The sequence below is a fragment of the Diabrotica virgifera genome, chromosome 5 (assembly GCF_917563875.1).
Source record: "Diabrotica virgifera virgifera chromosome 5, PGI_DIABVI_V3a".
Taxonomy (NCBI): Eukaryota; Metazoa; Arthropoda; class Insecta; order Coleoptera; family Chrysomelidae; genus Diabrotica; species Diabrotica virgifera.
Genome location: NC_065447.1, coordinates 48,247,881 through 48,392,059, shown reverse-complemented (window position 1 = coordinate 48,392,059; position 144,179 = coordinate 48,247,881). Strand labels below are relative to the sequence as shown.

The following is a 144,179-nucleotide window of genomic DNA, read 5'->3' as shown; positions in this document are numbered from 1 at the left end:
TTCTAATTAGGTCTGGATCAGTAATATATTTCTAATTTTGTTATACCCTCCTTCTAAACAAAACTACAGGGAAAACTATGATAACATTACTTGTGGCATCAGATGCCACATGTACCTTGAGATGTCATAAATACCACACTTGACACACCATGACTTAATACTTGAATTATTATGCCCGACATTTTTGGGATAATAAAAAACTAATAAATTACAGAACAAATTCTTGTTTTTTTAACTTTGTCAGTTATTTGCAAACAATTTGCATAAAATCTATGTTATTAATTTATTGTCATTATTATTTATTAGTCGCTTATTGCGGCTCTAATAGTTTTTCAAATAAAACTTTATATCCGTAAATTTTCTCATTTCTAATACTGGATATTTTGATTTGCACTATTCACATTTTTGTTTTCCTGGTAGTACTTCCTTCTTCAAATCAAATTTAAAGAAAGCCATTACGGATTTTATTTGTTCGGGCATCCATGGGGTTTTTGAGGTGTTTTAAGAGTTTTTACTGACTGCGTTTCTTTTTTTCTTTTTTTTTAACTTGTGTTTCTTTTTTTGCAGATATTTATTTCTACAATTTTGTTTAATCTATTATTATTTTTTCTAATTCATATCACTCACACCTCTTCTATTGCCGATGATTTTCTCTTTTCTTGATTCTTGTACACCTGGTCTTTAATGTTTGACAATTGAACTAAAAGGTGATGCGAAAAAACTTACTTCTTTACTTACTTAATCAGTAGACTCATTGATACCTTTCGGTGTTGGGCCATTCATTCAATCTTAATCAGTGTCTTAATCTTCTGAGGTGTCGGGAGTTTCGTCTAACTCTCAATGAACTTCCTCCATTCTTTCCTATTGGTGGCCATTTGTGTTGCTTCTTGTCAAGTTTTTCTCTTACTTTCTAGTATTTGCGAGATGTGACTATTCCATTCTTTAATGCTTCGTCGTCTTCTGTTCTTCGCTATTGGTTTTGCTTGCCACACTCTTGATGCCACACTCAAAGAGTACCCATGAACGATCACATCAATCACTTTCCTTGTATTTGCTGTCCTTGTCTATAACAAACGTTTGTTATTTATAGAAAAAGACAGAAAATACAAAATAAGTGCTTGATGTGATCGTTCATGGGTATTCTTTCATTTTTCCGACTGTATGTATTATACATAAGAAACACATATGTTCGGATTATCCGTGCTTCTCAATTATCCGTGCTTTTCAATTATCCGTGCCACCTCCGGTCCCAAGGAGCACGGATAATCGGAATTCTACTGTAATTACTGCATTTGTCCATTGTCTGGGTATTACTTTTATTTTCCATATTAGGTTCTATATGCATAGTAATTTTTTTATGAAAACAAATTAAACAAATTATAAAAATTAATTTTTTTTTACTTCTATATATTTCATCATTTCTGGTGCTACTTCATCGCTTCCTGGTACTTCTCTAATCTTTATCTTTCTTATTGCTTCTTCCAGTTCTTCTTTTTCTAAAGTTTCTTGATTTTCCGTGTTTCTCATGGACCCTCTATTGATCTGGCTTTCTTTTTCCATTGTATTCCCTTGCTTTCCATTCAGTATCAGCTCGAAGTGTTCCCTCCATCTTTCCATTATTTTTTTATCGTTTATTATTGTTCCTTCCTTGTTCATTATTTGTTTCACCTTTGTTTCTTTGTTGCTTTTTAGGTTCTTCAGTGTTCTATAAAATAACTTTACAGTTTCTGTGCTGTTTTTTCCATTATTTTTTCGAATTTTTCCCAACTTTTCTTTTCCTCTTCCTTCACTATCTCTTTCATTTTTGTTCTTTGTCTCTTATAATTTTCATATTTTTTGTGTTTTGTCTTGTACGTATTGTTTTTATAATTTCTTCTTTTCTTTTATTTATCTTTTCACTTCATCATTCCACCAAGATGTTCGTTTCTCTCTGTTATTGTTTCTTGTAGTCCCACATATTGCATTAGCTGATTTTATCATCGCATTTTTAAATCTTTCCCATTCTTCTTCTATTATTTCTGTTGTTTCGTGTTCATTTTCCATCTCTTTCTCTAGCTCCTCTGTGTATATTATTTTCGTTGATTCGTTGATTCTTCCCTTAGTTTATAATTTTTTTATTATTTCTTTGTGTTTTCTGTTTATGCTCTCATTCCTTTTTATTTCTTTTCTTTTGCTTTTGAATGTGGTTTCCAGTATATAGTGGTCACTGCCAATTTCATAACACCTTTTCACCCTTACGTCTCTTATCCAGTTCTTCTGCTTTTCGCACTATAGTATAGTCCATAATTGATTGTTCTTCTCTTGATTTGACTTTTCTTGTGATCTTGTGTATACTTTTATGCCGGAAGTGTGTGTTCATAATCACCAGGTTATTGTCTAGACCTAGACAGAATTTGAGTGGTAATTTCCAGTTTTGTTTATTTTTTCCTCCCCATAAGGTCCAATGACATTGTTCCCTCTTTCTGCTTCTTTTCCCACTCTACTGTTCATGTCTCCTGTGATCATAATTTTCTCTGTAGGTACAAATATTTATCACTTCTGGGAACTTATCCCAGAACTCATTATTTTCGTTTTTTGTTTCGTCTTCATCTGGTCCATAGCATATATTAGTTTTGTATTGGTTTCCTCTATATCCATATCTACGTCTACTCTTAGTATATGTTCGTTGTAATATATCCAATTTTTTACTTTGTTGATAATATTCATCTTTATTATGCACGCTACTCTTGCCTGAGCTCTCTTCGTTTCTACCACTTTACTGTATATTAGTAACATTCCTTTTTCTAATATTATTGATCCTCTTCCTTCCTTCTTTGTCTCTGTTAAAGCTACTGTTTCAATGTTCTTATTTCTAGTTTCTTCCCGCAGTTCTATTGCCTTTCCATCTATACCTCTTACTTTCCATGATGCCATTTTCAGAATTGTTTTGTTTTTTTCTGTGCTTAACTTGTACTTTGTTTTCCTTCCTTTTGTGTTATTATCTTTAGATCTGTTCATGTCCCTGTACTGTGCCTGTTTTGTTTCTCGTTCCGTCTTTGTGTTTTCTTCGGTTCCATGACATCTCGTAACGCGACAGTTCGTAACCGGACAAATGGTAACGGACAATTCGTAATAGCGACAGTTCGTATCGGCGACACTTCATAACGGCGACAGTTCGTAACTATACAAATTTGTAACGTCCAAATTGAATTATTCTGCTTATTTTTGTTAACGTTGAAACTAACTGTTAAACAGTTATAAATGAAATTATGTTTATCAAAGGTAATACCACGAGTCCTCTAAATTTATCAAGCAAAATTTAGAGGACAAGTGGTATTTGAAAAGATTATTTTGTGAACCAATATGTATTATTAGTAAATACGGCATCTGTGAAATATTTTTAAGACAACTAGGATCAATGTCTTAAGTAGGTTATAGATAAATTATTTTATGATTTAAAAATGAACGAATTTATTTATTATATTGTTAATACATAAAAAACTGTTTAAATCGAAAATGAACAATTATTAAAAACAAAATTTTTATAACTAATATGAGATTTTCCAATGTCGTTCGTAATTAAGGTATGTACGTATTATGTGAAATTTAGGGTACCTTAAGTTTTATCAGGGACGAGACTGTTTTATCAAGGAAGAGGCTGTTTTATCAGTATTACACTCAATGATTGGCTAGAACGACGCGTGGTGATTGGCTGAAAAAGCAAAAACGTCAGAATTTGACGGGTGAAAAAAATAATCAATTTAATAAATCAGTATCAGAATAAACATTTTTAAAATTGAAGCGTTTATTTGAAAAACAATACATGTCCATTTTAAGAAAATTCGATTTTATGTATTCTTCTCATAGAATAGTAGTTTCTTTATCCATCCGACACATTTAGTTTTGTAAAAATCTATGATGTCCGGAGTAAACTACATAGAACATTTGGATGTTTCTATAGAAAACAACAGATGTCTGGGAAGTTTTTCTTGATTTGCCAAAATTTTAATTTTTGGACAAGTGTTGTTTTTCACAGTATCTTAATGGAGATGGTACAAAGAACGAGTGAAGAAAGAGGACTTAACCTCAACATAAATAAAACAAAATGGATGCTGGTCAGCCAAATTCAAAAACCTGCCAGACAATTAAAAATAAAAAACCAACTAATTAAACACGTTGACTCGTATATATACCTTGGAACAGTCGTCAACTCCAAATGGGATCAAACAACCGAAATACGATCTAGAATTGAAATGCCAGAGCAACATTTAACAACATTAATAATATATTCACCCGATCCGACATATCTCTCCTACTAAAAATATGGCTGCAAAAGTGCTATTTATTTCCAGTCTTGCTGTATGGCGCAGAGGTATGGACACTGACGGAAACATTAATGAGAAAGCTGGAGGCATTCGAAATGTGGGTGTATCGACGTATCCTCAAAATATCCGGGACGACTCATACCACAAACGTAGAGGTACTGCACCGAATGGGAAAACAAAAAGAAATCTCTTTCACAATTAAGAAACAGAAACTTGAATACCTCGGCCATATTGTGAGACATGATAAATATTATATACTCCAACTAATAATACAGGGTAAAATAGAAAGCAAACGCGGACCCGGAAGAAGAAGACACTCATGACTTCAAAACTTACACCAATGGTTTGGACTAACATCGATCGAGTTATTCAGAAACGCCGCAAACAAAATTAAAATTGCTATGATGATAGCCAACGTCCGCAACGGACAAGGCAAGTGAAGAAGAAGAAAAGTTGTTTTCCTTTACAAAATGTTTACTTAAAAAGTTGGGAATGTCTAAAGACGGTTGCCGGCTTAAAGCTTTCATTAATTACTTCATTAGTCCTTTGTCTAGGTATATGTAAATTTAAAGAACAATGAGAGGGATAAACTTTTAAAAATATTGTTAAAAGTTTGTATGTATTTAAATATTTGTTTGTTATTAAGGACTTTTAATATATTATTCTGAAACACGAAATATAAAATGTATTAAACATGTTCATCCCGGTACTGATTCATTAAATTGATAAACATTCAATTATAACTGTAATAACAGTTAGTTTTCACGTTAACAAACATAAACAGAATAATTCAATTTGGACGTTTACGAATTGTCCGTTACGAACTTGTATAGTTACGAACTGTCGCCGTTATGAAGTGTCGCTGTTACGAACTGTCGCCATTACGAGTTGTCCGTTACCACTTGTCCGGTTACGAATTGTCGCGTTACGAGATGTCTGGTCACGGTTTTCTTCAGCTAGTTTTATGAATTAGCTGGTTCTGCATTGTTTGTTACTTTTTCTATTCTGCTTGTTTTTTGGTTCCATTTCCATTTAATGCCTTCAATAACTATGAAACCATAGCCAATTTTTGTCCTTTTTCCATTAGTCTTTCATTTGTTGCTATCTTCCTAAGGTTTCTTTGTACTTAGGTATTTCTATATTTTTTACTGTTAGGTCACATTCTAAAATTAAATACTCTATGTTGCGTGTAGTTCATTAGTTTACCCTTGGCTTTCAGTATTTTCATTTTATATTTCATTTATTTCAAAGTTATCAAAAATGAGATATTAAAAATAATACAATAAAGGTTAGGATATCTCGAAAACGACGTGACACAACAATTTTGACCCATTTCACATTCAGTGCACCAACAACCAAAACATTCGAGAATATAATATATTAGAGCTTCAGTTGCCCCTGGTTGACCTGTGATATTTTTGAAGTTTACGTACATTGTCATGATAACATCACACACACTACATTATCTTTATAACGGCCACAACAACAACAACAAAAAACTAACAAAGTATAAATCGATATAATTCCGCAAATTAGGTACACACCTCTAGCTTCTGATAGCTCGTACCTAATGGCATCATGTTCCAAAGGAGTGTAAATTATTTCATGCACATATTATTTTAATCGTAGGGGGCAGCACTATATACGCAGCGAGAATGATGCCATAACAAATACATGTGTGTGAATGTACAACGATATCATCTTATGGCGTCATACACACCAAAATATTACAAAATATTAAAATGACGCCATCTGTGACAATATAATGCCGTAGATGCTAAAAATCGACTTAAAATTTTATGGCATCGCGTGTATGATGCCACAAAGCTCGCAGATGCCATAACGTAGCAAAATGCACACACATGATGCCATAATAAATGTAATACAAACACACACACACACACACACACACACACACACACACACACACACACACACACACACACACACACACACACACACACACACACACACACACACACACACACACACACACACACACACACACACACACACACACACACACACACACACACACACACACACACACACACACACACACACACACACACACACACACACACACACACACACACACACACACACACACACACACACACACACACACACACACACACACACACACACACACACACACACACACACACACACACACACACACACACACACACACACACACACACACACACACACACACACACACACACACACACACACACACACACACACACACACACACACACACACACACACACACACACACACACACACACACACACACACACACACACACACACACACACACACACACACACACACACACACACACACACACACACACACACACACACACACACACACACACACACACACACACACACACACACACACACACACACACACACACACACACACACACACACACACACACACACACACACACACACACACACACACACACACACACACACACACACACACACACACACACACACACACACACACACACACACACACACACACACACACACACACACACACACACACACACACACACACACACACACACACACACACACACACACACACACACACACACACACACACACACACACACACACACACACACACACACACACACACACACACACACACACACACACACACACACACACACACACACACACACACACACACACACACACACACACACACACACACACACACACACACACACACACACACACACACACACACACACACACACACACACACACACACACACACACACACACACACACACACACACACACACACACACACACACACACACACACACACACACACACACACACACACACACACACACACACACACACACACACACACACACACACACACACACACACACACACACACACACACACACACACACACACACACACACACACACACACACACACACACACACACACACACACACACACACACACACACACACACACACACACACACACACACACACACACACACACACACACACACACACACACACACACACACACACACACACACACACACACACACACACACACACACACACACACACACACACACACACACACACACACACACACACACACACACACACACACACACACACACACACACACACACACACACACACACACACACACACACACACACACACACACACACACACACACACACACACACACACACACACACACACACACACACACACACACACACACACACACACACACACACACACACACACACACACACACACACACACACACACACACACACACACACACACACACACACACACACACACACACACACACACACACACACACACACACACACACACACACACACACACACACACACACACACACACACACACACACACACACACACACACACACACACACACACACACACACACACACACACACGAAATTTTCGATTTTCTAAATCTAACTGAATTGAAAATTGCGTCAAATCCCACCTTAATATATCAACCATTTATTTTGGTCCAAGGGTGTGGATTTTACGGCCCTTCCCATTTATGGTCTGTTTTTCGTTCTCGTCCACAAACCCCCCAAAAATTTCGAAAATTTAAGTCCGACCTTTACGACTTCTCATAGTACTGACCATTACCTTTCCAACGCATGTTAAATTTTGAAAATCAATTATACCATTCAAAAGTTACCGAGCTCAGAAATTTTATTCAATTTCTATTTAAAAAGGGGGAAATATTTGTATGTATAGGATGGCCGGAAAGTCCCTTTACACTAATGAATTGTTTTTGTTATCCTACAGAGGGAAAATAATAACATAGTAGTTCAGAGAAATAAGGAAAAAAATATCCTGTTGGTGACACAACCCCCTCCAGGCCGAAACCAAATTTTTTGAGTAGTATGGACATCTATAATAATAACCTATATGTTTCCTGCAGCCGATTTTGATGATATACATAGTTATGAACAAATGAAGATCAAACAACGGTAAATTTTCGCTTTTTTCGTCTATAACCAAAAAGTTAGTATTCTAAACAAATTTGAGAAAAAAAAACTCATAAATCATATAAAAAACTTGAATATGGCGTTCGCTGAATATGTCTATCCTTATTGGTTGCTTGGAAAATTGCAAAATAAATTATAAATTTTGAGTTTATATTAATATTCATAACTTATGTAAAAATTAACTTAGAACGTTCTTGTTGCACAGAATGCTGAGACTTCTGGTGCTTAAATCATACCCTAAATTTCAAAGCAATTGGTCAAATAGTTTAAAAGGTATTTAATTTTTTTATCCCAAATTATTTTTTTTTGCAACGCTATAAGTCAGAAAATGATGAAGTAGATAAAAAGAAGAAGATTTATACTATTAATTTAACTAAAAAAAATGACAAAAAATAATTCTAAATACTGCAAAATTATTTTGCAAAACATGTGAATTAAAAAAAGGGGGGACTCACTTCGTCCCTAATTGTCCTAGGACAATTGTTTTTCTTTCTAAATGTGTATAAAAATTAAGTCTTTCCAAATATGGTAAAATAATTTTTCTACGGGTAACGGTTAAAAAGTTATTCTAATTGTTTTTTAAGTAAGCAAAAAGTCGACGTGTTCTTACAAAATAATTTTACACTTTTTAAAATTCACTTTTTGTAATTTTTTTAAATTAAGTCAATAGTATAAATGTTCTTCTTCCATAAACTGTCAGAAGTCTTACTGTAACCTCATAATTTTCTGACTTACAGTGTTGCAAAAAATGAATTTGGGATAAACCAATTAAATAACTTTTAAACTATTGGACCAACTGCTTTGAAATTTAAAATATAATTTAAGCACCAGAAGTCTCAGCAATTCGTGTAATAAGAAGGTTCTAAGTTAATTTTTACATAAGTTATGAATACTTATAAAAACTCAAAATTTATTATTTATTTTGCAATTTTTTGCAAAATGCTTAACTTTTTAGTTATAGACTAAAAAAGCGAAAATTTACCGTTTTTTGATCTTCATTTATTTATAACTACGTATATCATCAAAATCGGCTACACGAAGCATAAAGGTTATTATTATAGATGTCCATACTACTCAAAAAATTTGGTTTCGGCCTGGAGGGGGATGTGTCACGAGAAAAATCTTATTTCTCTGGACTATAGGGTTTTTTTAAGTCATTTATTATTAATTTATTTATCTAAAGCATCGGTGTGCATACCTCCATTGTTCACAATTTGGTACGACGCGCCACGCCATGTTCGTATGCTCATCCGTCTCAGCATGTTCGGACTTACTAACATAAATTCTTGGCGAACTCCGTTTCGCAAGTCCTTTTTCGAAATATATCTGCATTTCTAACCTCCTCTTTAATGAAATCCCACAGTGCATTGTCCGGCGTTATCAAATCTGGACTTCTTGGAGGCCAAGAAATTTGAGAATCTCGGCCAATCCATCGATTCGGGAATATTTCATTCAAGCGTTTGCAAGAAACGAGAGCAAAATAGGATGGGGCGCCATTTTGTATCATAGCGTACTGCGTATCACATGCCCTGACCGTCTGAGTGTATTGGCCTTTATATAATATCTGACTAGATTTTCTTTTCCGAAAAGACTCTAGCTCAGGGGTGGGCAAAGTGCGGCCCGCGGGCCGCATGCGGCCCTTTAGACATTTTTTTGCGGCCCGAGGGGAGAAAGTGAATTATTTTCATTTCAATTTTTTTTCTAATTATTGCTAATATTGATAATTAAATATAGATAGATAATGCAGCTATTAATATTATCACTTTCGCAGCGGGTGATTTTTCCGCAGAGGTTTATCGGCTCCCGCAATGAAATCCATGAAATTTCAACAAATGAAAATGATAGTTTCGAAGTAGTCAGGATCTGTGTGGAAAATAACCACCTAGTAAGAGTAACAACTGACGGAGCACCAAATTTAAGAGGAACAAATATTGTACCGTTAAGAAAACTTAAATGTTACGTTCAACAGTTTCCAGAACATGATTTATTATTCTTCACTGCATAATCCATCATCAGCTATTGTGCAAAAATGTTTTGCATGTGGACAACGTCATTTCAATTATAACTAATATTGTTAATTGTACTAGTTTAATAGGATTAAATCATCGTGAATTCAAAGCATTTTTGGAAGATTTAGAGACAGAACATACTGATGTCTTATACAACAATCAACAATCATATCCGATAATTAAGTTTAGAAAAGGTTCTTAGAAGATGCTGTAAATTAGCGTAGGAAGTTATTTAGAAATTAAACACTGCTACTTTGCTAAATTTATAGGTGTTGATCTCAAAATGAAACTTTTGTAATGAAATTTTAAACTATTCATTGATCATATTAAAAAGAAAGAATTAGTCCAATTATTTCCCAATAATTTTGTTTAGTCCGGATCTGGATTATTCTTGTGATTAGAAGTTGGGTGGTTTGGATTTTAAATGGGAGATATCTATGTCAAATATCAAAAATATACAAGGTGGTTCTAAAGTTATGCTTCCAGAAAGACATGGGCAAAATCGATAAAACACCCTGTCGCAGTTATAAAAATCATTGATGCGATAAATGTAGTATATCTAGAACCGCCTTAGTGACCTCTATTCACAATTTAAGTATTCCCGTTTCTAAATGAAACACCCTCTATATTTGCGGCAAATACCGTGCTAAAATAAGTGCGAATGTGGTATAGTGAGGTAGGGATATGGTTTGAAAATTTTGAAATTTTCGATTTTTTTATTATTTTGTATGAAAACACATAATTTCAAAAATATTCTCTGAACATTTCAGTTTGACCGTAGGAAAACTACCAGAAATACAGCATGTTTAATATCCCTACCTTCGACTCGCTTTGCAGCAGCTTGTTGAGCGTATTGAGAATCGTTCAACAGCTGTTCCATTTTCTTTTGTAAATTACTCTGCGATTTAAAAACATATTCCAATGTGCATCACTTTACTATTTGACAGACAGAAGAAATTGAAAATAAAAGTTGTCAAAACTAAACGTGTTTTTCTCAAAGCTGCTCAACTGCTTTTTATAGGTGGTGGACATTGTAACTCAAAGGCTACTTGACAGATCCACCTAAAATTTTTCATATATTTTCTTTAGATATTTCGTGAGGTAACAATAACAACTGTGTTGATTATCACTATTTCGGTATTTTCACTTCTGAGTGATATCAAAAACGCAAAATTCGTCAAAAGTTAAAAAAACTCGACAGTGTTATATCGAGAAACTCATAAGCTAATAAAATATTTTTGAATTTTTGTTACATATGATCCAATAACGAGTTCTGATACTCTGAACTCTGGTCTACTGAAAAATTCATTTTGTTTAGGTGTCGGTAAAAATTTGCCACCATTGGCTTATTTTTCAATAGTTGGTCTTGAAACAATTTTTTCGGATATTCTTTGAATTGTACTGAATATGTTTATTTAATTAAAAACAAAATCTACCATAGTTTCAAACAAATTAAAAAAATAGCTTACCCCCCCTTAAAAATAGCTTAAAGTTATAAATTTGAAAACACTGCGGCCCTTGGTAATTGACCAAAAACCTTATGTGGCTCTTATTAAAAAAAGTTTGCCCACCCCTGTTCTAGACTGAGTTTATTATATCCAGACCCCCTTTCTGATGTTCTCATAACAAGAGGTCCTTGAATGTGCAGAAAGTAACACCAGAGAAAAATATCTCACAAAAAGGATAATAATAACACAAAAACTACAATAATTAATTTTCCTTAAAAATTATATAGTCATTAATGTTTGTGTATTATAATAAAATTGAATTAAATCATGAAAGAATATATTTTTAGGAAGTTTTGCTACTACCTATTCACTACTATTTATGACCTATTTTAAATATAATGTTTGTCTTCAATTCTACTGGATTTCTAATTATCTTGAACAAAGACTTGTTATTAGTACAGATCACGATGCATATGTTTACAACAAAGCTTACCAAGACATGGTTTACAACGAATTAAAGGCAGCTGTTAAATATAATGAAAATATTAAAAGGAAGGTATATTTTGTACATAAGCAATTTTTATTGTAAAGCTGTGTACTAGTTTTAAACTTTTAGTACTTTATTTTAAGGATAGGTATTAGGCTCATTTCGCGCCAAGCGAGTACAGTCCAGTCACGTCCAATCCAGTCAGACGTTCCAAAATTTGTCCATCTGTATTAATACGAAGAACATGTCAATTCTGTGAAACATGTGGACTAAAAATGAACATAAAAAAGACCACATACATGATAATAACTAAGAAGATAAACATACAAACAAGCATACCGTTGGTAAATATACCGATGGAAAGGGTTGATAATTATAAATACCTAGGAATCTGCATTTCAGAGAAAAATGATCAAACAACAGAAATAAGGACCAGGATAGAAATAGCAAGAAATGCGTTTGTAAAACTAAAAACATATATCTGCAACACAGATCTTACATTAGACCTGAGAGTAAGAGCGTTGAGATTTTGAGATGCTACCTGTTCTCGATACTGCAATATGGACTTGAAAGCTGGCTGGACATTGAAGCAAGAACACATAAATAAACTACACACATTCAAAATGTGGTGTTACAGAAGGATGCTTAAAATAACATGGGTACAGAAGAATACGAGCACGGAAGTATTGCAAGAATGTGCAAAGAATGCGAAATAATACACACAATAAAAATAAGAATGTTACAATATCTGGGATGGGTAATGAGGGAACAGCGATATGAAATGCTAAGAGCGATAATACAGTATATTTTATCGCATTTTGCCGATTACACTAAAATTACAGCCGCTAGACATATTTTATATATGCGTACAAATAATATTTGAAGATTTCTATTAATGTTAACTGAAAGAAATACACAATATGTAATATGTTTCATGTAATTTGTATAAATGGCTGTTTGAACACACTGTAACTGTAATCGAACGAAGGTGACATTTTAGCATAAATTGGTAACATTTATTTGACAGTTGCGGTGATGACACTTCATATTTGTTTTTATTCTTGAAAATAAATATTTGTTTTATTATATTTACTGTTTTTATTATTTACTTTAATGTCCGACTGGTATATTATTTTACAAATAATGACATGATTTTGAACTCAATTAAGTAGGATATAATGCCCTAGGGCGTCATTTTGAAAAATAACGCCCTAGGGTATTAAATTTAAATAACTAGTTAAATACTGCCAAGTTGACAAATAACAGCCTAAGGAAAACTATGGTTACCACAATTACGTTACGGCTATTGCTGGTAAAATTTACATTTACATTTAATGTACTTGTTTAAAAATTAATAATTCAAAATTCATTCAAATTTCTTGCATATAAAGAATAATTTAGTCGGACATTAAACTTTGAAGGCACCAACAGTAATATAGATAAAAACGCTTTCGGTCAACGTATATCCCTCGGGCCAAAGGCCCTCGGTAACGGTATACAGGGTGAGTCACCACTAACGGGACGGAAGATTACAGCGAAATGGTAAAAGATTTGAAAATGTTTTTAAATTAGTAGTTTGTAAGTTGATAAAATCTACATTTTAAAATTACTTTTAAATATACAGGGTGTCCCAATAAATGACAGCGTATCAAAGTTATATTTTTTCTTATGGAACACCCTGTATTTTACTGCATTTTTTAATTGTCCGCAAAAAAGAAGGTATAGTTTCATAAGACTTCCCTATACCTATGTACAGAGTGTTCTGAGTTATGGTGACTTTTCTTAAAATGTAAAGTTTTAAAAGAAGGCTTATTTTCAAGTTATTTAAGAAATTATGAAAAAATACTTTTACATCTAAATAGTTGGATATTGGTTGAATGTATTCCATGATTAATTATTACACAATTATTTACAGGGTGTTCAACATTTACAGTTTCATTATTGGATTATTCAATGTGTCATATAATGCTTATATTAATAAATAATTATACTAAACAATTTTACCTCTTTCGAATGGTATATGGATATCCTATACCTAGGTCTCATAGTTTTTGCGTAATTTACAATTATTTAAATTCTTAATCTCTAAATCGATTTTAAAACAAAAGATGTAGTTAATTAATGGCATTGTATGACATTGTCACGTTATGACAGTAGGGTCTGGTAATTATTTTATAATTAATGTATTCCATGATTGATTATTACCCATTTATTTACAGGGTGTTCAAAATTTACAGTTTCATTATTGGATTATTTAATGTGTCATATGATACTTATTTTAAATAGAACACCATGTATATTAATTCATTATTATACTAAACACAGGTTCCTCTTTCGAATGGTATAGGGATGTTATATAACTAGGAGTCATAGTTTTTGCGTAATTTACAATTTTCTTAAACGGAAAATTGGTTTTAAAAATAATATTTATAGTCACTCTCGATTTTTAAACAGTACGAAATAAATGTTTGTTTACTGTATCATAATGAAATGAAAATTATGTCTATTTACTAGACCATTATTATGAAAAGTAGGTACATTGGTCTGTATACAATACATTAAAAAAAATCAGGATCTTCTATAAAGTCTAAAGTCAATAAACGATAAGTTAAATATTTATCATATTCCTGTTTGGTCTAATACTGCTGTAGTTGAGTTTTATACGGATAATAGTGGTTTCTCTTAAGGATTCTAACAGTCGTTTGACTGATTTACAATTTACCCGAAATTTTTCCTTTACTAGTATTTGGGTTTTCCGTAACAGAAAGCAGGACATCAAGCTCCTTGACGACATCACAAATAACTAGTTTATTTTTATTTAACTTTCCGTATGCAACATTACCAGTAGCACGAAATCTATTGAAATCTCTCAAAAACGTCCTTTTTGGATGTATTCTATCATAATAGTTCTCAGCGTAAACTTAAGAAGGTAAGATACAATTTTGGAAACACTCCCCAATGCAAAGTACCATGTCTACTCTTTCGTAGATAACGTGATTATTCAATTTTAGGAACAATTAAATTTGAATATCATACAAGGATGTTTATATTTTTGATAATTACCAGACCGTACTATCATAAAATGACGATGTCATACAATGATATACATCTTTTGTTTTAAACTCGATTTACAGAATAAGAATTTAAATAATTGTAAATTACGCAAAAACTATTAGACCTAGGTATAGGACATCCATATACCATTCGAAAGAGATGACTCCGTTTAGTATAATGTTGTATTAATATACATGGTGTTCTATTTAAAATAAGCATCATATGACACATGGAATAATCCAATAATGAAACTATAAATTTGAACACCCTGTAAATAATTTTGTAATAATTAATCATGGAATACATTCAACCAATATCCAACTATTTAGATGTAAAAGTATTTTTTCATAATTTCCAAATACCTTGAGAATAAGCCTTCTTTTAAAACTTTACATTTTAAGAAAAGTCACCATAACTCAGAACACTCTGTACCGGGTGTCCCAATAAGAACGGCTCTCGGCCATATCTCAGGAACCGTTTATAGTAGAGCTTTGAAATAAAAAATTTTATAACAAAAGTTGCCTCAGGAAAAGCCTGGAAATTATTTTCATAATTGTGGGACCACCGCTAGAGGGCGTAATTGTATATCAAAAATTAAAAAATCTAAATTTTACAAAATTTTCCTAATGAAGGGGCACTGGAAATCCGATCGTCGTATTCTTCATAAAATTCTACGCATATTTGATTTGACAAGTTTAGGTCTACCTTTGGAAATAAGAGGTGGGGGTGAGTGGGAACCTTGTTATGAAAAACTGGCTGTGAGTCCGGTTCTGCTTAATCAAATTTTGCAAACTTGGTCTTGTTGAAGACAGATCTTTTTCATCAATGTAAAAGTTATGATTTCGAACCAACTTACTGAGTAATATGCCAGCTAGAAGGCGTTATTTAATTTTTTTCAGAAATCTAGTGTTCCTTGGAAAATATTAAATACAAACATGCATTTTTAGTACCATATTACAAAATTAGACAAAATTAGCAACAGAATAGCGAAAACCGCATGTTAATACCTTTTTTCTATCTCGAGATATCTTACAAAACGTGTAAATTTAAAAACATAACTGTTACTGTCACCGGTAAACGAAATAATTCATTAAAAGTAGTGTGCTATGGAAACAACAAAGAAACATTTTCCAGCTGTCAACGTATATTAGGTCTTTTCAACGCTTCTCATTTGTTTCGAGCCTCGTTCATATCTCGTATATTAATATTATACACGGATTATACGGCATATGACAGAGGCTCGAAACAAATGAGAAGCGTTGAAAAGCCCTATTACAGAGAAATAAAAACAACTATTTAGTGATGACATAAACGTTCAAATTTTTGCCCATCATTTTCGTTGCAAAACATTTACTCTTTCAAGAGTAGATTGAACAGCAGTCTCAATTTCTGCTCTCGATATGCTTTGAATGGCGTTTAGTATTCTCTGGATAATGTATTCTAGAGTAGTATATGATGGGCAACAATTTGAGTATTTAGGTCGTCACTAAGTAGTTCTTTTTGTTCTGTGTTATATTTAATTTTAATAGTATTGTTTCTCTTTATATTGTTGTTTTAATTAATTATATTTTTATACGTTGACATCTGGAAAATGTTATTTTGTTTTTTTCCACAGCACACTACTTTTCATTAACTTAGTTTACGTATAAAAACGTATAGTTATGTATAAAATTTACACGTTTCTCGAGATATCTTGAGATAGACAAAAGGTATCGACATGCGGTTTTCGCTATTCTATTGCTAATTTAATCTAATTTTATAAAGTATGATTAAAAATGCATACTTGTATTTAATATTTTCCAAAGAAAACTAGATTTCTGAAAAAAATTAAATAACGCCTCCCAGCTGGCTTATTACTTATTAGGATGGTTCAAAATTATCACGCTTACATTGAAGAAAAAGATCTGTCTTCAACAAGACCCAGTTTTCAAAATTTGATTTGGCAGAACCGGACTTACAGCCATTTTTTCATAACAAGGTTCCCACTCACCCCCACCTCTTATTTGCAAAGGTAGAGTTAAACTTGTTAAATCAAATATGCGCAGAATTTGATGAAGAATACAATAATCGGATTTCCAGAGCCCCTTCATTAGGAAAATTTTGTAAAATTTAGATTTTTTTATATTTGATATTCAATTACGCCCTCTAGCGGTGGACCCATAATTATGAAAATAATTTCCAGGCTTTTCCTGAGGCAACTTTTGTAATAAAATTTTTTATTTCAAAGCTCTACTATAAACCGTTCCTGAGATATGGCCGAGAGCCATTCTTATTGGGACACCCGGTATATTGGTATAGGGAAGTCTTATGAAACTATACCTTATTTTTTGCGGACAATTAAAAAATACAATAAAATACAGGGTGTTCCATAAGAAAAAATGTTACTTTGATACGCCGCCATTTATTGGGACACCATGTATATTTCAAAATAGTTTTAAAATGTAGATTTTATCAACTTACAAACTACTAATTTAAAAATTTTTTCAAATCATTTACCATTTCGCTGTAATTTTCCGTCCCGTTAGAGGTGACTCACCCTGTATAGGTACACCATTGACCTCAAGCGTTATTATCCCTATAATACCCTTGGTACCTTAATAACTATAGCGTAAGATTATAACTTAATTATTGTTCTCTATTTCTAAAGTTTTTATTTATTTACATTGAATGATAATTTGTTTTGTTGTAAAATTCACCTTTGCAAGAATTATGTGATCTATTTTATTTAAAATGGATTCAGAATTTTTTTATACTTTGACAACTGTGTCAACTTAGATATCTGACGTACATAATGACGTGCAACGGTAAGTATATTAGACGGACTTGGAATGAGCCAAAAACAGATCTTCTAGTATTTATGGGATGAATTCGCGATAGTTTTCCTCGTTGCCTTACTCCCCTTCTTCTAAGGTAGCGTAGTATTACTGTTGTGTGAAAAACTACATCTATTTTTAACCATATGTGTCTCTACATTGATGACTCCAAATATCCATTTAATGTGGAAAATGGAAAGTTATTGATTGACTTGATTTTACCGGACTTGCCTCGACAGGACTGGACTCGATTGGACGCGCTTGGTGCGAAATAAGTATTAGTAGTTTGAGTGTACGTTATTATTTTATATAGGGTGTGATAGAAGAAGTGGGATTGTAGAATATTCCCTGAATTAAATTATGGATTTAATTAAAAATTAGTAAAATTAATTATGGAAATAGTTTAATAGCTCGGGAAATACATTTCTAAATGAAAAACCAAAAACGCGTATTACTTCTCCAAAAATCTATCGAATGGCACCAAACATGCCTCTGAGAGGCTGGGGTGCTTTTATTTCAGATTCTGATACACAAAACTTTCTTAAAAAACCAAATTCGGTACCTTAAAAATTATTTTTTGTGGCTACATAGCGACTTGATTGACAGACATTCCTAATCTAAAAAGAAAAATCAGATAAAATTTGTTTATGTTTTCACGTAGAGTAATAATTTACAATAGAAAAATGTGAGTTGCCATTTAAAATTTCAAAGTGGCCCCGGGCCCCACTACCAGGAGGTGTCGTTGCAATGTCGTGTTTAGTGTCATTCGATAGATTTTTGAAAAGTAATAAAAACATGTTTTTTGGTTTTTCATTTGCTGGCCTATTTATCGAAAAATTTTCATTTGGAATGTTTTGATGGTAAGTCTTGTATAAATGGTAATCTCTTATGATCTGGTATTTAACCCGGTCTATATAGACATTTGCAATAACAAAAATTGCCGGAGAGCCAAATTTTGGTGGAGAGCTAGGGTATACCACAACAAATAAAGTTTTAAACGTCCCCATCAATCCCATGTGTGCAACAAAAGTTATTCGGGGTCAAAGGTCAAAATTTGAGATTTTTGGATTTTTTTTTTCGAAAACGGTAAGTTTTATCAAAAAATAACCTTGCACCAAAGTTGTAGATCTTAAAATTCCCTACAAAAATAGCCCTTAATATTTTTTTCCTAAGAGTTGCCACCTGTGAGGTAGTCAACTCGGCGCGCTTTTTTACCGTGGTTTTCCCTGTAGGCCTACTCCTCCACTAACTGCTTTGACAATTTTAGGATAATTTAAGGAAACAATACCGGTCAAGTTCTAGATATTACCTTATTATTGATATTGATTATTGATATTGCTATTGACTATTAGGTTAACTATTGTTTTGATTTCTTTAGATATTTTAATCAGATTCATATTTTTGAAAGTCTACTTCAACAGTCAAGTCTTCTTTGATTTCATCTTCTTCCTCTTCCTCTTGCTGGATGTTCAAAAATTGTTCAAATGTGACTGAGTCATTGGTCTCTTCATTAAAATCACAGGAGTCTTCCTCTGTTGTACTAAACTGGTCATTTGAGCAAGACTGACCTTGGCAGTTGGTACACGCTAGAGAACACAGCAACCCGACTTTTTCACATCCACATGCGGCACTACAACCTTCTTTGCAATTGCAAAAAATAGTGTTATTGAGTTTTTCTGGAGCAGGTGGGAGTATGGTTTTAATCGGTTTCAGAGTAATATCTATTAATTTTCAACCCCAGTCTTCTGGGTTCAGTTCATTGCCTAGCCATGTTTGAACTTGATAATATATGTTGGAAAGCAGATGCTGATGTTAGAGGAAGACATGATAGTTGTACTTGTTTCTTGTTTCGCGTATTTTTTACAAAATTAAGTATCGGTATTTTTCAAGACAACTAATTTTTTTTTGGAGCTCCATAAACCGCAAGAAGAAAGCGAATTTCTTCCGTAATTATTATTTGCGGTGTGGAATCAAGTTCTGTAAAAACTTTACAGCAGTCAGTCAAATCTTTTTTCGAATAATTTAAGTACTGACGTTTTGCCCCTTCTGTACATTGCTCACGTAGTGTCGCAGCCGGTTATCGCATGTAAAAATAAAGTTTAATTTTGGCATTTGGGATAAGCCGATAAACTTTTCGAAGAATATATCTCTGTTCGCTGTTGAGCCCTTCCAGGTTTCAGAAAATCAATAAATTTATCTACTGGAGCCCTTGCAGTAAGCAGTACTAACAAATCAACATCTTCACCAACTACAATTGTTGTGTTTGTTGCCTTAAATTTTTCAATTGCTGTCTTAATCATAAGGACATCTGCGTCATTTTTAGCTTGCCTCACTTCAATATTCGCAGATGTTAATTTGTCAGTTAACATGGAAATGAAACGAGATTTATTATTAATATTAGTGAAAAATTATTATTGATTCGCTGAAACTGTTATATATGTATTTCCATCAAAGATAATCTCGGAACCCGATGATGCTTGTGTAGTTCGACGACGTTGTTCTGCAGCTTTAATTCGCGAACTAAATCGACTATAGATGGCAGTGCAGCTGCATGAAAATGGCCGATGTTATTGGGATAACGTCTTTGGATATAATGAATATTGTTATTGATGTAATGAATTAACCTTTCCGTGGCCGTGCGGGCCAACTTGGTTACCCCAGATGCGGTTTTATCTTTATAACTTTTCAAAATATTTTAATTTTTTTTATCCCTCCAGGTAATCTTAGAAAATATATTACTAAATCGTTTTTTTATAAAAATTATCAAATATAATTTAAATTTTATACAAAAATTGAAATTAACTCCTCGGGGCACACAATGCCAGAAACCCCTGCCAGAGACATTCAACAATATACAAGTCGAAGATGCAGCTTTTGTGCCAGGGCACGTGATAGAAAGACTCAAATATCATGTAGTACATGCAGAAAACCAATCTGTACCATACATCGAGAAGAAAGTAAAACATTTTTATGCCCCGACTGTAAAAATCAGGAATAAAATCAAATTGTAATTACAGGTAAAAATAAAAAAATGTAAATCTTTTTAATAATAAAAACAAATTATTTCAGTTACTAGTGCCTTATTATATAACTTTCCAAACAATAATGTAAAATTTAAATGAATTATTAAAGTATTTTAATGGGTAACATAGTTGCCCCGCACGGCCTGCAGCGTAAGTTTTTATAGCACGGTTCCGGAAAGGTTAATATAAATAAATCATTCACTAAATGAACACACCCGACAAGCATTCAAACAACGTTGATACATAGGTTAACGGATGATTTGTTTATATTTTCATTCCAATTCATCTAGTTCCAAATTAGGCGGCAGCACCCTCGCTTGAGTTCGCGAATATTCTTTATCGAGTCACTGTAGCCGTCAAATACCACTGCCACTGTAATCCCGTAATGTCTGCTAAATGGTAGACGCTTGTAATAAGTAGGTACTTATATTCACTTGAACTGAACCTTTAGCACTAAGGCCGATGCCACATTATGCGTTTTGACCGGTTGCGTTTCCGCCGCATCCGGTGAAAACGCATAGTGTGACAGATCGATCCGGTTGCGTTGGAAACGGATGCGTTTTGAGTCATCGGTACGCGCTTACAAACTGCACCAGACTAAACGCATAGTGTGACAGGTCGGTCCGGTTGCGTTGGAAACGGATGCGTTTTCACCGCATCCGGTCAAAACGCATAATGTGGCATCGGCCTAAAAGAAACAGATAATATGAACAAGACCTACGGACAATACTGTAGCCATTGTTTACAATAGACAATCTGTTCTTTTTTAAACAATGGTACCTATAGCCAAAGGTTTTTCAAGGCCACGTGGATAGAGGAAATTCAGTTTGGGACTGATTATCTTTTGAAGAAATATTTTCAGAATAGTATAATATATTATATAAAAGAGACACAAATGGGCATTTTTACTTGTCTTAAGTGCTACATTATGCCTAGGTATACGTGGCTTATAATATCGCACCTTGAAAACCATAGGGCAGTAACTGCAAAAATCATAATATCGAGTTATGAGCATTTTAAGTTTTTGTAAAATTAATTTTATTTCCTGTAGTTCCAAAAATTAAACTACAAACCTGATATTTGGTATAATTGTCTTTAATTTTGCATATTTTTATATGAATCAAGAAGTACATAAAATTTGCTAAAATTAATAGGTATTTTAGCACATACGGCCATATGGTTTTAAAAAATATATCATTTTTCGCAAATGACGCAGTAAAAATGCATATCAAATAACAGTTTTTTTTATTTAAGATTGTACTTATTTATTACAAATTTTTAGTGTTAACACTTAATCAAAGTCTTGCATATTATAATCTGTGTGTTCGTCTTCTATTGTTGCATTGGTCACGTGTAAATCTGTATAAAACCTATGATAGTGCTCTTGAATAACATTAGCCTTACATAGTGAGAGTCTACATCTTGTTTTTTGAGATTGCATATTCCTGGTGAATGCGAATCTGCTTTACTTAGTTCCATCTTAGCCACCATCCCTCGTTGTCTTTGCCTTATATTAATGGTTCTGAACTCTGTATCGTTGAAGCTTGCCTTAACCTGAAACTTATTTTTAAATGTCTTCTCCACCTAGCTCATCTTATGTCATTCCAGACGACCTGATTTCCTTCTTCGTCAATGTTATAATTATTGTTCCCCATTTCCTTACATCGTTTTTTAAAGTCCAATATATCCGATGTACACCTTTTATTAATTTTATATAAGGTTCACCTGTTTTTTTCGCTGTTTGAACTACTGTGAACCATTGCGCAGCCACGTAAATTGGTCATCTTTTAAAGCCTTTTTTTGTTTCTCAATCAAAGAATGCACGTTATCTACCGTATTTTGGGAGTGACCCGTTATCAAAAATTTGTGGGTAATTTTAGGTATGTTCAATTTCTGTACTGCATATTGATAAAGATAGACAATATACTTGTTCTTATTTCGCCCACAGTAGTTATCTGAGTATAATATTATTTCTTTTTCCCTGGCATGGTTCCTCAAAAATTGTAACAGGAACGACGCTATTTCATTTGAATCAAGATTAGCAATTCGCTTGAACCAAAGACAGAAGTGTCCTGCATTTGTGGTCCGGTAAAAAATTGTGAAATTAAATAATGTTGATAATCTGCTTTTATAATAAAATAAAGAGACTTCGCCTGAAGGCGTCGGTAGTAATGATTGTAAATCAAAACAAGCAGTGATGTAATTGTTGGATTTTACAGATTTTAAGTCATTTATTTCTCTTTCCTATTGAGTTCCACTTCCTGACGGTGAGTATTATAGGCTGTTTCTAATGTCGATTTATCTAATTAATTTCTGTAACTTTCTCACAGCAAGCAAAGATATTTTTGGGCTTAAAAAAGTGTATATTAAATTCTGTGTGAATATGGTCATCATCGTAGCGTAATTTCCGAACACCGAAACTTTTTCTTTGCAAAACTTTATACAATTAATCGCGATGAATATCAGCAAGAGTTTTGTCATCGCTGACGAATTATCTGGTAGTTTGTTTTCTTAGGTAGTGAAATTTCACTCTGAGAAGAGACTGATGTAAATCATTATGTTTTGTTTCACGACTTCGTTGATTCTTTTTCCATTCTTATGAGTTCCTCGCTTTTCTTTTGGGATAAACCCATCTGCAGTACGACGTTGTATATTAATTTGTTGTAGTCTTGTCGCTTATTTCCAGTGTTGCAATGAAATCTCTATGCAGTACTCGTATGTTTTGTTGCATTTAAAGGATTTTCCTTAGTACATCTCGCTTTTATTTTACGAGCGTGGGTCACATTTTGCACATATTGCCATATAGATCTAAGTCTTTGTTCCAATTTTAAAACCGTAGAGCATCAACTGCAGATAATGCCTGATTGTATAAAAAGAAGAATCGATTTTTGATAAAAGTCATAGGGATGTATCTTTCTGGTGCCGAACTTAAATTTTTTTGCAGATGGTGCTATATAGCATTAAAAAATAGATTTTTTTCCTATTAGACTGCATTCAAAGGTCATTTCGTGAAAAAATTGCAGTTATTGCCATATGGTTTTCAAGGTGCGATATGTGCATTGTGCATATAATGTATAAAGTAACTTTTCAAATCGCGATATCTCAGGATTGGTAACTCTTAGGGCAAAAATTGTAAGAACTATTTTTCTAGAGAATGTTAAGATCTACAACTTTGGTTTGATGTTTTTTTTTATAAAACTTACCGTTTTCGAGAAAAATCCAAAAAATCTCAAATTTTTACTTTTGACCCCGAATAACTTTTGTTGCACACATGGGATCGATAGGGACATTTAAAACTTTATTTGTTATGGTAAACTCTAGCTCTCCACCAAAATTTGGATCTCCGGCAATTTTTGTTTTTGCCAACTATATTGATGTCTAAGTGGACCGGATTATATTTACCAGGAGTTAATTTGGTATCAGTTTTTGTGTTTATTGTGGGGTTAATGTTATGTTAATATTATATTTTGATGATTAATTATGTCTCTTACAGCACTTTCAAAGTGATACATGGGGTTCAGAACTTTTCTATGTTGTTACTTTCAGTAACAGGAATATTTGCTTTTGCCACCATATTTTATTTTGTTGCAACCGTAAGTATATAAAGTTATTACTTATTCCTTCCTGTTCATAGAAATGCGAATAATAATTCGTAGATGCCTCTTTAATGTACTCCTCTACGAATAGAAAGCTGAAGTCTTCTTTTTTTTTGAAAAATGGCTTTGGCAGAGCCAATTAGCCAGACTTGTTTGTGACTGATTGCAGATTCATAGTCATAAATTTCTTATTTCATAACATAAGTACATATAGTACATTCTTTCACGGTTTTTGCTCTAAATTTTAAAGAACCGCTTGGATTGACATGAAATTTGGCAAACGCATGGCTACATATCAAAGAAAAAAAGTGATATTGTGCCGATGTGTGCTTTTGCTCTGGGGGTGACTTTCACCCCCTCTTGGGGGTGAAAAAATATAAGTCCAAAATAAGTCCGGAAATGGATGAACTGACTAATTTAAGTAACTTTTGCTCTATAGAGCTTTTTCGCCAAGTCAACACTTTTCGAGTTATTTGCGAGTGAATATGTTCATTTTTTAAGAGAATAAACTGCATTCTTTAAAGGTTTTTCGCAAATAACTCAAAAAGTAAGTATTTTGTAGAAAAAAATGTTCTTAGCAAAAATATGGACTGTAAAAAAGTAAAAAAAATGGTGTACGCGTTAGGCCTCTGGACCTCGTAAAACCAGAGTTATAGCCAATGAAACATAGATTCCTATTCACCAAATTTCAAATAGAATACTTCGAAGTGAAATATCCAAAAAATTAAGCAGTTTTTGGGAAAAATCCATTATAACTTTTTTAAAGTGTTTAAAAAGAGATTTATTTCTTTTTTTATAAAAAGTTTTTATCATTAAATTTAAGCAAGTTACGCTCAAAATAATATTGGTCAATTTTGTTTTGGCAAAAAAAAATCGGGAAGACCACCCCATAATTAGCAACTTAAATGAAGTAAATCGTTACCGCTCCACAAATTATTTTACTTATGTTGTGTTTATAATAATATGATCTGTAAGTTTCATCCATTCAAAGTGCTTATTTTTGAAAAAATTTGGTTTTAAAGTGAAATTTTTAAAAAATTTGATTTTGAAAAATATGATTTTGAATGAAGAATTGTTAAGAATGTTTTTTCGACAAAATACTTACTATTTGAGTTATTTGCAAAAAACCGTCTAAAAGCGTGGTTATTTTGTTGAAAAAAAATGAACATATTTACTGGCAAATAACTCGAGAAATATTGACTTAGTGAAAAAACTCTATAGAACAAAAGTTACTTAGAATTAGTCAGTTTATCCATTTCCGGACTTACTTTGGACAAATATTTTTTCACCCCCAAGAGAGGGTGAAAACCACCCCAGGGGCAAAAGCACATATCGGCACAATATCACTTTTTTTCTTTGACTTGTTAGCTATGTACATGCCAAATTTCATGTCAATTCAAGCGGTTATTTAAAATTTAGAGGTTTTGCAATATTTTACCGTTAAAGAACGGACTAATACTACAATATTATTTTTAGATGCATAGGTACATTGTGTTGCTTTTTTTATTTTGTTTTTTTTTTTAATTATTTTACTGTGTTTTTTTAATATATATTTTAATTTGTGCTAAACATGACATGTGTTAGATCTCCGATTTTTCCACGAGTACAATAATTAGGAGTACCTGACTTAAAATTCTCTACAAATATCCCTATTTACTTTTTTTTTAGACAAACCTTTTGGTCTAAAGTGCAAGTTGAAAATTGCCAATTTTTAACGGTCTCTGTAAAATCCACTTTTTACATTTCAAAATTTTATTTTTTATTAGAATGCTGTCATTTGATAAATTTCTCCTAGTTTTCTGCACAAATAATTAAAAAGAAAAAAAAAAGTTATTGTACAAATTCAGTATCACAAAAAGTAGGACTCGTAACAAAATAAAACTTAAAAATATCGTGATTATAATTAATATTACAAATTAAAATAAAAAACAATGAAATACAAAATGTATAATATTATAAAATTATATGAGCCGTTGTCTTTTAGAAGGTCCTGGCTGTGATTCTTCCGTGGCGATGGGTCCGATATATATTCTGCTTGTTCTGTAAAATAAAAGAGATGGTGTCAGTTCTAAAGGAGAGATGACGATTGCAAAATAGGTTGTGAGATTAAACGTACCTTCCGCATTGTGCTGAGGTTCTTTGATGGGATCATGTCCTGGATCAGGGTCTGATTGCTCCATCGTCAGCGTCAGGGGTTGTTCTCCTGGAAAATAACAGAGGTAGTGAGATACTGACTTTTGATCATATATCAAGGAGAGATGAATGATTACGAAATAACTTGTGAGATTCTACATACCTCTGTCTCTTTCTTCAGTTACTTCTACGTCTATATCAGAGCAATCATCCGCATTCCTTCGCATGATGTGGAAATTGGGGAACAATGAAGGCCCGCGTTTTTGCATCCACAATTGCGTTGGTAGCCCTTTTCACATTTACAAGAAGTTTGGTGCAGGGTCCAAAGTGGTTGGCACTGGCACGAGACCACTTCTAGTTTTTTTCCAACCCCACTCACTTGGAGCTTTTTGTTGTTCGTCAGGTGTGGCTGGATATAAAGATAACTTTTGCTGCACCTGATACTAAACTCTAAGTGAATGTTCTCGTGCAGCAGATTCGGTAGGGTGTATTGAGGCTATGTTGGTCTTATATTTGTATGATGAATATACGTATTGTCTATATCTTAAATCGTTCAGACTGGTCTCTTTTTTCTTCCATATAGAGCCATGAGAAACATGTTTTCTGCTTTGCCAACCCCATTCTGATGTGCATTAGGGTCTTTAAAAGCCTCAATGGTTGGTACCAAGTCTGTGTTCTTCTGAAGGACTTTAAGAAATGTCAGTTTCTCTTGATTAAACAATGCAGAAGTAGCATCATAACCACTCATCGCAAGTAGGAATAAGATCTGGTCCATAAGGATCATTTCAGCCGCCATATCAGGGTTGTAGGAGCTTTGCGAAACCTTTCAGTTTCCTGGTTTTAAAAAAAATACAATTTTTGTGTTAGGACTACTTACATAGGCCAATCAAAATGACCATAAGGTCAATATCTTCCCCCACCACTCTCACATGTTCATTTCACGGTGCCATCTCAAGAGCTGTTGTGATAATTAGGATATCAGCATCCTCCACAGGATGGACGATGTAAATTTATCAAACGAGAGCATTTTAATAAAAAATAAAATTTTGAAATGTAAAAAATGGGTTTTGCAGAGACCGTTAAAAATTGGCAACTTTCAACTTGCTCTTTAGACCGAAAGGTTCGTCTGAAAAAAAAGTAAATATTTATATTTGTATAGAATTTTAAGTCATTTAGTTTCTGTTGACAGACCATTTACTAAAAGTTTACTGTTTTCGAGATTTAAGCAAAAAAGCGGGAAAAACAGAAATTTTTCGCTTTTTTCGTGATTTGCTCAATGTTCCGTCACGAAATTTTGTCCTTCTTCTTCTTCTTCAGTGCCTTATCCGGTCCGGATGGTGGCGATCGTCAAGGCTATCATTGTTTTGTTGACTTCTCTGAGAAACAGCTCCGCGGAGGTTATCCCAAAGCATTGTCGGAGGTTTTTCAACTACGAGATACGACGGCGTCCCGGTCCTCTCCTGCCAAATACTTTGCCCTACATGACGAGTTGAAGAACTCGATATTTTTCTTCGTTCCGCATCACGTGGCCAAGGTACTCAAGCTTACATTGTTTTACTAAATTAAGCACTTCTTTTTCTTTTGTCATGCGCTGTAGGACCTCAATATTGGTGACATGGTCCACATAAGATATTTTTAGTATCCTCCTGTAGATCCACATCTCGAAGGCTTCAATCCGCTTTTCAGTGGCTTGCGACAGTGTTCAGCTTGCAAATTTTGTCCGAAAACCTAATATTCGGATTCAGCAGCCCAATATACATATATAATGAAAGAAATCAGAACTACCCCAAAACTTTCCTAGTCAAAACACAATTTGATTGAATTACTACTGACGTACTGTTGGCTGCCGTGAGCCACACATGTTGTGTCTCGTATTGTTTTCTATAACAGCCACGTGACACTCAGTTAAAACAATTAGAAGTCTTAGATCCGAAAATCGAAAACTTCTTTCGATGGAATGAAGGTTCTGGTGACAAACTGAAGTTGTTCAACTGTTCATAGGTTGTCACCAGAAACGAATGATGAACTAAAGGGAATCTCAAGATTGCATTACACCACTAGTAAATTCATCTAATGTTAACCCTCTAGTGCCCGAATTAGTTTAGTACCACTACCAAATTTCACACTAAACTGAAATTTACAGTGTAAAAATTTGTCTGATCGGCCAAATTTTTAATAGTCGATGTTTCTCCGATCTAGTCCATAGGCTGGATTGGGTATTGCAGCTATAAAATACTTAAATATTAAGCCTGGAAACTTTGGACAGCTTGTATCTTAGTGCACCCTATGTAGCCTAAAGCTGAATCTTATGTTTGTGCTTCACAGTGTTGCCATACTTTTTTCTTTATTTCTTTCATAATTTCAATCAATGTTAAATGTACCTACAAGATAATAGAATAATTTTATAAGAACGTTTAAATTGAACCCAATTTTGAAAAAAGTGTGAAAACTTTGAATTATCCACGTCCGTCTGTACGTCCGTCCGTCTGTCTGTCTGTTTGTAAACTCAACTTCTCCGTCATTATAGCAGGTAGAATGACAAATGAGGTATAAAATGAAAGCTTATAATCCAAGGATGGTACCAAAGGTGCGAAATTCCTAAGCTGTCTGTCCGTCTCTCCGTCCGACCGCAAAAATATCTCCTCCGTCACTATACCAGGTATAATGACAAATGAGGTGTCAAATGAAAGATTATTATCTAAAGATGGTACTAAATGTGAGAAATTTGACCTAGGCTTTCCGTCCGTCTGTCCGTCCGATCGCATTAATACTATGGGATTATTTACTGGGATTATAAGCTTTTATTTGACACCTCATTTGTCATTCTACCTGGTATAATGACGAAGGAGATAATTCACGGTCGGACGGACAGACGGACAGACAGCCTTAGTCAAATTTCTCACCTTTAGTACCATCCTTGGATTACAATCTTTCATTTGACACCTCATTTGTCATTTTTCCTGGTATAGTGACGGAGGAGTTGCGTTTAAAATCAGACAGACAAGACGGACGCACGGACAGACGGACGTGGATAATTCAATGTTTTCACATTTTTTCAAAATTGGTGAAAACAATAACATAAAAAACTTTACTTAATTGGTGTTTCAAAACTAACGATTTTTTAAATGAAACTTTATGTAATGTGATAGTATGAAAAAATAGAGGATATGGCAACGGTGTTACATGTAATGCTCGGATCCAATGCCAAAATCTACACATTATATAAATATTAGGGTGCACTAATATACAAGCTGTCCGAAACTTTTATTACTGCCCGCCTTGAGACGTACTAGGGCACTAGAGGGTTAATTTCCAATGAATATTAATTTTTTCTACTCAGATAGTAGTAAATGTAAAAAAATTAAAGACAGGTAGGTAATATTTCATTCCATTTCAGAGGCAACCACTATCCTTTTACGTACATTTCATCCTTTTGGGATCTTTATATTGTTTGAAATATTATCTTTTTTTTATTAAATATTTATTTTAGGATGTTCGTCCAGACACTAATTATAGACTTGCTTATGTTATTGTTGAAGTAGCTGCGATCGGTTTAATACTCAGCATGTTTGGCCAAACTTTATCTGATGAGGTGCGTAAATATACTTTGTAGATATTATAATACTACTGATTTTGCCCGTCTCCATGACGGGAAATACAACCAATTTCCTTCCACAGTCAGTGCACTCAATTTTTTGTGACATACCATTTTATCGTATCTCCTTCCAATTTTTCCTGACACCCTCCATTTTTTGCTTATTCCCTTCCATTTTCTCTGAGACCCTTTAGTTTTATCTTCTATCCTACCTTTTTTACTCTAATTTTATTATATTCATTTATTTTATAACACGAAAAGTGTTCCGTCCCTCCACATATTCTTTCTTTTATGTATATATAATTTAGTAATTATTAATATTCTAAGTGTTTATTATTATTCACTTTTTATTTTGTTTAACCATTTGTGTGTATGTTACGTACCAATACCGCCCTGTAGGCGCCACCCCAAAGCTCAAAGCCACTCATGATAGCTTAAACAAGCCAGGGAGATACAAGCATTATCAGATATGTATAGACATTCATTGTAAAACGACACAGTTTTATATAGTTTTAAAACCAAACAAAAGTGCCAGAAAACCGCCACCCACCCTAGTACTAGGAGAAGAAGAAGAAGAATATCATACAAGGTACCGTACATATACATAACACACAATTTAATTGATCAATTTTGCTTTTAACCTTTTTTCACCTTTTTATAAAAAAACAGCACCTGTCTTATCTAATGTCTTATTTCTAATTATTAGAATCTATTAAGAACTAGAAGGACTGGGTTGATTTTAGGTCTGGATCCCGCGTATGAAAAAAAAAGTTGACTAATAGCAAGCTCAAAATTTGTTAATAGCTTAAGGGTGTCTAGTCGGACAAACTTTGATATATGGGAACACTGGAACAAGGGAAGTTTTAATTGTGGAACAAGTTAAAAATTTGGAACGGTCAGACCACGAAAACGGCACATGTATTTTGCCCGACAGAACAGACTTAAACTCTCCGAACAGAGATTAAACTGTCATGCAAAAATCAGACTGGTATTTATCACTAAATGGGCGTTTTAGTGAGTGGAACATGCAGAATATGTCAAATGACAGGAATTATGACAGTTTTGCATGAGAGTTTAATCTCTGTTCGGAGAGTTTAAGTCTATTATGTCGGACAAAATAAATGTGCCATTTTCGTGGTCTAACCGTTCCAAATTTTTAACCTGTTCCACAATTAAAACTGCCCCTGTTCCAGTGTTCCCATATATCAAAGTTCATCCGAATAGACAACTTTAAGCTATTAACAAATTTTCAGCTTGCTATTAATCAACTTTTTTTTCATATGCGGGACCCAGACCTATTTGGTTACTTTTGATTTAGAAATATTTGTAGATGTCCAGGGAAGAAGATTTTACAATATTGCATCTGATATCAAGTTTTAATGGTTGTATAGGAAGTGTACTCTATTTTTGACAATATCATAAATTTTAATATACAAAAAAGATATTTTTCTACAACCGTGTTAAAAATGCAATTTTTAGCACTCCATACGAGCGTTAAAAATGCTACTTTAAGGCACTAGTGCTTTAATAGTATATTGTGCAACAAGTGCAGAAAGGTACTAATTTCTCACGAGTTTGAAAAGTTGCGGTACGAGCGCAAGCGTGTGCCGCAATTCAAACGAGTGAGAAATTACCTTTCTGCACGTGTTTCACACTATACTTTTTCTACAAGCACAGTTTTTCCTAAAAATAAAAATCACAATTTCCAAACGACGATTAATTATAATAGGTACCTATGTGATAAATTTTAAACTGTATTTAATTAATACCTACTAATCAATTTAAATTCCTTATACCTAAATAAATTGCACAGAAATCAGTTAAAAAATTAATGCACTGCCTTAATTTGTTTAAATTTAAACAATTATTACACATTATTGACATTATATTTATGCAGTCACGGATTTACACAAAACCTACTTCATTCGACGTCTCTTGCACAGGTTGCTAAATCCTTATTGGTTATTTGATAATTATAAAATGTTTAATAAGAATAAAATTGTAAAATAAAACAGTTGTAACATCCATAATTTAGTTTCTATGCTATAGTTAAATATAATAATTGTCTTATAGGTTATATATTTGTCTAAAGTTTAACCACGGATGTAAACAGAATATAACGTTACTCAGAATGCGGTAGTCCACGGATGTAAACAGAATATAACGTTACTCAGAATGAGGTAGTCAACTGTGCAGAAAAGAACTTTGCGGCACAGAAACGTCACTTTGCGGCACAGAAACGTCACTTTGCGGCACAGAAACGTCACTTTTCTGCACACTAATGTCAAATATCTTATACTGTGAGAAAATATCAAGTTTGCTAACATAAAACCGTGCAGAAAAGTGCACTTTGAATATTGGTTGTAGAAAAAATTTTTAAGGCACTGCAGTTCGTATTGACCGTATAGGCAATTTTGATGTTATGTCAAAAAAATATAAAAATGGAATGTCAGTCAAGTTCAAGTAAAAGTTTTTGTAGATATTGTCCTGTAATTACGTTTGTAGAAAAAATATTGTATGATATGCTTGTTAAAAAGTACATTTTTAAGGCACTCATGTGAATTGCAGAACTCGCTATCGCTCATTCTGCAAACTTTCACATGCGTGCCTTAAACGTGTACTTTTAACACTTATATCATATAAATAACTATTATAACTAAAAATAATAATTTTAAAACATTGTTTACTTACAATTAGGGGAGTGCAATTAGAATGAAAACATGCATTGTTTCGGAAAAATTCAAACAAGCTTATATTTTTCTAAAATTTTTTTGTTAGTTACATACATTTACTCTTTAACGAAATTCATATTTTTGACAGAACTCGTATAAAATTGATAAAATTTGATATCTGATGGTTGAGTTTTAGATTTTTGACTATCCAGAGCATTTTATGAAGAATAACTTTTTTTCGTAAAATTGATAATAAAAAAGTTTTCCATGTGGTTCCTAGCTACGCAGACATACTGTATAAGAGCTTCTGTATAAGAATTTTAAAATTGCAATGCCATATTCGGATTCAGCATAATCAAAAACAAAACATATTTGATCAAAGTAACATGATGAATTTAACGATATTTTTAAAATTATTAAAACAAAACAATTGTTATTGTTTAAACAATTAATAAACAATTAGCGGCCAAATCCGCGAGTAGAACTTTTTACTTTAACTTGTTTGAATTTTTCCGAAACAATGCATGTTTTCGTTCTAATTGCACTCCCCTAATTGTAAGTAAACAATGTTTTAAAATTATTATTTTTAGTTATAATAGTTATTTATATGAATAAGTGTTAAAAGTACACGTTTAAGGCACGCATGTGAAAGTTTGCCTTAAAAATGTACTTTTTAACAAGCATATCATACAATATTTTTTCTACAAACGTAATTACAGGACAATAACTACAAAAACTTTTACTTGAACTTACTGACATTCCATTTTTATATTTTTTTGACATTACATCAAAATTGCCTATACGGTCAATACGAACTGCAGTGCCTTAAAATTTTTAAAGAACTAGTGCCTTAAAGTAGCATTTTTAACGCTCGTATGGAGTGCTAAAAATTGCATTTTTAACACGGTTGTAGAAAAATATCTTTTTTGAAAATAAATATAAAGAATAAATGAATATAATGATGTAGGAAGTAGGTAATTGAAATTTCAATAAATTTCTTTTGTGATTTTAGCATAAAATAAATTAAATACCTTAAATACAAGGACTACTGCGTTTTTTATTTATATGCAATAAATTTATAAAAGCATATTTTATTTTAGTGCATATTTCAACTGTTTTTTGTGCATATTTGCATGCATATTTTAGCGTTGTGTAAGGGCATATTTCCCGAGCTCTAGTTATAAACATTATAAAGTGGCATAACTTTAGTTTTATTAAAATGTGCCGGTATTCCAAAGTCTACGACATACTAAATATCTGCCGGTATAGTGCTGCCGCTCGAGCCAAATAGAGTGAAATATGCACGTGGTACATCTCTATCTACGGGATTCTATGCAAACTACCTTCATGCCGGTTTCGTTCAACTATAAACTGAAATTTCGTGATTTTTAAGTAGTGATTATTACAAAACACTATTTTTTAAAAATGTGCTATTATAGAAGTTAGTGAGCGATATGCATACTGGTTGTAATTTAGGGGATGCTCCCTCAATGGGCCCTTATTAATTTGCCTATTACAAAATATTTCTACTTCTTCAGCAGAAATGAAGTAAGCCTGATCGGCCCGTATGATTTAGATAGTGCGTTATCTTGAGGTAGTATTTTGTGTATGTACACCACTCTTATAGCTGTTTAAGTCATTGGTATACAACCTAGTGCTATGATAGCACTAGTTGTTACACTCTTTGTTACGATGGGCAACAAAATGTCTAATCCTTGGTCTGGAATTATTTCAGCCTCTCTTGGAACTTTAAATGGGGCAAATGAATAGAGCTAATTAAGTGCAACAGGTTCAAGTTATCAGCTTTTTTCCATACTTTCAGTTATGAATAATTTTTTAAACGAAAAAAAAATTCTTTGGCTTATCTATAGAACCAACAACAGGCTTAACCCGGGAGTAGTCGCGCTCACTTTTGTAACGTGAATAGTCGCGTGTACGAATACGAATTTAAATACGAATTTACAACAAATTTTTATTTTAAAGTATTTTTATTTACTTGTTATGTTAGAAATACTACTACACTCTTCCTCGAGGCACTTACGAAATTTTTTCAAAATTGCAAAATGTTTATCAAGTTATCGCGAAAAAGGATAAAATGTGAGATTCTATCTAACTACGCGACTACTCGCGGGTTAAGAGATGAGATTTTTCCGATACTTTTACTTTTGAATAATTTTTTAACCGAAAAAAAAGGTATTATATTTTAAATTAATTAATAACTATTTATTTATTGCATTTTGGTAATTTCAGTCAACAAAATTCGGAGATACTTTATACCACTGTCCGTGGATATACTGGAATCAACAAAATAAGAAGGCATTGTTGATAATACTAGTAGCTATAAGGCCGCTACAAATATCCTTTTTTAATTTAATAACTGTTAATCATCAAATTTTAATTAGGGTGAGTACATTTAGACACTTTAAGATTGGTAAGAATAGTTAGAATTTGTGAATAGATTAAGACCTTCACGACAATACACTAATAATGTCTTCGTCATTTAGAATCTTCTAAAATATGACTGAAAATGAATTTAAACAAAACAAAAGTCATGCACTCTGAAGAAACCGTGACAATAATAAACGACAAAGTTATAGAAAAAGTTGAAGAACATGTATACTTAGGACAAAAAATAATACTAAATAAGGAAATTCAAACGGAAGAAATAAAAAGAAGAAGAAAGTTAGGATGGGCACTAATGGACAGCATTCGGCAAACTGAACTATATACTCAGAAATCAGCAAATTCAAGTACATCTTAGATCTAAAGTTTTTGATGCATGCATTATTCCGATATTAACACATGGGGCACAAACATGGACAATCACAAAAAAGAATATGAACATACTCAGAGTCACTCAACACGCGATGGAAAGAGCAATGCTTAGCATATCACTTAAGGACAGGAAAACAAACACATGGATAAGACAGAAAACCAAAGTCACCGATGTGGTACAAAAATCATTAAAATTGAAATGGGAATACGCTGGACATGTAGCTAGGAGCGATCTAAACAAATGGTAGAGAACAATTCTAACCTGGAGACCATACCAACACAACAGACCCAGAGGCAGACCTCCTATGAGATGGACAGATGGTCTGAAACGAACTGCCGGGAAAAATTGGCTACAAGTAGCGTACAACAAAAAACAATGGAAAGGAAGGCTTGAAGAGGCTTATGTTCAGATGTGGACGTGAAAGGCTAGACGAAGAAGAAGAAGAAGAAAAAGAAGAAGAAGAAGAAGAAGAAGAAGTCTTCGTCTTTACCACTCGTGATTAGTAAACATTTACAATATTTTTCAAAATGCTCTAAGGTCCCTTCGATTTTTCACCAAAGAATACTTTGGAAAAACCAGGAAGAAAAATATTTGCTAGAACTTCGATTTTTGTGTAAATAACTATTTACTAATTATTTTTTATTTATTTTTAGCAAGCAAAATTGGTATACACCACAGCAGCAGTAGCTCTTAAGATTAGATAAATTTGACTTATTGTTCAATAGTTACAATTGCCATTGACTACAGCCACAAAAAATATTTGAAATATTCAAAGGGATACCTACAGTACACAATGATGAGCGCGCTAATAACCGGCAAAATAACGCAAAAGATGGATAACTAAATATATTGTGAAGTAAAAAGAAATGAAACTAGTACAGGTGGAAATTATCGATATAAACATATAAGTTAACACTAAATTACATATACCTATAGACCAGGGCGGATCTGTGAAAAAACGTCTATTTTTAGATGTGCGAGGTGGCATTCGGATTTTTGCAGATAAAGTTAGGTGACAACTTCAACAATAAATAGTTGACTTATGCTCCTGTTCAAATATGCCCGGAACATTAATAAACAAATTAATATATTTAAAAATTTCGAAAAGCATCGATTTTTTTTTAATTTCTTTGCTTATAACATTAAAACGAATTATTTTGGAACAAAGTCGTAGCGAAATAAAATAAAGATGATTGAATTTTGTATGTTAAACGAATGGTTAAAAATGTCTTAAATTATTACCCTTTCCACAAAATAGCAATAAATACCAAATATGTGCGCAAAATAAGCCTGTTTTTATTCAATGTTTTTCAACCACTTTGTAGGCTATTGATTATATTCAAAATAAGATAGCTAAAAGGAACTACAACGTTAACGGGGTTTTATTATTTGATATGGTCAATGGACATCTATATATGAAAAAACCGCGGAGTGCTACCATTTAAAGGGGTGCGTTTTTGAGAAATGGGTGAATTAGTCCCTGGGCACAGGTTACATTAAGGTGAGTTCTATGCACTTTTGGTACAAATACGTCTACATAAAAATTGTTCCTGGTTAAATTTCCTATCTAAATATAACTTTTTAAAGTCAAATATACTTTTTTTTACAAAAATATATTCAAAAGAAAAAGCACAAACAAACCCAAAAATAAGAAATTTTGTTTTTTGTCCCATAACTTTTGTCCACGGAGATATAGGTATAGACATTGCTTTACAGAAAAAAAACTTACATATTTTCTCTTTAAAACGATGTTTGGTATAGGTCATTAGGATTTACAGTTTTTGAAATATGATTTTTCAAAGTTCGCCACTCACAGCAATTTTGGGCAATTTTCCTTGTTATTTCGCAAATATTGTTCTGTATCTTTTTTCTACGTAACTTTAGGTATATGCGATGGTACACGTAATAGGAATAGAAATCAATTACCTTTAAAATGGTCTACTGTATAGCGTTGTACGACTTTTTTTTAAAGAGATTATGGTTTTTCAAGAGTTTTATACTTTTAACGATTTTTTTATAATATAATATAAAAATAAAACAAAATTATTATATAATATATTATATATTATATAATACCTAATATAAAAAAAATGTTATTTTTTACATTTTTTACGATTATTTTTGAAATGTCTCATTATAACTTTTTTTTCTTGTACATGAATACACTATCTATATATTGCGCATCAAAGAGGGCTTACTTTCCGTTCTTTAAAATGGTGTATCATCTATATTTAAATACATAATGGAAACCGAGTGATTCTTTGATATTTTTTTACCTGTATTATTTAAAATTATTTCTTTTACAAAAATTACATAAACATTAGTCTTAAAAAACATCACTTTATTTAAAATTATTTAAACGTTGACATTTAAAAAATTTTCAAAATCAAAGTCCATCTCTTCGTTAGCATTAGCTTCAATATCTTCCTCTGACACTTCAGTTATCTTAGAGTTCCCACAATTAGTACCCATGCACATGCAGCCTTTGCAGAATATTGAACAACTAATTCCTATCTTCCTACAACCGCAGTTTTTTGTACATCCTTTGGTACATTTACATGCTATTTTTTCAAGCAAAACTTGTGGTGCAGGAGCTTTGACAGTAAATATTGGAATTAATCCATATTTTCAAGTTTTTCCGACCGAGTCAAGTGGATCCAAAGTCTTACCTATAAAAAATAAGATTCAATCATGACACACAATCACATAAAAAAGTTATAATGAGGAATTTAAAAAATAATCCTAAAATCAAAAATCGTTGCAAGTACTTATTACAATTTGAAAAAGCATATCTTATTCAAAAATAACCCTAGAATTTTTATAATACATACACCATTTTAAAGTAAACAGAATAAGCTTTCTTTTTTATTATAATAAAATATATACCATATAGAAAAAAAAGTTATAATGGGAAATTTAAAAAATAAATGTAAAAAATATAAAAACTCGCTAAAAGTCTTGAAAAAGATAACCTCTTTAAAAGAAGTCGTACAACATTATACAGTAGACCATTTTAAAGGTAATTGATTTCTATTCCTCTTATATGTACCATTGCATATACCTAAAGTTACGTAGAAAAAAGTTACAGAACAATATTTGCGAAATAACAAGGAAAATTGCCCAAAATTGCTGTGAGCGGCGAAATTTGAAAAATCATATTTCGAAAACTGTAAATCACAATTACCTCTACCGGACATCATTTTAAAGAGAAAATATGTAAGTTTTTTTTCTGTGAAGCAATGTGTATATCTATATCTCCGTGGACAAAAGTTATGGGACAAAAAACAAAATTTCTTTCTTTTGGGTTCCTTTGTGCTTATTCTTTTGAATATATTTTTGTAAAAAAAAGTATCTTTGACTTTAAAAAGTTATATTTAGATATAATATTTAACCAGAAATAATTTTTATGTCGACGTCTTTTGTACCAAAAGTGCATAGAACTCACCCTATTGTAACCTGTGCCCAGGGACTAATTCACCCATTTCTCAAAAACGCACCCCTTTAAATGGTAGCACTCCGCGGTTTTTTCATATAAAAGAGATTCATTGACAATATGAAATAATAAAACCCCGTTAACGTTATAGTTCCTTTCTATAGTACATAATCAATAGCCTATTGGTTGGACTTAGAACTTTCGTAATTCGCTTAGAAAATTCTAACAACATACATACTTAAATCGTTCACCAAATTTCATTAAAGTAGACCTGATAGATTTTGCAGAATAATTTTGCAATCTAAATTTTTTTAAAAAAGTTCAAATTTTTTAAAGGCTTTTTGAAGAAAAAGTAGACCATTTAGAAGTTTGCTAATTTTTTTACATATAAAGAGATTCTCTACCTATCTAATACACTTTACAGAATTAAAATCGGATTATTTAACCGACCTCAGTACTGTTTTAAATTTACAAACAATTTTTTGGCTTATAAACAAATACAGTGAGGACGTTTAAGTTGGCATAAATTCATTTTCTCGAGAATAGGCGTCTCTGTAGATAAATCCCGAAGCAGGTCAATTTTTTATTTTTAAATTCTAATTTGTTGGTATAAATTTCATACTAGTGACGTCATCCATCTGAGCGTGATGACGTAATCGATGATTTTTTTAAACGAGAATAGGTGCCGTGTGATAGCTCAATCGAACGGCTATTCAGTTTTGTATTCACTAATATAAACACTAACATAATTGTTTATACAGGGTTAAAATTAAAAAAAAATTTGAATTAAATTAATTTCAATATTTAGATTACGTCATCACACCCAGATGGATGACGTCAATAACATGATATTTATGCCAAAAAATTATAATTTAAAAATAAAAATCAATCTGTTTCAGGATTTATCTCTAGAGTCGCCATTCTCAAGAAAATGAATTTATTTCAACTCAAACGTTCTCACTGTATTTGTTTGTAAGCCAAAATATTGTTTATAATTTTAAAGCAGTGCTGAAACCGCTTAAATAATCCGATTTTAATTATGTAAAGTGTATTAGATAGGTAGAGAACCGCTTTATATGTAAAACAAATAGCAAACTTCTAAATGATCTACTTTTTGTTCAGAAAGTTTTTATTCAGAAAATTTGAACTTAAAAAAAATAGATTGCCAAATTATTATGCATTATTATTATCTATGAGGTCGATTCTAAATAAATTTGGTGGACTGTTTAAGAATGCTATAAGAATGTTCTAAGCGAATCATGAAGTTTCTAAATAGCGATGGCGGTTTTTGACAAAACACCGGTTTTCGGTTATACCGGTTTGTTTTTGCTTACGGTTTAACCTGGCGGTTATAATCGGTCAAAAAAAAATCGGAAATTCCAAAAACCGGTTTTCGATTTTTTTTAATCCAATAGGTTACAATTTTACATTTACAATTCAAAATTAGTACTATCGAAAGAACATCAATATCAATATAAATAAAACACAATTTTTAATAAAACCATTTTATTCTATTAATTATTATATTTATTTATTATTTTATTATTATTATATACTTATTGATTATTAGTAAATATAATATAGCGAAAGAGTTTTTTATAAATATTGCAATAATACACAATTTAACCCAACCATTTCAACTTTTTCTTTCATGAAAAATTTCCCAGACTCTTTTAAATGGGATTTAAAAAATAATAATATCAACATAAATATTTTACTTAAAAATAAATTGGATAATGAAATTTATCTTTTATTTTTACTACCATCAAAAAAAAATTATCATGTATTTCTTTTAACACGTTTGTATATTTGTATAATAGGTACATTTTAACTCATTTAATACTTCCTGTATGGGTGTATCGTTTTGAAAACGTAGAGAAATCCTTTGGGATTCTTATTTGTAATCGGTAATTCGATATTCATAGTCAGAACATTATTTTTTGTAATCAGAAAAAGTCATTCACCCACTTTCAATGTTAAGAGTCAAGTGTGAAAAATAGATGATGTTTGCGTCTACTTCAACCAGATCACTTCTTATGTAAATATTATGATTACAATAGTTATTTTCCTAACAGCTGCAGAAAGTCATACTTTTCCGCACGCGACTGCAGTTTGCCGAACGACGCGAAGCGGGAGTTCGGCAAGCAGTCGAGTGCGGAAAAGAGACTTTCTGCAAGCGTTAGGAACAATATTTTTTCTAGGAGTCTTTAAAAAATGACCAAATCTTAATCAATTAATTTAATTAATAAGAAAATACATACACAAATTAATTCTTTGACCAGGCTGTCAAAACCAAACTTTCAGCAAAATTCGTTAGCATGACGACGACCTTGGTTTCCATGACGACGATTCAAAACCATTGTTATTGTGTACTGATTTGACTTTCGACTATTATGTCAAAATTATTTTATTTCATCGAATTCTCGCGTTAATTTCAATAAAACATTAACACAATAAGATATATTTGAAACAAATTAGTAAATAATATCTAAATATTAGTTTATTGCATGTATTATAATTACTTTAAGGCCATATTAACATATCTAAATTAACACGCGTGCGGAAAAGTGAAACGCGTGCGGAAAAGTGAAACGCGTGCGGAAAAGTAAAACGCGTGCGGAAAAGTAACACGCGTGCGGAAAAGTAAAACTTTCTAAACTAAAACGCGTGCGCGAAAGTAGACATTTTTGAACGCTCGTAGAAAAATATCTTTTCAACGAAATATTATAATAAGACTTAATTGTTTCTGGCTGATGTGAGTCTGCACTTTCAGTTTGCTTCTGTATTTATAAAATAAAATTTGAATTATGGTTTTGTTTGGAATAATTACTTGAGAATAATAATTATGATTGGGATCCAAAATAACGCCTAACCTAATCCTAATCACCGTAAAAACCTAATAACCGGTTTTTACTTGAAAAAGAAAAAACCGGTTATAACCGGGACAAAAAAAACAACCGGTAAAACCGGTTATTGCGAAGTAAAAACCGGTTTTAGGCTAAAACTGGTAGGTTTTTCCCATCCCTATTTCTAAGTGCAACCAAAGTGGTTAAAAAACATTGAATGGAACCAGTCTTTTTTGCCCCCTTATTTTCTATTTATTGCTATTTTGCAGAAAGGGTAATAATTTAAGATATTTTAAACCAGTCATATATTATACAAAATTCAACTATCTTTATTTTTTTCCGTTACGACTTTGTTCCAAAATGAATCGGTTTAAAGTTATAAGCAATGAAAGTAGAAAAAAATCGATATTTTTCAAAATTTTTAGAAATTTAAATTTTTTTATTAATGTGCTGGGCATATTTGAGAAAAAGCATAAGGCAATTGTATTTATTGAAGTCGTCATTTAACTTTATCTGCAAAAATCCGAATGCCACCTCTCACATCCACCTCAAGACAGATCAGTCCTCGTCTAATAGTTTCCCACTTTTAGATGTATCGGTTGAGTATGACTGTCACTGTTTCAAGAAAATTTTATAAAATACTCCTGTCACAGACGTCTAAAAGTGGAAAACTGTGTAATATAATGTTAGTTTGTACGTTTACATCGATAATTTCCACCTCTACTAGTTTCATCTCTTATTATTTCACAATGTATTACGTTTTCCATCTTTTGCGTTACTTTGCCGGTTATTAGCGCGCTCATAAACGCGTTAAAAAAAGTAAACATATTTAGGAAAAAGTTAACATTTAGAAGAACAATAAAATATGTTGGTACTAGTAAATAAAGGCTACTTAGAAGTTTTGTTAATGTTCATTTTTCTATCTAAATTCCTTTTGATGTATTTTAGACCGATTATACACTTTTCGTCGTTTATGGCGTGGCAAGAAAAAAGCAACTTTGGGTTAGCATTTTTCTGAACAACGATACGTTGAACCAAGCAGTGAACAAGCTACAACCTATTTATCTGAAGGCTTTGGGGAAGAATCTAAAAGGCATGATATTGACCTAAACGTACGAAGAGTAGTTGGTGATATGCTTAAGAAAATTTACCCGATTTTAGATGAAAAGAGAAAAGCAGAATGTAAGAGAGCCATGTAAATGCTTTCTTGGCGCTGTGATTACAAAAGCCCAGCAGCGCCAAGAAAGCATAACAATACATGGAGAACAAATTAAAAAATTTGAAAAATATAAACAATTACAATAATAATTAAGGGAAAATGAAAATGTAGTATGTCAAAGTGTGTAAATAATTTATTTCCTTAGCTGAGCGCTTTCGACATAAACGTCATCATCGGAGCTAATGCTAAAATAAAAAAAGAGATCTTGTAAGAAAAAGAAGTACAAAACTCTTTTTTTACTTACGTCAAATACTAAAAAAGTACCGCTACATAGAGGTGTAAACAAGTGCATCTTAGGAATGTAAATTTGATTTTTAAATTGTGAATGCTAACTTAGTCCTCCGTACAACAGCAAACAGCAAAAAAACAGAAAGAAACGGCCACATACACGTTGCACAAAAACATATAAACTTTTTTCATGGTACGGGTATCGATATCACCCGTCCATCCTTGGCCTAGTAACAACAGCTGACTGACAAGGTCGGATATTCAAATCTGCTTTTATCTGTTCTGCGTTGACGTTGACAGCTGACGTTGAAACATGAATATTTTAAACATATTGAAAGGAAAATTGAAAATTTTTACAATGAAAATGTTTAAAATATTCATGTTTCAACGTTAGCTGTCAACGTCAACGCAGAACAGATAAAAGCAGATTTGAATATCCGACCTTGTCAGTCAGCTGTTGTTACTAGGCCAAGGATGGACGGGTGATATCGACACCCGTACCATGAAAAAAGTTTATATGTTTTTGTGCAACGTGTATGTGGCCGTTTCTTTCTGTTTTTTTGCTGTTTGCTGTTGTACGGAGGACTAAGTTAGCATTCACAATTTAAAAATCAAATTTACATTCCTAAGATGCACTTGTTTACACCTCTATGTAGCGGTACTTTTTTAGTATTTGACGTAAGTAAAAAAAGAGTTTTGTACTTCTTTTTCTTACAAGATCTCTTTTTTTATTTTAGCATTAGCTCCGATGATGACGTTTATGTCGAAAGCGCTCAGCTAAGGAAATAAATTATTTACACACTTTGACATACTACATTTTCATTTTCCCTTATTCATTCAAGTGTGTACAAACTTATCAGTCTTTCAACTACAATAATAATTAATGAAAATAATGAGTCAACAGAGGAAATAAAAACAAGAAGAGGACCGGCAAGAAATGCTTTCAGCAAACTGGAAAGAGTATTCTGTAGTTGGGACATCACAATTTCTGTAATGAAAAGACTTCTGGGATGCTACGCGTTCTCCGTATTATTTTATGGGTTGGACGCTTGGACATTAAATGTTTCGGACAGATTAGAAGTCTTCGAGTTATGGGCCTACAGAAGAATATTAAAAATAAGAGAGTCCTGTGTTGCCCTGGGTTCTATCCAGGAATATTTGCAACATCCATCTGTAATAATAATAATATGTAGGATCATTTAAGATCTTGAAACTGTTAAGGGGTTTTCACCCATAACTTTTTGGTGGCTGACGCATGCATGCTATTGGCTTAACACTAATGATGGATTACCTATTAATCTGAAAACGTTTTCTTTTGTGATGTAACCCTTATTGGAGTTTTTAAATATACCTTTTACAAAGAATCTTGTATTTTTTGTGATTTATGCCTATGGCAGCCAACTACAGGAATTTTATTTTCCTCGTGGATTTTTATTAAAAATACGTTGGGTATAGAATAGAATAGAATATAATAGAAATATTGTCATGAGAAATTTAACAATTTTATAGACAAAGCTTACAAGAATCATAAATAAGAACAATAACAAATACAATTTACTAAAATGATATAAATCGTCAATATAAATAAAATATAATGAAGTGAAACAAAAAACATTAAAAATCTATTGCAAAATTTAAAAAAATTTGCAAATAAAGTAATCTACCTTAGGAAATTTAATAAGTTAAGTTAGGCTGCTGCACATGATACTCAAATATAGATGAAGATTCTACTTATAAATAAAAAATGCTGTGCTTTCTTAGTTACTGGCTAAGAAACTCTGCTATTGAATAATATGGTCTTTCAGATGAGTAGGCTTTAGTAATTTTACGGAACTTGGGAAAATGTTGCAGATTTAAGTTGTAGAGGGAGATGCTTGTAAAGTTTTTTTGCAGAATATAATATAGATTTTTTTCGTAACTCACTGGACGGGATCGGTAAATAGATATCAAAGATAGAATTTCTGGTGTGATAGTCATGTCTAGGTCTTGCTGGAAAGACATGTAGATGTTTACGAATTCAGCAAACAGTTTCTAAAATATATAAAAAAGGTAGTGTTAGAATCCTGTGATCTTTGAAGTAGCTTCTGCAATGTGTTGTTCTTCTGAGGCCAAACAGATATATTATTGCTCCTTTTTGTAATTTAAAAATAACATCGGATTGGGCAGCCGTACCAGTACCCCAAAAAGGGAGACCATATCGAAGATGGGACTCGAACAATAAAAAATATGTTATTTTAGAAGAGGATAAATTCATTTCCTTCGAAACAGATCTTATTGCAAAGCAAACTTAGGATAGTTTCTTGCTTAATACACCAATATGAAGGGACCATTTAAGGTTGCTATTTAAAACAATACCAAGAAACTTTACAGAGTCAACGATACTGATCTGGCTGTTATGAAGAGGTAAGGGTTGAAGAGCTCCTTTATAGGACAATGCTACTGTTCTATCTACGTTAAAAGAAAGTAAATTTGAATCGGACCAGGATTTTATTGTAAGTAGATCAGAAGTTATAGTGGCATGAAGAGTTGCGATATTTGAATTGCTCCAAGTGATACTGGTATCATCAGCAAAAAGAAAAACTTTTCCCTCGATTTTTAAGCTAGTGATGTTATTAATAAAGATAAGGAAAAGTAGAGGACCCAATACTGAACCTTGTGGTACTCCACATACAACATTTTTGAGACCTTTTTGTTTCCTATTATCTAAGTAAGATTGAAACCAGTTCGAAGAAATTCCATAAAAATCTAGTTTTTTTATAAAAATGTCATGTTTTACACAATCAAAAGCTTTGGCATAATCACAAAAAATAGTGGCAGTGTGCAGATTATTGTTTAATGCTTGATAAACCTCATGTAGTACAGAAAATATGGCATCTGTGGTACATTTATTATTTAAAAAGCCGAACTGATTTTGTGATAAAATATTGTTATCAACGAGAAAGGACATAAGTCGGTCTTTCATGAGTTTCTCAATAATTTTGGGAGTACCGATAGTAATGCAATAGGTCTATAATTACAGGCATTTGATTTTTCACCACCCTTATGAAGAGGAATAATGATGGCCGTCTTTAGGCACTCAGAAAATTTACCTTTCTCAATAGAATCATTAATTAGAGAGATGTGGACTCCCAACACACTGTCTGGGAGATTTAAGAAAAATTTTATGGATAGTCAGTCCATCGGTACTACAGGAAGATTTGCTTTTGATACTATTGATTGTTTGGATCAGTTCAGATTTATCAACCGGGCTAATAAAGAATGAATTCGAGACCTTTCCTGAATTAGGGAAATAGGAAATGGGATCTTGTTGTGACAAAATAATATGTAATTGGTGTTATATTTTTTACTCACATTTACAAAGTATTCATTTAGATTTTCTGGGTCTGGAAGGGTGGGTAGAAGAATGGGAAAAAATAAAGACTTTTTAAAGACAATTAAAGTTAGAGAACTGTAATATCTGATACATGTCATGAGGGACGAGCGTTATAACTTGCTGCAATTAATAATAAAATAAAGAATATACCGGGTGTCCACTTATATTTTCCCCCATTTTCACTGTCTATAACTTCTAAACGGCTCAAAATAGAAATATGCGGTTTTCACTGAAATGTTTTATTTTAGCAAAAGTTTTGTCTGAATGGATGGAATTTTTTATGTCGCTTTCAAATACGAAATAAAAAATGGCGGATTTTTGAAAAGAACTTTGTTGACTTTTTTTAATGGAATACCCAGTATATTCTTTTGTAAATTGAAATAAAGATCATTCACCTATCTAGCGATATAAATTTTTTCAAAATCGGTTGTCAAATCACTGAGTAATTAATTTTTAAAATGAGAGGTGCAACGTGGATATCGATAACCTAAATAACATAACTAAGCAAGTTATGTGATTTCCACATTGCATCTCTCATTTTAAAAATTAATTGTTCAATCATTTGACAACCGATTTTAAAAAATTTTACATCGCTGCCGCTGGATAGATAAATAAGCGTTTTTTCAAGTTTTTAGGTAAATGACCATTTTTTGTATCGCTTTTAAATAAAAAATGGGGGATTATTGAAAAAAAAACGTTGTTGACTTTTTTTATTAAAACACCCAGTATATTTTTTTGTGACTTGAAAAAACGGTCATTTACCTATCCAGCGATATAAAAAATTTTAAAATCGGTTGCCAAATGACAGCAATTAATTTTTAAAATGAGAGATGCAATGTGGAAATCACATAACATAATATCATTTTGCTCAGTTGTTATTTAGGTATGTGATATCCACGTTGCACCCCTCATTTTAAAAATTAATTACTCAGTGATTTGACAACCGATTTTGAAAAACTTTATATCGCTGGATAGGTGAATGACCTTTCCTTCAATTTACAAAAAAATATGCTGGGTGTTCCATTAAAAAAAAGTCAACAAAGTTTTTTTCAAAAATCCGCCATTTTTTATTTCGTATTTGAAAGCGATATAAAAAATTCATTCCATTCAGACAAAACTTTTACTAAAATAAAACATTTCAGCGAAAACCGCATATTTCTGTCTTGAATCGTTTAGAAGTTATAGGCAGTTAAAATGGGGGAAAATATAAGTGGACACCCGGTATAGGGCAAAAGGAGTCATGGAAGAAGACGCATCTGCTGGTTAAACACTTTTAGAGCTTGGTTTAACTGCACTTCTGCAGATTTTTTCAGAGCAGAGGCATCGACAGCGCGAATTGCCACAATGGTTTTCAACCTTCTTAGATGAGATGACACATGAAGATAAAGAAAAGATAACCAGGAGACTGCAGAAAAGTATGTAGAGAATTTTAGATTCATGTACATAGTAGAATATGAAGGGTACAAGAAATAAAGCAATTCCTCTTTAACTGAACCAGTGAAAAAGTATTATAAAAAAATAAATAGAAATTAGAAATATTTATCGTAATAATGTAAAGCAATCGTTGAATTGCGATTGGAAATAGGTGAAAAGAATTAGAATATCTGCTGGTCTACAAGTTGATCAAATCAAAGTTCGTCAAACATCGATGAAGTCTCTAGCACAAGATTTTCTTCATCAAAAAAAAAATATTCATCATTAGAATGGTCAAGATGAAGATGCTGCAAGAAAACTTTTTGAAGAAATTATATTCTTGTAAGTTTTATCGTTTATCCAGGTTTTGGAAAAAGTACAGGCACCAGAGAAGCAATTATGAGATTAGGTCAAACCGGCACACAAACCACACTTACAATTTTACACACTTTCAATTTCTTTGAGAACATATACCTGTTTGCCGGTTTGACCTATTGAGAAGTGTGTACAAGTTATACAGTCTTTTTCAATTAATTATGGGATCGACACTCATGATAAATCCCCTGGTCTGGACAATATTGATGCCGAGCTAATTAATACAGGTGGTCATGAACTCATGAGTAGAATTCATCAATTAATAGAAAAGGCCTGGCAACCAGAAATAATGCCGAAAGAATGGTGTGGTAGTATTATTGTACCAATACACAAGAAAAGAAAAAAGGAATCATGCATGAATTACAGAGGAATCTCACTAATCAACACTACGTATAAAATGTTGACTTTGATATTATTAAAAAGATTAGCACCATACGCCGAAGAAATAGTTGGTGACTGCCAGTGTGGTTTCAAGCCTGGCAGATCGACTATTGATCAAATATTCACAATAAGACAAATGTTTGAAAAGTATTTGGAATATAATCAGGACGTTCATCAGATCTTTATAGACTTCAAACAGGCTTATGATTCAATTAATCGTGCAACATTATGGAAGGCAATGATCGGATCGAGCTCGGCGTACCCAAGAAACTAGCTGCGGTAACACAAATGTGTGTAAGTGTGTAAGTAACTTCTTTGCACAAGTTAGGAAAACTAGTTTGCACAAGAATAGGGGGAAAATATCAAAATGCTTACTGCGTAAATTCTGGACTGAGACAGGGAGATCCGTTATTCCCATTGTTGTTTAACCTGGCCTTAGACTATGTCATGCGAAAAATGTATCCAAAAATCAAACCAGATATAACTGCTCGGGGAGCAAAAATCATACTCGCCTTTGCCGATGACGTAGACACAGTAGCACTATCAACATTAGAAATTAAGGATATTTTCTCGAGCTTTGAAGAAGCTGCATTAAACATCGGTCTAAAAATAAATGAAGATAAAACAAAATACATGGTCGTCTCAAAACAAGAAAGACGGCGAATAAGGCAAAATATTACTATAAACGATCATAACTTCGAAGTGGTTAAAGAATTTAAATATCTAGGAGCAACAGTCACAAATGACAACAAATTAGAGCGAGAAGTTGAAACGCGAATAATGGCAGGAAACAGATCTTTCTTTGCAATGAAACATCGAATGAAGTCAAAACTTCTTTCACAAGGTGCAAAAACCCGGATATATAAGACCATAATACGACCAGATGTCGCGTATGGAAGCAAAACATGGACGCTAACAAAAAGAGAAGTAAATAAATTAAATAAGAAAATCTACGGTTTCGTTTTGATTAAAATCTGTCTTCCTCCATCCCCCGATAGCACTATTTCTAGGTCTACCTGCTGTCAAGGAGGCTCTAAGGAAGACAGATTTTTACCATTCCGACCGTAGATTGTCGATATAAATTAAAATAATTTATATCGCAGTATGGATAGAACGCCCTCTAACGGGGAATAAGCGAAATGAATTTCGACTCAATTCAAGCTTTCTGCTTAACCCAGGTATAACATACCAAAAGGCACCGCCAGGAAACATTCCACTTTGCGGTTCAGAGAGCCCATATGAAACGAGTCTTTGTACTCTATGCAGAGTATGGCATTAACAAAATAAGAAAATCTACGGTTTCGTTTTGATTAAAATCTGTCTTCCTCCATCCCCCGATAGCACTATTTCTAGGTCTACCTGTTGTCAAGGAGGCTCTAAGGAAGACAGATTTTTACCATTCCGACCGTAGATTGTCGATATAAATTAAAATAATTTATATCGCAGTATGGATAGAACGCCCTCTAACGTACAAAGAGTACGTGCATAGAGTACAAAGACTCGTTTCATATGGGCTCTCTGAACCGCAAAGTGGAATGTTTTCCTGGCGGTGCCTTTTGGTATGTTATACCTGGGTTAAGCAGAAAGCTTGAATTGAGTCGAAATTCATTTAGTAAATAAATTGCTGATGTGGGAACGTAAAATCCTTCGAATGATATATGGCCCTTGCAGAGACAACGTGACAAACGAATGAAGGCGCAGATACAATAACGAGCTAGAGTCTCTATTCGGAAAAGAAAATCTAGTCAGATATATGTATAAAGGCTAATAGACTCAGATGGGCAGGGCATGTGATACGCCGTAACGACAATCGACTTATAAACAATGTGTTCTGGGAAAGACCACATGGAAGAAGGTCTGTAGGGCGGCCTAGAAAAAGGTGGAAAGATGCAGTCAAAGAAGATCTGGAGAAAATGGGAGTGCGACAATGAGAATTAGGGCACAGGACCGACAAACATGGAAGGCAATAGTAAACGCGGCAAAGACTTACGAAGAGTTGTAGCGCCAATGATGATGATGGTAGAAAGGTATCTTGAGGTTCAAAAACGGCTGTATGTGTGCTGCGTCGATTATGGAAAGGCGCTTGACAGAATCAGGCACGAAAAGTTGATTGAGGTGGTAAAAGAAGTAGGGTTGGACGGACACGACACAGGACACGGTATTTAATATCTATGCCGAACATATCATCAGAGCTTGTCTTGAAGATCGTCCTGAAGGTGCCAGAGTCAACATAATCATCATTAACAATGTAAGATATGCCGATGACATTGTAGTATTAGCAGAAACAGAAGACCAACTAAAAATATTAATGAACATATTATGATCAGAGGAATGTCACAGGTTGGGCTTGGACATTAACTTTTCTAAAACCAAAATCATGGTATTTTACAAAAACCACATGAACAAATTACAGCCACGACACAAATAAATGGTACAGTGAACTCTCCCTTGAACGGACGGTAGTCGTTCCTCATAAAGTGTCCGTTTAAGGAGGTGTCCGTTGAAGAAAAAAAAAATATGTTAACTTAAATGTTTTAAAAATAAGTGCATGTATGTATGTATATATAAAAAGAGATACTACGTTTAACATTTATTTATTTATTAAGCTCAACAGGCCTTGAAGACCTAGGGCTAAAAGATTTATTTTTTTTCTTACAATTACTATTATATTATATATTTATAACACTATATCCTATACTACTATACTATATACAATATTACATTCATTTATATCAAACACTTAATATTGCTTATAGTTTTTCCATACATTTCTTGACCACTTCCTTCCTTTTTTTTTCCTTACATTACGCATCAACCACGCAGGGTTATTAGCGTGTATGGATTGTGTTACAAAATTATAACTTAAAAATAGATTTTAAGCATAACAATAGGAAATTATAAAAAGCTCTAAATCTATACAAAGTAAAGTAAAATACTATATTTTTGGTAAGAGGTTGCAGTCTTTGAGAAAAATGAAGATGCTTTTTGTATCACTGTCTTTTCCGAGTGCACTATTTAATGTTGGTGGTATGTTCCACTTTTTTCGTTGCACTTTATACTTCGGACACTGCAATAAACAATGCTTTACGGTAAGGACACTTCTACACAAATCACACACAGGTTGATCGGCACGTTGGAGTATGTAGTCATGGGTTAATCGAGTATGGCCAATCCGGAGACGAGTGAAGATTACTTGCTCTCTTCTGTTTTTGAATTGTGGAATTTGATTGTGGTTAATGTCAACTTCGTATAGCTTGGTTGATGAGTCCCTCCATGTATCCTGCCATATTTTAAAAGTATTTACTTTGAAATATGCTTTCAGGTCGGTGTGTAGGGTGCTTCCTTCCTTTGTTTTCTGTCCAAAGCTTTTTCTTTCCAGTTCACAATATTAATCTTTTGTAAGTCTTCATATACGCTCTCTTTCCATCTCCTTCTTGGCAGGGCCGGCGATAACGGGCCTGCAAGGGATGCACTGCAGGCGGGCGCCCCTGTTTGGGGGGCGCCAAAATGAGCTTTTTTATGCCGGTGCTATACAAAATACTAATTTAAAAGAAACTGAAGGGCGTCTATGCTCCTTTTGCAGGCGGGCGCCTTATACCCTAGCGCCGGTACTGCTTCTTGGTCTACCTATTCTTCTTTTTTGGATTGGCTTACGTGATAGTACCATTTTTGGCATTCTTTCCCTTCCCATTCTTTCAATATGTCATATATTCACGTTTAATATTACATAACACAAATTGTGGATGACCACGCAGCATTGTCTATGAAGATTGAATATTGAACTTTTCGATTTTCTCTCTGCATTCTTCTATCAAAATATTATATTGGTACAAAATAGAATTGTGATTCTATCTTTAGAAGCCTTGCCTCCAATGCCCCTTTATCCTTTCAAAGTATAAGTTTTCTTGGGAAATGCTCTAAACTCTAAAAAATAATCCCGTCTCATCTGCGTTAATATGGTTCTTTTCATGAGCATTTTTCAGTGCGTCACATTTTTTCGATTTCTCTCTAACGCATTAAATTGTTTGAGACAGAAAAAAACGCACGTCTCTGATTACATTTCGCCGGTGACATTTATAACATTTAATTTAGTTTGTCAATAGATGGCGCTAATAATATAATATTGAATAATATTACATTATTTATATAAAAAAAATTAATCTGTACAATTTATAAGACTATACAAATAAAAGAAAATACCATTTTATAAATGCAATAAACAAATTTGATTTGTTTTTATACCAAATTGCAAATAAAATGTGACAACTGTCAGATTTAACTAAAATGCCATGTTAGAATAAACGTCATAAATGTGTATTTATCACGGACTAACCTTTTTTTCTATCATTTGTGACGCACTGAAAAATGCTCATGAAAAGAACCATAATAGGTTTGTTCCAACACAACAAAAACCGTCCATGTATCGATCACCGTCCTGCGCAGTAAACAAAATAACCCATGGAACGCACGATAAGCAGACACAGAATGCATGGAACGTATTACTTTTTAGTAACGTAATCGTTACATGATGGTTCTTCGTTGTGTTGGAACAAAACCCAACGCTTAGTTCCCTTGCAACTTCTAATGCCTTTTCTTGAATAATTTTACCAGAAACAGGAATCTTTTTAGACCGCACTTCACAAACCAATCGAAAACAATTATTTATAGGTCTAATGCAGTACCATCGGTTTTCAAAAAATTTCTTTTCGCTTCCAAGTGACCGTTCTCAGAAAACTGATTGAATAAATCACTTTTATGTTTCAAAATTTCACTGGCTTGATAGCCCAGTCGGGATAGCATTTGACCTTGCATTAGGAGCTGCTCCAAATTTTATTTTTCTAATCTTTAGGGAGGGTCAATATTAGTATAAATTTAAAATCTCGACTGAATTACACCGTTGCGTTAGCCGCCATCTTGATTTTAAACGAGAACAGTTTTTGCTCAATATCTCCGCCATTTTCAATTTTTTGATAAAAAGTGTACAAACTGAAATTGTTGAAAATACGATTTTCTATAATTTCATTTATTATATTTTTATGTTATGAGGGGAGTTATGAGGGAGTTATGAGGGGAAAATAGTGACAGTTGTAGCATAATTATTTAATTATTGAATTATCTCGTTTATTATTAGTTTTACACCTATACAAAAATGAAGAGAATTAAATTTTGTACAATTTTGATGCCATTCATTTTTTTGATAAAATCAATATTTAAGGTAGTGCGTATGTGGTAAAAGTGCGAGCGTAAGACCTGATTGATTTTGTAGCAATTGTTTTTGTTCAATATCTCCGCCATTTTCAACTTTTCGACTAAAAGTGTAAGAACTGAAATTGTTGCAATTACGATTTACTACAATTTTTTGAGAGAACCAGTGGCGGGTCTACAAGGGGGGAAATGGGAAAATTCCCCCCAACAGGGTCAAAAATTAAAAAAAAAAATTGTTGAAACATCACGATATATTAGCTGACATAAAACTTAAAATATCGACCGACAAATTCAACCAATAAAACCCGCTCGTTAATAAAATTAAGTGAACTTAATGCAGATAATGTCTTTTTATGTCTTTTATATACTTAGTTTGGTTGACGTTTCATTGGAAGTTTCAAAAATTTTATAAAATATAATTCTCTTTATTTTTTTATGTACAATTATGTCGTTAAGTTAATAATAAATGAGACAATTCAATAATTATGCTTCCCCTCCGCTTCCGTTATTTTCCCACCTAAACTCGGAGAATATTGATCGTATAAAAAAATTGTGCCAAGGAAATTGTAGGAAATTGCATTTCCAACAATTTTCTTTCCCACCATTTATGTCGAAAAGTTCAAAATGGCGGAGATATTAAGCAACAACAGTTCTCATTTAAAATCAATATGGCGGCTAATGCAACCGCGGAATTCAGTCGAGATTTTAAATTTACACTACTATTGATCTCTCCTAAAGGATATAATTATAAAATTTGGGGCAGCTCGGAAACAAAATTCAATTCAATAATTATGCTCCCCCCACAACTTTTTACTATTTTCCCATGTAACTCGGAAAATATCAACCGCATGAAAAAAATTGTTAAAAAGAAATTGTAGGAAATTATATTTTGAACAATTTTAGTTGAAAATGGCGTAGATATTGAACAAAAACAATTGCTATAAAATCAATCCGGTCTTACGCTCGCGCCATTACCGCATACGTACTACCTTAAATATTAATTTTAGCAAAAAAATGAAAGAGATCAAAATTGTGTAGAATTTAATTCTCTTTATTTTTGGTGTAGGTACGTATTTGTTGTAAAACTAATAATAAACGAGATAATTCAATAATTCAATAATTATGCTCCAACTGTCACAATTTTCCCCTCATAACTCGGAAAATATCGACCGCACGAAAAAAATAATAATAAATGAAATTATAGAAAATCACATTTTCAACAATTTCAGTTTCTATACTTTTTGTCAAAAAATTGAAAATGGCAGAGATATTGAGCAAAAACCGTTCTCGTTTAAAATCAAGATGGCGGCTAACTCAACGGTGGAATTCAGTCGAGATTTTCAATTTATACTAATATTAACCCTCCCTAAAGATTGGAAAAATAAAATTTAAGGCAGCTCCTAATGCAAGGTTAGGCCTGTTATTCGTCTAACCCGACTGGACTATGAGGTTTTCCAATTCCAAATTTTTCAGCTAACTGTCACTGTCTAACATTTAACTTATGCTTCTCTCCGTATAGTCCTGTCGCCAGGGGGGGTACAACGGCCTCCTTAATTCAGATGGACTTACATAAGTTTTTTTATATATTTTGACCCGCAGAATACGAATTTTTTGGGTAACAGTTGATCCGGATGTCGCTAAGATTGTTATAGACAAAGAACTTGAGGAATTACATAACAGCGATTTCTCGCAAAACGAAATATCTTTTTGTATTTTTTGGGTCATTTTAGGCAAAAAATATTCCTACAAGTTTTTTCGTAGAATGCATAGTTTTCGAGATAACCGCGGTTGAACTTTCAAAAAATCGAAAAATTGTAATTTTTGAACCCGAATAACTTTTGATTAAAAAATAAAGTAGCAATTCTGCTTACCGCAGTTGAAAGTTTAAGTCAAATTATATCGGTTTTGATTATTTGCATTGCTAAAAATTTATTATTTTATTGTTAAACAAAGTTATAAACACCTAGTATGTGAGTGATGATTTCAATGATTTCTCATTTAAAATCGAACGAGTAGGTAGAGTAGCTACAAGTGCAACCGAGGCAATTTCTACGTAGCATGCGTTAAAACGCATGTATTAGGTACGGGAAACACTATGTGTTTATAGATTTGTTTAACAATAAAAAAATTAATTTTTAGCAATTCAAATAATCAAAACCGATAAAATTTGACTTAAGCTTTCAAATGCGGTAAACAGAATTGCTACTTTATTTTTTAATCAAAAGTTATTCGGGTTCAAAAACTGCAATTTTTTGATTTTTTGGAAGTTCAACCGCCGTTATCTCGAAAACTATGCATTCTACGAAAAAACTTGTAGGAATATTTTTTGCTTAAAATGACCCAAAAAATACAAAAAGATGTTTTGTTTTGCGAGAAATCGCCGTTATGTAATTCCTCAAGTTCTTTGTCTATAACAATCTTATCGACATCCGGATCAACTGTTACCCAAAAAATTCGTATTCTATGGGTCAAAATATATAAAAAACAGTTGGGTAAGTCCATCTGAATTAAGGAGGCCGTTGTACCCCCCTGGCGACAGGACTAGTAATGAACCACATCGACTTTTTCTTTCAAACTTAAAAAAATCTAATGGACACAAAATTTATTATGAAATTAAATTCAAAAATGATTTTTTTAAGGAAACACTCATAAAAATACAACGACATCTATTGCAATGTTTAATCAGACATTCCGGTTAAAATTCTTAAATCCTTGTTCCAGTCAAAACACAATTAACAATTTCCTGGTGTCGCATTTCGTTCACCGACCAACAAAAACATTAAATTGTTATTACTTATGTAGTTTTGATAACGTGAACAGTATCAAATATCATTTCGTGGACATCTGTATTGATTTGAAATAATAAATGTATTTTATATTGAAGTTTTATATTGTAAAATATTTGGAAAAATTTTTAATTTTTTTTATTTACTGTCCGCATTTATACATTATTTACTGTCCGCGTCCGTTGTTAAGAGTGTCCGTCGAAGGGAGTTAAAGGGTACAGGTTCATATTATATAGCTGAATTATTTTTGTTCTAAAAATCGTCCATATAGAGGAGGTGTCCGGCGAAGAGAGGTGTCTGTTAAGAGAGAGTTTACTGTATCACCCTTCAGAGTTCCCAAAGCTTCATATACCTGGGTAGAGAGCTAAATAGTCAGCTGGACCACCCAAAAGTAATTAGAAGACGCATTGAAATAGCAATATATCGTCTGCATATCTAATATTATTTATAAGTTTACAGCAATAATTTGTTAGTAATCAAAATAGCACACTTTCTGCGACTTTGATTCCAGTAATAAAATAACTGCGAAACAACTTTTCCCAAAAATAGCCTTTTTTTCGTTAACTTGTTGCATAGACTAGATCAGCGGTTCTCAATCTGGTGGTACTGGTGGTACATATAATTATTTGCTGTGGTACACAAAACGCAAAAACAACCAAAATCAGCACCATTATTATAGTTAATTACATTACCTAGCTAGATAGTTATTTCAGTTAGGTGGTACGCAAAATAATAAAAAGTATTTTGTGGTACATGATTCAAAAATATTGAAAACCACTGGACTAGATTAATATCGATTGCAATCAGTTGCGGATCTCTAGGCGCACACGCCGAACACATAGAGACAAAGAGAAATATAAAAATAGTAATCGGCCGTCGCAGTAGTGCACCGCCTTTGATGATGTCACCTGCAGTTCCTGATGCAAATCAGTAAGAAAAAAATATTACACCACGGCCCATATACCCAACGATTCTAGTTATATAAGTCAATTAAAATATTAAGCTTTATTATTGCTTTTATAAATATAATGAATATATATCTGCGTGCTTTTTTCATTATCTAAATAATAAAAAACGTTAGATACGTTCCTTTTGTTCTGCCACTGATAGTACAGGAGCCAATGGAATTGAGTGTGCACTTTTATGTCTCATCGGTACCACTCGGTACCTTGAAGTTTTTTATCTTTTTTGGTGCATAGATGCGATCCGAGGGTATTGGGCTAAAAACCCGTCAGGTAATTTGTTATTAACAATATAATTATTTAAATGATTGTATCTCATAAATAGTCGAAAAAATGAAGCATTTTGGCTCGAAATTTTTTCGTCCAGCATGGATTTACTTGAAATTTTCACAGAAGGTAGGGAATACTCCAAGGATAATTTTCTATATCATGCCGCTGTACGCTAAAACCTTGGGGGTGGTTTCCACCCCATCTCGGGGCGGGAATTTTATTTTACATTTTAACCATGTAGATTGTTGTAAAAGGTAATTCTAAGAAATAATCTTTTCTACATTTTTTTCGTAAAATTAATATTTTTCGAGATATTCGCGCTTTAAAGTAACAGTTTTTCGACGAAAATCGACTTTTTTAGAGGGTTTTTTGAGAATACCTCGAAAAATATGCATTTAATAAAAAAACTGTAGATATCAAAATTGTATCTTTTAGTAACACAACCAAATTGTTTTTCTGTAATATCTTTAAGAACAATACAAATCGAGATACGGCATGTTAAAAGTTAGATTTTTTCGTCAAATGCATAATTTGAAATATTCAAAGCCAAATAACGGAAAAACTTTCCACTTTTCGAGGAAAACTTAAAAAATCTTTTTTTCAAGTATATGGTTAGGACTTTAAAAAAATAATAGCAAAAAGTTTGTAGCCTGAAAATTAAGCGACTTATGATCAAAAAAATTCGGTACCTGCTTTTCTCTATGAAAATATCAGTGAACAACCCCCTAACTACCCTCCTAATTAAAAATTGGTCTTCATTTTTCTGTAATTCCTTATAATATTTGTATTTTCAACACACCCAAGAAGATTGGCCTATTTTAATGACCTAATTTTAGAAAAATTGGAGTTTAAAAAAAATTTAATTTTTTGCAATTTCCCATTTTTCAACTTTTACTTTAAAATTCTCCGAAAATACTGAAGATACTAAAAAAATTAAATACTCCTAAATTGCAGCTTTTTTAACAAATAAAATTTTGTTGTATATTGATTTTTATTACAGCGAGCAATTAGAGAGATATAGCTGTTTAAACCTCTATTTACGAGTAAACACCCCCTTATTCGAGCCCTTTAAACACACCCTAATTAAAAACTAAAAGATCTTACGAAACTTAGTTGACACAGTACACAGTTTTATTATAACTCTTCAAAAATCCTATAAAATTATTTTTAAAAAACTTTTTATCGCCTCAAATATAGGAGCTACGTTTATAAACCGAATTTTTTTCGAAAAATTAGAATAGTCCGCTTATGGATAATTTTTAATGTATGTATAATACCACAGAACCGGTTCGTATACTGGAAGATGACTAAAAAACTATTTGTATTTGTATTTGTACATATTTGTAAATTCGTATGTTTGTGTAAATAAGTGTTTTTGTAGTTCTTTAATTCTACTTTTTTTCTGTACAAATCTATTAAATTATCTACTTATAAAAATTGTAATGTTATTAACGGTGGTTTTTAAGGGTTGAAATATTATATTATATCCTAAAGAATAAAACAATTATTATTTAAGCAATTAAAACTAAATTTTACCCATATTAAAATTTACACTGTTTTTATACTGTTTAATTTACAATAAGGGGTAGTTAACACCCCTAAAAATAATCAACGCCTTTAAGCATGTTATAGAATATGAAGTACAGGGTGAGATGATCCTAATCCCAAATTTTTATGTAAATCGATGCAAGCCTAAATTTCTCTTTTAGGATAAGTAAATTTTTTATATATAGCTCCAACAAGGATGGTTTTAAGGGTTGAAATATTATGATAGTATATCTTAAAGCATAAAACAATCATTATGTAACTAATAAGAACCACATGTTGACAATATCAAAGTTTAAAATGTTATTTTATAATTTTTTAAAATTAGGGGTAGTTTTTACCCTTAAAAACCAAAAGCGTACAACGGCTTAATATAGAATATGAACTTGAGGGTGAAATGAGCCTAATCCCAAATTTTTGTGCAAATTGCTGGACGAAAAGGTGTGCGAGGTTTTGTCATTTTTTCAGTTTCATTTCCTCCACTAAAACTATTAGTGATATTTATTTTTTTCCCAAATGACAATTGTCTCTTTTGAAAAATTGAACTAAATGGCGTTTGGTAAATTTTGATTCAATTGATAAAACCGAAGTTATAACCAATTTCGTGAAAAACAACTGAAAATGGACATTCGATGGGGTTTTCTAAGTATAACTTATGAAAATTGTCCCTTTTGAAAAAATGATCAAAATGGCGTTTGGTAAACTTTGATCCGATTGTTAAAAGCGGAGTTATAAGAAATTTCGTGAAAAACAATTGCCAAATTGGCATTCGATGAGCTTTTCTAAGAATAACTTAGCCTTCATACGTGCTATTAAATTTCAATATCAAACCCCCCTAATTTTAAAGGTATCTGTTTCAGATAAAAAAGGATATTTGCAGCATTACAGTAGGGAAGAGCCTTATATCTTGGACCAGCTTGTACCATGGGCCACCCCATTTTTTTTTATTTTGCGCGCGAACTGTCTATGTTTCTTATCTCAAGTTCTTCTACAATCGTCGTCATTCTGTGGTTAGTTGTTGAACGTGATTAGAAATTGTTTGCGGCTATCGTAAAAATATAGTGTTTTATTTCGTGAAAAGTATATTTTTATAGGATAGATTATTTTCTTTTCTAAATTTTGTATTAACAGATAATGTATGTAAATATGTAAATATGTAAATTAAAAAACTCCCTTACCATAATGTAAATTAAATCACAAGGTGTGTATGCCTATACTAGTAGGTAGTTAAACAACATAGCGAGAAATATATCAAAACCGTTTTATTAGGTTAAATTCACAGTTGTTGTCTTTTCGGCCAAGTCTTGTACCTTGGACCGCTATCACGTCTTGTACGTTGAGCCGTACAAAATCAATGAAAAAAAAAGAAGACTCATTTTTAGGTTGCACAAGTAATTACTGTAAGATCGTATTTACCAGTCCAGTATCTAAAGAGAATTCTGAACAGCAACACATATTCTGGCCCAAGTGGTCAACAATTTGACATTGGCAACACAATTTTTTTATATATTTTTAAAGATTTGAGGGTGGTTCAATGCACAAAACTACGTGGTTCAAGGTACAGTACATGTACTGATTTACATCGGGATTTTGCGCTACCCATGCCATATAGTCGAGGAAATGAAACTGAAAAAATGGCAAAACCTCGCAATTTTTTCGTTTAGCATTGATTTGTACAAAAATTTGGGATTAGGCTCATTTCACCCTCTAGTTCATTTTCTATATTGAGCCGTTGTAAGCTTTTGGTTTTTTAAGGGTGAAAACTACCCCTAAAAAACTACTTGTAAAAAATTATAAAATAACATTTTAAATTTTAATATTGTCAACATTTGGTTCGTATTTTAGTTACATAATGATTGTTTTATGCTTTAAGATATAGGTACTATCATAATACTTCAACCCTTAAAGCCACCCTTGTTGGAGCTATAGGTTTATAAAAATATTACTTATCCTAAAAGAATAATTTCGGCTTGCATTGATTTACATAAATATTTGTGTATTATATTTGTGCATTGATTTACATAAATATTTGTGTATAATTCGTCGATTATTTTTAGGGGTGTAAACTACCCCTTATTGTCAAAAATTATATAAAAACATTGTAAACTTTAATATGGGTAAAATTTGGTTTTGATTGGCTAAAAATAATGATTGTTTTATGCTTTAGGATATAATATCATAATATTTCAACCCTTAAAAAACACCCTTAAGAACATTACAATTTTTATAAGTAGATAATCTATAGATATATACAGAAAAAAAAAAGAATATGTGTATACTTTGTACGCACGCAAGAAGTTATACTTCTATTATATGATTTCTGATAAAATAAATATACTTTAAACAGTTTGTTTTAATTTTTTTAAACACCAAACTAATGTTGTGCTTACCGCTTTCAAAAAAATTAAAAAAAAAGTATAGGATTGCTTCGGACTCGAACTCAAGACCTCTCGATCTCTGGCCGAATGCTATACCAAATACGCTACGAGGACTGTGTCAGTATTGGTTCGGACGTACCTAATGACAATTCACGGTAACAAACAGACAAGTATAATAAATATACAATAAAATGTTTTAATAATACTCATCTTACTCATGAGGAAGACAAATCCAAGGACACAAAAATTATAATAAATATATTTACTAAAAACACTAATATATTCTTTTCACACCTATTCTTGCATTGATATATTTATACATAACTTGAAAGATTCAGCAACTAAACGCCATACTCTCTGTGTGCGCATGCGCGCAATATTATGAAATTTTACTCTCAATCGCGCCTAAAGAAGTATAACTTCAAAAAAATAGAATTAAAGAATTACAAAAGCATTAATTTACACAAAAATATGAATTTACAAATATGTAGAAGTACAAATACAAATAGTTTTTAAGTCACCTTCCCGTACACGAACCAGTTCTGTGGTATTATATATGCATTGAAAATGTTCCATAAGCAGACTATTCGAATATTTTGAAAAAAAAAAAATTCGTTTTATAAATATAGCTCCTTCAATTTTAGCGATAAAAAGTTTTTTCAAAAATGATTTTGTAGGATTTTTGAAGAACTATAAGACTGTCTAAATTAAATTCCGTAAGATCCCTTAGTTTTTAATTAGGGTGGGTTTAAAGGGCTCGAGTAAGGGGGTGTTTGCTCGTAAGTTGAGGTTTTAAACATCTGTATATCGCTAACTTTTTACTGTAATGATGCACAGTAATGATGTAATAATATATGCACAGCATAATTTTAGCTATTAAGAAAGCTATAATTTAGTATATAATCATTTTTTTCGTATCTCCAGTATTTTCGGAGATATTTTGAAGTAAATGGTGAAAAACACGAAATTGCAAAGAATCAATCTTCCTTTGAACTCCAATTTTTCTAAAAGTAGGCCCTTTAAATAGGTCTTACTTCTTGGGTGTATTCACAATACAATTATAAAAGGAACTACAGAAAGGTGAAGACCAATTTTTAATTAGGAGTGTAGTTAGGGGGTTATATTCACTGATTTTTTCATAGATAATAGCAGGTACCGACATTTTTTGATTATAAGTCGCTCTATTTTCATGCTAGAGATTTTTTATGATTATTGTTTAAAAGGTTTAACTGTATAATAGAAAAAATCTAATTTAAATTTCTCTAAAAAATGCAAAGTTTTCCCGTTATTTGGCTTTGAATATTTTAAATTATGCATTTGACGAGAAAAGCTAACCTTTAACATGCCGTATCTCGGTTTGTGTTGGTCTTAAAGATACTATAGAAAAATAATTTGGTTTGTGTTACTAAATGATACAATTTAATTATCTGCAGTTTTTTTGATTAAGCGCATATTTTTCGAGATATTCTCAAAAAACCCTCTAATAAAGTCGATTTTTTCGTCAAAAAACTGTTACTTTCAAGCGCGAATAACTCGAAAAATATTAGTTTTACGAAGAAAATGTAACAGACATTTTTTTCTTAGAATTACTTTTTACGTCGATTTACATGGTTAAAATGTATTTAAAAATTCCCATCCCGGAGATGGGGTGGCAACCACCCCAAGGTTTTAGCCTACAGCGGCATGATATAGAAAATGATCCTTGAACTATTCCCTGCCTTCTGTGAAAATTTCAAGTAAATCCATGATGGACGAAAAAAGTGCGAGCCAAAATGCTTCATTTCCTCGACTAATATGAGTAATATCAACTTCATTAAAGTATTCTCTAACAATGCGGGCAGCATGAGGGTGTGCAGTGTCATGCATCAGTGTGAAGTTTTGTCCAATAAATGGTGCATATGGGACAACATAATGTTGCAGTATCTCATTTATGTATAATGTTCACATATCCGCTAGTAATAATGTAAAATTCTGTAGGCACCTACGAGGATATACCAGCCCACACCTTAACTGAACCCCATTGAAAACTTACTCTTGAGCTAAAAGTGCACTCGGTATATCGTTCAACATCTTTCTCCAGACTCTTCCGCGACCATCCGAGGAACGTAGACAAAGTCTAGACTTATCGATAAACAATATATTTCTCCAGTTGTCTGCGTAACAATCGCGATGCTCCCTAGCGAAATGTAATCTGAATACACGATTAGGGATAGCAATCCAGCAGCCTTTTCATTCCAGTTGGATTTTTGCAAGATTGGCCTGAATCCAGCTGGATCCAGCGCAAATGCAGCAAAATGTGGATTCAAAATAAAAACACGATTTTAATGTTTTTTTTTTGTTCATTTTTGAACAACTTTTTTTCATAATTGATGGATTCGACCGTTACTTGATGGAAGTTCATTTTATCTCACAATAAAACACTGAAAACTTTTGTTTTCTATACTTCCACAAAATTTATTATTTACAACTATGTGACTACAGCTGTTTCGGCAGAGTGCCTTTCTCAAGTGATATAATTTACAATGTGTTTGCCTTTTTAAGTCTCTAACAATAGAAACAGAACAGAATAATTCCATAAACTTTCTAGATGTAACGATTGCCAGACTACATAACAAACATGAGTTCTCCGTATATCATAAACCTACCTATACTGACACAACTATACACAATTCATCATCCCATCCTACACAACACAAATTAGCAGCCTACCATAGCATGATACATAGACTGACAGAAATTCCCATGACAAAAAATAACTTCGAGATAGAACTAAACATCATTAAACAAATAGCAGTAAACAACGGCTATAACGAACAAACAGTTAACAAAATTTTAAATCAAAAACTCCATAAGAAAGCCCTGAAATTAGTGTATCCACCACCACAGAAAGAACCCAGTACCTTCTGCTCTCTCACATATACTGGCAAGATAACAACAAAAATAGCCAGATACATAAAAAAGAAAGGAATAATACCAGCTTTCCGAACTAACAACAACTTAAGCAAATATATTAAGAACAATAAAAGCCGAAAGAGAAAGGAACTACAGAGTGGTGTGTACAAACTAACTTGTGGTGACTGTCCGAAAACGTACATCGGTCAAACTGGCAGAACTTTTGACAAACGGATAGCAGAACACAAAAGGGCTTTCAACAATAGAAAAACAGACACTTCTACATACGCACTTCACCTTCTAGATCATAATCATTCTTTCAATGAAGAGTTTCAAATTCTGCATATCCAAAATAAAGGCCTTAAGCTATCTTTTTTAGAATCTATGGAAATTAATAAACTGAAAAATACAGATGTAATTCTGAATGACCAACTCGAGACAAACAGCTCCCCACTCCTCAACCTCTTCAGTTAGAGACTTAAAAAGGCAAACACATTGTAAATTATATCACTTGAGAAAGGCACTATGCCGAAACTTTTTTCAACTTTGCTTGTGTCGGCTGAGAATTTTCACGAATGAAATTTTATCCAAATGAACTTATCTGTTACAAGAGTGGTTCATTTTTGAAGAAAATTTCATTACAGGCAATTTTGAACGGACACAAGTAATTTGTTTTTATTCCATGGCTTACTGAGGACGCTTTTTGGATCTCATGATAAAAATCAGTATTATAAATTTCTAAACAATAAATACTTGAATTATTTAGTTTTTTGAAAGTGAGACCTTAAAAAAGATATTTTATCTATCGTCTGCTTTAAGGTCTACTCTGGTCGGTTTCAAGGTCATCAAATGGTTACAAACCATGGACAAATGATCGCCTTTCGCTCTTTCGGTCTCATAAACGGTAATTTCCTTTTTCAAAATCTTTGCGTAGTTTTTTTGAGAACCAATTTTTTTTTTTCGTTATGGAAGTATTTTCTCTCTCTCGTCTCACTTCAATATCAAGTTCTTGCTCTGTAAAATTCACGGACTCTGGATTAGCGGCCCATCTTCTACTACTTTTTTCATCTCGTGTCGCATTGCATTCTTTTTCAGCATGGCGAAATAACCATGACTATTTTTAGTCCTTCCATTGGTTTTAAAACTCATTTGGGGTGAAAAAGCCATAGCTCACCACGCTGGCAAGACGGGGGTTGGCGAGTGTTGGCGGGGGGGTATAGAGAAGGAATTTGGATCCTGAAAACCGGACCTATAAGACAAATTTCATGGTTGCGTCGGCCGTTATCAAAGGGGACTCTCTTTTGCAAAGAGCTTTTACAACCAGTTTCACCGGTTGAAGAGTAGCGATCAAGTCATGGATTATTGACCACTCACCAGCAGAGAATTTTATCGTAGATTCAATGTCTATCAACACTTTACCTATGCAAAATTTTAGGCTGTAGAAACGTTCCAGCATACTAAGCAAACTGTTGCTGACACACGGCTTTGAATAAAGAGGCCACTGAAGACATGAAGTAACTTATTTCGAATTTGACACGTTTGCGTATACGAGCTGCTGGATATAGCACGGTTTGCTGGATACAGCATGCAAAAAAAGATGCTGGATCCAGCTGGATGCTGGATTCAGCAATTGTAATCTCTATACACCATATTCCCTGGACAGTTCGGGTACTATAGCGGGTTCTCGAGCATGCAGGCCTTATTTAACTGTCTTCTAACAGTTCATTCACAAATATTTACGTTCCTGACATTTTGAAGACTGTTTCTAAACGCTATAGTAAATGAAAGACGAACTTGTTATAATTATTATTATAACTATTTGACTAATAAAGATCAAGTAATCAACTATTTTCAATGGGAAATAAGCCACAATTTTACCAAAAAAAAAGAAGATTTTATTAACGTTTCGAAGCTCAAATCGGGTTTCGTTGTCAAAATACAAAATACTACTAAAATAAACAAAAATGTTGCCAAGTAAAAAAATTCTTCTAATAATTTATTTAATCTGACTCATTTACATTAGCAGTTCAGACGTATATTATACATTTTAAAGTAGAAGACTTTAAAATCATATCGCCAATATTTATGAGTTGCGTTCCTGGGACGACTTTACTAAAGATAGTTCATTCGATTACATGAAATCAATCCCAACTCAAGAATATCCGTCACAAAAAAATCATAGCATGTGATCTGTCTTTAAAAAGAAAATACCAAATGCAACGATTACAGTAAAATTCTCGCGTTAGAGATTCCATAGTAAATCATAGAATTTTACTGTAATCGTTGTATTTGGTTGTCGGTTTAAAGACAGATCAATGCTATAATTTTTTTGTGACGGATATTCTTGAGTTGGGATTTATTTCATGTAATCGAATGAACTATCTTTTAGTAAAATCGTCCCAGGAACGCAGCTCATAAATATTGGCGATATGATTTTAAAGTCTTCTACTTTAAAAGGTATAATATACGTCTGAATTGCCAATGTAAATGAGTCAGATTAAATAAATTATTAGAAGAATTTTTTTACTTAGCAACAACATTTTTGTTTATTTTAGTAGTATTTTGTATTTTGACAACGAAACCCGATTTGGGCTTCGAAACGTTAACAAAATCATTTTTTTGGTAAAATTGTGGCTTATTTCCCATTGAAAAATAGTTGATTATAAAAATACCACAAGGAAATAGCTTCAGAACAACATAAAAATCAAGTAATTTTGCAAAGATTTTCTAAAGCTGAAACAATTATTATGGTAGGGGAGCCCAAGCGGGAATTTTTACAGTTACTCGAGCGCGTCAGATTATCATATGGGGAGAAACTTGTTACCCTGCAGATGTACCTATACCATATATTGGCTCTTAACACAGGGGAGTTCGTTAAGGGGGGCCCGAAAACAAAAATCTATCCTTAAAAAAACTCGAAATTGTCAGATTAAGATAAGGTAAGTTAAGTACATGCAAAAGAGTGTATATTTCAAAAATCTGACGATTTTAGCCGGGCGTAAGGAAATGGGCGAGTCCCAAAGTTTCACAAGAAAAAAGCGAATATTTCGCGAAATGAATGAGAGATCGAAAAACTAAAAAATATGTGCTCAATATTTTTTAAAAATCTATCGAATGATACCAAACACGACTTCTTACGGAGAGGGGTGGGGGGTAAATATAATATTTTAAATACGAATCCCGCGATATTTCGCGAAAAACTGTAAAATACACTTATTCAATATTTTTGAAAAATCTATCGAATGGCATCAAACACGACCCCCCACGGCGGTGTGGTGGGGGGTAGCTTTAAAATCTTAAATAGGACCCCCATTTTTTATTGTAGATTTGGATTTTTTACGTAAAAATAAATCACTTTTATTCGAAACATTTTTTCAAATTATGGATAGATGGCGTTATAATCGGAAAAAACGATTGTTGGAAATGGAAAATTAAATTAAAAAATGGCGAGCGCCCACTAAAATGGAAAACTTTACTTAACTTTTTTTGGTTTTAGGACCTACTCTTCACAACCCAATAGGTCCCCATAACGCTCGAGTGACTGCATATTTAGCATACTTTGCTCCCCTACTATTACATTTAAAATGAGGGGGTTTTGAAAGTTATTCGCACGTATGACAGCTGAGTTATACTTGGAAAAGTCCCATCGAATGACTATTTTGCAATTGTTTTTATGAAATTTGTTATAACTTTGGTTTAATAATCATTTCAAAGTGCATCAAACGCCATTACGTTCAATTTTTCAAAAGGAACAATTTTCATTTTGGTAAAATTAAATACCTATCTCTAACACCTAGTTCAGGGAAAACGGTCATCTAAACAATTCCACCAAAAAATCTCAAAAAAAATTAAGGTACCGAGGAGAAATAAAAGTGCATACTCAACTCCCCTGGCTCTTAGACTATAAAGTGCGTTTTGTTTTCCACTGAGTAAACGTGATTACCGCACGTTCAACAGTGTATAGCAGCGGTTCCCAAACTTTTTTAGCTTGAGGCACACTGACTTTAAAACTCGTTCAGCCACTGCACACTTGGGTAAATAATCACTATAATGAGCATAATCAGAATATATTGTTATGTGATTTTTTTACTATGTTACTTTCTTTAAAAATATAATTTAAAATATAATTCATTTAGTTAATGCTGTGCTAGAAAAATTTAGAAAACGAAATTTTAATTCACTTACAATTTGTTAAAGGAGACGGGTTGATAATAATAAATAATGAAGTATAAAACAAAACGTCCATCTAATTAAAAATAGTGACACCATATCTAATGCGATATTTGTGCTTGGTGGCCCTTAATTTTTAATTCATTTTTAGGACGTATTGTAGACCAGCACACCCTCAAGACGTCCTCTAATAGACGAGGAAAAAAGTCTACTATTCAAAAATGGGTGGAAATGCATAATTGCACTGTAAAGTGCATAAAATGCATCCAAAATTGCATAAATATAAAAATAAAGTCAAAACTAGTATACTAAGGAACAAAATTTATTATTTGGGGGGTTTTGGGGTCACTGAATACGATTACGCAATCATAACTGAGCCCCGGATCACCTGGTGCCCAAGGTTAGTGTAAGAGACGTCATCTTCTGGAGTTTCGATGATTTTCGGCATTAAATCGATGCAAACGGATTACTTACGCGTTTTAGGGGTCACTAAGTACTAATATCCCATCAGAATTGATCTACGGAGTACCTGGTACCCAGGGTCGCTACTAAGGCACGTCATCTTCTGGAGTTTCAAGGGGTTTTCGGTATTAAATTGGTGCAAACGGTTTACTCGGGGGTTTTTGAGGTCGCCAAACACGAATATGCCATCAGAATAGACCACCGGATTACCTGATGCCCAAGGTCACAGCAAGAGACGTCATCTTCTGGAGTTTCGAGTGCTTTCGGTATTAAATTGATGCAAACGGATTTTTTACGGGTTTCTGGGGTCGCTAAACACGAATATGCCATCAGAATTGAATTCCGGAGTACCTGGTTCCCAGAATCGCTACTAAGGCACGTAATATTCTGGAGTTTCGAGTGTTTTCGGCATTAAATTGATGTAAACGTATTACTCACGGGTTTTTTGGGGTCAGTAAACACGAATATGGTATCAGAACTGAACTTCGGGATACCTGGTGCCCAGAGTCGCTACTCGTCCCCAACATTGTTTAACCTGGCACTGGAGTACCGAACGGTTCAACTGGCCGCTTATGCTGATGATATTAATATTATGAGTAGAACATCAACAGGAGCACAGGAAACATATGCAGAGTTAAAAACACAAACAAAACTGCTAGGTCTGGAAATTAACACAGAAAAAACAAAAATAATGACTCAGACGAGAAGAAATATAGTCCCAGAAAACATTATACATGAAGATGACATTGAAACGGTTGAAAAGTTTACATACCTGGGAGTAGAAATATATGCCGACGGATCAGAAGATGGAGAAATAAGGAAGAGAATAACGCAGGCAAACAGAGCTTATTTTGCCCTCTCCCATATATTTCGGTCAAAAAGTGTCCACCGAAATACAAAGATGAGAATCTATAAAACCTTAATTCGACCAATAACATGCTATGGCAGTGAAGTCTGGGTGCTGAAAGAAACATCCAAAAACAAACTCGACACATTCGAAAGGAAAGTACTTAGGAGAATACTAGGACCTGTGAGGGAAAACGGAATCTTCAGAAGTCGATACAACAACGAGCTTTATCAACTTTATAAGGAAACGCCCCTGTCAGACTTCATTAGATTACAAAGATTGCAATGGGCCGGACATGTGATAAGAATGGGAGAGGATAGGCTACCAAAACGAGCACTGAATGCTAGAATGCAAGGAAAGAGACCGGTTGGGAAGACACAGTAAACAGCGACGCACAAGCCCTTTTAGGAGTCCGTGTATGGAGAAGAGCAGCCACAGACAGGCAAGGGTGGAGGCAAAAAATAAAGGAGGCCAAGGCTCAATTTGGGCTGTAGTGCCGTAGAAGAAGAAGAAGAAGAGTCGCTACTAGGGCACGTCATCTTCTGGGGTTTCGAGGGCTTTCGGAATTTAATTGATGAAAATGGCTTACTGGAGGGTTTTTAAGGTCGCTAAACACGAATATGCCATAACAAACAACCCCTGTGCACCTGGTGCCCAAGGTGACTACAAGAGACGTCATCTTCTAAAGTTTTAAGGAATTTCGGCATCAAATTGATGAAAATAAATTACTCGGGGGATTTTGAGGTCGGTAAACACTAACATGCCATCAAAACAGACCATCGTAGAACCTGGTGCCCAGGATCACTGCAAGGGACGTCATCCGCTAGGCGAGGTTTTCGGTAATAGATTGATGCAAACAGATTACTTACAGGTTTTTGAGGATGCTGAACACGAATACACCATCAGAACAAACACCGGAGGACTTGGTGCCTAACGCACGTCATCTTCTGGAGTTTCGAAAGTTTTAGGTACTCAATTGATGCAAAGAGATTAGTCACGGGTTTTTGGGGTTGCTAAACACAAATACGCCATCAGAAGTTACACCGGAGCATCTGGGCCTAAGGCACGTTATCCTCTGAAATTTTGAAGGTTTTCGGCATTAAATAGATTCAAACGGATTACACATGGGTTTTTGGGGTTGCGGAAGAAAAATATGCTGTCAGAACAAACATCGGAGCACCTAGTGGCTAAGGTATAACATCTTATGGAGTTTAAAAAAATTTTGGTACTAAATTGATATAAACGAATTGATCATGGGTTTTTGGGTTTACGGAATACGAACTCTATTATGATGATCTATTTAATTTTTTTACATGAGTTTATTATGCGTTGACATTATTAATGATTACCGTAATCACTAGATACTCATAGATACTAATCACATAATTCCTCATGTAAGCCATATTCGTGTTCAACAACCCCAAAACCAAAAAGTAGTCCATTTTTCATCAATTAGTACCAAAAACTCTCGAAACTCCAAAAGATAACGTGCTTTAGACACCAGGTGCTTCGGTGTCTGTTCTGATGACGTTTTTGTATTCAGGTACCTGATGAACCCATGAGTAATCCGTTTTCATCAATTTAGTACCGAAAACACTCAAAATTCCAGAAGATGACCTGCTGCAAGCACAAGATGCTGCGTGGGTTGGGGCTGATGGCATATTCATATTTAGCAACCCAAAAACTCAAGATTAATCCGTTTGCACTAACTTAGTACCGAAAACTATCCAAACTACAAAAGATAACGTGCCTTAGGCACCAGGTGCTCCAGTGTTTGTTCTGATGGCGTATTTATGTTCAGAAACCCCAAAAACCCATGAGTAATCCATTTGCATCAATTAAGTACGGAAAACCCACGAAACTCCAGAAGATGACGTGCCCTAGCTACCAGGTGCTCTGGTGTCTGTTCTAATGACGAAATCGTGTTCAACAACGCCAAAATCGGATTAGTAAGTAATCCGTTTGCATCAACTGGATGCCGAAAACGCTCGGAACTACAGACGATGACCTGCATTAGGCACCAGCTGCTCCGAAGGTGAGATCTGATGGCGTACTCGCGTTCAAACCTAATGAGTAATCCGTTTCCATCAATTAAGTACCGAAGACTCTCGAAGCTCCAGAAGAGGACGCCTCTAGCAATAACCTTGGGCACCAGGTTTTCCGGGATTAGGTTCTGATGGCATATTCGTATTTAGCGACCTCAAGAACCCCTCAGTAATCCATGTGCATCAATTTAATGCCGAAATTTCTCGAAACTCCAGAAGATGGCGCCCCTTGCAGTGACCCCGGGCAAAAGGTGCTCCGTGGGTCTGTTTTAATGGCACATTTGTGTTTAGCGATCTCAAAAACTCCCCGAGTAATCCGTTTGCATCAATTTGATACCGAAAGCCCTCGAAACTCCAGAAGATGACGTCTTTTACAGTGGCCTTGGGCATCAGGTGATCCTAAGATATATCCTGATGGCATCTTCGTGTTTAACCACTTCAAAAACCCCCCGAGTAGTCCAGTTACACCAATTTAGTGCCGAAATCCCTCGAAACTCCAGAAAATAATGTGCCTTAGTAGCGACCCTGGGCACGAGATACTCTGGAGGTAAACTCTGAAATCATATTCGTATTTAGCCAACCCTAAAACACATGAGTAATCCGTTTGCATCGATTTAATGCCGAAAACCATCGAAACTCCAGAAGACGACGTCTCTTGCCGTGACCTTGGGCACCAGGTAATCTGGGGATCAGTTTTGATGGCGTAATCGTATTCAGTGACCCTAAAATCCCGCCAATAATAAATTTTGTTCCTTAGTATACTGATTTTGACTTTATTTTTATATTTATGCAATTTTGGATGAATTTTATGCACTTTACAGTGCAATTATGCATTTCCACCCATTTTTGAATAGTAGACTTTTTCCTGACGTCATCTTGAACATAATGCAAAAAACTGCAAGTCTCTAGGTGCTGTATTTAAAAATTTATTTATTCGGGTGTTTTTAGTGCTAAATGCCCTGGTCTATAAAGATTTTAGCTGTGAATGATTTTTGTTCTTGATGGCGTTCATCGACGAGAAAGCAGATTCACAGATATAGTCGGTTCGTTAAACTCAGATACAACTGGCTAGTGATTTTAGTAAGTAATTTTGCCAGTTTGGTAAAATTGGCAAAAACATAATTACTAGGGAGCGGATTTATATGCGATAAATTTTGATGAAATATGCGCATATATATGCAGTAAAAAACTACGAAATATGCGCAAGATATGCACAAAAATTCAAAAAATGCGCATATCGAGATACCACAAATTTTCTGTTCTATTTTATTCCAGGGGGTTCTTTGAAGGAAGGGGCGGCAATCTTATTTATTATCTGTCAAATAAAATCATTATTTTTTATATATGCAATTTATTCACATTTTTTACAAAAACTGATAATTACCAATAGTTACCTATTTAAAATAAAACAACAATATCACTATTATATCTTCGATTATAATTTACTACAAAGTGTTTTTCCAAATTTTCTACGAGGAAACATTTTCTTTGATCAGATAAAATATTTTCTTTCAACATCAACACAAGTATGTAATTGGGCCTATTTAAAATAATTTGTTAAAGCCGAAAATTCTGCACCAAAATCAATTTCAAAATTTCCAGTAAAAATTTCGCATATTATGTCCTCCAAAATTTTAAAGCCGTTTAAAGACGGGATCTGATCTAAAGCATGAATATTTCAAATTCCATTAGAAAATAGTAAAACTATGGTCAAAGCTGTAAATTCTCTTAACAATAGGGGATTTTAAAGAGGCACCACAATTATAGCTATTAAATTGGGATACAAATTGTACTAAATATAATAAAATTAAATAAAATTCGGATTTCCCGGTAAACCATCATCATTTTAACATCCTACAATCATTTTATAACGGCGTACTATAAGCACTATAAGTAGGTACTTTGTGTAAAGATCGGGTATTTTTTAAGAAAAAATGAAAAGGCAGTGAATGAGCCGTCTCTCTTCAGGTAGTTCTCAAATTAATAGATAGGACAGCCTGTGCGGGGAAATATTTTGTGTCGAATTAAAAAATAAATTTTTTTTTGACTTAAATGTTTTTAAATATGCACAAAATATGCATGTTTCTTTAAAAATATGCAAAATTAATAAAGTTCTCAAATATGCGAAATAAGCATGCAATATGCATTTAGCATAAAATCCGCTCCCTAATAATTACTAAATAGTTAATAATTACTAAATAGTTAGTAATTTTGCCAGTTTTGTCAAAATTGGCCAAAAAACAAATTACCTACTAAAATCACTAGCCAGTTGTGTCTGAGTTTAGCGAACCTACTATATAAGAAATTGAAAACGATATAATTGCATTCGTAGCTTTCTTTATGACCAGTGGAAATCTATTGAAGAGGAGATTCCAAAATGATGCAACATCTACATTAACTTTGACTTTCTTCAGTTTTAACTGAGCCTTTGCTCCTTTAACTAATTTACTGTACTTAAGTTTAAGTCCACGGTCATTTTTTGTATCTATCAGTTCACCCTCTTCATTAGTAGAGAACAAGGCCGTGTCATAAGCCGACTCGATGTATGGATTTCGCACCGAGTTCATTGATGACGTATCGAGGGAGGGAAAATACTTTTTGATATTGTCATTCAGCTTACTAATACTTTTCAAAAAAAGGTTTGACAGATTTGGTTATACATTGCAATAATAATATTTTGACATAACTTTAATTCTGTTGTCTGTTGTATCGAGTTCAAGGTCAACAATGGTGTTAGAAAACATTGATGTTTAGGCTCGATGTTGTATTGCCATCGCTGGTGACCATCGATGTTTCTGCAACGATGCTCATCTCTAGATGTGAGTGTCTTCAAACTCTATCGCCACAAGCGGTAATATGTTGAACTAACACACGTCTGCATCCGATACTGCTGCCACCGCATTCTGTTGGTCGAGTTGAACTATTGAAACAACAGACACGCGCAGAACAGAAGTTTTATTCCATGAAAAATAGTCGGTAAAAGTTATTATTACGGCGAATTAAAAAAGTAAATACCTACTAGTAAAAAAGATGGTAAAATTTCGCGGCACACGTACAGGGACTTCAGAGCACACCAGTGTGCCGCGACACATTGGTTGGGAACCTCTGGTGTATAGTGTATCAGATACAGCATAACGGTAACGGTTCATGGTCGTCAAAAATCTGTGTATTACGAGTATTATCTAATTCAGCGGAACTTAGAAATCCCATAAAACTACATGTTTTATGAGTGTATACCAAATCGTAAACCAAGATCATGTTTGTATCAAATGATATAATATTTTATGACAGGATTGTAACATTATTAAGTAGTAAAGCATCCTGTATAAAGACAAAGGCGCGTGTTCGTGAATTATTTTTTCGGAGTGGGTGAACAACGGACGCTAAAATGACGTAAGTAATATTTTTTTTAGAAATTGTACATAGGTAATTAATATAAAAATATTTTTGTTGCCTTTGCGAATACTGAGTCTTTCACAGTGTTCCATTATATTTTACATTTGGCTTACAGTCACTCAATTTGTATGATTGTAGTTACATTAATTTATATGAATTAAATATAAATAGTCCAGTCGCCAGAGATGATCACGCTTGTTTCGGTATTACTTTGATTTTGTGTTGTTCTGTTCGGTGATTTTGTTTTTGTGCCATAATAATTATGGATATGGACAAAAAGAAAGGCAGATCAATCTGTGCAACGATCAACTGTGAAATCAGTGTATCAAATTGCAGCTACAGTTTTTTTCGTTTTCCAAAAGACAAAGCAAGGTAAGCATTTTTAAATTCACAATGTTTTTATAAATGTGTATAATAATATACCTTATAGGGTAGGTACTTGAAAATTTGATATTAACTATGAAAAAAAATGCATGTTTTAAAACTGTTTTTCACGTATGACTCAAAAACTATAAGCTTTTGTAAAAAAGTTATAGCTGCCAAAATTGAAGATAATAAAAAATTTAATACAATTCTCAGTTAAAGAACTAAACTAGTATCAATTATTCAAAGTCAATTATATGTAATTGAACGTATATTTTTTTCGACGAATACTCAAATCTAAGTATTCAAGCTTAAATAACGGGAAAACGATGCATTTTATAAAATATACCTGCCAAATACTTGTCAAAGTACTACAGAATACCTATCAAATGAGCTCTAGAAGAAGTTAATAGGATCAAAAATTAAGAAAGTTATGATGAAATTAAGAGAACCATTTCGAATTTTTTAGGAAAAAGTGAAAAATAAAACATATGCCATTTCCACAAAAATTAAAATTTATAGGAATCCTTACACGAATTTCTTTATATTATCATAAGTAATTAGTTCAATGATTTTAATTGGTTTAGAATACATTTTTTTGAAAAAAAGTATAATTTAAAAATGTCAGAATTTTAAAATTATCGTAATTTTCATTTTCCTTTGATAATAAATCCAAAAATACTCAATATACGTAAAAACTTATTTATAACCCAATTTTAGTTTTTTTTGTACCAAATATTTTACCTTTTTTATTATTTCTGTAGAGAACCTGTAGAGAAGCTTCAATTTTGATGCGAGAACCATGTAACGGGGGCCATTACCCTTTTATTTTTAAAAAAAGTAAGAGGTTTAAAAGATCAAATACAACGTGCTTTAATAGCCCTTAGAATTAAGTTTCAAATGGTTTCTAGTTGAACCTGATATCTTAAAGATTAACGGAGTTATTAAAAAAAAAACAGTATCATTTTTTGGAAGAATTTTTAAAAGATAAATTTTGAAACATTTTTGGAGCATACATTTTATTGCTATCGACTCGTTCAGGAGCTCATTTGACAGGCATTTCTAAGTTCTTTGTCAAATGTTTAATAAGTTTAAGTCTATTTAGTTAACAATAAAAGGTTTTTCGAGTAAGGACTTAATTTCATTTTTTTATTAGCTTCAATTTTGGTAATAATTTTTTTTTTGTAGAAACTTAAAGTTTTTTGGTTTTCTGTGAAAAATCGGTTAAGAACATGCATTTTTCTTACGAATAATTAAAATCTTTGATCTTTATTAACTCAAAAAGTTTTGATATATTTTAATAACTTTATGTAACAAATATTGCTTAGAATTTGTCCCTCTATCGACTTACACCTAATATTATTTTTAATAAAATAATGTTCACCCTCGAGAAGGGGTGGCATCCACCCCAGGGTGAAAGCGCAACTTGGCACCATATCACCTTTGTTCCTTGAGATATCTTCTAACCACTTACCAATTTTCATGCAAATCGATGAAGGTTCAACGAAATCGGAGGTAATAGCTTATATCCACCTTCAGTAACTGCACTATAAGTGGAGCATGCAACGCATGTGGTCTTTATCCATATACAACATTTCCATTATGAGAACATCCATAAAAAATGTTAAGAATCACACTGATATGAGAGTTAGGTCTATAACAAGTCGTTAGCCCCATAGCACTTTTAGTAAATAACTGTACAATAAGTACTAATTTTAAAGTGGTACCTACCAACCCTTAAGTGATTTCTTACCGTATTTCGCGATTTATTAAATTCACTTTTTTATGTATGTACAATGCTGTTACAGGCGAATTTTCAATTAAAATTATATGTTAAATAAGTTTAAAATAAATAAAAATATTATTTGCTACACTTTTTGAAAAATCAAGACCGGTGTTGCAACATCTATTTAAGCAAAGCCGGATCTGACCCCTTGCCCGAAAAAATGGGGTCTGGACAAATAATCCCCGGACAAATAATCCCGGACAAAAAATCCCCACAAAAAATCCCAGACAAATATTCACAAATTTTTTTGGACAAAATATCCCCACAAAAAATCCCCAAGAAATATTTGCTGCCGTATAGTTCTCTAAAAGTGTTTCCGAAATTTTTCTAAATTTCCAATTCCATGCCGAAAACTTCAAATTTTACATGACCAAAAAATGTGAGTTTTTTCAAAAATCTGTTCAAAAATTCAAAAAGGTCTGTAGAATAGCCTAGAAAAAGGTAGAAAGATGCAGTCAGAGAAGATCTAGAGAAAATGGGAGTGAGACAATGGGAAAAAGTGACACAGGACCGACAAACAGGAAAGGGAATAATAGTAAAGGCGGCAAAGACTCTCGAGGCATAACGACATTGATGATGATGATGATGACTATATATTTTTGACATTAGATTTACAAAATGTAACAGGTTTTTTTGCATTACAATCAAGATTATCGTTTTCAAGACCAGCAGTTATCATCATGAATACGCAATGTTTTGAACATAGTGATTTAAAGCAGAGTGAGAAAAAGATTTTAGCAAATAATTAAAACACGATTCCCACAGCCTTAGCTCAATCCCCATATCCTCCACGATTTTTGAAATAACTCACACTGTTTTGTCATGAAAAGTTTTAAGGTATCGACATGGAATTGGAATTCGAAATTTAGTAATCAAAATTACAAATCATGCTCAATAGACTAGGGCGCATCTGTAAAACTATTAGTACATTTGGACGTTGATAGGTGACTTAAATTTTTTTGCAGAAATTGCTTGAAAATAAATTAAATAATAATATTTGAGTTATCCTCCCTCTCAAAATGGTCCGGAACATTGTTTAAATAATCAAAATGTCAAAAAATTAAGGAAAAATTCGATTTTTTTCTTGGTTTTTTGATTATAACTTTAAAAGTATTCATTTCCGAGAAAAGTTGTACCGACATAAAAATTGTGTAATTAAATTTTCTACAATATAGAATTGGTTAAAAATTTAAAAAATAGCTACCCTTGTTGCAAAATAGCAATAATTGTGAAAAAAACATACAAAAACAAGTATTCGCATTTTACGTTTTTCAACCATTTATGCTAAACTTAGGACCTTCATGTTTCAACCTGAAAAACTTTATGATACAGTAAAACAAAGCTGTAAATTTCATTAAGATCGATTCAATAGATTTTGCAAAATAAATTTTGAATTCCAGCTTTCGTAAAAAAAAATTCATTTTTTCAAAATGTTACAGGACTGAAAATAAAGCAGATAGCAAGTTAAAAATTATTTTGCTTCTAGAAGTGTACTATACCTTTCGTTTACAATTTTCATCATCATCATTCTCTTTGCCTTATCCCTATGCGGGGTCGGCTTCCCTAATTGCATTTCTCCACACAATTCTGTCTTGGGTCATATCAATGTTAATCCCCTTTACCAACATGTCCTGCCTTATCGCCTCCCCCCAGGTCTTCTTTGGTCTTCCTCTCCTACTCCTTCCAGGAATCTGCACTTCAGCTATTCTTCGTATTGGGTGATTAACGTCTCGACGTTGAACATGACCGAACCATCTTAACCTATGCTCTCTCATTTTGGCATCAATTGGTGCCACACCTAGACTTCCCCTAATATACTCATTTCTAATTTTATCCTTCTTTGTCACTCCACTCATCCATCTAAGCATTCTCATTTCCGCCACATGCATTCGTTGTTCCTCTTTCTTTTTCACTGCCCAACATTCAGTTCCGTACATCATAGTCGGTCTTATGGCTGTTTTATAGAATTTTCCCTTCAGCTTCATTGGAATTTTTCTGTCACAAAACACACCACTCGCTTCTTTCCACTTCATCCATCCAGCCCTAATTCTACTGCATGCATCTCCATCTATTTCTCCATTACTCTGTAATACCGATCCTAGGTACTTAAAACTATTGCTTTTCACAATCATTTCACCATCCAAAGATACCATTTTATTTGTAGTAGCTCCATCTTTAAACGAACATTCCAAATACTCTGTTTTTGTCCTACTAAGTTTTAAACCTTTTTCCTCCAGAGCTTGTCTCCACTGTTCCAGTTTTTGTTCTAAGTCTCTTTCACTATTTCCTACTAACACGACATCATCAGCATACATTAAGCACCATGGAATGTTACCCTGTAGTTTCGCTGTTATCTGGTCCAAAACTAATGAGAATAAATACGGACTAAGCACAGAGCCTTGGTGCAATCCTACTTTCACATGAAATTTATCAGTCTCTCCCACACCTGTCCTAACACTAGTCGTTACTCCCTCATACATATCCCTCACAATCTTTACATATTCACCAGGGACTCCTTTCTTATTGAGTGCCCACCACAGAATCTCTCGAGGAACTCTATCATATGCTTTCTCAAGATCAATGAATACCATATGAGCGTTTGTTTCTTTACTCCTGTATTTTTCCATCAACTGCCTTATAATGAAAATTGCATCTGTTGTTGATCTACCCTGCATAAAGCCAAATTGATTCTCGGATATTTCGGTCTCTTCACGTATCCGTCTGTCAATTACTCTTTCCCATATTTTCATGGTGTGGCTAAGCAGTTTTATAGCCCTGTAGTTTGTACATTGTTGTATATCTCCCTTGTTTTTGTAAACAGGTACCAGTATACTGCTTCTCCATTCGTCTGGCATTTGTCCGACTTCCATAATTCTATTAAATAGACCTGCTAGCCACCTTGTTCCTGTCTCTCCCAATGCTCTCCATACTTCCCCAGGAATATCATCTGGTCCTACCGCTTTTCCTTTCTTTATTTTTTGAAGCGCTTGAGCCACTTCCTCGTTGGTTATTTTGGTGACCATTGCTGCTACTGTCTCCGTTGACTCTACAGGCTGTCTGTCAAATTCTTCATTTAATAAGCTGTCAAAGTACTTTCTCCATCTCTTTTTGACTTCCCTTTCGTGAACTAGTATTTTATTATTTTCATCTCGGATACATCTAATCTGATTAAAATCTTTTGCTTTCCTTGCTCTCTGTTTGGCTATTTTATATATCATCGTTTAGCCTTCCCTGGTATCAATTTGATCATATAGGTTTGAATACGCTTCTGCTTTGGCTTTTGCTACTGCTACTTTCGCTTCCTTTTTCGCCACCATATAGTTTTGAAGATCTGTGTCGGATCTGGTTTCTTGCCACTTTTTATATAATTTTCTCTTCTCTTTTATTTTTCCTTGTACTTCGTTTGACCACCACCAAGTCTCTTTATCCTCAAACTTTTTTCCTGACGTTTTCCCAAGTATTTCAATAGCAGTCTCTCTAATACTACTGGCCATTTTTCTCCAAATTGTATTAGGGCTTCCTTTCATGTTTCAACATATTTTTTCTACTATTCTTCTCCTGAATAGACCTTCTTTCTCATCTTTCAGCAGCCACCATTTGATTTTTTGTGGTCCTCTCCGATATTTTTGTTTAGTTTCGCTTTTTACTTCGATGTCCAGAACAAGCAGCTTATGTTGTTGGCTTACTGTCTCACTCACTATTACCTTGCAGTCCTTGCATTCACGTATGTCTTCTTTCCTTATCATGAAGTAGTCTATTTGGGATTGATGTTGTCCACTTTTGTAGGTAATAAGTTGAGTTTCTCTCTTTTTAAAGAATGTGTTAACAATCGCCATATCCAATGCTGTTGCTAATTCAAGCATGTCATCTCCAGCTTCATTTCTAGTTCCAAAGCCTAATCCCCCATGTATTGTTTCATATCCTGTCTTGGTTTGGCCCACATGTGCATTGAAATCACCTCCTATTATAACTTTCTCCTCTGCTGGAATATCACTCAGTACGTCTCCTAATTGATCATAGAAAGCTCTTCTTTCATTCTCACCCAGACCTGTTTGGTGAGCATACACACAAACAACATTCAATACCTCTTTATCAATTACAAATTTCACAGACATCATTCTATCACTCGTTCTTACAACTTCTACTACGTTACCTTTCATTTCACTATCAGCAATTATACCAACTCCATTTCTAGTGTTACTACTCCCTACATACCACAATTTGTATCCTTCACCTAGTTCTTTCGCCCTTTGTCCTTTCCACCTAGTTTCTTGAATACAAGCAATTTGAACTCTTCTTCGTTTGAGCGCATCCACTAACTCCAGACTCTTACCTGTAAGACTACCAAGATTCCAAGACCCTATCCTGATTTTTCTAACCTGCAATGGTGTTCCCCCTGAGATAGTCCTCACCCGGAGATCCGAACGGAGGCTCATTTTACTTCCGGAACATTTTACCTCAGGAGATGCCATCATTTCAGTATAAGTTTTTACTGCGTTTGGAGAAGGTCTTTTCATTATTATGGCCTGAAAAGATTTTTGGATATTTGATGCCTGAATGCCTTTTCTATCAGCACCATACCCTGCCCTGCACGTTTAGCCAATACACCACCAATGCAACCAAAGTGCAGTATTACCCCACACCCGCCTGCATTTTTCTGTATAGGCCAGGATCCCTACTGTAAGGACTGCCCTATAAGCCAATGTATTGTTGCCCGTATCCCGCCGCTAGGAGGCACGTACTTTGGTTATTTCGGGATACCTTTCGTTTACAATTTTTGCAAAATTAAAATCGATTAACATCACGGCGTCAGGAATTTTTTTTTTAAATAAACATTAATTATTGGTGCTACGCGCAGGACAGAGGATAGTTTGCTCTGATTGGGCATTCCAATGACCTTTGATAATGATTGATACATTTTAATTTTTATTATATTTCGATATAAATAAATAAATTTGTTTATTGCAAAATAAAAACACATACTCTATCCTTTGAAATAAAACTTTTATTACCAAAAACTTTCTTTGCTCATATATTTTAACTTAAATAATAAAAGTTTATTATTTTTAAACATATGCAATTGTTTAAACAATATTTCACAAACAATAATAAAATTAGTTTGATTTTTGTGGAATTAAAGTATTAAAATACGACAAAATATAGAGTAAGAAAATAATATATTAGATAAAGATTGGAAGAAATTTTGGTGGAAATCAACTTGTGTGAATCGAACACCGTTGTCCTGCGCGTAGCACCAAAAATTATTGTTTATTTCAAAAATTTTCTGACACCGTGGTAATTAATCGATTTTAATTTTGAAAATTGGAAATGAAAGATACAGTACACTTCTATAAGCAAAAAAATTTCGACTTGATAATATCTGCTTTATTTTCAGTCCTGTAACATTTTGAAAAAATAAAATTTTTTTTGCGAAAGCTGGATTGCAAAATTTATTTTGCAAAATCTATTGAACCGATCTTAATCAAATTTACAGTGTTGTTTTACTGTGTCATAAAGTTTTTCTGAGTAAAATATGAAGGTCCTAAGTGTAGCATAAATGGTTGAAAAACGTAAAATGCGAATACTTGTTTTTGTATGGTTTTTTCGCAATTAGTACTATTTTGCAACTAGTGTGACTATTTTTTAAATTTTTAACCAATTCTGTATTGTAGGAAATTATATTTCGCAACTTTTATGTCAGTACAACTTTTCTCGAAAATGAATACTTTTAAAGTTATAATCAAAAAACCAAGAAAAAAAATCGAATTTTTCCTTAAATTTTTGACATTTTGATTATTTAGACAATGTTCCGGACCTTTTTGAGAGGGAGGATAACTCAAATACTATTATTTGATTTATTTTCAAGCAATTTCTGCAAAAAAATTTGAGTCACCTCTCAACGTCCATCTCAAAACAGATGCGCCCTGGACTATAATCTTAATTGCCATTCAATATTTTCATACCGAAAATCGGTTTCATGGGGATTGATATCTATGATAATATAACTCTCATGCACTGAAGCTGAAAAACATTTGCGTCGATTGCATTTACGGGAAAACTTTTAGAGAATTGTTCGGCAGCAAATATTTCTTGGGAATATTTTGTCTGGGATTTTTTGTGGGGATATTTTGTCCAAAAAAATTTGTGAGGATTATTTCTCCGGGATTTTTTGTGGGGATTTTTTGTCCGCGGATTATTTGTCCGGTGATTTTTTGTCCGGGGATTTTTTGTCCGGGGATTTTTTGTCCGGGGATTTTTGTCCAGGGATAATTTGTGGGGATTTTTTGTCCGGGATTATTTGACCGAAGATTATTTGTCCTAGCTTCCAGAATCTGTCTGACAGATAAACAGTGTAAATTTATTGAAGTGAACCTTTGGGGTGTTCGGTGAGCTCTCAGAGGAGGTGGAAATCATCGATTTACCAAGAACCTAAACGCCGCAGAAAAAAACTTTTCAAATAAACAATGTATCCGAGATCATTCTGAACAAAAATTTTTCTTAGCACTTTTTTTGTAGAATGAACTGCTTTTCAGTTACGCGGAATCAATTTTTTAATTAAGTAGATAAAATGTATATCATTTCCTCGTTAAAAAATCGATTCTGTGATCCGATTGTCCCATCGACTAAAGTCAAAATGCGCTATAAAAACGAAGTGCAGATGATGAAATAAAAGTGCAGTTTTGGTATGTAACTTTTGCGTTTTGCCGTAAATGAAGTAAGTATCTATAAAGCTGTTAAAAAATAAACGTTCGCGTTGCCTTTCTTTATTATTTACAATAGAGATCAATAAAATTTACCCCTTCCATTGAGCGGTGGCTGTGGAACTTTCATTGCTACAGCAAAAACTACAATTCTAAATTTGGATTTTGAGTTGTTTTGTTAAGGAATTTGAAGCAATTGGGATGTGCCTAAAAACGCTGAATTTAAACTTTTACATTCCAATCGATTTAAAATATTAAAAAATACTTTTTTTCGATTGCACATGTATCTATTTCAAAACTGTACATTATAAGTAGTGTGACCAACTCCAATTCAGTCGAATTCGGGACAAAGCTGAAAAGAATACCTGAAACCCGGGACTTTTCAATGAAAATCGGGCCATTTTTTTAAATACAGTGTGAGCCAAAGAAAACAGTCCACCTCGATAAAGTTTATTCAATTTTTTATTCAGTAATATTAACATTGACATAATTATTGATACAGGGTGTCCAAGAAAAATTATTTTGAATTAAATTAATTGACACAAAAATAAAGAATGTATGTAATTTATTTAAATCAAAATACATTCTACTGCTGACAGAAAACAGAACAAAATGTTTATTTCATAAATAAACATTGTTGCTTAAATTCAATATTCAACCTACCAAGAGACAGGGTGGGACTTGTTTGTGAGACCTGTTTGTAAACACACGTTTTATAATTTACGGTCGATTTAAACAAATTATCGCTAAATAAAAGCCTTTTAATAGTTAAGTTTTACTAGTGCAGTGACATAAAATACCAAGAACAGCAACTGTGAGTAAATTTTTAATATTAACTGCATCCAGACGATTTTTGTTAGGCTGATTGAAGTTACATATCAGATACACAAGACTGAAAAGTAATTAGCTAGTAAAAACTCGCCTAGCGAAATAAAGAATTTTTAACAACAAAAGGCAGGGTCGGCCTGGGAAAAATGTTTTGGACAATAATTATATTTAACAAAATAACTTAGCAAATTTGAATATTTTAAATAAAATGTCACAACCAACATTTACAAATCAATCTTCATCCACCAACACTCACCCAGATAATAATTTAAATAATATGAATACCTCCAACACATATTATGCAAGCACTGTCTCAAAAAATATCTACAAGTATCCTAACAAAGACCAGGCACTTATCTTCGGCTCCATTCAGGGAGCAAAACTTCAAGATTATCTTCTCCAATTGGGACCTCTGGTAAAACCAATAAACATAATTTTCTGTAGCAGAATTTCACACAACAGAATATGTGTTTATCTAACCAATAAATCACTGGTTGATGAGTTTTTAACTAATCATGGTCAAATTGTTGTCAATAATGAAGTCATCAAAGCAAGACGTCTAATTTCACCAGCAGACAGACTAGTATTATCGAATGTAAGCCCAACGATCCCACACGAAACTCTTGTAACCTTACTGGAAAATATTGGATTAAAATTAGTTTCTCCAATAAACTTTCTTAGAATAGGTGCATCAAATCCAGAATACCAACACATACTCAGCTTCAGAAGACAGGTGTATATCGCTCCTTCCCCAGATATTACCATACCCGAATTCTTAGAAATAACACATGATAATCTATCATATCATATCTTTTTAGCCCTAGACAGTCAACGCTGCTTCACCTGCAAATTATCGGGCCATGTTGCATCCCAATGCCCTTCGGGCAATATTAACCCACATTCCCAACAATCATCACAACTCACACATAATGTTCCAATCTCGTCAATATCTCAACCGGATGAAACATCGCCTAATGACTTAAATTCCCACTCAATAAATAATATTCTACCCGAAAGTTCCTCAGTAGTAGAAAATTGTGCAAACGTCGCCAATACTGCTTTGATCACATCCAATCTGGTAACAAATCCAGATCACACTGCTCAATCTGAAAATATCCCAACCTCGAACAAAACTACTAAGTCAACAACTTCATCCGCAACAAAACGAACAGCTGAAGATATGACCCCAGCCACTCCAGAAGAACAAATGCCACCCAATACTTCTACCTTCTCTCTTCCCCAAACAGTCGTTCAGAAAAACAAAAAACCCAAATCTAATACATCAGATCCAGAAATAGAACTTACTGAATCTATTATAAACTATATCGACTCTCATTCTCCTCACTTCATAATCAACAGCCATCAGCTTAAACAGCTCCTAGAAAATACATACGGATCGAGGGATGTTCTTAGCATTGCGGAAGACTTCACAGAAGATATTCCAAAACTAATAGATATGTTAGAAGAACTACATCCTCACGCAAACACTAAGAAGCTAAAAACTCGTGTCACAAGGCTAAAAAAGAAATTACTAAAGCAATCCCAAGATTTAAGTGATACCCAATCTGATATCTCAAATACATCTCAAGATACCCAATAAATACATTCGAGTCATTACTCCAGTGGAACTTAAATGGGTACTATACCCGTTTAAATATGCTACAGCATATCATAGCCCTCCATTCTCTGGACATATTGTGTCTACAAGAAACTCACTTCCGAGACGAAAATGTCCACAAAATGAGGGGATACAATGAATTCGTTAAAAACCGAAATGTACAAGTTGCGAGTGGCGGCGTAGCCATTTACGTCTCAAAGAATCTACAAGCAACACAAATTAGAATAAATACAAACCTAGAAGCGATAGCCGTAAAAATTAAAGCACAACTAAATTACACCATCTGCAACATATACATTCCTCCTGATCACTATTTAACTGAGGATGAACTGGAGTCTCTAGTTAATCAACTTCCAACTCCTTTCATTCTTCTAGGAGATTTTAATGCCCACAATTACTCCTGGGGTTCTCAAAAAAGAGACAGAAGGGGACGAATTCTATCAAACATATTCAACACCATGAACATAAGTTTACTGAATGATGGCAGCAATACTAGATTCAATATAGCTACTGGCAATTCTTCTTGCATCGATCTTTCATTATGTAGCCCAACTATTAGTCCTTACCTTGAATGGAGAGTTATGGATGACTTACTAGGCAGTGACCACTTTCCTATAAAATTAACGAATTCAATTATAAAAGACAAAATATCAAACGGAGATAGTATCCATCAGAAATGGAAAATAAAGAAAGCCGACTGGAGCTCTTTCTCAAAAACCATTGAAAATAACATATACAAAATTAATGAGTGGAAGGACGCAAATACAGCAGTAACTCAACTTAACGAAATAATCATAAAAGCCGCTGAATTTTCAATAGGAAAAACAAAACATATCAAGAAATTTAAACCTGTGCCTTGGTGGAATGACGAATGTGCCGAAGCAATACAAAACAGCAAATCTGCTCTAAATAGATGTAGGAGGGAGAAAACCGCAACAAGTATAATTGAATACAAAAAAGGTAGGGCAAAAGCAAGATATATTACCAACAAAAGTAAAAAAGAGTCATGGAAGAAGTTCGTAGGAAGCATAAACAGAAACACTACAATATCATCGGCATGGAGGAAGATACAAGGTATTTATGGAAACAAAACTTACCATGTCATTAAAGCATTAGATTATGACGGCAAACGAATAAACCAAACAAAAGAAATAGGTGAAGCATTCGCAGACTATTATCATAAGCTTTCCATAAACAGAAATATAACTAATGATAACATTGCCCTCCCTACGGAATTCAAAGAGCTGGCAAACCTTAATTCTCTAAACAAGCCACTGACAAAAGAAGAAATGGAGGAATCTCTCTCATCACTAAAAGACAGTTCTTCTGGTCCCGATGACATCCCTCCAGTTTTTCTAAAAAATCTCCCAGAAACGGCGAAACAAATCCTGCTTAATATCTTTAATCACATGTGGAATAATAGTGACTTACCCTTAATCTGGAAGAAAGCAACAATCATCCCCATACTTAAATCTAACAAATCTTCACTCTTGCCTGAATCTTACAGGCCAATCTCCCTAACCTGCTCCATGAGTAAATTGCTAGAAAAAATAATCAACAAGAGACTAATATGGTTTTTGGAAACTCACAAATTATTAATTCCCGAACAATCCGGATTTCGACCATCTAGAAGCACACTTGATAACATTATTGACCTAGAAAGTCATATTCACGAAGCATTTGCTACTAAAGATAAATGTCTAGCAATTTATTTTGACATTAATAAAGCCTTTGATTCTACATGCCATAAAATCATCCTAAATAAACTACATCACTGGGGATTGAAAGGCAATATAATAAATTTCATACGCAATTTTTTATCTCAAAGAGAATTCCAAGTCCGAATTTCTGGAACAATATCATCAACCAAGAAACAATTAAACGGCACACCACAAGGATCAATTCTCAGCCCAACTTTATTTTTAATTGCTATGAATGATGTCTTAAAAGATTTAAAGAAACCAGTTGTAGCCAGACTTTACGCAGATGACATGATCGTGTTTATCAAGGGAAGATGTCTTAGCACCATGGCTCAAAGCCTTCAGCAATGCATAACATCCTTCGAACGTTGGTCTATAATGTCTGGGTACAATTTCTCCCCAAACAAAACAAATTGCATATTATTCTCAAAAAGAAACATACCAGAGCAGCATCGACCATCAATATTCCTATACAACCAGAAACTAAGCTATACTCCACACATAAATTTTCTGGGCATGATATTCGACGAACGTCTGTCGTGGAAAAATCATATTAAAACACTAACTCTTTCTTGTCAAAAGGGCTTAAATTTATTAAGATGCTTAGCAAACAAGTCTTGGGGATCTGATGGTCTAATGCTGCTAAAAATATACAGAAGCCTTATTCGATCGAAAATTGATTATGGATGTATTGCATACACATCTGCTCGTCCTTCAATATTAAAATGCTTAGATACTATACACAACACCGCAATAAGAATAATTCTAGGGGCTTACAGGACAACGCCTGTAGAAAACCTATACTGCGAACTGGGCGAACCAGCTCTATCTTTCAGACGACAAATTCTTAGTTTATCCTATGCCTCCAGAATAGCATCAATACCATCAATTCCTGCTCGCAAAAACACGTTCTGTAATCGTTTCAAATCAACTTTTCAACATAGCACCTCTCCACCACCCTTTTATATTAGAATTCACCGGTATATATCAACGTTAAATCTCCAAAATTTCCCCAGAACGTGGTTAATGAATGAACACAGCATTCCTCCATGGATTATCAGAACCCCACATGTAAACACCCAATTGACGAAATATAATAAATACGATACCAATCCACGTCTTATATATCAAAATTATAAACAAATAGTCGCAAAATATAAAAATTATACCCACTTATTCACTGATTCGTCCAAGTCTTCCCAAGGTGTAGGAGCAGCAGTATACATAAACAATGAAACCAAATATTTATTTAAGCTTCCCAGCTCCTACAGCATCTTAAATGGTGAACTTTATGCCATATTACAAGCGTTGAAGCACATTTCCAATGCACAAACCAAACACTCCTTAATAATATCTGACTCACTCAATTCATTGAGACTCATACAACAAACCTTTACGAAAAATCCAATAGTCATATTAATCAAAGAAATATTACACAGTCTGCATCAAACAGACTCAAAAATAGTTTTTCTATGGGTTCCCTCTCATTCTGGAATCGAGGGAAATGAAAACGCTGATCGTTGGGCTTACACAGCTGCGCAATTACCAACATTGGCAGAACAATCAATTCCAGCCGCAGATACAAAACAATTACTAAAATCAATGACTCTCAATTTATGGAGTGAAAAATGGAAAACATCCACGAGCAAGTTAAGAGACGTTAAAGAAGATACTGGTCCATGGAATCCACATACAACCAACAGATCGAACCAAGTCATCTTATCTCGTCTTCGGTTAGGACACTGTAAACTTACTCATGAGCATCTCATTACACATACCGAAGCACCAAAATGCAGAAGATGTAATATACCAGTATCAGTAAAACATGTGCTAACACAATGTGATGAATTCGCCGCTTACAAACAATCTATATCTGGTTATTCAAACAATATGAAAGACATTCTTAACCTGCAAACCGACTGTAAACCTCTTTTCCAATTCCTTAATAAATGTAACCTAGTAAGTAAGATTTAATTGTACACAATTTCATACTTTTGTAAACTTATTAATTGTATTCTCGTTACCCCGCTGATGACCTTCGTGGTTAATGCGGTTATTTCTAAATAAAAAAAAAAAAAAAAAAAAAAAAGAGACAGGGTGGCAATTTGAAAACTAAAATCAAGCGAAAAGCAATGTTTATTTATCAAAAAACATTTTTTTCTGTTTTGTAAAAGGAGTAGAATGTATTTTGATTTTGAATTAAATAAATTACATACATTCTTCTTTTTGTGTTCATTAATTTATTTTAAAAATTTTTATTCTTGGACACTCTGTATAAATAATTATGTTAATATTTATATTACTGAATAGAGAATTATATAACCTTTCAAATGAGCTAGCACACTACCCCTATTCCCTATTTAAAAATAAGGGGTAGGAGAAGTGGAAGGGAGGGGGTTGACAAATGACAGATGTATTTACCGTAAAAATATGTGACCTTAGATCAAAAATCGACCTGTTTCGGCTTTTCCTTAAAATCTAATAACTACTGCCAAATATCGAGGTCGACTGTTTTCTTTGGCCCACACTGTATAGAACATTAATATCATCATTTTGTTGATTATTTAACATTTTTATGTTGACAAAATTTTTTTTGGTGGTATGGGTTGTAATGATAATCACATTTTTGTTAGTTTTTGACGTTTTGACTTCCAATTCCGAAATCGTTTTCAAAAAAAGAAAAATTATAAAATTAACTGATGTTGGACTTCCATGTAAATAGAATCTTAATTTAATATAAAAATATAATTATAAAAAAATTATAAAAATATATATTCGTGTTTTCGAATCGTCTTTTCAGAAGACAATAATTATTTATTAAAATACAGAAACGGGCAAAAGTCCAGAGTTTTAGTTTTCGTAGAACTAAAATACCACGACATAAAATGCATGTGTTTTGGATGTGGTATTAGTATTACACTATAGAAATTATCGACTTTTTTTCGTCCCACCAATTAAATTTGATGTGAATTCTTAGAAGATTAACGTAGTCAAAATTTGAAAATTGAAGTTTACCAAAACGTTGAAAATTCGGATGGCCCGGAAGCCTTGTCCGGGACGCAGGGACACGACTTCGTAATTCGGGCCACGTCCCGGATTTTTCGGGCTAGTTGGTCACACTAATTATAAGCTACTTTCACCTAATGCCGTCTTCGTGGAAGTATTTCCCGTGATGGGAGATCGAAATCTACACTCCTTGAAATCTGATCTCTAAACGTTTTAAACTCTTTTTGATTTTTGTCGATAGTACAAAATCTTTGATCAGAAGATATCGATTTTTTACCGTTTTTTTACCGTCGAGTTGACAAAAATTCTATTTACCAAAATTGAATTCGCGCTACTGGAAATTATGAGCGAAGCATGGAGAACAGAAACGGTCCGAAAGACTGATACCAATACACAAGAAAGGAGATGAAGTGGAATGTGATAACTATAGGGCTATATGCTTATCATCAGGGATAATCATCGGGATAATAGATCGGAAGCTCAGGAAAGAACTGGAAGGAAAACTAGAAGACGAACAAGCGGCTTTTAAGAAGGAAATGGGAACAACAGATAATTATACAGATATATACATATTGAGAGATATAATTGAAAGGAAAAACGAAATAGAAGACTTATTCATTACGTTTATAGGTATTAAAGCTGCTTTTGATTCTATAAATAGAGAAGTAATATGGTCAGTAATGGAAGACCTGCAAATCCTGCAAAAGATAGTAAGCGTGGTAAAAAGTACATATTATAGAAACGTACTCGCTAAAGTACAAATAAACGGAAACAGATCGCCAATAATAAACAACTTGTTTGGCTGCCCTGCCGGCAGCCTCCGCTCTCGGGACAACCAATTTTAGGATCCTGACTACAAATAATGAAAAAACTAAAAGTGCGAATTTTGTGATGAAATTTGGTATGTGGGGTTAGAATAATATTTGGAACAACATGTTCAAATAACTTTTTTTGATATCTTATTATTTCGCCAACTGGATGTCCGCTTCATCAGATGTGTCTACAATTTTATTAAAACAAAAGTATGAGCAAAATAAGAACAAAATTACATGCATATCTACTAACAAAGATGGAATTGTTAAGAAATAAACAACACAAACATTGGTATTACACTTTTACAATTAGACTAACTATTCCTAAAATTATATTATGAAGATATTATGAAATATAAATACAAAATGGTCAAAAACAAATAAGGCTTTAAATTACATTTTTTTGCGATATTTTTGCTGTTACAAATTTATCTAGATATTTTATAGTTATAGCCTCCCCTATTGTAAAAATCACGAGCCGCCACTGAGATGGCTAATATCCCGGTGAACGGGTTTGTTGTTGTTTAGAATTAATTTGACTTTTAAAACAGTTTTTTAAATGTTTGGCTGCATACAGCTTACTTAAACATACAAAGACAATACAGCTTACTACAGTAAATTAATATTTAAACTCTCATAACCTCAACTACATAAGTTGCTTCCTCTAGAGCGCCTATGGCTATCCTAGTGTAAAAGTAAGAAATTCGTATATATTTTTGGGAATTTCTAAAATAAAAAGTACTGTACCAATTATTTTGAAAATTTGTATGAGCATTTACAATAAAAAGCAATAAAAAGAAAACAATTTTCATAAAAAAATATTGAAAATTAAACGATTTATGCGCCTTATACTCTCACCGTGAAAATAAAAACATGGCCCCACTGCTGCAGAGCAGTGATTGGGACTAATAGAAATTCTGAAACAGAAAATTTCAAAGTGCTTATTGAAATATAAGTTATTTACTATACCATAAACTCAGATTTATAAAAAATACTAAAATTTGGAAAAATTACGAAGTGTTAAATTTTTTTTTTAAATTAGCTAAAACATTTTCAAAACCGTCAAACGGCCATTTTTCCAATCTAAAAAATGTTATCCAACCAAAAAACCCTTAGTTGAAGGTATATAAAATAACTTATGTTTCAATAATAACTTTGAAATTTTATTTTCTGGATTTTCCAGAATCTCTATTAGTCCCAATTACTGCAGCAGTGGAGCTATGTTTTTATTTTCATGGTGCCAGTAGATGGCGCATAAATCGTTTAATTTTCAATATTTTTTGATCAAGATTGTCTCACGTGTACTTCTTTTTATAATAAATACCCTTGCAAATTTTCAAAGCAATTGGTACTGTAATTTTTATTTTAGAAATTCCCAAAAAAGTATATGAATAACGTACTTTTACACTAGGATAGCCCCTTAAATGTTGATTTCTTTATTCACTCAGTGTCAACTATTTTAATTAGATTTGACGTCTCTGATTTTATTACTATTAAGTAGACTGATACGCTATATGGTGATCAACTTGTGTGGTATTTTCTGTTATATTTTTATTATAGAAGATATTAAAAAAAGTTATTTGCAACAATAGGAAGTAGCTGTGGCCTTCACATTTTAAAATTAGAAACAAAATATATATCACAGTTATGAAATGATTCGCAATGCCGCTAAAAATAGAATAATTTATTCCTGACTGGTTAACATCTCACCTGACAAAACAATGTACGGTGAACGCCTACGCAGAAATGTACGACACCTTAATACCCCAGGAGACACAGAAAAAAACATTTGAAAAATCGAAAAATTACTGGGCGCTATGTTTCAACTGGAATATCTGGTGAAAATCAATAGAAAGAAGTATAATATCATCTCATGCGTATCAAAATGTTTACTGCGTGATGATGTTTTATTAGAATATAAGCAAAAAAGTGGCATATATATCATATATATTTTATTCATTACAATATAATTTAAACCAACTACGCATTGTAGCTGAAAATATTCAACAGGCGATTTTTTGAAAAAACGTTTTCGTTAAAATGAAATTACTGTTCTAAATTATACCCTAAAATAATCATTTTATTCAATTGTTTATAATTATTAAAACAAAAATATCTAAAACACTTTTCACAGTGTGAGTTTTTATGTAGTTATGTACTATAAATATGCGAAAAATATATGAGTTATCGTTATCGTTCCAGTAGTTTTTAAACCATTCTCTTTATCCCATTTGATAAAAAATAGTAATTTTCGAATGGCTGCATAGGTGCTTCCTCAAAGGTTTGTTTTGGGTCCATTCCAAATATCATAAGTAGTAGTATGAATAGTATGCTATAGTAAAAGTCAATGGTATTATTAAGAGCAAACAGTAGCGATCAACAGGTAGCAATAAACGCGTTCCAAAATTGCGGTTCTAATTTTAAATATTGTGTCGAGATATTTGGCACACATATTCGTAATATAGTAGAGAATGGCAGTACAGAGCCCAATTTTTTCAGAAATATGTTATATAACTAAATAAAATATTGAAAAATCGAGCCTCTACCGCCATAAGAAAGACAAAAAATACACTTTCTTCAAATAAACTTTTTTATCCCGTGCCTAGATTTTGTGTCACATTGGAACTACTAAAAATGGATTTTTTATAACAAGAAATCGAACGTCACTGACCTGGCAACATTTCGCGCCTATGTGTATAAAAATTATTGTTTTTTATAGTATAAACGTCACTGTCAGTGTCGAAATACCGACGCACTGTTGCCTCACGCTTGAAAGTTCCCAGAACTTTCGCAATCTTGGACCGCGTTTGTTGCTACCTGTTGATCGCTACTGTGTGCTCTTAAGAGCAGTTCCATTCGATTTTTAGTAGTTCCAATGTGACACAAAATCTAGGCACGGGATAAAAAAGTTTATTTGAAGAAATTGTATTTTTTTGTCTTTCTTAATGGCGGTAGAGGCTCTTTTTTCAATATTTTATTTAGTTATAGAGTAATTTCCACATACTATAATATTTCTGAAATTGGGCTCTGTACCGCCATTCTTTATTATATTACGGATATGTGTGCCAAATACCTCGACAAAATATTCAAAATTAGAGCCGCAATCTTGGAACGCGTTTGTTGCTACCTGTTGATCGCTACTATGTGCTCTTAATACTTATGTAAAGAAAGTATTAAAATTCAATTATTTGGTAATTTTTATTTATTTATTTTTTTTTTTCAGTGAGGTAAAGATAACGAAATTAATAACACCAATACATCATGGAGAAGGACCTTATTGGTGCCCAGAATCCAAAGTTTTGCTATACACAGATACTTTTAAAGCTACTTTGTACAAATTAAAGACTGACAGAGAAATACAAATATCGCCGGAATGTTTTAAACTACGTAAGTTATGTACTTTATAAATATAATAACACGATCAATAACTCAAATATTTTTAGTATAATCTTATTTTCTAAGTCTCGATGCACACTTGCGTGTTTTCCAAGCTGGTTGTTTTCAAGCCAAGTTTCCCGTCAACATAAATTTGAGCCGTTTGTCGGGGTCAATATACTCCAGAAATAAACATAGTCTAAGAGCTAGTGAACCCTTCGACTAACGGTCGTCCTCTAAGGCTAGAAATTTTTCTAGTGATAACTCATAGCACACCAAGGCTAAAAACCATGACCTGGCAGGCCTCAGCGATGCACGTGTATCTACCAAGTGAATCGAAAAGTGCAAATTTAGGGGGTAAAATAAACTTTCTCCTGTAAGGTTTAAATTTAAGTATGTGTTTGAGTAAGTCATTTAAAAGAAATGTGTACAATGACAGGCGATTCTGAAGAGCATAAGACCTTGCCAGGCGAGGGGAAAAATTAGGGGTTTTTCCTAAATTTATTTTTTTTGCATCGAACAATTTTTTTTTAAGTTTTTTGAGTTATTACAAACAGAAAAGGTTTTTAGTGATTTTTCTCTTAAGTTAATAGTTTTTGTTATATAAGCGATTGAAAATTTTGAAAATTGCGAAATCGACCATTTTTAACCCTAAGTCGGACATTTATCTAAAAATTTCAAAGTTGCCAAGGTAGGTAGATATTCTTTAAACATTGATTGATGAAATCCTAAAGAGTTTTTTGCAATACAATATCAGAAACCCCTTTGTCTTTTAATTGCTAATCAAGCGGACGCGACACTGTAGTATAAGTGAGGACGTTTGAGTTGGCATAAATTCATTATCTCGAGAATGGGCAAATTTCAACAGCAATCCTCAGACAGGTCGATTTTTATTTTTAAATTAGGACTTTTTGGCATATACATAATACTAGTGACGTCATCCATCTGAGCGTGATGACGTAATCGATGATTTTTTAAATGAGAGTAGGGGTTGTGTGATAGCTCATTTTAAAGGCTATTTAATTCTCTATTCAATAATATAAATATTAACATAATTATTTATACAAGGTGTACAAACAAATTTTTTTTTTAAATTAACTTTGATTAAATTTGACAAATAGAAGAAAAATTTTTTTTGTACACTCTGTATAAATAATTATGTTAATGTTTATATTACTGAATAGAGAATTACATAACCCTTCAAACGAGATATCACACAACGACAGATGGATGATGTCACTAGTATTATATATACCAAAAATTCCTAATTCAAAAATAAAAATCGACCTGTCTGAGGATTTCTCTTGAAATTTGCCCATTTTCGAGATAATGAATTTATGCCAACTCAAACGTCCTCACTTATACTACAGTGTAGTGCCCGCTTGATTTGCAATTAAAAAAACAAAGGAATTTTCGATATTTTATTGCAAAAAACTCTTCGGGATTTCATCAATCAATGTTTAAGGAATATCTACGTACCTTGCCAATATTGAAATTTTTAGATAAATGTCCGATTTAGGGTTAAAAATGGGCGATTTCGCAATTTTCAAAATTTTCAATCGCTTATATAACAAAAACTATTAACTTAAGAGAAAAATCAATAAGGACCTTTTCTGTTTGGAATGATTCAAAAAACCTAAAAAAATTTGTTCGATGCAAAAACAATAATTTTAGGAAAAACCCCTAATCTTTCCCCTCGCCTGGCAAGGTCTTGTGCTCTTCAGAATCGCCTGTCATTGTACACATTTTTTCTAAATGACTTACTCAAACACATACTTAAATTTAAACCTTACAGGAGAAAGTTTATTTTACCCCCTAAATTTGCACTTTTCGATTCACCTGGTAGATACACGTGCACCGTCAAATTTCTAGCCTTACAGGACGACCGTTAGTCGGAGGGTTCACTAGCTCTTATACTAACAGCTCTGTATCTACGTTGAAATCCATCGCGCAGTCAACGTGTACTCACTGTTCACTGATTACTCAACACATATTGTCCTTTTCATGATCATTTTTCAGTGCGTAACAAATGATAGGAAAAAGGGTAAGTCCGCGATAATACACATTTATGACATTTATTCTAACATGACATTTTAGTTAAATCTGACAGTTGCCACCTTTTATTTTCAATTTGGAATAAAAACAAATCAAATGTGTTTCTTGCATTTATAAAATGGTATTTTCTTTGATTTGTATAGTCTTATAAATTATACAGATTATATTTGTAATATTATTATCTAATTAAAAAAAAATATTTTTTTATTATGGCGCCATCTATTGACAACTAGAATAACTAGAATAAATGTTATAAAAATGTCACCGACGAAATGTAATCACCGACGTGCCTTTTTTTCTGTCACATACAATTTATTGCGTTAGAAAGAAATCGAAAAACTGTGACGCACTGAAAGATGATCATGAGAAATACTGTACTGCCAAACCGCATGACTTGTTTTCAAGTAGCGCGCACGTGGCGGCGTAGCAGAAACTGGCATGCTCTCGGTCTACGCGGATTGCATGCAAGTCACTTGCAAGCAGCTTGCATGCCGCGGCTCAGCTCGAGTTCGCAGTGAATAAATTCAACTCACGTACTCCTGAACCACCAACCGATCGCACGCAGAAAGCAGAAACCTAAACAGTTTAAAGGAAGAATTTTCGAAGTTGTGCAATCAAGCATCCAAGGGAGGTTTGGCAATAAATCAAAACCCCTAATAATGTTCAAGAAAGATACAGTTAATATAACAAGGTAAAATAGTGGTGAATATAAGTTTAAAATGGTAGAAAACTTTAAATATCTTGGGGTCTCAGTTAATGGCAGTGGCGGCTCGTGATTTTTACAATAGGGGAGGCTATACCTAACTGTAAAATATCTAGACAAATTTGCACTAGCAAAAAAATGCGCCAAAAAATGTAATTTAAGGCCCCATCTTTTGACCATTTTTTATTTACATTTCATAATATCATCCTAATTCATAATTTCATGATATCATCATTTTAAAAATAGTTTAGTCTAATAGTAAAAGTTTAATACCAAAATTTGTGTCGTTTATTTGTTAACAATTCCATCTATTTGTAAATAGATACCTATGCATATCAAAATAAATACAGATTTGAAGTTTTGCAGTCCATACATAATGAAGCTTCAAATTTTTTAAGATACTCAACTTAATTTTTTTAATTCTTAACGCGGCCTACTACGAATTCAAACACACTATAAATTACCGATATTTTGCTTTGAGTTAGAGATATCGGAAAAAGTTATTTGAGCAAGTTGTTCCAAATATTATTATAACCCCACATACCAAATTTCATAACAAAATTCGCACTTTTAGATTTTTCATTATTTTTAGTCAGGACCCTAAAATTCGTTGTCCCGAGACGCACCCAACCACCCAACGGAGCTGAGAAGCTACACTGCCTCCCTTGGTATATCTCCGGGCAGCGTGTGATGGCGCCGTAGATGCCACTGTTAGGAGACCGGGTCTCCTTAAACGCCTGCTGCGCTGCACGGAGCATTAGCAACGGAGAAAGCTGGGCTTCTCGGCTCCGTTCGTGCATCTCGGGATAACCCAGGGTCCTGCCTACAATAATATGTAATAAAACCGACGCGATCATGCGTTCTAATGCTAATGCTCCGTACGTATGGATAATTAGTGAAAATCACGCCTATTCTGTAATTCATTTCGATGATAGAAGTCAGTAAAATCGAATAGAAGTGGCCAAGTCGAATAGAAATAGTCCAAATCCGTATTCCATAACTACTTCGGAATCTCTACAATCGTAATAGTGAATAGAAATCACTTCGACAGCATTTATCCTGTCGAAATGAGATTTCGATTATCGGAATTGTGGTTGACGCAAGCGCATTTTGTTTTGTTTTGACGTTTATATTTTATATTATAAAAATAATTGATTACTACTTATTTTATAATTATTTATAGTGTTTGTACCTTTTTTAGCTGCGTAATTTTTAGTCTGTGGTGTTATTTGTAATTATATATTTAATTTAGACATGTTGTACAAGTATGAATTGGACCTTGGACCTAACCTTATTTATTTGCTTTGCTATTTGGCTTGGCACATGAATGAACTTTGCCCCTCGCAGTGTTGCCATAATGTTGTTAGTTATTTCTTGTACAATTTCAATAAACGGTATAATGTACAAGAATAGCATACGATAGACTTCTGATGCGTTGATGGATAAATATATTATACCAGTATCATTGTATAACTAGACTCCTTTCTTAAACAATGCCAGTATACTTGTATATTTATCAGTCAACGCTCATAGTCTGAACAAATTATAGAAAAGATGCCATTTTTGGGAAAAGTTGTTTAGCAGTTATTTCAGCTCTAATCGAATCTTAGAGATTGCATATTATTAGTAATATCGATTTTAAATTATAGATTAATAATAATGCATTAATAACATCAATTTAAATATCTTTGATTTAAAACCATTTATACTTCTTATCTTCACTTATCTTTTTTATTTATCAGTTTATCTTTTTTTATATCAATTTTAATTAACTTTAATTTAAAACCATTTATCCTCTTTTGAGCTTTTTGCATCCAGTATTTACACTAATACTTTATTTACTTTTCAAAACTTGAGGATAGTATGAAGAAAGTATGAAAACATTGAGGATATGGCAACGGTGTCAAATTTTAAATTTAGATCCAGTCACAGAACAATAATTTCTCTGGTTAATGCGGGGTTGCCACCACCTCAGAACCGCGTGAAATAGAAGTCAGAGGTTTCGATTACGATATGAGTTACAGAATACCAATCCAAACACAAAAATGACGCGATAGATATCAAACATTCCGATTTTGGGTAATTACGATTCGACTTGGTCATTTCTATTCGATTTGTTAAAAGTTACAGAATAGGGCTGAATATGGAATTTACACGTTGTATAATAGTGAGAGTAATTGTTGTTTTCGCGATTCATGATAAACAAAACAGTATAGAGTGTGTAAAAAATTTATGGGGAGGCTGAGCCTCCCTTGCCTCCTCTGACGAGCCGCCACTGGTTAATGGAACTAATGATAGGAGCATATTAACTAAAGAAAGAATCCAGGTATGAAACCAAACCAACTGGAAATACAACAACTTCCTCAAAGATAAGAAACGTACTCAGAATATTAAAGTGAAAATTTACAGAGAGGCAATTAGACCAGTAATGACATAGGAATGTGCCTGACACAGAAAGATGAAGAAAGATTGAGGATCCTAAATAGCAAAATAATTCGGAAAATAGCAGGCTCAACAAACTTAGGTAATTATGAATTTAGATAAGTGATGAACTACGAAATAAGAGAACTTTTGATAGAAGAAAACATCGTCGAATTTATCAAGGCACACAGACTTGGATGGATAGGTAACACAGAAAGGAGAAATCGAGAAGCAGTTAACACTGAGAGGATAACTACACTTTCGAATGAGAAACCCCGTCTATAGTCTATAACATAGTTGGGGTAAATGAACCTTTGTGCAAGCAAATACAGAAATAAAAAGTCTAAAACGCTTTTTGAAAATATAAAACGATTTAGTGTGGGTTTATGTGGGTAGTCCGATAATTACTTAGTCTCTTCGTCGACTGACGCCACTAAGGCAAGAGAAATCTACTACCCTCTAATAATAATACATTCTTGTAGACCGCTTGTATCCAAATCTCAGCCAAATCAGACTTGTATTTTGTTTTGCAGTGTGCAGAAGCCAACGAAAAATTGGCGTATCGAGGTTCAACGTGACCGCACGTCATTTTTTGATAAATCACGCCCAGGTGCCTCTAAAACGGCTACCACGGAGGATAAGGTGTAAAAAATCCACGATCATCTATTGGCAGACCGTCGACTGCACGTTTGCAAGATAGTTGGGACAGTAGACATCTCAAAATACTGCGTGAGTTATATCCTGCATGAAATTTCGGCGGCGACAGTGGCTGCGGGACACTGTCCATGACCACCGTTTTCTGGGATTCACAAAGTGTGATCTACAGGGTGGGGCACTAGTGTGACAAAGTCCAATTACTCGTTTGTCGTAAGAGATACTAAAAAAAAAGTTAGTTAGGTAAAAGTTGGGGCACGCATAGTACCATCATTTAAAAATATTTTCAAATATACAGGGGCGTGCGTATTGGCAGGGTGACACAAAATTATGGTTTTTTTTAAATGGAACATCCTGTATATTTTTACATTTTTGGATTCTCCTCAATGTTTACTTTCTTAAAATATATAGTTTTGCAATATTATACGAGGTAGTTTAAAAGTTAACTACGTTTTTTTGTTAGTTTCGTCGCAATATCTACACTCTACACCCTATAGTGATTGGTAGATACACTACAATTGTAGTGATTTGACGTCAAATTTTCTATTTATATTCTAACGATTTTTAATATAGTCTACTACTGTTAATCATTAGCAGTATAGCGAAATGTTCAATTTTAGTATACAGGGTGGGTCGAAACTCGGAATGAGTATTTTCTGATTTTTCTTAAATGGAACACCCTGTATTTTAGTATTGTAATGAAATGATATTTATGGTACTTTTTTATTTCCTAAGCATTCCCTATACCTAAGTGTTTTAATTTGTAAGTTATTCGTGATTATTTAAGCCAAACATTAATTGCAACAAAAATTACGTGAAATTTTATTAGGTGGCCGTGAAGATATCCAATCAAAAATAATTTTTCGAAAAAAAAAAATACATAATAATCTAGCCTGATCGTTAATTTATTAATATTGGATGAGATATCCAAATACATTCGTAGTTAAGGTTGTTGGTGCTTAAAATATTAATCAAACACACTAAATTCTCCCTAGTTGGCTATGACACAAAATTTGCTTAAACATTTGACATTATACTATTTATATAGTTCCAGTTGATTTGTTACCATTACTAATATTAATTATTCTAATGAAGAACTCATTAAAATGGAGAGTGCTAGGACAGTATAAAAAATGAGCTACTTGCAATAAAATTTATCATCAGAAATTCCCTGATAGACGACAACCAAAAAAAAAAACTTTTAAAAGTATACTAAAACGGTTTCAACAGACTAGATACTTATATTGTAAGAACGGTTGTACTAATATGCAGATCCTCAGTGACACTAAGGATTACATTTAATTCCTGTTTTCTTCACTTACAATAGTTTCTGTTCGATCAGATTTATCATAATCTAAGTGTCCAGTCCATTGAAACCGTTCTAGTATATTTTTAAATGTTTCTCTTCTTAGTTGTCGTCTATCAGGGAATTTCTTTTGAAAAATTCTTATTGCTAGTAGCACATTTTTGTTATACTCCATTAGCACAAAAATTTTATCAGTTTCTCCTTAGAAAAATTCATATTAGTAATGGTAACAAAGCAACTGGAACTATAAAAATAGTAAAATGTCAAATTTTTTAAGTAAATTTAGTGTCATAGCAGACTAGGTAGAATATTGTATGTTTTTATTAATATTTTGCGCACCAACAATCTTAAATACGAATTTATTTGGATATCTCATCCAATATTAATAAATTAAGGATCAGGTTAGATTATGATAATATATTGTTTTTTAAAAAATTATTTTTGATTGAATATTTTCTCGGCCACCTAATAAAATTTCACGTAATTTTTATTGCAATTAATGTTTCGCTTAAAAAATCACGAATAACTTACAAATTAAAGCACTTAGGTATATTGAATGCTTAAGAAATAAAAAATTACCATAAAATATCATTTCATTACAATACCAAAATACAGGGTGTTCCATTTAATAAAACTAATAAAATACTCATTCTGAGTTTCGACCAACCCTTTATACTAAAGTTTAACATTTCGCTGTACTGTTAATCTTTTACAATTGTAGACTATATTAAAAATCGTTTGAACATAAAATAAAAATTTGATGTCAAATCACTACAATTCTACAGGGTGTAAATATTGCTACGAAATTAACAAAACAACGTAATTATCTTTTAAACTACCTCGTATAATATTACAAAACTATATATTTTAAGAATGAAACATCGAGGAGAGTCCAAAAATGTAAAAATATACAGAGTGTTCCATTAAAAAAAAAGATAATTTTGTGTCACCCTGTCAATACGCACGCCCCTGTATATTTGAAAATATTTTTAAATTTTGGTCCTATCAGTGCCCCAACTTTTACTTAAATAACTTTTTTTCCTATCTCTTGCGACAAACGAGTAATTGGACTTTGTCGTACTAATGCCCCACCCTGTATATTGTTTTCCTGAAAACGGACAAAACGGTCACATAGCAAACAAGAAATAAAGTATAAAATCTAAAGTAAAATAATGTACTTAGATATAGTATGTTTTTCTATTATTTTTCTATAACATTGTTGTTTAATATTTTAGCCAATCATGATACTGTAGGGTTTGCATTACCAATAAAAGATAAAAAAGACACATGGGTTGTATGCGGGGATCGGCATATGTATGAACTAAAATGGCCAGAAAAAGGAAAATTACAATTCAAACAAATACATACTATAGAAAAAGATAAACCCAAAAATCAGTTTAATGACGGTAAAGCCGATAATCAAGGAAGAATTTGGGGAGGTGAGTTTTCATTTAATTTTTTCTGTCAGATTGTTATAAGTAAAAATAAATTTTGAATTTTCACTATTTTACTGTATAGTATGATAGAATTGATTCAAAAAATGACATAACCCAGACATCCAAATTGAAAGTTATCCTCCAACACCAAATTGTTTTATATGGTCCACATAATGGTCAGAAAAAAGTCACACCTTTTTGAGCGTCGGGTTTGGGGGGGAGAGGGGGGAGAAGTCGGTAAATTCGTAGTTTTTTATGTTTTTCGTCAATATTTTTAAAACTATGAGGTCTATCATGAACAACCTTCTATACAAAAATATTCTACATTAAATTTGAAATAGAAAGGCCCTATACATAATCCTTCTAAAATGAACGGTTCCAAAGTTACGGAGGTAGTATAGTACAATTATTCCAAAAAAGGCCTAACCCAGACATCCAAAGTAAAAGTTTTCCTCCAACACCAAATTGTTCTATATGGTCCACATATGGTTCAGTAAAAAGTTACACCATTTTGAGCGTCCGTTTTGGGGGGGGGGAGATGGGGGAGAAGTCGGTAAATTAGTAGTTTCTTTATGTTTTTTGTCAATATTTCTAAACTATGTTTAAGCGTAAACAATGTTCTATACAAAAACCTTCTACATAAAATTTAAAACAAAAATGGTCGTATCCATAATTATTGTTATAAAATCAACGGTTCCAGAGTTAGGGAGGGTGAAATGTGGAGGTTTTCGATACTTTTTGTATTTTTTGGGCAATTGATGATGATTTTGGGTGGTAAGGTTGACGTTTCTTCAAGGGCTTATCACTAACATACCGTCGGCCACTGAAATAGCAAATCCTGTTAAAGAAAATGTCTTTCAATCTATAAGTTGCCCAAAAAATATAAAAAGTATCGAAAACCTCCGCTTTTCACTCTCCGTAATATTGACGAAAAACATAAAAAACCACTAATTTACCGATTTCTCCCCAATCTGCCCCCCAAACCGGACGCTCAAAATGGTGTAACTTTTTACTGAACCATATGTGGACCATATAGAACAATTTGGTGTTGAAGGAAAACTTTTACTTTTAATGTCTGGGTTAGGCCTTTTTTGGACCAATTATACTGTACTACCTCCGTAACTTTGGGAAGGATTATGCATAGGGCCTTTTTTGTTTAAAATTTAATGTATAACATTTTTATAAAAGGTTGTTCATGCTAAACCGCATAGTTTTAGAAATATTGACGAAAAACTTAAAAAACTACGAATTTACCGATTTCTCCCCCATCTCCCCCCCCCAAACCCGACGCTCAAAATGGTGTGACTTTTTTCTGAACATTATGTGGACCATATAGAACAATTTGGTGTTAAGGATAACTTTCACTTTGGATGTCTGGGTTTGGATCTAGTTATACCATACTAGTATTACATAGGTAGCAAACTACCCTTTGACAAAATGATTTCACTCTACTGTGTGTTATGCGCCCTAGAGATTTTTAGATACTTTTTGTAGAAACGGAGTCTATGTTTTTGATACCAGTTCTCTATATTTTTTTTTTCTGTCTTTATTGGGCGGTGTAGTCTTCTTATATTTTTTCTTTCACTTATTTATTCTTAGGTTTTCTTCATTTTTTTTTTCGTAATATACATTACATCCGCTTCATATACTATCATCGGTCTAACTGCTTCTCTATATATGTTTATCTTGTTTTTTTGCTCAGGATTTGTCTTTAAACAGTCGATGACAAAGCAGACAGAAGAAAAACACTTTGAAGAGAAATGCAAAGAGATCGAGGGCTTTCAATAAAAAGATATGCGTGTTTAAACAAGAAAATCAAAGAAATGGTAAGACTAAGGAAACGAAATCTCGCTGGTGCACTTCTGGATAGAAACAATATTACTATAGCATATATCGATCAGAAAGTAAAACGCTGGGCAGAATACATAGACGAACTCTTCGATGATCAAAGAGGAGACCTAGAAAACATAGAACTTACTTCAGAAGAAATATATCCAAATACATAGTTGTACATAGTACAAGAGAAGAAATAGAAATCGCATTAAAAACAGTAAAGAGTGGAAATAGCCTTGAATCGGAGATGCTTCCTATCAAATTAATAAACATTACATATGAGCAGCACATTAACGTTTTAGTGATATTCTTAAAACAAATTTATAGCTCAAGCACATTACCCAATGAATGGGCATCCATATTTATTTGTCTCCCAAAAAAATCGCAAGAGAATGCGGCGATTGCTGCACCATCAGCACTATGTCCTGTGTGCTAAAGTTGCTACTGAAAGTCATCCATAACCGAGTATATCATAAACTGAACATTTACATTAATGATACACTATTTGAGTTCGAAAAGGCCTAGGAACGCATAAAGCCCTTTTTTTCCTTAATATACTAATGCAAAGGTGCGGACGTTAATCAAGATCTACATGCATATTTCGTTGACTATAATAAAGCCTTCGATAAAGTAAGACACGATCAACTAACGAATGTCCTGAAATCAAAGAATGTAGACTACAAAGAGATTATACGAGCATATCGAATCGAATCTATGCGACAAGCAGCGAGCAAAAGTATCGAGCGAGTGATCGATATTATCGCCAATTCTTTTAATTCCTAGTCAGAAGAGATCGTAAAAAAGTTCTTGAGGGCGAAACATCTGGAATAAAGGTAAATGGAGTACACATTAACAACATTAGATATGCGGATAACACTGTCATTTTAGCCGAACATATTGAAAATATTCAGAAACTGGTGAACAGAATACCGGTGTATCGGTAAGATGCGGAACCTCTAGGTAGTTTTCATAAGCGGAACCAATGTCGAATAAGTAGACCAGTATGCATTACTTGAAAAAATGATTAACTCCACAAATGATCTTCTTCTTCTTCAGTGCCTTATCCGGTCCGGATGTTGGCGATCATCAAGGCTATCATTGTTTTGTTGACTGCTCTGCGAAACAGCTCCGCGGAGGTTATCCAAAACCATTGTCGGAGGTTTTTCAACCACGAGATATGACGGCGTCCCTGTCCTCTCCTGCCAAATATTTTGCCCTACATGACGAGTTGAAGAACTCGATATTTTTCTTCGTTCCGCATCACGTGGCCAAGGTACTCAAGCTTACGTTGTTTTACTAAATTAAGCACTTCTTTTTCTTTTGTCATGCGCTGTAGGACCTCAATGTTGGTGACAAATGATCACTACCAGGAAATTAAAATTAAAATAGAAAAAGCTAGAGCAATTTTTTTACAAAATAAGAATAGTCCTCTCCACTAGAGATATCAAGTTAGAGCTAAGCGTTAGGTTGGCTAGATGCTACGTTTTCACGACTTCGTTTTATGGAATGGAAGCTTGGACCTTGAATGCGGAATAAACGAAAAAACTGGAATCATTCGAGTTGTGGGTGTATATAAGAATTATCAAAATACCATGCACAGAACATGTCACCGACAAAGATTGTCTGAGAGAGATGAATAAAGAAATGGAAGTCTTAAATACAATCAAAAACAGAAAATTGCAATATCTGGGACGTATTACACGTGGAGAGAAATACAACTTACTTCATCTGATTATGCTGGGAAAGATCCAATGAAAAAGCGTATATAGGGGATAGGGGACGTACAATATCCTGGATGGATAATCTGAGAGTATGGTTTTGATGTACCTACATCGAATGAACTTTTGAGCAAAAGTCTCTAAAGTCCGAATAGCTATGATGATTGTCCACCTCCATCGTTGAGATGGCACTTGAAGAAGGAAATTCCATGATATCTTAAATATATCCTGTTTTCTTCTTTAATTGTTTCACTTATTTCTGCACTTCTTCCATTTTTGCGGTCCACTAACACCCCCAAAGTGTTTAATTTAATCGACGCTCTAAAATTATTTTAATTTCTGTTTAGGAGCATCTTTTTTCTGTTTTAGGCTATAATAATGTCTTTATGTCTTTATGTTTTAGGCACTTTAAAAAGAGAAGCTGATTTATCAGTTCCTGAATTTGGTGGCTCACTTTATATGTTTGATCATGAACTTAGAGAACATGAAAAAGTTCCTAACGTTAGTATAAGTAACGGATTAGCTTGGTCTAAAGATAATACAAAATTCTTCTTTATTGACAGTGCTACAAGGGATATAGAAAAATGGGACTATGATGCTGAGACGGGGGAAATAAGTAAGAATTTTATTTTAGTAATTTATTAAGTCATAAATGATGTAGTCCATGATGGCATTTATAAAGTCTAAAAAAAAATTTACAGGCATTTTTTTACCAAATGATTATTAGCCACCAGAATTTTCCAATTGTCTAATTAGAAACGGTCCTGTACTTAAGTCCTGTACTTAAAAAAACTCTTCAATTGTCACTCAGAATTCTGAAAACACATATAATTTATGCTCTATCCCAAATAATAAGAATAATAGCACGTATTCAACTGTTAAACAAGTTCATCTGAAAAATATGGCACAAGTTTCACTTTACACATATTCAACTGTCTGGATGTTAATTGACTACCCATGAAGAACTACTCCAAATCTTAATATTCTAACCTTTAGGGGTGGTCAATAGTAGTGTAAATTTAAAACCGCAACTGAATTTCGCCGCTTAGTTAGCTACCATCTTAGATTTAAAAGAGAACCCATTTTTTCTTAATCTTTTCGCCATGTTCAACTGACATTTTCCGAATTGAACTATAAATTCTTCGATATAAAACGATATATATGTATACATATATGTATACAGAAAATGGCGAGAATTTCACAATTTCGTTGGAATTCGATCGACATTTTAAATTAACACTACTATTGACTCCTTCTCCTTTATAAAGGTTAGAATAATAATATTTGGGGTAGCTCACCACGCAAGGTTAGACCTACGTCTAATTTGACTGGACTACTGGACGCCCTTATCTTCGGCCAGATAAAAGATTGTGCCCAAACAAAATTTTGATATGAACTTTATTTTTGTAATTAATAGTTAAAAATGGTGCTATATTAATTTTATAATGTAAAAATATACTGCACCTGCACAACTATTTGTTGCACAAGTTTATGGTAGGGGAGACTAAGCGGGGATTTTTGCAGTTACTCGAGCGCGTCAGATTATCACATGGAGAGAAACCTTGTACCCTTATTTAGATTAAGATAAGGTAAGTTAAGTATATGCAAAACATTGTATATATTTAAAAAATCTGGCGATTTAAGCAGGGTGTAAGGAAATGGGCGAGTAACAAAGTTTTACAAAAAAAGCGACTCGTAAATTAGTGCAGTCACTGAAGGTTTTCGCCTCCGATTTCGTAGAACCTCCATTGATTTTCATGAAAATTGGTAAGTAGTTAGATAATACCTCAAGGAACAAAGGTGACATAACGTAAACTTGCGCTTTTATCCTGGGGGTCGATTCCACCCCTTCTCGGGGGTAAAAATTATATTATTAAAAATAATATCATAAATCTATAGAGGGTCAAATTCTAAGCAAAATTTGTTATATAAACTTTTAAAATAAATAAAAAACCTTTTGAGTTATTAAACATCAAAAAAATTTTTTGCCGTGAGAAAAATCCATGTTTTTAACCGATTTTTCATAAATAACTCAAAAACTGTAAGTTTTTACAAAAAAGTTCTAATTACCAAAATTGAAGCTAATGAAAAACGAAATAAACACTTAGCTTAAAATACTAAACTAATGTTAATTGAAAGTGAGTTAGGGGTAATTGAATGTATATTTTTTTAGACGAGTAGTCAAATCTAAGTATGCAAGCTTAAATAACGGGAAAACGATCCATTTTATAAAATGTACGTGTCATACACTTATCAAAGTACTTTGGAATACCTATCAAATGAGCTCCAGGAGAAGTTAATAGCATCAAAATTAAGCAAGTTATGATGAAAATAAGAGAGCCCTTTCGAATTTTTTAGGAAAAAGTGAAAAATAAAACATACGCCATTTCCACAAAAATTAAAATTTATAGTAATCCTTAGTAAAATTTCTTTATATTAGCATAACTAATGATTTCAATAATTTTGACCGGTTTCGAATGCATATTTTTGAAAAAAAGATATAATTTAAGAAAATCAGAATTTTTAAAATTATTGTAATTTTCATTTTCTCTTGATAATAACTCCAAAAATACTAAATATACGTAAAAAATGATATTTAACCAAATTTTGGTTTTTATGTACCAAATACTCTACCGTTTTTACTATTTCCTTAGGGTAAAAAATAACCGAGATAGAAACGTTTAAATCTTAAATTTTGCTGCGACAACCTTGTAATCGGGAATATTTAACCTTTTATTTTTAAAAAAGTAAGTAAGAGGGTTAAAAGGATAAATTTGACTTTTTTTATTATCCCTTGAAATTAGCTTTCAAATGGTTTTTAGGCGAACCTGATATCGTAAAAACTGACGGAGGTATTAAAAAAAAACAACACCATTTTTTGGAAAAACTTTTAAAAGATAAATTTTGAAAAATTTTTGTTGCATAAAATTTTAACGCTATCAACTTGTTCGGTAACTCATTTGATAGATATTTTTAAGTACTTTGACAAATGTTTAATACTTTATGTTATAAAATGCATAATTTTCCCGTTATTTCAGATTGAATATTTGGATTTGGGGATTCGCCGAAAAAAATATACATTCAATTACCTATAACTCACTTTAAATTAAAACTAAATTGTTTTTTAGTAACTCGTTTATTTCATTTTTAATTAGCTTCAATTTTGGTAAATATAACTTTTTTCTAAAAACTTACAGTTTTTGAGTTATTTATGACAAATCGGTTAAAAACATGGATTTTTCTCACGAAAAATTAAAATCTTTGATGTTTAATAACTCAATAAGTTTTGATTTATTTTAATAACTTTATATAACAAATTTTGCTTAGAATTTGTCCCTCTATCGATTTATGGTATTATTTTAATAACAATCATTTTCACCCTCGAGAAGGGGTGGCATCCACCCCCAGGATAAAAGCGCAAGTTGGCATCATGTCACCTTTGTTCCTTGAGGTATTCTCTAACTACTCACCAATTTTCATGAAAATCGATGGAGGTTCAACGAAATCGGAGGTAATAGCTCATATCCACCTTCAGTGACTCCATTAAATGAACGTTAGATCGAAAAATTAAAAAATCCGTATTTAATATTTTTCAAAAATCTATCCATTGATACAAAACACGACCCCGCACGGAGTGTGGTGGGGGGGTAAATTTAAAATTTTAAATAAGAACCCCGCGATATTTCTCGAAATGAACACCAGATCGAAAAACTGAAAATACACGTATTCAATATTTTTTAAAAATCTATGGAATGACACCAAACACGACTAACCACGGACGTGGGGTGGTGGCTTACTTTAAAATATTAAATAGGGACCCCCTTTTTTTATTGCAAATTTGGATTCCTTACGTAAAAATAATTAACTTTTATTCGAGACATTTTTTCGAATTATGGACAGATGGCGCTATAATCGAAATAAAACGATTATTTGAAATGGAAAATTAAATTAAAAAATGCAAAGTCCCCCCATTTATGGAAAACTTAACTTAACTTTTTTGGTTTTAGGACCTATTCTTCATAACCCAATAGGTTTTCATAACGCTCGAGTAACTGCAAATTTAGCATACTTTAGCATACTATTTAGCATAGCTACTATTACTATACCTGCATTTTTTTTTTTAATATTTTTAGCGTATTGATTTTTAATTTTTTTATATATTATTTTCAGGTAATAAAAAGATAGTGATAAACATTAAAGAAGACGGATACTCAGGTATACCTGATGGAATGACCATTGATGAAGATGACAACTTGTGGATTGCCTTATTTGGAGGTCATGAAGTAAGTAACAATTTTTAAGTAATAAGTGGTTTCAGAATTCCCTATAGATTTTAAATATGTACGCCCAGTTGACTAAACTTTCTTTCTCTGCTAAAATTCCAATTTCAACTTATGGTTTAAACAAGAACAAATGTTTATTAGTTCTAGTTTAAACCATTAAACGATTAAACCTAGTAAAATAATAAATATGTTGGTCATAAATTAGCGGTAAGACTGTTGTGAAAAATAATAAAAAGATTGTGCCTACTTCTATGTGTCGTTATTAATAATACAGCCGTTGTTTGCGTCCATAGTCTGACATAGGCCTCCGCAAGGTTTTTCCATTAATTTCTATCTTCTTTTGTCATAACCTAATTCATCGAGTTTCTCTTTATACTAGCTGAGTATCAGAACAATCTGACCAAAAGCTCTGTCTTTGTTTATTTCTCAATTGTAAATCGTTTGTTTATCCTTATCTTTAATTCCAAAATCTTCCTTGTCCATATCCCATCCTGCAATTCTTTTACACGTCCTATCTGCCTCCATTTAAGCCTTGTAATGTGTTCGAAAATATCATCCACCATTGACTTTATACCTAGATATCTCCTAGTTTATTACCTTATCTGTCTGTGTTAACCAAGAGGCCAAGCATTGGGCGTTTCATTTTTCTTTGGGTTATTTCTCACTATCTGGCTAGTTTTTTGGTAAGCTAAAAGTTTCGGCTCCACAATCTATGTATATAGGGCTGGCAAGGCACATTGTTTGAACGTCCTTCTTCTGATGTGAATGGCCACTTCCAATTTAAAAATGTATCTTAATTTACCATAGACTTGGATATCTTCTTTGTAACTCACAGTTCCTATTATTATCTCTTGTGATTTTCACTTCATATGCCTACCATATATGTAAATTTTTCACTGGGTTCAATTGCTTTTTGCCCCATCTTGATGTTGTCGATGTGTTGGTAGGGTTGGGTAGCTTGGTAAACTTTTATATTTTGGTACTGTTTGCATTAGAAAGTCCAGATAATATGGGAATAGTTTGTATGAAGTTTAACGATATTATTTTTTGTGAAATACACATAAATTTTTAAATAGTTTTTGAGTAAATTTACATACATCATTTTCCCAATGTGCCCCATGGTGGAGCAGTTTGGAACAAATAGTCTCAAGCTGTCCCAATGGCGAGAGATATGGAACTAATAATAAAATTGATCTTTTTGATAAAATTATTTTAGTTTTCATAAAACAACACAAAGTTTATAAAGCAGTTTATAAACGAAACAGGAAAGTTTAATAAAAGATGCCTTCTGGTACTCCCTGACACTTCATTTGGATATGGAAGCTTAGCTACAATGTCGCGTTTAAGTGTACCTAGAGCTAATATCGTCCTGTATCGGGTAGAAACATCCACAATTTTACTTGTGGGGCAGTTTGATACACTGTATCAATTTGTCGCCGTCTATTTAATCCAATCTGCCCCAACCGGTCCTGGCATCTAAAAAATTAAGTCGTCAATTCACAATGCGTTCTATACTTGTACATAAATATATTATGGTATTTAGCCTATAACTGCCTTAGGTTATTACATTGAATCACGAAGAGCAGCATTCTTTATTTTGCAGACTATATTTACCATATATGATGAAATGTTAAAAAATTTACTTTTGACGCCTAAAATTTTGACTTGACCACAAAATTTTTAAATGCAATGGCTTTATGTCGACTGACAGTGCGCCCATAACTGACACACGGGAAGTATTGAATTACATTAAGGTGGTTAACTCGAATTGTCCCATGGTGTCCCACATACCTTCCCTACTTAGTTGGTCCTCATTTATATTTTGATTTCATTAATTTCCAACCCCACATGTATTGTTGCTTCAATAAGTTCTTCCAGCATATCTGTAGCTTTTTTTAAGGCAGTTGAATAATAATTATTATTATCAATTTATTAATATTTTGTATTTTGACAACGACGTCCGATTGGAGGTCGAAACGTTAATAAAATTATTTTTTCAAGTTAAATTGTTGCTTATTTCCCAATTAGAATAGCTATTTCTTAGAATTTATCCGCTATCAACACTATGCCGTTCACAAATCGAAATTAATTTTAAGCATTATCCTTCAATGATAATTCCTCTGCCCCCAGTTCGGTATCTTAAATTATTCTAATGCTGTATAACCATTTTCAATTTCTTTGCAACACTAAAATGCAGCAGCTGCATAATAGTCTGGTTAAATCGGAGAGTACAGGAAGAGTCTATACCGGTTGCGGAGGTCTTTTCCCCATCATCAGTAGTCCCATATCCTCTTCTCTCCGATTTCCCCAGGCATCATACTTTGGGCCTTTCTGAATTGCAAAGAACGAAATGTCACGAATGTACTAGAACCATCTACCGAAAAACAAAGAAGTCATCAATCGAAGTAGCACAGAAAACGACAATAAATATCGTTCCCAGATTGACAACAGGTGGACAGGTGCAATACTTTCTTTGGTTACAACCTCCCGATATTTTCAAAAATGATAAATCATACAGGATGCCGAGGAAATTAAGATGAGAGAATTTTAAATTATTCACAACCCATCTGCTCAGCGTGGTAAAAGTTCCAAGAAGAAAGTTTCCTTAGTAGTCAACAAAAGAGTAAATTAATTAAAATGTATAAATATTTTCAATTTCTTTGCAACACGAAAATGCAGCAGCTGCATAATACTCTGGTTAAATCAGAGAGTGCAGGAAGAGTCTATACCGGTTTCGGACGTTTTTTCCTCATCATCACTAGTCCCATATCCTCTTCTCTCCGATTTCCCCAGGCATACTTTAGGCCTCTCCGAATTGCAAAGAACTGAGCAGATGGGTTTAGTCCAGGGTAATAAGGTTTTTCCCATGACACTCGAGCAGCCAGGGTACTGAAGCGTTTTTTCGACAAGTAATACCTATAAGAGCAAATTGTAACTATTTCCTGCGTAGGATCTGGCGGCCATTTTTATTTATAAACAATTAAGTGTCAAAAAATGGCATTTTTCCCTTTTTTTTTTCAAATCAATGGAAAACAGTGAAGCTTATGGTTTTTTCAGTACAAATATCTTTGAGATTATGGAAAAATCTTTAAAATGACGTATTACAAAGTTTAATATACTCATTTATTGTTAATATAATTGCGAAAAAAGTTCGGAATTGCAAAAGAAAATAATTTCTCAATATCTATTGTAAAAATTAGTGTACAGCTTTGAAATTTTTGTCATATAAGGGTTCTTTGGTGCTTAATATGTGATAAAAATTTCAAAGCGATTCATGAAATTGTTTAAATTTTATTGAAATTGTTTATCCCAGAGAGCATTTTTTTGCAATAACATAAGTCAGAAAAACATGACGTTAGAACCATTCCACAGGTGTCAAATGAAAGAGCATGAGCTATATTTTCAACTTGGTTTAAAAAAAGCGAATAAAAGATGCATTTATTAGTAATAAATAATTATGCAAAAGTATCGTAAATCTTTCCTTATAAACTTTTTATTTTGTTATACAGTGAGCACGTAAAGGTTGGAATAAATTCATTTTCTCGGGAACGGACGATTTTGAAAAAAAATCCCGAAACAGGTCAATTTTTATTCTTAAATTTCGACTTTTTGGCATATGTATCATACTAGTGACGTCACCCATCTGGAAGTGATGACGTCATCTACAATTTTTTTAAATAAGAATAGGGGTCGTGTGATAGCTCATTTGAAAAGTAATTCAATTCTCTATTCAGTAATATAAACATTAACATAACTATTTATACAGGGTGCCTAAAAAAATTTTTTTAATTAAATTTATTGACATGAAAAGAAGAATGTGTGTAATTTATTTAACTCAAAATACATTTTACTGCTATCACAAAACGGGAAATAATGTTTATTCGACAAATAAATATTGCTTTTTGTTTACATTCATTATTAAATCCGCCACCCACCTTCCTCTTGACAGTTGAACATTTAATTTTAGCGAAAAGCAAAGATTATTTTTCAAATAAACATTTTTTAGCTGTTTTTTGAGAGCAGTAAAATGTATTTTGGACTAAATAAATCACATGCATTCTACTTTTTATGTCAATAAATTTAATTAAAAAACATTTATTTGGACACCTTGTAAAAATAATTATGTAAATGTTTATATTAATGAATAGAGAATAAAATTACCTTTCAGGTGAGCTATCACACGACCCCTATACCCATTTAAAAAAATCATCCATGACGTCACCACGCCCAGATGGGTGACGTCACTAGTATGATATATATGCCAAAAAGTCGTAATTTAAAAACAAAAAATGACGTGTTTCGGGATTTTTTTCTAAAATTGTCCATTCTCAAGAAAATGAATTTATTCCAACCTTATAAGCTATATACCTGCTCTCTGTATAAGAAATTATATATATTTATTAAATTTTTTTATCAATTATGATATAAATAACATTACTTGGTAGTTGTGCACTTAAAACAGGGTAAAAAAGTTAATTTTTTTGGAAAAAGTTATCCAAAAAGTTTATAAGGAAAGATTTACGATACTTTTGCATAATTATTTATTACTAATAAATGCATTTTTTATTCGCTTTTTTTAAAAGCAAGGTAAAAATATAGCACATGCTCTTTCAGTTGACACCTGTAGAATGGTTTTAACGTCATGTTTTTCTGACTTATGGTATTGCAAAAAAATGCTCTCTGGGATAAACAATTTAAATAAAATTTAAACAATTGAATGAATCGCTTTGAAATTTTTATCACATATTAAGCACCAAAGAACTTTCATTTGACAAAAATTTCAAATTTGTACACTAATTTTTACAATAGTTATTGCGAAAATAGTTTTTTTTGCAATTCCGATCTTTTCCGCAATTATATTAACAATAAATAAGTATATCATACTTTGTAATATGTCATTTTAAAGCCTTTTCCATAATCTCAAAGATATTTGTACTAAAAAAATCACAAGTTTCACTGTTTTCCATTGATTTGAAAAAAAAGGGAAAAATGACATTTTTTGACAGTTAATTGTTTATAAATAAAAATGGCCGCCAGATCCTACGCAGGAAATAGTTACAATTTGTTCCTATAGGTATTACTTGTCGAAAAAACGCTTCAGTACCCTGGCTGCTGAAGTGTCACGAACAGGGTATATTTTTGTCTTATTACCCTGGCCTAGTTGTGAATTATTTAAAATTCTCTCATTTTAATTTCCTTGGCTTCCTGTATGATTTATAATTTTTGAAAATCTGGGAGGTTCTAACCAAAGAAAGTATTCCACCAGCTGCCAATCTGGTGGTATGGGAACGATATTTATTGTCGTTTTCTGTGCTACTTCAATTGATAACTTACTTTGTTTTTCGGCAGATGGCTCTAGTTCATCCGTGACATTTCGTTCTTTGCAATTCGGAAAGGCCCAAAGCATGATGCCTGGGAAAATCGGAGGGAAGAGTATATGGGACTACTGATGAGGAGGAAAAACCTCCGAAACCAGTATAGACTTTTCCTGCACTCTCCCTATTTAATCAGAGTACTATGCAGCTGCTGCATTTTCGTATTGCAAAGAAATTGAAAATGATTATACATTTTAATTCATTTACTCTTGTGTTGAGTACTAAGCAATCTTTCTTGTTGGAACTTTTACCACGCTGAGCAGATGGGTTGTTAATTATTTAAAATTCTCTCATCTTAATTTCCTCGGCATCCTGTATGATTTAAAATTTTTAAAAATCTCGGGAGGTTGTAACCAAAGAAAGTATTCCACTTGATGTCAATCTGGTGGTATGGGAACGATATTTATTGTCGTTTTCTCTGCTACTTCGATTGATGACTTACTTTGTTTTATTCTAATACTGTTAAGAAAAATTTTGGTAACAGTTTTATTTGGCTTAGTCTTATTGTTCTTCTGACGTCCATTTTATTTGTGCTCTCGTGTAGATTTATGTATAGTAGCTATTAAATTTGTAGTTTGTATTTTAAGCAAGCACCACACTCTCGGCGAAGTTACTTCGGCAAAGTTGACCGAAGTACGAAGAACCCGTCACTACACACTCGTTCTACTTCACGAGGAACACATTCACGCCGGGCGATAAGGACTTCGGTTCCTTTGACTTGATCGCAAAAACCGACACCGAATGGAAGTAGGCCGAGGCACACCGAAGTCGCATAAGGTGCCTGTCTACACTCTCGTACTTGCTGAACTTCCATCGACTTCGCGAGTAGTATAGTGAGCGTTTTAGATGATGTTAAAGTAGCGGTCGCATAATTCTAATATATTTTCTTTATATTTTCAAGGTTATCCAAGTAGAAACTAAATATGGAAGAATATTAAGGAACATTAGAATACCTGCCACTTATGTCACATCTGTAGCTTGGGGTGGTCCCAATTTTGATATATTGTATGTAACCACTTCTCAAGCTCATCTTGATGAAAAACAGTTGAGAGATGAACCTGATGCTGGATGTGTATTCGAAGTCAGAGGATTGGGTGTCAAAGGAATTCCGCCTAATCAAGCCATTATTAAAAAAAGTTGTTAATAAAATGATACCATTAAACTTTTAAAATACTTGTGATGATTATAATAAATTATATTAAAATACAATAAACATAAATTATTTACGTAGTATATTTGAATTTTTATTTTAATTTTTTTAATCATGTGATAATCATGGCAATTTTCTTATGTTAGGTACTAAACAACACTCCTCAACTAGTTCCTTTCTTGTGTTATCCAAATATGAACCCTACAATTGTTGAGCCAATTTGACAGATCTGTGTCCATAAGAGGATACTGTCGATTAACATAAGATATCTATTTTTAAGACCAGAAGAGACCACTTCAGTATTTTCTCTTTATTTGTTTTGTAATATCGCTTTTCATGTTGTGTTTATTAACGTTTAATAAACAAAATACTGATTTAACAATTAATTAATTTGAGTAATTTACGCATTAAATTTTTCTTCTTTCTGTTGCTTTCCCTGTTCTTATAGCAAACAAAAGTAATAATTTTATTCCTTCGTTGTACTTCCTAATTAAATTATAGCAAATGATTATTTTCCCCTCTAAGTCGTTTTACATCTAATTCATCTTCTTCTTAGCATTTCATGGTCCATTTCTGGGCATCGACCTCTTCCAACCCCTTTCATCAATCTTTGTTCTGAGTACACCCTTCCCATTTATTCCGGCTATTTTTTTGATGTCATCTACCCATCTCATCTGTTGTCTTCCTCTTGCCCGTATCCCTTTGACCTTTTGGTCTAGCAATGTGGCCTACGAAGTTCCATATTTGAATTTGGCAATTTTTATTGTGATATCGTCGATTTTCGTTTTTGATATTACCCAGTCAATCCTCTTTCTATCTCATAGTCGTATAGTTATCAGTGCAGTGGCGGCTCGTATCACTTTAAGTAGGTAGTGCCAGAATTCGGGCGGCTGCCTAAATTGTTAGTGACGGGTTCACGATATTGTCAAAAAATGTATAAAATAGAAATTAAAAAAAAATAGGTACGGATACTTTTACATTAAATAGGTATAATACCATTTCTGGGGTGTCCAGAAATTTAAACATTTAAAATGCATTCAGTGATTGATTTGACATCATGTCCGTCCAACAAGTAAAATCTCCAAAATCTCTTAACTTATCGCTCTTTACACAAATATCGGACAACTATAACTAACTGAAATTCACCAGCGACGCGACGTCTGTCGTTTCATCGGCAATCACTGCAACACAAAGATAATTTTCAATTTCTTTCCTTATTTCCTCGTTATAAACATCTAAGATGCACTGAAGGAGTTTAATTTGTGTTGTTTTGAGGTACATGCTTTTAAATATTTGGAACTTTGAATATGAACCTAAGTCGTTGTCTAATTCGGCTAACATTGAACAGTTCCATAAAGATGCCTCTATTTTCTGAATTTTCCTTTTCGTCGTGATTTCTCAAAACTAACTCGAAAGCTCCATGAAACCATATACTTAGATATAATTTTTAACTTGATTCAAAACATATCGATTCTTTATCCACTTCTTGTTCATTGTTTTTAATTAGACTATCACGATAAGCTGAATTAATCTCGGGTTTTATTAAAAATTAAAAATTTTTAAATTACTTAAAAATATAATAGTTTATAATTAAAAGTTCAATCATTAAAAATGTAATAATTATAAATACAAAAACGAGCGAGCGAGCGCGTAAAAAAACTCGAAAATAATGTACTACCCTGTACGAGAATTATTTGGATCTACGATCCACTATTCACTATGAGGAGCATAGTAAAAAATATTATATAACTTCCTTGTCGACTTTGTCGAGCCAGGCAGGAATAGTCGAATTTAAACGTGTATGAAAAGTGCAATATAGCTCTATCTCTGTCACTTACATAGAATGCCCGTAAAATCTTTCTCTTTTCAGCTGAGCCATCTAAGCTTTCGGCACGGGGCACGATGCGATCATTCATTCCACTGTGAGTGGCGAGGGTTGTACTACACTGCACAGTTGCCAGATTTTATATAATTTATAAAGAGAAAAGAAATACGCACAAAAATGAACGGGCATTAAAACGGTTTAAAGAAAGAAAAATATATTTCTGTATAAAAATAAGGTAGTGCCATGGCTCCATGGCACTACCTCACCGGCCGCCACTGGTCCTTTCGTAGTCGAACTTACTATGTGCGTGCTAGTAGTGTCCTAAATTATGTTGATTTCGTTAGTATAAAGTTTGCGCTAGAAACGTTCGCTTTTTCGGTCAGTATTCATTCATGCGGACGGAAAGTCCGCGTGCCAGCATTTGTGTACTAAATTTGTGGGACGAAGATTACCTTATGTTGTTCTAAAGCTATTTCCTTGTGGCATTTTTGTAATCAACTATTCTGAATGGGATATAAGCCACAATTTAACTAAAAACGTGATTTTATTAACGTTTCGACCTCCATCGGATGTCGTTGTCAAAATTCAAAATAGTATTAAATTAAACAAAAATGTTGTTGTTTAGTATAAATTCTTCTCTTAATTTAATTTCATCTGACTCATTTATATAGGCAACTCAGACATATTATATTATACATTTTAAAGTAGAAGACTTTAAATAGACCAGTAAGGATCTGTTTTTAGATGGATGTGAGAGGTGGCATTAAGATTTTTGCGGATAAAGTTAGGTGATAACTTCGTTAATAATAATTGATTTATGCTCCTTCTTAAATATGCCCGGAATATTAATAAAAAAAAATAAAATATTTAAAAATTTCAAAAAAATTCGTTTTTTTCTACTTTTTTTGCTTATAACTAAAAAGTATTCATTTTAGAACAAAGTCCTATAGGAGTAAAACAAAGATAATTAAATTTTATATCAGATGCGATTGGTTAAAAATGTCTGAATTTATCACCCTTGCTTCAAAATAGCAATTAATATAAAATAAGGGGGCAAAACAAGCCTGTCCTTATTCAATGATTTTCCATCACTTAGGTTACACTTGGAACCTTCCTAATTCGCTTAGAAAATTTCTGTAATGTGCTAAAACCGTACACCAAATTTCATTAAAATTGACTTACTAGATTTTGCATAATAATTTTGCAATCTAAACTTTTTTTTAAAAAATTAAAATTTTTTAAAATCTTGCACAGCAAAAACTACAACATACAAAGATTTGTCAATTTTATTACATATAAAGAAGTACTCCACCTATCTAATGCACTTTACAGAATTGAAGTCGGAGTATTTAAGCAGCCTCAGCAACGTTTTAAAGTTATAAACAATTTTTTGGCTTATAAACAAATTAGTGCTCTGGTCAGGAGGGGGTGCTACGGGCTCCTTTATTTAGATGGACTTACCCAAGTTTTTTTATGTATTTTGACCCGTAGAACACGAATGTTTTTGGGTAACAGTTGATCCGGATGTCGATAAGTTTGTTATAAACAAAGAACTTGAGGAATTACATAACATCGATTTTTCGCAAAATAAAACATTTTTTTGTATTTCTTGGGTAATTCTAAGCAAAAAATGTTCTTACAAGTTTTTTCGTAGGATGCATAGTTTTAGAGATAAACGCGGTGGAACTTTCAAAAAATCGAGAAATTGCAATTTTTGAACGCGAATAACGTTTGATTAAAAAATAAAATAGCAATTCTGCTGACAGCATTTGAAAGTTTAAGTGAAATGATAACCGTTTTAATTATTTGCATTGCTAAAAATTAACTTTTTTATTATTAAACAAAGCTATTTTTTTATAAGCCAAAAAACTGTTTATAAATTTAAAGCATTGCTGGGGCCCCTTAAATAATCCGATTTTAATTCTGTAAAGTGTATTAGATAGGTTGAGCACCGATTTACATATATTAAAAAAATTAGCCAACTTCTAAATGGTCTACTTTTTGTTCAGAAAGATTTTAAAAAATTTGAACTTTTTTAAAAACATTTAGATTGCAAATTTATTATGCAAAATAAATTAGGTCGATTGTAATGAAATTTGGTACACGATTTAAGTATGTTACAAAGAATTTCCTAAGTGAATTACTAAGGTTCTAAGTGCCACCAAAGTGGTTAAAAAATATTGAATAACAACAGACTTATTTTGCCCCCTTATTTTGTATTTATTGCTATATTGCAGAAAAGGTAATACCTTAAGACATTTTTTACCAGTCGAATATCATACAAAAGTCAATTATCTTTATTTTATTTCTCTACGTTTTTGTTCCAAAACGAATCGTTTTAAAGTTATAAGCAAAGAAAGCAGAAAAAAATCGATGTTTTTCGAAATTTTTAAATATTTTAATTTTTTTATTAATGTTCCGGGCATATTTGAGAAGGAGCATAAGTCAATTATTATTACTGAAGGTGTCACCTAACTTTATCTGCAAAAATCCGAATGCCACCTCTCACATCCAAAAATAGACGTTTTTTCGCAGATCCTTACTGGTCTAAAAATTATATTGCCAATATTTATGAGTTGCGTTCGTGGGACGACTTTACAGAAAGATAGTTCAGTCGATTACATGAAATCAACCCCAACCCATGAATATCCATATAAATGTGTCAGATTAAATTAAATTATTAGAAGAACTTTTTACTAAGCGTTAATAAAATCATTTTTTTTTGTTAAATTGTGGTTTATTTCCCATTTAGAATAGTTTAAAATTACTTCTGTATTCGGGTTTTGTAACATTTTGAAAGGCAATAATTGTAGTATTTTTTATTTAAATGGTTTGTAAAAAAATACTATGTGTTCTTGGACAAAGGAACAAGAATATTTAGAAAAGCTTATGTAGTAAATCTTGGCTGAAGATGATATTTATAAATCAATTGATTTAGATGATGAAGAAGAAGATTTCAATGAAGTTTGTGAAAGAGATTAAAAAGGGTTCAAGGCAGGTTTTGTTTATATTCGATTCAGAGTTGGACTACCATCTCCATATAGCAACTAGTTCAGCATCCTTATGCATCATCAGTGAAGATTATGCAGTCACAACTCTGAAGGGAATATAAACATTCTGCCTCTTTTAAGGCAAAACATCGCGATGCAATGAACCCACCTTTTGAGACGCAAATCAGCGACATCTCTCGTATTACGAGGAAAACAACGAAAAGCCCCAGATACAAAGTTTACTACTTTTTAAACAATTAGAATAATTGAAATAAAAATATAATAAACAATATTTTATATCTAAGACTTTTCGTTAATAAACTGCTTTCTGGCTGCATCCCATATCTCCGGATTTTACAATATATAATCACGTAGAGACGACGAAAATAGGAGAAAGCAAATAGAGGACACTTAGGCCACGCATTTACCTTCTCTTCGTCTAGGAAAACTTTGTATCTGGGGCTTTTCGTTGTTTTCCTCGTAATACGAGAGATGTCGCTGATTTGCGTCTCAAAAGGTGGGTTCATTGCATCGCGATGTTTTGCCTTAAAAGAGGCAGAATGTTTATATTCCCTTCAGAGTTGTGACTGCATAATCTTCACTGATGATGCATAAGGATGCTGAAATAGTTGCTATATGGAGATGGTAGTCCAACTCTGAATCGAATATAAACAAAACCTGCCTTGAACCCTTTTTAATCTTTTTCATTTTACTCAGTTTTTGAGTAATTAGAAACTGTCTTTCGGTCCTTTTCCTAGAGAAGAGAAGGTAAATGCGTGGCCTAAGTGTCCTCTATTTGCTTTCTCCTATTTTCGTCGTCTCTACGTGATTATATATTGTAAAATCCGGAGATATGGGATGCAGCCAGAAAGCAGTTTATTAACGAAAAGTCTTAGATTTAAAATATTGTTTATTATATTTTTATTTCAATTATTCTAATTGTTTAAAAAGTAGTAAACTTTGTATCTGGGGCTTTTCGTTGTTTTCCTCGTAATACGAGAGATGTCGCTGATTTGCGTCTCAAAAGGTGGGTTCATTGCATCGTGATGTTTTGCCTTAAAAGAGGCAGAATGTTTATATTCCCTTCAGAGTTGTGACTGCATAATCTTTACTGATGATGCATAAGAATGCTGAAATAGTTGCTATATGGAGATGGTAGTCCAACTCTGAATCGAATATAAACAAAACCTGCCTTGAACCCTTTTTAATCTTTTTCATTTTACTCAGTTTTTGAGTATTTAGAAACTGTCTTTCGGTCCTTTTCCTAGACGAAGAGAAGGTAAATGCGTGGCCTAAGTGTCCTCTATTTGCTTTCTCCTATTTTCGTCGTCTCTACGTGATTATATATTGTAAAATCCGGAGATATGGGATGCAGCCAGAAAGCAGTTTATTAACGAAAAGTCTTAGATTTAAAATATTGTTTATTATATTTTTATTTCAATTATTCTAATTGTTTAAAAAGTAGTAAACTTTGTATCTGGGGCTTTTCGTTGTTTTCCTCGTAATACGAGAGATGTCGCTGATTTGCGTCTCAAAAGGTGGGTTCATTGCATCGTGATGTTTTGCCTTAAAAGAGGCAGAATGTTTATATTCCCTTCAGAGTTGTGACTGCATAATCTTCACTGATGATGCATAAGGATGCTGAAATAGTTGCTATATGGAGATGGTAGTCCAACTCTGAATCGAATATAAACAAAACCTGCCTTGAACCCTTTTTAATCTTTTTCATTTTACTCAGTTTTTGAGTATTTAGAAACTGTCTTTCGGTCCTTTTCCTAGACGAAGAGAAGGTAAATGCGTGGCCTAAGTGTCCTCTATTTGCTTTCTCCTATTTTCGTCGTCTCTACGTGATTATATATTGTAAAATCCGGAGATATGGGATGCAGCCAGAAAGCAGTTTATTAACGAAAAGTCTTAGATTTAAAATATTGTTTATTATATTTTTATTTCAATTATTCTAATAGTTTAAAAATTAGTAAACTTTGTATCTGGGGCTTTTCGAAGTTTGTGAACTTGAAGTCGACATTTCTGATGATAATAATTAGGAAATTTCAAAATAATGAAATATTTAGAAAAGCTTATGTAGTAAATCTTGGCTGAAGATGATATTCATAAATCAATTGAATTCGATGATGAAGAAGAAGATTTTAATGAAGTTTGTGAAGCTGAAGTCGACATTTTTGATGATAATAATCAGGAAATTTCTGATTGAGAAGAAAATATTATGCCTGAAATTCACACTCCTATATTTACTCGCAAAATTATGGGCCACGCATTCTATACCCAGGTATGGTAGAGTTAGGACAAAGAACTTAATAAAACATCTGCAAGCAAAATGGTTGGCAAAATGTCACTAAAGAATTTTAAACGAGGTTATAAACTTAAAAATCTTTTTTTCTGATACCATGGTTAATAGAATAATTTTGTCGAGTGCACTTAATAGAAATCAAGGCTGTGTTGTTATATCTAGTAGAAGTACTCAAATGTAAGGAAAAACTGTGGGGAAATACTTACGGAACAAAAAAACATGCATTTTGTACGTGCGGACTCTCAGTCCGCACCAGCGAACTGTCAATACGGATGGAATAAGCATGAAGAAAATTAATGCCGCCAGCATACAACAGAGAGGTCCTGAGAGAGACAGAAAAGGATCAGGTTAAATTTGACAGTCCGTGTAATTTGAGTTGCCTATATCAACTTAAATCGTGGAAATAGACCTCATATTTTTTTAACTTTATTAACTTAAATCAATTTTTAAATACTGCCTATCAGCCCTGATACCAAGTTAAAAAAATATGAGGTCCATTTCCCCGATTTAAGTTGATATAGGCAACTCAAATTACAAGGCCTGTCAAATTTTACCTGATCCTTTTCTGTCTCTCTCAGGACCTTTCTCTTGTATGTTGGCGTCAATCTCGATTCACTATTTGAATGGGACGGGGCCATTCCATCCGCATTGATAGTTCATTGGTCCGCACGCGAGCAATTATGTTTTAAAACTGGAGCAAGCAAGCAAGCAATTTGATTCAACCCGACCTGTGGGAGATGTCCACCCTATCGAAAAAGTACATTCGGGTGTAACAATTCATTGGGGCGAGGTGTTTTGACCCGAGTTCAAACAGGGATCACCCCACCTCGCTCCAATGTCCCAGGCCATCCCTTCCCCCCCCCCCATAGGACGCTGATGCGCGATGAGGGCACAACTATCGAAGCCAAATGCTCTTCACAATGGAATCCTGGGTAATAAGATTCCATGTGGTACCCTAATCGAATGCAAAAATTATTAGGCTCAGCGTGATGCGCTCTATGCCTTTATCCTCTTACTTACTTAACCGCGGAACTAAAAATTGCTTGCTTGGGCCCCCAGCCATTGTACCAAGCCCAATTGAGCTCGGGTCAATGGCTCGGAACTCAAGATTTTTATGATTTTTTTGTTTTTGTGTGATTTTTTTGTTGGCTTACGCCTTTTTTTTGTTTTTTTTTTGTGTTTTTTTGTTTGGCTTATGCCTTTTCCTCTATTTTCTACTGGTTAGCTTACCTGGTCGTGGTGTTGGACCTACGCTTGGGATGCGTCTTTTCTTCGGCACTTGGATTTTCGAGCTACGAACTAACTACTATCACTTTCACTTGTCTTTTTTATTCACTTTAATCCACTATTTGCTGTTTAGGACGTCTGTGCTTCCATCGGTGAAACATGTCATACCTTAGCATCTCTCGCAGTATGTGACTTGGGTGGTGCTCCAGTTCCGCGAATTTGACCCTTGCCTTGTCTGTCATAATTTCGGTGACTCTCACCTGTTGAAGTTCTCTAAGCAGGAATCTTTCTGCTACGTATCTTGGGACTCTGGCTGCTTCTCTTAAGCTGCTGTTATGGACCGCTTGTATCTTCTTTTTTTGGGTGTTACATACTTGTCCCCATGCGAGAGATGCGTATGTTAATACCGGTAGTATTATGCTGTTTATTAGTTTTAACCTTGTTTTTAGCCTTAATTTACTTTTTCTGCCTGTGAGTCCTCTTAATGTTGCTTTTGCTATGTTGGCCTTCTGGACTGTGGCTTCTACGTGTTTTTGGAAGGTTAATCCTTTGTCCATGATGACTCCTAGGTATTTAGCTTCATTTTTCCACTCGATGGGGGTGTTCTGCACCGTCAGCTGTTCTTCTGGCTGTTGTCTTCCTTTCTTGTATAGAACCGCTTGCGTCTTTTCTGAGTTGATGGCTATCTTCCATTTTATACTCCATTCCTCGATGTCTGCTAACGCTGTTTGCAGGTTGGTCACTGCTATGTCTACGTTTCTATGTTTGGCCGCTATCGCTGTGTCGTTGGCGTAGAGGCTCATAAGGGTACCTGGTGTTCTAGGTACATCAGCGGTGTATATTGTGTACAGCAGAGGTGACAGGACCGCTCCCTGTGGTACTCCAACCTCCGGGTTTCCGAGCTCGGACAGGACTTGTCCTATCCGAACCCTGAAACTCCGGCCGCCTAAGTACGAGGAGATTAGCCTCGTCATCGCTCCGCTGTACCCTTAACCCCGCATTTTGTATAAGAGCCCCTTATGCCACACTCTGTCGAAAGCTTTGCTTACGTCCAGGAATGCTGCTCCGGTGTACTGCTTGTCGTTGAATCCAGCTGCTATGTACTCAGTTAGTCTGAGTACTTGTAGCTCGCTGGAGTGCTCTGCTCTAAATCCGAATTGAGCTTCTGGGATTATCTCTAATCTGTTTGTTTCCGCTTGCAGTCTGCTAAGAATGATTCTTTCTACTACCTTGCTGATCGCTGGGAGTAAGCTGATTGGCCTGTAGTTCTGCGGGAATGTATGGTTCTTGCCAGGTTTTGGAATCATAATGACATGGGCCTCTTTCCATCTGTTCGGGAATATTTTATATCTTAGTATCGCGTTTACTATGTTTGTAAAGTACACTATAGCTTTTCTGGGCAAATACTTTAGGGCTCTGTTTGTTATTTCGTCTAGGCCAGGCGCTTTTCTAGGTGAACTGTTTCTGATGTGTTCGTTGATTTCTTCCGGTGATGTTGGGTGAATGATATCATCTGGGTCTTCTGACTTTTCTTCTTGTTCTTCGACTTCTTCCAAGAAATCGTCGTCTTCGTTTTGGTGGAAGTTTAGGTTGCACTCTCTTTCGAGTGTGGACCTCATCACCTCTACTTTTCCCTCTATGGTGTATACCATGCCGTTTGCTCCATGTAATGGGTGGATGGGTTTTCTGTCGCTTCTCATCATTTTCTGGAGCTTCCAAACGTTTTTCATGTTTGAGTCTAGTTCTTCCATCTCTTGTACAAAGTTTTACCATTTTTTGCTACGGTGGAGTTGTAGGGCCGTTTTGACCTCTCTGTTTAATGTATTAGCCCAGGTTTTGTCTACTCGGTTTCTCGTTCTTCTGGCTATTTGCTTCGCTCTATTTTTTCCCTTATCAAGTCTTGTGTTTCTTGTGGTATGTCTTTGAACCTTCCCGTGTGGATCTCGACTTCTTCCTCTGTTGTGCTGTTTTTTAAAGCTGGATGCCAGCACCGAAAGGTTAACTATTGTAATTTATGATAACTAGTTAGTGTTTGAATAAATTTCTTTATTAAAAAAGATCCGATAAAAAACATTTTGTACCAAAACTTTTAGGAGATACCTTATCGCAAATATTCCAACCCATTTTTTACTCATTAAGTTTTAACTAAATATTTACCCCTATACGTTGCTATGCTTAAATTAAAAGTAAACATCTAGACAAATCTTTTTATCTAATCTTTTTAACAGCTCTATGAAAAATATAATTTGCATAATACCATTTAGTAAACATAGTGCCGATTCTTCTTCGTGTGCGTTCAAATATGTTGGAAGATTGGATCGAAACCATCTTCTTCTTTGGCGTGTCATTTATAATGATGCTCATTTTGTTTCTACTGAAGTATATCCAGTTCCAAAAAGAATCCAGTCCTCATAATCACGGTAAGTTCAATTGGACGTTTTTAAAAGTGAGGTTATGTACACTTCGTTTGTTAATCATAAACATATCCTTAAACTTCACAATATTTTCATATTTTACAATATTTATTAAAGATTAAGATAATAATTTAACATAAACAGTTATATGCAATATTGAGACCACGAATCCAATGTTTCGAGATTTCTTTGATCTATATGTTATAGTCAAAGCCCGAATTTCAGGCACTCTGTTGGATATTGTAAAGATAGCATATATTTTTCATCCAAATAAAAAAATACCGGAATATTCAGCTAATAGATTGCGAAGGTGGGCCATAATTCTATCTAGTTATCAATATGATGTACAAGTAGTAAAAAGTGAAAATAATCCAGCGGATATGTTGTCACGTTTTCCGCAACGTATTGAAAATAATTCAGTTGAAAATGTTGAATTTAATTATGTTGAGTATTTTTCAGAAAATTGTAATTTTCCTATTAAATTGGAAGAAGTTAGGGAGGCAACCAAAAATGATAAGGTTTTATCTGCGGTTCGCAAATTTATTGAAGTGGGTTGGTCTATAAACAAAAAATTTGCAAAAGATATTAAATTTAAGTCATTTTATAAAATTAGGAATGAATTATCTATCGAGTCAGATTGTTTAATTCGGAATAATCGAATTATAATTCCGTCTAGATTACAACAAAAAATTTTACAAAGTTTAAATTCATCACACATGGGCGTAGTTAAGATGAAAAGATTAGCGCGATCTTATATTTGGTGGCCTGGATTAGGAAAACAAATTGAAGAAATATGTAAAACTTGTGAAAACCGTTTAAAATTTAAGAATGTACCTGAAAAAACCGAAATTCAATCGTGGCCTTGGCCGGAACGACCTTGGGAAAGACTTCACTTGGATTTTATGGGTCCATTTTTGAATAAAAACTTTTTAATAATATTAGATGCTCACAGTAAGTGGATAGAAGTATTTCCCATGAGTTCAATAACTTCTGCCATGACTATAGACGTTCTACGGTCATGTTTTGCACGTTTTGGGTTGCCGTGTCAAATGGTAACCGATAATGGTAGTTCTTTTTGTTCGGATGAGTTTCAAAATTTTTAAAAAAATAATAATATTGTTCATATTACTACTCCCCCATATCATCCTTCATCTAATGGTGCTGCAGAAAATGCTGTGAAAACAGTAAAAAATGCTTTAAAAAATTTTTTAGGTGATAAAAATAATGTACACCTTAATTTAGCATTAAATAATTTTCTCTTCGATTATCGCTCCACTCCTCATTGCACAACTAAGGTAAGTCCTGCAAAATTAATGTTAAATAGGAACTTAAGGACAAGATTTGACATTTTATTACCAGGTGATCGAAAAAATTTAAGAAATCATGTAACTACAATACAAAATAAACAAAAAATGTATTCTAGCGGTAAGAGATTTTTAGTGTTTCAGCCTGGTGAACAAGTGACTGTGCGCGACTATCATAAAAAAATACGGTTGAGTGGATAAAAGCCGTAGTTTTAAGGAAAATCGGAAAAGTAATATATATTGCTAAAATTCCTGAACTAAATGATGTTAACTGGAAACGTCATTTGAACCAAATTAAAAATTTTCATATAGTGGAATCTTCACTACTGAGTGGTTCAAATGAAGTTTCTCCTATGGTAAATACTGATGTAAATATTGTAAATAAAGAGAATTTAAGTAAAGAAAGTACCGAACGGCCTAAAATAGTGGTCAAATCCATAGATCGTTTAACGTATGAGTAATTTCTTTTTTATTATTTTGTAAATACTTATATTTGTTTTACTAGTTAAAAATAATTTTTTTTAAGGGGGAGATGTTGGATATTGTAAAGATAGTTTTAGTAGACCACTCTGTAAAACCTAACAACTGTTATCAGAGTAACACATTTCTTATTATTGTAAAAAGTATTACATTCGCCAAATGAGTATTAAATGAGCCTTCTTTGTAGAAAGATGTGTTTTATTTTAGTAATTTATAGTTTGTAATATTCACCCTCAAATTAGGGCTAAAATATATTACACACTCCTAGGTTTGACTAGGCAATCCTCAGGTCTGACTGACGGTCTTAGTCAAAGCCCGAAATAAATTACAGTTTCGGTCTTTCACTAGTCAAACCTAGGAGAGACCAAGTAGGTCAGGCAAAGGTCGAAATTTAATTTTATGAAATCGGGGTTTGACTAGTCAAACCCCGATCAGCTATTAAAATGTCGTTATTTGTTGGATTAGGTTTAAAAAAACGTTATTTTTTAATTTCAATATTTATTATTTTTATATTGTCGTAATTAAAAAAAAATAGTACTTATTCTCACATGTTGAGGCAGTAGGTATGGCATTTAGAGTTGCACAATACGTTCGACTTTTTACACTTACACAATTTTAAAGAGCATTTTTCTTATTGCAGTAGCATTTTATAAAGCCTTGTTTTCCAAGTTTAGAATCTTTTGTTCTAATTTCTCTTAGAGCCAGCTTAACATCTGCAACATCTTCGAAATTAAGAAAATTCCCCTTGCATTCTCTTATTTGATTTCTAGAAAAAAGTGTGTTTATTGTTTCGTATTTTATACCAACTCTATATAAACCGTAATTGTTTTATTTTGTATGATACCCAAAATATTTCGAGCATCTCCTTTGGCTATATTAAAGCTAGGGATTACAGTTTTTCCGATCGAAATTGGAGGAAATTTTTTTTCACTATATTGTTTCATAGCATTAGCCTGCACATGAAGACCTTCAATCGCCTTTCCTTTATTTATTTTAATATTTTCTGTCTGTGCACAACGCATGCATGTAACTTTTCTTTCAAACCCTTCATAGTATGCATCAAGTGTGCAAGCGCACACAACATGTACCACATGATTACAAATTATGCACGTATATGCGTCAGAGCTCTCTTTTTGGCAAATACAACAAACCACATCTGAAGAAATTACCAAGTTACGTGTAAATAAGAATCAAGTTCCGTTCGCTCAGCTCAGACGGATTTTGGTAGATTCAGAGTGGGAAACGTACAACACAAAATTTCCTGCCTCACAACATTACAAGCTCAAATAACGTTTAATTAAAAAAAAAGAAGAATTATTGGAAATATTGGGAGTGTATAATAAACTCATACAATTCTGTGGAAGCTATTTCCTTAAAATACTTTTATTCTGTTTAAAAATTTTAATATTATTTTTAAATATTTAATGAAATAATTTTCTTATTTGTTATGATGTAACACACATTTGTTTGGTGTAATTTCCTCCAATTTCGATCGAAAAAATTGTAACAATACCTATCCCCAGCTTTAATAGAGCCAAAGTAGATGCTCAAAATATTTTGGGTATCATAAAAGGTAAAACAATTGACGGTTTATATAGAGTTGGTACGAAATACAGAACAATAAACACACTCTTTTCAAGAAATCAAGTAAGAGAATGCAAAGAGCATTTTCTTAATTTCGAAGATGTTCCAGACGTTAAGCTGTCTCTAAGAGAAATTAGTACAAAATATTCTAAATTTGGAGGACAAGACTTTTCAAAATGCTACTGCAATAAGAAATGCTCTTCAAAATTATGTAAGTGTAAAAGGTCAATGTATTGTGCAACACTAAATGCCATACTGCCTCAACATGTGAGAATAAACACTAATTTTTTATTAAAATAAAAAAATGACGTTTTAATAAACCTAATCTAACAAATTACGACATTTTAATAGCTAATCGGGGTTTGACTAGTCAAACCCCGATTTCATAAAATTAAATTTCGACCTTTACCTGACCAACTTATTCTCTCCTAGGTTTGACTAGTCAAAGTCCGAAACTGTAACTTTATTTCGGGCTTTGACTAAGATCGTCAGTCAGACCTGAGGATTGCCTAGTCAAACCTAGGAGTGCCTGAAATTCGGGCTTTGACTATAACATATATACTGTTCAGATCTACAGAACGAATAGCAAATGTGTATTATTTTACTCACACAGTTTAGCTAAAAATATAAATTATTTGTTTAATAAACATAAGTTAAGTATATATACTGAAACTTAAGGTTTTTTAGAAGCAACCTGTTATCAGCTGGTTATGCTGTAGCCACTTGGCTTTTTATACATCTTCTATTTACTCTTTTTTCTTAAATCGTTTTACAGTTCGAGGTGAATTTTCGCCATATACACTCCCTCTATCTTCTACGATCTTTCGCTTTCATTTCCTATTATTTTGCCCCAATGCTAGATAATTCGGCTTCGTCATCACCCTTCCAACTGTTTCTGGAACGTTTTACTCATCTTCCAGCGTCTGGTCTCTCAAACAACACTGTCTTTAACATGTCATTATGTCTTCTTCTTATCTTAGAACTTTTACCACATCTCCTATCCATTTTATCCGGTTAGATTTTAGGTAGCTAAAAGGAACTACAACGTTAACGGGGTTTTATTATTGCATATGGTCAATGAACATCTATATATGAAAAAACCGCGGAGTGCTACCATTTAAAGCGTGCATTTTTGAGAAATGGGTGAATTAGTCCCTGGACACAGGTTACATTAGGGTGAGTTCTATGCACTTTTGGTACAAACATATGTACAGAAAATGTGTTCCTGGTTAAATTTGCTATCTAAATGTCACTTTTTAAAGTCAATGATACTTGTTTATACAAAAATATATTCAAAAGAAAAAGCACAAAGAAGCCCAAAAGAAAAAATTTTTTGTTTTTGTCCCATAACGTTTGTCCACGAGGATATAGGTATAGACATTGCTTTACAGAAAAAAATCTACATATTTCTTCTTTAAAATGTTGTTTAGTAGAGGTTATTAGGATTTATAGTTTTCAAAATATGATTTTTCAAATTTCGCCACTCCCAGCAATTTTGGACAATTTTCCTTGTTATTTCGCAAATATTGTTCTGCAACTTTTTTCTACGTAACTTTAGGTATATGCAATGTAACGTAATAGGAATAAAAACAATTACCTTTAAAATGGTCTACTGTATAACGCTGTACGACGTTTTTTTAAAGAGATTATGGTTTTTCAAGGTTTTATAATTTTAACGATTTGTTATAATAATATAATATAAAAATAAAATCATCTTATTATATAATATATTATATAATATTATATTATATGTAATATAATACATAATACAAAAAAATATGATTTTTTTACATTTTTTTCGATTATTTTTGAAATTTCTCGTTATAACTTTTTTTTCTTCTACATTTAGGTAGGTATATATCATATTATATAATAAAAAAGCTTTACTTTGTTTACTTTAAAATAATAATAATAATAATAATAGCGTTTATTTTCCAACAGAATCCATTTACAGGACAAAATATTACACAAATAAAAAATTAAATAAAATATTAGTAATTCATAGGTATCGATAATAAAACAAAAATTTTACAAAACTAAATTTGAACCTAAAGAAATAAATTATTAATCACCTAGGTAGATCTTGGCCATAGAAATCAGTTGCTTTAAACTGCAGTTAAATATATCGCAGTAAATACTTAAGGCATTATAATAGCTGCACATGACGAATAGAGGAGAATTTAACATAAGGTTAGTTCTAGCTTGTGTATTTCTGAACGTAATCGAATTTCTTACTGGATAAGACGGAACGTTAAAATTTATTTGTCGAAGGATATCAGGGCTGTCAATGAGACTATGTAGAAGCTTGTACAGGAATACCAGGGAGGCATTAATTCGTCTAGATTCTAATGAAACTACGTCCAAACCGCTACATAACTCATTATTGCTGATACCCCTCGTAGGATATATACCATTAATTTTATAAGACAAAAATTTTAAAAATTTACGCTGAACCCGTTCTATAATTTGGATGTGTACATCATAAAACGGTGACCAAATGATAGAGGCATATTCCAGTTTACAGCGTACAAAAGTGTAAAACAGTAATTTAATGGCCTTAGTATTAGTGAGATTTCGACTATTTCTAATTATAAATCCATAAAATTTAAGTGCTTCTCTAACCTTTATATTAACATGTTCAACAAAAGTGAGTTTGTGATCAAATATAACTCCAAGGCCTTTAATTCTAGTCAAACGTTCCAGTTCATTGCCATCAATAATATAAGGATGGTATATAGTAGACTGTTTCCTGGAATAACTAACCACCTTGCACTTATTGGCATTAAGATTCAGATGATTTTCCTTACACCATTCATGTACGAGATTCAGTTCACTCTGCAGAAAATGACAATCGTTAAGGTCGCTTATCAATGAATAAATCTTTAAGTCATCAGCATAACATAAACATGGTGCAGAAATAGATTCACACAGATCGTTAATAAATAACAAGAACAATAATGGACCTAGATTAGAACCTTGTGGAACCCCTGAAGGAGCAAGGTACTCTGCCGATTTGTAACCATTGTAAGAAACAAACTGCGTTCTATTTGACAAGTAAGACCTCATAAAAGTAACAGCATCCTCAGAAAGACCAAAGTGGTATAATTTAGAAAGCAATACTCCGTGGTGAATTCTATCGAACGCCTTCGAAAAATCGGTATAGACGACGTCAACTTGACTTCTATTATCTAGGGCCTCTGAAATATATTGTGTGACCACTAATAAGTTTGTTACAGTGGACCGACTGGAGACAAAACCATGTTGGTATTGAGACAGCTGATTACGAGTTCTTGAATAAATACGATTATACAAAATTATTTCAAAAATCTTCGACAGATTGCAAATTATGGAAATTGGTCTATAGTTTTCTACCTGATCCCTTTCACCAGTTTTGAATACTGGGCACACTTTTGACTCCTTTCAGAGACTTGGATATTCTTTATTCAGAAGACATAAATTGAAAATTTTTAATAGTGGCACAGTTAAGGCGCCTATGCACTCCTTAACCAGAAAAGATGGTATATTGTCAGGTCCACACGTCATTTTGTCTTTCAATTTCTTACTAGCAGAAATTATCTCAGATTCTACAATAATATAAAAATTTAAGTAACCTGCGTTAACTGATGAAGAGTTAGCTTTAAAATTAATACCAGATGACAGAAAAACACTATTGAAAAATTCTGCAAAAATATTCACAATATTTTGTGGTTCGGAGGTAGTAATGCCATTATATTTCATTACACCAGGATCTCTTGAACTATTATTTTTCGCATTAACATACGACCAAAACTTCTTGGGATTGATGGATAGAGATATTTGAATGTTATCGACATACACATTGTATGCCAAACTGATTTTTGATTTGACAAGGTGTCTTAACCGTTGAAACTCAAGCAAATCACAATGATTTTTGAATCTTTTAAATTTTTTTCGAAACTTTGCTTTTAATTTGATGTTCTGAATGATGTCAGCATCAAACCAGGGTGGATATTTATGACTAAAATTTTTATAAACTGGAATATACGTATTAAACAAAGAAAACATTTTATCATAAAAATTACGTTAACGTCACTAGTAGTATCCAGAAAATTCCAATCCGTTTCGTACAGTTCTCGATATAAAGCAGGAAAATTTGCTTTTTTAAAGTTGTAAGTTATTTGCTCAGAACCATACCTAAATATAGGCTCTTTCACAAATATATCCGTAAATGTAATTTGAAGAGCTGGGTGATGAGAGTCTTCATAGAGCAAAGGTGAGTCATCATGCTTCACTTCACAACTGAAATGCGATAAGAATAAATCTAGCACTCTACCCAAATGATTAACAACATTGTTAAATTGTCTAAGTCCAGTAGAGCCCGTAAAACTTAAAACTACACAAGTTTGGGAATCAGACATATCATTATCAATGAACTTTGGAACATTAAAATCGCCTAGTAATATGGAGTTATTATATAAATAATCAAGTTGCCCTAAGCAATCGAAAAAATATTCAAAGTCAACTAAACTTAACCTATCCGGTAAATAAACAACAACTGTATAAAAATGTTTGTACCCAATCTGGCACTTGACAATGATTAGATCAATTAATGGAAATTGAGCATCGAAAGCCGTAATATCCAATATTTCGGATTTTATGAAGTCTTTTACCGCAAGCACTACACCACCACCCTTCACCTTATCCACCACATGGAATTTTCGGTCCTTTCTATATACTACATAATTATTCGGAAAGAGTTCCATGCTCGAAACATCACCGTGCAACCACGTTTCACTTAATGCTATGATGTCGAATTCACAATCAATAATGTTAGCATTAAATAATGCAACTTTGCTATTTAGACCACGTACATTTTGGTAGTAACATGTAAGTTCAACGTGTTGGGATTTACTTGATTTGGAACTGCTGGACACGTTTAGTTTAAAGAGCCATCAGTTTTACTGACTAGAGTAGGTCTGCCCCTTACATACTTAATCGTCAAATTCTGTTCTCCATGATCTGTTCGCCATTTCAGTTCTGTTCAAAGTTTATTCATGTATTCTCTCTGCCGAGGTGTTTTATCATCAGAGATTGAAATGGTGGAGAAAGTAGATGTGGCTAATTTATTCTTGGCACGCAAAAACGACTTAGCCTGTGCGGGTGTGGAAAAGGTCACTTTGATTGGACGAGCCTTATTTGAACGTTTACCAATTCTGTGCACATGTCTTGAAGAAATCGGATTTACATTATCACCCTGTACTGTAATTAGAATCTCGTTTACTTTATTATTGTCCTCCACAGCAGAATTAGTTTCTGGGACGTTATACAAAATGATATTATGTGATCGATTAATACGGTCCATGGCTTCTTCAATTATATCTTCCTGATGTTCGGAATGTATAGTAGTGTTAATATTAGCGATCTTTCTTTCCAACTCTTGCAATTTCGTTTCCACAAGATTGGTTAAAAATTGCTTCAATTGATCGAGCTTGTCCTCTCCATTACTACAAGTATTACATAGTACTTTTACATTTTTACTACGCATTCGTGTGATCCGACTAGCATCATCGCCCTGTAAGCCAATGCAAGAAGTATGCAAAGAATTCATACATCCCGAACATTTTATAAATTGTGTGTTATTGGTAGATTGTTTACAGTTTATACACACAGGCATAATTAATTCTTCGTCCAATTTACAATTTAAACCAAAATTAAAAATCAATTAAATGGCAATTTTACTTTGTAGGTAGATATTCGATATTCGACAAATGATAAATTACACCAGTTTTTTTGCTTGTGTGCTGATATAAACGGCAATATAATTAATTATTGCATATATCGGGATTCACATAGGATAACCAGTAAAAATAGGTACTCACGGTTGTGTATCTTGTAATAATGAACACTTTGTGAAAATTTCACTAAAAACTGACTTGTATAACTCAAGTAAATGAATGTTCAATGTGAGCCACAAATAATACGTGTTTACTGTTTGGTTAACTATGAATTCACATGTAATAATAACTATGTAATACACCATTGTAAAATGGTGTATTACAAAAAATTCTACGATTATTTTTGAATAAGATATTATTTTTCAAAATGTAATAAGTACTTGCAACGATTTTTGATTTTAGGATTATTTTTTAAATTTCTCATTAAACTTTTTTTTCTTGTACATGAATATACTATACACTGTGTCCGTAAAGTATGGAACAAATTCGTTTTTAGGTAAACAGAGCATTTTAAGAAATAATCCTGAAACACGTCGATTTTTGATTTTAATTTACCGTATTTAAAAATAATATTCTAATATACAGGGTGAATTACTTTCAAGTAATGACGTCACCGTCATTTTTTTTTTAATGGAACACCCCCATTTTGTCTCAATTTTCGGATTACTCTAGCTGAGCTGATTCCAAAAATGTATCACACGTTGATTCAATTGGTACAGGGTGGACAAAAATACAATAGTTTTATGTGTGCTCATAATATTAAATTTTAATTAATTTCTGATATTAAATTAAAATATTAAATTAAACAATATCAAAAATTAATTAAAATCAAAAATTAATTAAAACATCAAAAATACAATAGGTATTTTTGATAATATTGTTAATTTAACTAACGCGTTACTTTATGAACACACACAAAACTATTGTATTTTTGTCCACCCTGTACCAATTTGAATCAACATGTGATACATTTTTGGAATCAGCTCAGCTAGAGTAATCCGAAAATTGAGACAAAATGGGGGTGTTCTATTTTAAAAAAATTACGGTGACGTCATTACTCAAAAGTAATTCACCCTGTATTTTAGAATATTATTTTAAAATACGGTAAATTAAAATCAAAAATCGACGTGTTTCAGTATTTTTTCTTAAAATGCTCTGTTTAGCTAAAAAAGAATTTGTTCCATACTTTACGGACACAGTGTATATTGTTCAATAAAGAGGGCTTACTTTTTGTTCTTTAAAATCGTGTATCATCTATATTTAAATAATGGAAACCGAGTGATTCTTTGATATTTTTACCTGTATTATTTAAAATTATTTCTTTTACAAAAATTACATAAACATTAGTCTTAGAAAACATCACTTTAGTTAAAATTATTTAAACGGTGACATTTAAACAATTTTCAAAATCAAAGTCCATCTCTTCGTTAGCATTAGTTTCAATATCTTCCTCTGACACCTCAGTTATTTTAGAGTTTCCACAATTCGTACCTATGCACATTGCACATGCACCCTTTGCAGAATATTGAACAACTAATTCCTATCTTTCTACAACCGCAGTTTTTTGTACATCCTTTGGTACATTTACATGCTATTTTTTCAAGCAAAGCTTGTGATACAGGAGCTTTGACAGTAATTATTGGAATTAATCCATATTTTGAAGTTTTCCCGGCCGAGTCAAGTGGATCCAAAGTATTACCTATAAAAAATAAGATTCAATCATAACACACAATCACATAAAAAGTTATAATGAGAAATTTAAAAAGTAATCCTAAAATCAAAAATCGTTGCAAGTACTTATTACGTTTTGAAAAAGCATATCTTATTCAAAAATAATCCTAAAATTTTTTTTATAATACATCATTTTAAAGTACACAGAATAAGCTTTCTTTTTTGTTATACAGGGTGTCCCGAAAAGATTGGTCATAAAAAATTATACCAGACATTCTGTAGTCAAAAATAGTTCGATTGAATCTAACTTTTTAGTACAATGCGCTCATAAAAAAAGTTATAGCCCTTTGAAGTTACAAAATGAAAATCGATTTTTTTCAATATATCGAAAACTATTAGAGATTTTTGATCGAAAATGGACATGTATCATTCTTATGGCAGGAACACCTTGAAACAAAATTATAGTAAAATGTGTCCACCCCATAAAAAATTTATGGGGATGTTGTTCACTTAAACCCCCCCAAACTTTTGTGCACGTTCCAATTAATTCATTATTGTGGTACCATTAGTTAAACACAACGTTTTAAAAACTTTTTTGCCTCATAGTATTTTTTTGATACGCCAGTATTTATCGAGATGCGGCTTCTTTTTCAATATATTTACGTAAAAATTTTATGGGGGTTTTGTTCTTTTAAACCCCCCAAATGGTTGTGTACGTTCCAATTAATCTATTATTGTGGTACCATTAATTAAACACAGTGTTTTTAAAAGTTTTGGCTCTTAGTATTTTTTTCATAAGTCACCTTTTATCGAGATGTAGCTTCTTTTTCAAAATATACCCAAAAATGTACATTATAAATAAATTTTTAGATTATAACAGGTCTCTATAATCGTACTTAACCGTATACAAATATGTGGTGGCTTCGAAAAATATTCAAAATATCTCGATAAACACTGGCTTATCGAAAAAGTACTAAAAGTTTTAAAAACACTGTGTTTAACTAATGGTGCCACAATACTAATTTAATTGTAACGTACAAAAAAGTTTGGGGGTGTTTAAGGGAACAAAACCCCCATAAAATTTGTATGGGGTGCACAAATTTCACTTCAATTTTTTTTTAAGATGTTACTGCCATAAGAATGCCACATGTCTATTTTCAATAAAAATCTCTAAGAATTTTCGATATACGAAAAAAAATCGATTTTCATTTTGTAACTTCAAAGGGCTGTAACTTTTTGTGTGCACTATTAATAATTGTATATAGGTAAGTGAGGTTCAATCAACCTAATTTTGACCCTAGAATCTGTGGTATAATTTATGACCAATCTTTTCGGGACACCCTGTATAATATATACCTAAATGTAGAAAAAAAAATTATAATGGGAAATTTAAAAAATAATCTTAAAAAATATAAAAACAAGTTAAAAGTATAAAATCTTGAAAAAGATAACCTCTTGAAAAGGAGTCGTACAACATCATACAATAGAACATTTTAAAGGTAATTGATTTCTATTCCTCTTACGACATGTACCATTGCATATGCCTAAAGTTAGGTAGAAAAAAGTTACAGAACAAGATTTGCGAAATAACAAGGAAAATTGCCCAAAATTGCTGTGAGTGGCGAATTTTCAAAAATCATATTTCGAAAACTGTAAATCCTAATGACCCCTACCAAACATCATTTAAAGAGAAAATATGTAAGATTTTTTTCTGTGAAGCAATGTCTATATCTATATCCCCGTGGACAAAAGTTATGGGACAAAAAACAAAATTTCTTTTTTTGGGTTTCTTTGTGAGTTTTCTTTTGAATATATTTTTGTAAAAAAGTATAGTAAAAAAGTAAAAAAAGTTTGACTTTAAAAAGTTATAATTAGATAGGAAATTTAACCAGGAACAATTTTTATGTAGACGTGTTTGTACCAAAAGTGCATAGAACTCACCCTAATGTAACCTGTGCCCAGGGATTAATTCACCCATTTCTCAAAAACGCACCCCTTTAAATGGTAGCACTCCGCGGTTTTTTCATATATAGAGATTCATCGACCATATGAAATAATAAAACCCCGTTAACGTTGTAGTTCCTTTCTATAGTACATAATCAATAGCCTAATATGAGAGGACGGGCGATCGGGCTGCATTCACAACTAATAATAATATAATAACATAAACAATATATACAGGGTGTTTCATTAATAATTGTCCATATAGTAACTGGAGAAACCTTAGCACAAAATACGAAGATTTAACCTAAAACACTTAAATAAAATGTTGTTCCTTACTGAGTTACAGGGTGTTTTATCTAAAAATTTAAAAATTATTTTTGCTCAGAATTTTAGAACTATTCGACGTATCCTTTTCATACTTAGCAGAAAGTGCGACTACTAGACACCCTACTAAACTGTGATAAACAAGACTTTATAGCTACTACCAGAGGCGTACGACAGGGGATGGTGAATGGTTGGCCCTTCTCAAATTCTACGCCACTAGAGAAATTACTATTTTAGTGCCATTTTTAGATTCTACAATACTTTCTACGTATACCTCGTCCAATTTACTTACCGTTGCACGTCATCCGCGCCATAGCCTGTGACACGATACCAACACGAAATATCTAGGCGGTAGGTGTGTTCCCCTTTAGAATTATTTTGATTCTAAAAAAGAACACACCCACCGCCTAAATATTTCGTGTTGGTATCGTGTCACAGGCTATGGCGCGGATGACGTGCAACGGTAAGTAAATTGGACGAGGTATAAATAATATACTCTTCATTGGTAACGATAAAGTCATTAGTTTTCGAGATATTTGAAGTTAAATATGAAACGGCACAGTTATTTTGATTAATTTATGATACGATTCATATGATTAAAAATTAACAAGTATTTGTACCCAGTACTTTAAAGCTATTTGGCGTATCCTTATAATACTTGGCAGACAGTGTAGGTACTTTATACCCTACTAAATTAAAATAAATAAACGTTTCTAGCTACTACCAGAGGCGTACGACAGGGGATGGTGACTGGTTGACCCTTCCCAAATTCTACGCCACTGACGAAATTGCTATTTTGATAATGTGTAATTTTTTGATTATACAATCAAAAAAGAAAACTGATTAGTTTTCGAGATATTTGAAATTAAATATGAAGCGACACAATACACTGATCAAAATAACCGTGTCGTTTCATTTTTAACTTCAAATACCTCGAAAACTGATAACTTTATCGTTACGAATAAAGAGTACATTATTTTCATAGAAAGTATTGGAGAATCCAAAAATTTGAACTAAAATAGCAATTTCGCCAGTGGCGTAGAATTTGAAAGGGTCAAC

The 144,179-nt window shown here is 33.1% G+C and overlaps 1 protein-coding gene across 2 annotated transcripts; it reads left to right on the top strand.

Annotated features, from left to right (window-relative positions):
* Positions 1-75,949: 75,949 nt before the first annotated feature.
* LOC114328716 (regucalcin) lies at positions 75,950-119,418 on the top strand. Of its 2 annotated transcripts, none has more exons than XM_050651442.1 (6): positions 75,950-76,209; positions 96,250-96,413; positions 104,776-104,979; positions 108,931-109,143; positions 112,698-112,810; positions 119,087-119,418. In XM_050651442.1, exons 1-6 carry the CDS (start codon positions 76,205-76,207, stop codon positions 119,327-119,329), a joined length of 942 nt encoding a protein of 313 aa, XP_050507399.1. In that variant the 5' UTR covers positions 75,950-76,204; the 3' UTR covers positions 119,330-119,418. The 2 variants fall into 2 exon arrangements, with proteins under 2 accessions (XP_050507399.1, XP_050507398.1); XM_050651441.1 differs by lacking the exon at positions 75,950-76,209 and adding an exon at positions 76,310-76,584.
* The last annotated feature ends 24,761 nt before the right edge of the window (positions 119,419-144,179 follow it).

Bases quoted from the DNA above. Each gene is read 5' to 3' on its own strand.
- LOC114328716 (XM_050651441.1), top strand. From the start codon at position 76,475: ATGGATATGGACAAAAAGAAAGGCAGATCAATCTGTGCAACGATCAAC. The intron at 76,585-96,249 runs GTAAGCATTTTT...TTTTTTTTTCAG, and splicing joins TTTCCAAAAGACAAAGCAAG to TGAGGTAAAGATAACGAAAT. The intron at 96,414-104,775 runs GTAAGTTATGTA...TTAATATTTTAG, and splicing joins GCCGGAATGTTTTAAACTAC to CCAATCATGATACTGTAGGG.